Source organism: Mytilus edulis, chromosome 5, assembly GCF_963676685.1.
Source record: "Mytilus edulis chromosome 5, xbMytEdul2.2, whole genome shotgun sequence".
Lineage (NCBI taxonomy): Eukaryota > Metazoa > Mollusca > Bivalvia > Mytilida > Mytilidae > Mytilus > Mytilus edulis.
The window spans coordinates 49,182,788-49,317,561 of record NC_092348.1 but is presented as its reverse complement, the minus strand read 5'-3'; the positions used below and the strand labels follow the sequence as shown (position 1 = coordinate 49,317,561).

The 134,774-nt window shown below is 31.7% G+C and overlaps 5 protein-coding genes across 10 annotated transcripts; 3 read left to right on the top strand and 2 right to left on the bottom strand.

The window, feature by feature from the left end:
• The first annotated feature begins 3,250 nt into the window (after positions 1–3,250).
• LOC139523851 (DAZ-associated protein 1-like) lies at positions 3,251–7,715 on the top strand. Its single transcript, XM_071318193.1, has 4 exons — positions 3,251–3,388; positions 3,844–3,884; positions 5,680–5,846; positions 7,417–7,715. Exons 1-4 carry the CDS (start codon positions 3,363–3,365, stop codon positions 7,444–7,446), a joined length of 264 nt encoding a protein of 87 aa, XP_071174294.1. The 5' UTR covers positions 3,251–3,362; the 3' UTR covers positions 7,447–7,715.
• A 20,337-nt stretch (positions 7,716–28,052) lies between these two features.
• On the top strand, positions 28,053–42,608 carry LOC139523850 (ras-related protein Rab-35-like). 3 transcript variants are annotated; one of them, XM_071318190.1, is made up of 3 exons: positions 28,053–28,391; positions 36,325–36,508; positions 42,031–42,608. In XM_071318190.1, the coding sequence occupies exons 1-3, from the start codon at positions 28,333–28,335 to the stop codon at positions 42,484–42,486; spliced, it is 699 nt and encodes a 232-aa protein (XP_071174291.1). In that variant the 5' UTR covers positions 28,053–28,332; the 3' UTR covers positions 42,487–42,608. The 3 variants fall into 3 exon arrangements, with proteins under 3 accessions (XP_071174291.1, XP_071174293.1, XP_071174292.1); XM_071318192.1 differs by lacking the exon at positions 28,053–28,391 and adding an exon at positions 30,715–30,874; XM_071318191.1 differs by lacking the exon at positions 28,053–28,391 and adding an exon at positions 33,762–33,889.
• A 7,687-nt stretch (positions 42,609–50,295) lies between these two features.
• On the bottom strand, positions 50,296–52,911 carry LOC139523849 (uncharacterized). The gene has a single exon (XM_071318189.1). It carries the CDS (start codon positions 51,768–51,770, stop codon positions 50,388–50,390), a length of 1,383 nt encoding a protein of 460 aa, XP_071174290.1. The 5' UTR covers positions 51,771–52,911; the 3' UTR covers positions 50,296–50,387.
• Positions 52,912–66,739: 13,828 nt separating this feature from the next.
• Positions 66,740–101,498, bottom strand: LOC139525438 (cytoplasmic dynein 1 light intermediate chain 2-like). Of its 3 annotated transcripts, none has more exons than XM_071320766.1 (13): positions 101,377–101,498; positions 92,591–92,664; positions 88,279–88,395; positions 85,295–85,525; positions 83,683–83,870; positions 82,847–82,940; positions 81,993–82,128; positions 81,218–81,329; positions 80,501–80,602; positions 79,929–80,021; positions 75,572–75,692; positions 75,055–75,075; positions 66,740–69,469 (listed from the first exon to the last, which is right to left on the bottom strand). In XM_071320766.1, the coding sequence occupies exons 1-13, from the start codon at positions 101,454–101,456 to the stop codon at positions 69,360–69,362; spliced, it is 1,479 nt and encodes a 492-aa protein (XP_071176867.1). In that variant the 5' UTR covers positions 101,457–101,498; the 3' UTR covers positions 66,740–69,359. The 3 variants fall into 3 exon arrangements, with proteins under 3 accessions (XP_071176867.1, XP_071176866.1, XP_071176868.1); XM_071320765.1 differs by lacking the exon at positions 75,055–75,075 and adding an exon at positions 74,708–74,779; XM_071320767.1 differs by lacking the exon at positions 75,055–75,075.
• On the top strand, positions 101,465–120,874 carry LOC139525439 (putative ankyrin repeat protein RF_0381). Of its 2 annotated transcripts, none has more exons than XM_071320771.1 (8): positions 101,465–101,671; positions 113,312–113,563; positions 114,411–114,836; positions 115,243–115,321; positions 116,316–116,447; positions 117,126–117,264; positions 118,527–118,643; positions 119,105–120,874. In XM_071320771.1, exons 2-8 carry the CDS (start codon positions 113,312–113,314, stop codon positions 119,373–119,375), a joined length of 1,416 nt encoding a protein of 471 aa, XP_071176872.1. In that variant the 5' UTR covers positions 101,465–101,671; the 3' UTR covers positions 119,376–120,874. The 2 variants fall into 2 exon arrangements, with proteins under 2 accessions (XP_071176872.1, XP_071176871.1); XM_071320770.1 differs by having other exon boundaries at positions 101,556–101,574.
• The last annotated feature ends 13,900 nt before the right edge of the window (positions 120,875–134,774 follow it).

Sequence of the window (134,774 nt, the reverse complement as noted above, 5' to 3'; positions counted from 1 at the left end):
ACTCAAACATTTGTTAAACTATCCTGGAATTTACCAAACTTGGACAGAAGCTTGTCTATAAAGATAGTATCCAGAAGTAAAATTTGTAAAAATAACTTGAATCCTGTTATCCATATTTTACTTATAAATGGACTTAGTCTTTCTGCGAGTTAACAATACATTCACTCGGTGATTAAACTCGGTTTTAAAATTTTTTAATAACTTTCTTAAACTATCCTGGATGTGTACCAAACTTGGACAGAAGATTGTTTATGATCAAAAGCTAATATCTAGAAGCAAATTTTGTTTAAAACTTGTACCTGTTTATTCCTATTTTACTTATAAATGAACTCCGGTTAATATTAACATTACATACAGCTCACAGGCACTTGTTTCAGAAAAAAAAATCCTATATACCTTAATATAACTAAGGTATATAGGATTTTTTTTTCTGAGACAAGTGCCTGTGATACAGCCTGCAGTTAAAGTTTTTTTTTTAAACATTTATTAGATTCATAAACTATCCTGCATTTTTACCAAACTTGGACAGAAGCTTCTTACGATCAAAAGATAGTATCGAGAGGAATATTTTTATTGATATTTTTACTCATTTTTGTAGATCATGCGATTAACAGCAAAAGTAGGCGAGACACTGGGTTCCGCGGAACCCTTACGAATTTTTACATATACTAGTAACTTGCAATATGTGGTTGTTGTTTTGGTGCTGATTTCATGGTCACTTTCTCCTATAGGTTGGATATTTACAAAGGATGGAACAGTCATGCACATGGTCCGAGTACACAGTTATCGTCCCCCACGAATATAGTCCCTAGTGTGGATAGTGTGTTACAAATAGACTTTTCAATTTTTTATACCCTTCCAAATTTATTTCTTCATGTCTTATGCATCAAATAGCAAGTATGGGGATAAAATTACAGTGTGAAAAAAAATGATTTTTGAATTTTAAAGTAAAGTAGTGATTTGGTCCAGCTGAAAAAGGTTAAAAATTAGCATTTCGGAAGCTGTCAAAAGATTTCAAGACCCCCTTAACATAAAATTGTCCATATTTTGAGTTAGAGCCGATGAAGTTTTCTATAATTTTGATATAATTTGTCCCAAAAGTAGTACAATACACTATAACAACATTATTGAGAAAGCGAAGATGGGATTTTTTTTATTACCATTTATAGTCCTTTATAGTCTATAAAAAGAAATGCGCTATGAAATAACTGTGTACTCGGACCACATTAAATCTAAATTTCGATAATTTCTGCTGTTCTTAGCTTGTTATGGCAGGTTGTCATCATCCAGAATATAAAAGCAGTCCTAGTGGTTAAAAAAGGCCAGGGTTGTTTCGTAAAATCAAGGGCTTCTCCCAGTTTATTATGTGGCCTAAATTTCCTAGGAAAAGCACTAGAGTGAACGTCATGTATTGATTCGCCTCCCCACTAAACCCCTTTGACAGGTGCATGTGCATTTAAAAATCGGTTTATAACTATACTGAGACTAGCATAAACATGGTGACACGAGTTGTTAAAGAGGGTTTGGATGGGGTTAAATGATTAAAGAATTAAACTGAATGAAGATTAGAGAATAACAGGCAAAAAAAATGAAGATAAGAAAAAAAAGGTTATTTTTTTGAAGATTTTGAAGATTAGAGAACAAAGGGGTTATTTTTTAGAATATTAGAGAAAAAAGGGGTGAAAATTAAATGTTTACAGAATAATAGACACCTTCCCCCTTCCCCCCATCCAGACTCTCTTTCAACGAACGAGAAAATGTACGAACTTAGTTTGCGGAAAGTCTTCAACAAGTCACAACCAGGGAAAAACTGTTCGTCTCCAGACAAAAATCTTACTGGTTTGTTTAGAAAAAATGTAAGACATTAAATATCTCCTTTCATATTATATTATATTTCCCGTAAAATTTTAGTCGATTATGATTGCATGAGCGCAATTTGCTTGTAGTCGGCCTTCTCGGGACGTATCTACCTATAACTGAGCCTGAGGTCTTGGCTCACTGATTGCTAACGCTCCAAGTACCCTATTGATGAAGTATAAAGATTGGACCAGGATGCTAGGCTACATCATATCAATCAATCGATTGGTGTATTTGGATTTTAATCATCTTCTGACTATGTAACTCGGTGGCTGGTCATACTGGATTCGACATGACTTCATTTTACAACGATTACCAAAATTTATTTTGGAATATTATGAAATAAGATACTTTATTCTCCCAATTTTCCATATATCCCAAAACTGTCAGACACCTTCTTCTAGGAGTTATTGCTCTTTTAAAAAAGATAAATTTTACCATTATTCTTTATTTTAGCCTATTACCTTGAAAACTATGATAGATGGAGAAATTCAAAATGCAAAAATGATCAGCAAGCGACAGCATCTGCAATCACTGCATAACCTATTTGCTACAGTTATCATATACCAAAAGGCAGAAGACCCAGGCCTATATTACTATATGTACTAGTATATTGGATATATATTTGTTCCTTGCAACGTATACATGAAGATACTTAATACATCATCGGAATATTTAACAAAAATAATTTTATAATAAAATGTCACGCGGTATCTCAATCTGTACCCATAAAAGTTTGTTATTCCAATTACTAAGAGAATACTTTGCGGCAAGTCTTTATTAATGTATAAAACAAAACATGCACTGGCACCAAAATATTTATCCAATGTTAATATTGTACAAATAGTAAATCGTACAATACTCGACTTTCATCATCGGATAATTGCATTGTCCCTAAATCAAAATACAGAAGTATACAAATTAAGTTTTTCTTTGAGTGGTCCAAAAGTGTGAAAATTATTATCGACCCATTATCCAGTGAAATTAAAAAATCAAAAAGTACATCTGCTTTCAAATACTCTAGCTTACAAGTCATTATATTTTTAAAAGTGTTAAATTTATAAGGTAAGCCACAATGTCATGAATGTATCATACTATAGGTGGTTTTTGTTCAGGGGATGTGTACTGGAATGTATATTATTACTGAGTTGAATTGGATTTGAAGTAGAAAGTAAAATCACAAAAATAGGCTGAACTCAGAGGAAAATCAATTCGGAAAGTTTTATAATCACATGGCAAAATCAAATAACAAAACGCATCAAAAACGAATGGACAAGAACTGTCATATTCCTGACTTGGTACAGGCATTTTCAAACAGTAGATTTCAGTAATTGTGATTATTTGCATGTTTGGGTCGAGATATAATTAAGTGGCGAATCTATCTTTTATTCAGAGAAAAATCCAACGGGATTAACCGAAGCCCTCCGAACTTTCTTTTACCACGCACTTGCACAAGGAGAAGGAGCGCTTTTTTACAGCACAAACAAAAAGACCTTAAATACACAATGGGAGACCGAAGAGATGACCCTGGGTAAGAACAGTTAAATATTGTCAACCATTTTATTTTATACGTACGGTTATAACAATTATTACATTTTTAATTCAGCATTTAAACGTGAAATTAAAACTAAAAGATAAACCACGTGCTCATCCGGGATCTCCATGGATTGAAATTTAAAGATGGAGGAACTCTCACCATGATAAAAACCCGCGTCTACGGCGTGGCGTGTTTTTTCATTCCATCATTTTGAAAGGAAGTTTAAATCAACTAATTTTGAGTTTTTGTAGACGTGAATGTATATTATAATTGTCTTATCTATATTTGGAACGGGTCCTTTGCAAAAATTTAAGCTGTAAATTAGTATGAAGATGTCGCAAATCGTAACACACCAAAGAGAAGGGTAGACTCCCGAATGTGTAACATAGTCGTATAGCTAATTTCTTGCAATTATGTATCAAAATTTTGATATTCTCTTTTCTTTTCAGCAAATTTTTTGTTGGAAACCTTAGCTGGGATACAGATAATGGTAAGATAAAATAACCAAACTAAACATTGATGAAATGTTACTGTAGCTTCAATGTACATAGCCTCACTGGACACAATTACGAACGATTTTTGAACTTTAATTTTTTTCTTTGTAGAAACAACATTTTGAATAACCCACATAATTTTCTATTTACGTTGGGATACTTTGGTAAGATTTTCATGACCTGGTTTTATGGGTCTAGCAAGCCCAATATGGACACAATTACGAACGGCACTATATTTATATATCTGGCTGAAAAAGATCAATGACAACGATCTAAATTTATGAAACATACATTAGTCTTATCTTAAACACATTTCCTAAGAAAATAAGAAGTGTAATATGGTATTTTACTTCAAATTCTTCAGCAGTAGTTGACAAAAAATTTTCTTTGAAAAGGAAACAATTTGGATATTTTGTTTTTATGCAAGTTCCTTCGTCTAAGAAGCACTGAATTCTCTTTTTAGTTGGTAAATTTATGATTTTAATTTATATTTAACCTTTACTTTCGGAGTTTTTCGTGACTTTTCAATAAAAATACTATTTTCTTCTGACAATGCTCAGGGTCACCCGAGTCTGAGAAAACGTTCATTTTTGGATTATTTGGGCAAGATATAGGGTATCACACAGGAGATATTTTCTATCTATATAATGACAAAAGAAGGCAATTTGCACTAGCTTGTGTGCTTTATTCATGTAATTTCCAAGAGAGGGAGTCATTATTTTGACATTTACGAAACTTGATTTTTCATTGTCTGCAACATTAACCAAGTGTGCATGAACTTTTTTTTCGTGAAAACACAAGTAATGTAGTGGGTTTTTAATTAATAGAAACATTTATTAATTATCATGCATAAATATAATATAAGGGGGCAAACATTAAAAATCGTTCGTAATTGTGTCCAGTCGTAATTTCGTCCGGTAAGGCTTTCTTTAAAATTGTTTGTGCAACAGTCTGAACTGCATTTTCACGAGAAACGAGAAACCTATAAATTATAATCGCTGTCAGCTGAAATTTGTAGCGGTTATCGGTATAAATTAATCTAAACTATCAATCACGTTCACTCGAGATATAGTTTTTCACATTCCATTCATAAATCGCAAAAAGAAAAACCACCACTGACCTACCTTTTAAGTGATCGCACTGTAATAATCCTGACCTTCACTTTTCATAGACTATTTTGAATGGTGGAATCAGCCATTGTTTTTACCGGAAGTGTTTCCGTGGAGTTCAATTTCATAAAATTTGCATAAAGCGCGGGAAACCTTATCATATCAATGAAAGGAACATTTCAGGAAACTGCGTTCAGTGACGAATGTCATATGTTAACAAATGATCCTCATAGAAACGAAGATGGCGGAATTACAATGGACAATATTCTGGAAAATGCTTTCCGACTTGCATTACTGACTTTAAATATTTATAATTTTAATAACCTTAGTTATTTGCTACAAAAAAAAATCAGCTCAAAATTTTATTGAAACACTAAATAGCCAAATATATATTGACTAAATAATATAGTTTGATTATTTTTTTTACTATTTTGTGCCGAGTACCTTGAATTTAAATGAAAACTGAAATAATTGGTTTTCTACACTTTTGTCATGCTTGAAGATAATGACTTACTATTTGTTATAAAGTTTACAGGAAGTAATTTGATCAAGTACAATAAGGAAGGGGATTATGTGTTGCCATGCAAAACTCGGAACACTTGTTCATGTTTAGTTTACAAGTGGCATCAACTGACACATGTATTATAACATAATTTTGCAAATTATTTTTTGTTTTATGCAGACAGCTTATGGAACTACTTCAGTCAGTATGGACAGCTCTCAGATGCTGTTGTTATCATGGACAGAGAAACTGGAAGGTCCAGAGGTTTTGGTTTTGTGACATTCAGAGATCCAAAATGTGTGGATGAAGTATTACACCAACAACAACACGAAATTGATGGCAGACAGGTAAAAAATTAGTTTTTTTCCCAACATTAACATTCTGCCAATAAGTTTAAATCCAGAAATGATTAAAGCAAATTCTCCTGGTTATATTCATACTAAGAATCTTAAAATAATATAAAAAAATACATTTGAACCATGTTTTCTCATGAAACACAAATGTTTGGGTTTAATATTTTTTCCATCGTCCTTGTTAAATGTGTTAATTAATTGTGCATTTGCATATGTTTTGATATTTGGTCACCATAATTAGTTTTCATTTGAGATTTTTTTGTGACATACAGTTAAATTGTATTTAAAAAAATCCCAAATGCAAACTAGTAATTTGTGAAAAAATGTAACATAAAAGCAAAAGAATATAATTGACTTGGCAGCTTGTGAATGGATTTGATGGCAGACAAAATAAACGATAAATTCCTATTATTTAGGTGCTCTCCTAAAGGAGTAAATGCCTGTTGCAGAGGACAGAGCAAGAACAGGGCATGAGGTGGAAAGCTTTCTTTATGTATAAGCTTAACAGCAACACCTCAATAAATGTACAGAGTGATGGGTAAAGGTTATGTTAATTTAGATGTGTGGACTTGACTGAATAAAACTTGGCTGTTTACACTTCAGAAATTCTATCGCATTAAAGTTAACTCCCAGCTCCTGTTCATTTGGTTTAATTGGGTAAAAGTCTGTTGTGATGATACACAAGAAGTTTGACAAATAATGTAAACATTTTATAGATAAGTTTTATTCTTGGATAATAAATAAGTGAAACTAATTCTCCCACCATAATACAATAATTTTTGTAAGTTTGCACATAATTAAGGTTATGACTTGCTTCTCTGACAATTAAGTAGGAGAAATTAACATTTTACAGTGAAACCTCGTATGTATAAGGATGAAATTAATTATCAAAGGAAGTGTGATTGAAATGTCTTGCTGCTCTAAAATGGTAAGAAGTTTTAACTGGCGCAAGATCCTAAATTTCATTTTAACAACTTTTTCTCTGCTCATTTTGGGTGAGCACACTCTATTGAATACATTTTCTTTTTGAAAAAGCTTTGATGTTTGTCTGGCATTGGCCATCTTTTGTACTTTATTTTTGGAAATGAAATCAGTTTTATCAAGCAAGGGTGATTTTTATTTGATACATTTAGCACTAAGCTTTGATAGCTATATATATAGTCTGAAACCTTGACTATTCTCATTGTTTAAAACTTTCAAGGACCAGAATTCAAATTCTTCAATAAATTGTTTGAAATTATTGCAAAGTTGCTATAGTATCATTGAATCGATGAACTCTTTCGGCAAAGATGATATTGGAAATTTTCTGTTCCCAAGATACAAGTAGGATTAAAGCAAAATTTCATCAAATGCAAAAAATAATTTTTGTGAGGGTGAACTAATAAGATAATAAGGTTTCATTGTGTATTTTTCAGTCAGACAATCAAGATATAATTTATGAAGTTTCTATCAACATCACTTCAAGCAAAAGTTCCAAGTGTAGAGAAATAGAGTTATTCATATCAAGTCCGAAATTTTCATTGTTTTAACATTATTTAATTTGTCTTTTTTTCCTTTCTTGCAGATCAGTGCCAAACCTTGCAACAGCCGATAGACTGTTTATGGAAGTGGAAAAAACAAACTTAAAATCATGTGTATTGACACCAAACTTGTGGTGTATATAAATCTCTATGATTTGTAACTATGTGTCATTTGTTGTCTTGAAAATTCCATTTGTTTTTAAATATGAAAACTTCTCATTTTATACCATTGCATTGTGCACTTTGTAACAGAAAAAAAGTTACAACAATTATTGTTTGAACATTGGAGCAAAGTAAATCGTGTATCCAATCATAAAATTTATTAAAAATGTTAAAAAAACAGCATTAATTTCATGTATTTAAATTGATAGCAGTCTTCAGAAGAAGTAAATTATATAAAGTCTTTAAAAAACTATTGTTATTTGTATTGCCAGGTGTAAGGCATGGGACTCTACCGTTTTATCTGATTTTGTCTTTGAGATGGAATCAGAAACCGAAGTATTGCTTTTCTTGTGGTGAACGATCTTGTATAACATTGCAGTACTAACATGTTTATGGGCATTGTTTTCTAGTCTGTGCTTCAGGGTAAAGGTTTTGGTCAAGACAGTTTTCCATGAAGTCCAATCAACCTGAAACTTAGTACACACGTTCTTTATGATATAATCTTTCTAATTTTAATGCCATGACATTGTGGATATGGCATCCGTGTTCTTAAGACAATATTTTGAGGCCAAGGTCCATTCACTTGCCATGTCTAAAATAAATATTTCAAGGTTTATCACTAGTCTACTTTTAAGATGCATAAAAAAAGTTTATTTAATCATCAATATAGACAAAATCCTATCCATAATTGTCCCAGAAATTTACCAGTGAAATGTATAAAGGAAGATGTGGTAGAGGGCCACTGATATAGAAATTTGCAAGGTGCAAGAATTGAATGTGTGGACAATTCATGGATAGGATTTAGTATATATTGATGATTAAATAAACTTTTTTATGCATTTCGATTTTATGATGCCATTGTTAAATTAATCTTGTAAAAAATGGAGTTGTCATCCTTTTCTTGCAAAGTCTGTTTTATAGAAACATCTAACAAAAGATTGGTTGCTATCAAGTTTACTTTTTCAGGGCCTTTTTGGTAAATTTCCTTTCTATGATTCGACTGTAGCAGATGGGGCATTTAGTTTTATTCTCGTCTATGTCTCAAATGTGGTGAAACTTGTAACAAAATGCTTATAACCCCTTGACATGGATCAAGTTAAATTTTTGTTTTATCACATGTATATGCTAGCAGGAGCATTATTTTTGTCGCATGGACCGCCTTCACTCTTAAAGCTCAATTATTTTTACATTTCAGTTTGATTCTGTGAGTTTGTAGAAAAAAACATTATAAGCTGTAAAGCAATTAAACAAGCTTAGGCAGCAACCATTTGATTTTCTGGGGGGGGGCTATGGTTTTTTTTTCTGTGCAAACTTTTTTTTTCGCCTTCGGCGAAGAACAATCTATTTTTTTAGCGACAAACCGAAGACAATTTTTTTCTTTCAATTTTAGCATTACATATAGTGGCAGCTGAGGGTGAAACAAACAATTTTTTTTTACTCAGGGTCCAAAGCAAATTATTTTTTTCACCAAAACCTGGAAACAAACTTTTTTTTCCAAAAAAAACCATAGCCCCCCCCCCAGAAAATCAAATGGTTGCTGCCTTAATTGCTAAGAATTGCGGTTAAACGTGAAAAGACATTCCAGTTTTTTTTATGTTTGATTGCCAATGAGAACCCTCTACAAGAGATTGAATGACACAAAAATCAAATGGTCACCGTTTGACCTTCAACAATGAGCAAAGCCCATATATCATAGTCAAAGACCAGAACTAGGTCTAATTTGTGAATGGAAAAAAGGCAAGATTTATCAGATGGATACAACAAAACAATTTAAATTGGGTGGCGTTACTTGTTTACAAATGGCAAAGATGTTGATTCATTCATTGCTTTTCTCCAACTTAAGTTGACCTAAATGCTTGTGCATCTGCAAATTAGAATTAAGTTTTACTAGCATCATTGACTGATTTTGAGTTCTGCCTCCTGATATTGGTATATTAAGGGGACCCGTTCCCCATTTACTTTATTTGCTGCTGACGTGCAAGCAATTTCTTTCTAATAGTTGTGAATTATATCTTGTCATTGGCCAATCTAGGAAAAAGAATGAATGGTGTATGGTTCAACGAGACCAAGTCTACATTTACACTACAAAATGGGGACACAATTGCTATACTTCATCTGAAAGTCAGTCAGCAATACAAGACGAGTTCTTAAAATAAGATTTAGCCCTTATTACAGCCTTTATTTTTATGCCCCACCTACGATAGTAGAGGGGCGTTATGTCTTCTGGTCTGTACTTCGTCTATGCGTCCGTTCAGGTTGAAGTTTTTGGTGAAGGTAGTTTTCGATGAAGCTGAAGTCCAATCAACTTGAAACTTGGTACACTTGTTGCTTATGATATCATCTTTCTAATTTTAAAGCCAAATTAGACTTTTGACCCCAATTTTACGGTCCACTGAACATAGAAAATGAAAGTGGGAGTTTCAGGATAAACAGTCGGAAACCAGGTTGAAATAGAACAAAAAAATCGAAGCTCTCTATTAGAGAAGGCGATAAATGTTTACTGTATTGTTTACTATAGTGACAAATTTTTAAAAAGTTAATAGAAACAAACAAAACTGCAATTTTCTTCTCAATTACGAGGTATTTTATTTCAAAAACACCATTTGCATAAGTTTTCAATTTATCTAGTACATAGTTAAGCAGAACAATTAGATATCAAGTCGACGACATGGGTATCTTTCAAGTTGAATGACAAAAATGCATAACCTCCGATTTTTTTGAAAAAAATTACCACGGACGGAAAAGATATCAATCCATTAGTTCAGTAATTTTCGTGTCTGCCCTTCCATTATGTGACTGAATAAAAAATTCCAAAAAATAGGTAACAATTGTATCGAAAAGAGAAAATTGAGTGCACCTTTATATGTTAGGGCGTGTTTGAGTTGAGTATTTTGTCTTGATATCGTTCAAAGTAAGAATATTTCATACATCTCGCTTCAGATTCTATTGATTTTGGGAGTTTGGGTTCCAACAGTTTAGGAATTAAGGGCCAAATAAGCATTATTCTTGGTTTTCGCACAATAACTTTAGTATAAGTAAATAGAAATCAATGAAATTTTAACACAAGGTTTATGACCACAAAAGGAAGGTTGGTATTGATTTTTATACGACCGCAAAAATTTTAATTTTTTGGTCGTATATTGCTATCACGTTGGCGTCGTCGTCGTCGTCGTCCTAATACTTTTAGTTTTCGCACTCTAACTTTTGTAAAAGTGAATCAAAAGTGAATAGAAATCAATGAAATTTTAACACAAGGTATATGACCACAAAAGGAAGGTTGGGATTGATTTTGGGAGTTTTGGTCCCAACATTTTAGGAATTAGGGGCCAAAAAGGGCCCAAATAAGCATTTTCTTGGTTTTCGCACTATAACTTTAGTTTAAGTGAATAGAAATCTATGAAATTTTGACACAAGGTTTATGACCACAAAAGGAAGGTTGGGATTGATTTTGGGAGTTTTGGTTCCAACTGTTTAGGAATTAAGGGCCAAAAAAGGGCCCAAATAAGCATTATTCTTGGTTTTCGCACAATAACTTTGGTATAAGTAAATAGAAATCTATGAAATTTAAACACAATGTTAATGACCATAAAAGGAAGGTTGGGTTTGATTTTTATACGACCGCAAAAATTTTAATTTTTTGGTCGTATATTGCTATCACGTTGGCGTCGTCGTCGTCCGAATACTTTTAGTTTTCGCACTCTAACTTTAGTAAAAGTGAATCAAAAGTGAATAGAAATCAATGAAATTTTAACACAAGGTATATGACCACAAAAGGAAGGTTGGGATTGATTTTGGGAGTTTTGGTCCCAACATTTTAGGAATTAGGGGCCAAAAAGGGCCCAAATAAGCATTTTCTTGGTTTTCGCACTATAACTTTAGTTGAAGTGAATAGAAATCTATGAAATTTTGACACAAGGTTTATGACCACAAAAGGAAGGTTGGGATTGATTTTGGGAGTTTTGGTTCCAACAGTTTAGGAATTAAGGGCCAAATAAGCATTATTCTTGGTTTTCGCACAATAACTTTGGTATAAGTAAATAGAAATCTATGAAATTTAAACACAAGGTTTATGACCATAAAAGGAAGGTTGGGTTTGATTTTGGGAGTTTTGGTCCTAACAGTTTAGGAATAAAGGGCCCAAAGGATCCAAAATTGAACTTTGTGTAATTTCATCAAAAATTGAATAATTGGGGTTCTTTGATATGCCGAATCTAACTATGTATGTAGATTCTTAATTTTTGGTCCCGTTTTCAAATTGGTCTACATTAAGGTCCAAAGGGTCCAAAATTAAACTTAGTTTGATTTTAACAAAAATTGAATCCTTGGGGTTCTTTGATATGCTGAATTTAAAAATGTACTTAGATTTTTAATTATTGGCCTAGTTTTCAAGTTGGTCCAAATGGGGGTCCAAAATTAAACTTTGTTTGATTTCATCAAAAATTGAATAAATGGGTTCTTTCAACTTCTTTGATATTCCAAATCTAACTGTGTATGTAGATTCTTAATTTTTGGTCCAGTTTTCAAATTGGTCTACATTAAGGTCCAAAGGGTCCAAAATTAAACCAAGTTTGATTTTAACAAAAATTAAATTCTTGGGCTTATTTGATATGCTTTATCTAAATATGTACTTTGATTTTTGATTATGGGCCCAGTTTTCAAGTTGGTCCAAATCAGGATTCCATATCAAGTATTGTGCAATAGCAAGAAATTTTCAATTGCACAGTATTGCACAATAGCAAGAAATATCTAATTGCACAATATTGTGCAATAGCAATTAATTTTCAATTGGAGTTATCTTTCTTTGTATAGAATAGTAGTTGATAATATTATGTTGAAAATTTGCCAGACATGACTATGGTGTCATTTTCTATTTTTATTTGCCAATAACTTTATGTAAATAACTTCATTGGAAATTTGCCAATATAAAATGTTGCTGATGAAGCTTTTTTTCCTTATCTTATCTAAAATGTTTTTAGATAATGTATGTTGGACATTTGCCAGACATGACTATGATGTCATTTTCTCTTTTTATTTGCCAATAACTTTATGTAAATAACTTCATTGGAAATTTGCCAATATAAAATGTTGCTGATGAAGTTTTTTTTATTGTTTTATACAATAAACAATGTATATTCACTTTTACTACCAACCAATCTTTACCATCATGACCATTCAGTGATAACAAGCACTTTATTTTACATTTTAATATTTTATGATGTATTTTAAAGAGTAGTTATTGTTGCAAACTCCATTAGAAATTTGAATTGATATCAGTTTTGGAAAAAGGGAAACAGGGATGTGAAAAAAAAGGTGTGGGGTGGGGGGGGGGGGGGGGGGGGTAATTTTTTCTCATTTCAGATTTCATAAATAAAAAGAAAATTTCTTCAAACATTTTTTTGAGAGGATTAATATTCAACAGCATAGTGAATTGCTCAAAGGCAAAAAAAAACCTTTTAAGTTCATTAGACCACATTCATTCTGTGTCAGAAACCTATGCTGTGTCAACTATTTAATTTTAGATTAAAAAAGTTTGAAGAAGAAATCTTTAATTGATTTGTAAAATCTTGACATTTGTTTTGTGTAAAAAAAAACCCATGTTATGTCAAAAATTTGATCACAATCCAAATTCAGAGCTGTATCACGCTTGAATGTTTTGTCCATACTTACCCCAACTGTTCAGGGTTCGACCTCTGCGGTCGTATAAAGCTGCGCCCTGCGGAGCACCTGGTTGGAGTTGAGGTCACAACAGTTTATGAATTAGGGGTCAAAAAGGGGCCCAAATAAGCATTATTTTTGGTTTTTGCACCATAACTTTAGTATAAGTAAAAAGAAATCTATGAAATTTAAACACAAGGTTTATGACCACAAAAGGAAGGTTGGGATTGATTTTGGGAGTTTTGGTCCTATAAGTTTAGGAAAAAGGGGCCCAAAGGGTCCAAAATTGAACTTTGTGTGATTTCATCAAAAATTGAATAATTGGGGTTCTTTGATATGCCAAATCTAACTATGTATGTAGATTCTTAATTTTTGGTCCCGTTTTCAAATTGGTCTACATTAAGGTCCAAAGGGTCCAAAATTAAACTTAGTTTGATTTTAACAAAAATTGAATCCTTGGGGTTCTTTGATATGCTGAATTTAAAAATGTACTTAGATTTTTAATTATTGGCCTAGTTTTCAAGTTGGTCCAAATGGGGGTCCAAAATTAAACTTTGTTTTATTTCATCAAAAATTGAATAAATGGGTTCTTTGATATGCCAAATCTAACTGTGTATGTAGATTCTTAATTTTTGGTCCAGTTTTCAAATTGGTCTACATTAAGGTCCAAAGGGTCCAAAATTAAACTAAGTTTGATTTTAACAAAAATTAAATTCTTGGGCTTATTTGATATGCTTTATCTAAATATGTTCTTTGATTCTTGATTATGGGCCCAGTTTTCAAGTTGGTCCAAATCAGGATTCCATATCAAGTCTTGTGCAATAGCAAGAAATTTTCAATTGCACAGTATTGCACAATAGCAAGAATTGTCTAATTGCACAATATTGTGCAATAGCAATTAATTTTCAATTGGAGTTATCTTTCTTTATATAGAATAGTAGTTGATAATATATGTTGGAAATTTGCCAGACATGACTATGATGTCATTTTCTATTTTTATTTGCCAATAACTTTATGTAAATAACTTCATTGGAAATTTGCCAATATAACATGTTGCTGATGAAGCTTTTTTCCTTATCTTATCTAAAATGTTTTTAGATAATGTATGTTGGACATTTGCCAGACATGACTATGATGTCATTTTCTATTTTTATTTGCCAATAACTTTATGTAAATAACTTCATTGGAAATTTGCCAATATAAAATGTTGCTGATGAAGTTTTTTTTTATTGTTTTATACAATAAACAATGTATATTCACTTTTACTACCAACCAATCTTTACCATCATGACCATTCAGTGATAACAAGCACTTTATTTTACATTTTAATATTTTATGATGTATTAAAAAGAGTAGTTATTGTTGCAAACTCCATTAGAAATTTGAATTGATATCAGTTTTGGAAAAAGGGAAACGGGGATGTGAAAAAAGGGGGGGGGGGGTAAATTTTTCTCATTATAAAAAGAAAATTTCTTCAAACATTTTTTTGAGAGGATTAATATTCAACAGCATAGTGAATTGCTCAAAGGCAAAAAAACACTTTTAAGTTCATTAGACCACATTCATTCTGTGTCAGAAACCTATGCTGTGTCAACTATTTAATTTTAGATTTAAAAAGTTTGAAGAAGAAATCTTTAATTGATTTGTAAAATCTTGACATTTGTTTTGTGTAATGTCAAAAATTTGATCACAATCCAAATTCAGAGCTGTATCACGCTTGAATGTTTTGTCCATACTTGCCCCAGTTGTTCAGGGTTCGACCTCTGCGGTCGTATAAAGCTGCGCCCTGCGGAGCACCTGGTTATATATTAAAGCTACAGGTTGACTTTATAACACAAAAAAATAACAGTACTAAAAGATGAAATATATGGGTCAAGTGAAATACCTATCTAATGAGTCACAAAAACAGGGAAGGTGTGTTCGAATAGCTATTTTTTTACTGAAAGTACTTGAGTTGACGACAGTCTTACAAGTTGGATGATGAAAATGCATATCTTCGAAAAATTCTAATTTTTTGTGTGTGATAACTAGGGTTTATAGTCATCAACCACTAAAAAAATCTAGTCTGCCCTTCCACGAAATATTTAATTAGTTTTTTTTTAATTAAAGGGAAAATTCACGATTTTTTACTTATGGTTTAAATATGTTCATTATGACATAATATATATATTCACAAAGTTTTATCGCTATATTTGCAGTAATAAAGGAGAAATTTAATAATTAATGAAAAAATATCAACTACTTCCTGTAGGTCGTGACGTTTTCTCCTGATTTTTGCATGCCGGGATTTAAAATACAATCATTAAAAGTCTTGGTTTTTAATCATATTTTAACGTAATCGTAAGCGCGCCGATGACTTATGCTTTATCTAATAACCATCCGATAATAAGAAGATAAAACGCACAGACGTTCAATTGTACTCATTCGTGAGATAAATTATCTATGTTAAACGTATATATTCGAATTATTTTTGTAGACAACACAAAAAGTTATAAATTTATTTTTAATAAATGCATTTCCGGACTGATAAGGTGAACAAATTTAAGTACAATAATCTGTAAAGACAATATGTTGGTGTACTATTATTGACCTTTTACTATCTCTGCTATGGCTAGGTTTATACGATGTGTGTATTCACGGTTCTGTGGCAATACTCGTAGATGGCTTGTTGAAAGGTAAATTGTTGTTTGCACTTCGGTATTTAACCACGCCTCTAGGGCACACTTTGCCAGGTGTGACTGTCTATTCGGATCAGTGGTAGCATTTAATACACACATTAAAAATACATATTCAAGTTGGTGACAAATAAAAATTGGTCGCCGTGGAATTATTTAATTATATTTGGTGCTATTATTTATTTGAATTCAAATAAGTTAATTTACTAAGAAATACACAATTTTCGGTTAAAGACGGGAAACTTAATTCATATGTCAGAATGAAATGATATACAAGTCTTGTCCTTGATTTATGTCTCATAAAAAGGGGGGACTTAGAAATTAGAAATAGCTTTACTAAATCATTTTTATTTGTCTTTATTAGGCGAAAAAATGTACGAGAACACTTACATTTAGACTTGAAAGCCATGTATTAATTAATATATGAAACTATCTGAAGATAACTCTACCGAAGCGGAATATAATATGTACGAATAAAGAAAAAAATATTTTTGTAATGGAATCGAAAAATTACGAATAGATATTCTTTTCAAGTGTGATAAACGTCAACCAAATTTATTCATAATGGGGAACGTCCTTATTAAAATCTGAGACAACTATAATAATCGTCGTCTCCCAACGTATATATATACTTAAATAACTATTTGACCAACGATGTTTAAAATTAAAAGACAACGAATTTAATGTTATCTTTCCCTATTTTTGAATGTTATTATAAGTCTGTTCAACTTTCAAGAATACCCCTAAAGCGGACAAATATCCGACAAGCAGTTTATTCTTTAAATTGCTGTCATTGAATATCAAGAAAGAAAATAAATCCCGAAATTGATACTCAATAGTTTTCCTAGAAAATATTCACATTCCTTGGGGATAATTAGTGTACGTCCAGTTGCATATATTTTACATGAATGTTGGAACAATTGTGATGATGACGAATTTCGTCCTTTATTCGAGAACAATTTAATTGATATATAAATCTGTGAGTTTACTATGTTCTTAACTTCGATGAACCAAAGCAAGTTATAAATTGACCTGTATTTAAATCAAATTGTTTCTTTTTTTTCTTCTTCTTCTTTTGGTATACAATAGTCTATCGAATTCGTTGATTACATACTGTTGGCATACATGGACTAGTCTATTTACAAAACTTTTACCACAATTTACACAAAATGTATGTTTCTTTCTTATGTTCAATGTATACATGTATACATATTTTAAATTGCGCTACTGACTATAGTTCCGTAACTTTCTACCAGGCGTATGTATACACGATCGTCGACAAGTGCGCACATTTTTTTAGATCAATAATTCTGGTATGTTCCAATCTGTCCTAAACTATTGACAACGAGTATATATTACATTTTCCCAAATTAACCCTTGGAAAAATATGTAAATAGATTTGTATTTCTTCAATTATTTTTTTTTGTATTATTTTTTTTTATAAATAATATTCTTTACACCAGAAATGTTATTTATAAACAAGCGTATGAGTTCAGTAATGACTAGTATATTATATCACTTTCGGACACGCAAGACAAAAATGTATATTATACATGCACCTGATAGTTCAAAATGGAAAGTTATAAGTAACGGTCGTGTACACTGATCAATACCTACAGAAGTGAAACGCTGCATGAACTTGCAAGCCCGCCGGACAGGAAATCGATTGAATACCTGGACGTGTCACCTTACACCCCTTCCAATACCTTTGGGAGTAATACCTTTAGCCATGCTGGTGATCAGATAAGGGAAGATCCGAATTTATTTAAATAAAGTTTATTACTTGAAAGAATTATGAACGAATTAGATTTTCGAAAACAATTTCCACGGAACACTTATTTATCATTTTATGATTTGAACTTTGACTTTTTAACTAATTACAATATTATCAGTTTAAAAATAACAGACTATATGGTTATTTAAAAATATAAGACCATTTTCCGTATCAAGTTAGTCAGTCAGATAAAACAACCGTACGATTGACAAGATATCGACACGCAATTACGACTACATCGTTTACTGTAGTTTTGTTCCTTTGTGGTTTATTGACATATCGGGATTTTTCATCGGAGAAGGTGACAAGATGGCGGAGAGTAGAGAACTGATACTCAAAATTTAAAATCGATGGTGATCTCTTATTTAGCGGAATAAAACTTTAATATCTATAAATTTGAGCATTTTTATACAGAATGGACATAATATCAATTTTTGATTTTTTTGCGAAGTTTCCCTTTAATGATTTTTCGAAAATTCCACCTAACAACCGATCAGACAATAGTTTTAAGTTGAATAAATGCAGACAATATCATTAACTGATGCTCATTAGCTAGTTGATACATTTGTCTTTTAAAATATAACTGACATATAAGGATCGTATTGGTGCAATGTGGATAAATTTATCGGTTTCCAAGAGCAAAATTGGTAGCGCGTCATCGCTACAATGGCTTCCATTTTTACGTTTGTGAAAATGAACTGGCGTATAAATGGGGAGATAATTTTGACGAAGTAGGATCTTGACTGGATAAAGTTTTTGGTCAAAGTAGTTTTTGATGAAATTGAAGTCCAATCAACTTGAAACTTAGTACATATGTTCTCTATAGTATAATCTTTCTAATTTTAATGCCAAATTAGATTATTACCCAATTTTTAATTAAGGATTTTTTTGCGTAGCAGAGGGAATCTTAAGTTATACCCTTGTCCACCACAGTTGGTTCTCTAACTTTAGTTTGCCTTTACCAAATTTAATGAAACTTAAATCCATTACTCATTTCCATAAAATTCAGAATAAAAACAATTTTGGGTAACGTCACTTTTACCGTTTTTCAGTTATGTCCCTTTTTAAATGATATGCAAGGGTGGGCATCATCTATGTCAGATGGACACAATTTAGTTAACTGTTTTGGTAATTTTGTGGTAAATTTTTTGTTATTCTGTATATTTATAAACTAATTTTCTGATAAAATGGACTTTTTAAAGTAGATAATATATTATTGAAAGATATATTCCATTACATTGTGTAGATAAAGTTGTTGACATTTGATAGATAAGTCAGTTGTAACAAATGAAAATATTTGCAAATATAAAAAAAAAAGATGTGGTATGATTGCCAATTAGACAACTGACTACAAGAGACCAAAATGACACAAACATTAGCAACTACAGGTCGATGTACGGCCTTCAACAATGAGCAAAGCCTATACCGCATAGATAAGACAATGTAAAACAATTCAAACGAGAAAACTAACGGCCTTATATATATAAAAAAATTGAACGAAAAACAAATATGTAACACGTACATAAACAAACGACAACCACTGAATTAGGCTCCTGACTTGTGACATACATAAATAATGTGGCGGGGTTAAATATAATATCAATAATATATATATATATTTGATTATAATTTGAAAATCGATATAGATAAAGATAAATAATAGTGTATTAAAGTGTCACATATTAATCTACATTGTGTAATAGTGGTTAATACAGAGGCGGATTTAGGGGGGCCGGGTCCCCCCTTTTGAGAAAAAAAAATTGGTTATACAGGGAGTCACTGAAGCGAGACGGGCGCGGCCCCTCCTAGGCAGCCAGTGTGCCCCAACTTATGAAAATTTATAGATCCGCCACTGTAATAGTCATGATAGTGCGGTGACAGAAGTGTAAAAAGTCGTCTAAGATCGCGAGTTTAATCTCCCCAAATACACGGGTAGTAAGGTCGTCATATCGAGGAGCGTTTAGTACAGTGATTTTGTCATAGTTTGGATAAGTTTGACATGGCGGTGTTAAGTCTTTTTGATGACAATCAATGCAAAAATGTAAACATTGGGATATTTTGTAAACGGAACTTCTGATCATTAGTTCAAGCTGGTAAGTAACTTTGTATAAAGTAAATATGTTAGTACATCACAAGTGGTATCATATGGTTAATGATTTAACACAGAACAAAGCTTGCGTATGTCAAAATTTAAAACTTGCTAATTGGTTTATCGTACATAAAAAAAGTTATTTTCTTACAGTCTGTTACATCACATATATCTTCGTGATATAACACTGCGGTCAATTATTCTGAAAAATACATACTTTTGCAATCAATTCAAAATTACTGAAATATCTGTGTCATGGTTTGGTTCATTAGTGTCATGGTTAAGTTCATGTTCGACATGGTTCAGTTATGTAATTTTTCTCGTGTATAATGAAGAGTTACTATCAAAATTCACAAAAATCGTTCCATTTGAAACACAAAAGGACATAAAAACGCACAAACAATGTAGTAATATGTTATAAGTAGATGCAATATGATTGCCAATGAGATAACTATCCACCTGAGATCAACTGACGTAGATATTAGCAGCTATTTGTCATCAAGAGGCCTTCAATATTCAACAATGAGCAAAACCATATTTCTTAGCAAGATAAAAAAAAGGCTGCGACAAAATTCAATGTATAGGAATTCCAATTAGAAAATCATCAGCCTAATTTCTGTTCAAAATAAATAGCAAAATATGATACACAGTTACATACGATATTCACGGCATTAATTTACAGACACTTAACTTGAGACAGTATATACAAAATATTGCGGAGAAAAACATGTTTGCGGGCAGCCTCTTCTTCGCAACCTCTTCTTCGCCTTAATCATGCCACACATGTAAACTCACCAGATCAGGTTTAAACAAGAAAATCAAGTAACAGAAACACTAAAGACACAAATAAATAACGATATATATTTTACACTGTAGTTTCATTAATTGAATAGCATTATATGAAACAATATTGAGAGGATCCTATTTTTCAATATTTGTTTTTTATTCTTTATTGCCGCAGTCATATTATAAACTTGAATCCAAAAGAACTAATTAAACAATACTGCGTTTATTTATTTCAGAAGCCATGCAAAGTTTGGCCAACCCCGAAGATCTACTGCTAAACGTAAATAGTGCAATCTTGAACCCATATGATGGATTTGCACATGGTGCTCAAGGAATTCGTCAGTACCAAAGGAAAGATGAAGAAAAATCTTTCCTCATAAAAGAGCATGTTATGATATCTAAAAATGTCATTATCTTGAAAATGAGACAATATATCATTTAAACTTTATGAATGCTAGAAATGAATCAAAAATCAAATTTTAAATTTATTAAATATTATTTTGTTTTACATATTTTACTGTGTCTGGTGAATGATCGAACCCAACGGAAGGTCTTTCCACACACACACACATGTATGCTCTTTCTGCTCGTGTTTCCCACTATGGTGCTGGTCAAGTGAACGCTTGCTGTTAAACACAGCATTACATTCCATACAGATGTAGGACTTATTCCCTTGACATTCTTTGACATGTCTTGCCATTGATTGTCTATAAGCGAAAGCCTTGCTGCATACGGTACATTTAAACGGTTTGTAGTTAAAATGTTAACTGTTGCGATGACCTTCAAAATGTGCGTTATCGTTAAACAGTTAAACCGTTGATTATAGTATAACTAATCGCCGTATTTGAATATCAAAAATAAGACAACGCGTGACCGAACGACGCATGGATTAAACGAGTGCGCAGCACGAGTTTAATCCATAGCGGCGTTTGGTCACAAGTTGTCTTATTTTTTATATTCAAATACGGCGATTAGTTATTCTTTTTATTACATTGGCAAATGGCTTCTTTTTATGAAATTAATGTAGAAAATGTAAGGAACTATATCTTTTTCCTACGCATTGACAATTTGTTTTGATCCGACGTTATCGACGTCTTGACAACGCCTATTGTTGTATGACGTCAGAGAGTGAAATAACCACGTTTATTTCACATGTGAAATTATCGGTTTTTATCTAACTGGGAAATCAATGTAATTCATTGCAACCAATGTAATAATGGCAAATATCACACTCTATTGCACTGGCGTCAACGTGATGATCGTAACTGCAATTACGATCATCCCAATATGGCGGAAACAAATATAGCGATATTTTAGAAGGCTGATTTCTCAACTTTAACAGCTTATTTTCATATTTGTTTTATATCAAGAAAAATCTTTATTGAATGTGTTTTTCATAAATTATAGAAAAACAACCAGAAGAACGAAAATCGAGATTCAAAAAATCACGATGATGATCGTAACTTCGTCTATAGATGATCGTAACTTTGACTTGTTTTTATAGAAAGATGCTCGTAACTCAAAATTTATTATTTTTTTTTTCACTCAATGAACACCCTATTTAGCAGTCACGATAAAAAAAAATTGTGATTTTAAAATTAAACAAAGAATAAATGAAAACCGCTTTTCTAAAAAAAAAATTTACAATAAAGAAAAAACAACAAATGAATAGTTTCCTAGAAAAGAAAATGAAAAACAAGAATTACTTTTTGACTGGCTGCCACTTTTGAATAGAAGTCTTTAGCTATTTGGCTAATGATGCCGCTCATGATATCCCCGGCAGAGTCAAGCATGACTTTGGACATATGGACAAAAGATTATATGTGAAACAGAAGCAACGCTTTGTCTTTTTTTTTGTTTGTAAAATTATATCGAAAGCTAGTTTAAAAGAGCAGTGACTTTTAAATTTATATTGTAGAAAACTTACGAAAAGTAACATGACATGCTTACCATACGCTTTGACGATTACACCCACTAAATTTGGTTAAACAGGCTTTTTTTCTTCTCAGGCAGTTAACATATAGTGTAACTTAGTTCAATAACAGGCGCTATCAATCAACTTTTCAGTATTAAAGTGAACACATATATATTTATTTCGATCTAAACCATGACAATCTTGACCAAAACCATGACGAATTTCTAGACTCTTAACCGAACCATGCCAATCGCTTAACCAAGCCATATCAATTCCGATATCTTGCTTATTCTGCGTTAATTTCGTGAAACAACAATTCCAATATAGATCGTTTGACCTCCAATACAGATTCAAGCATCTTATTTGCTTTTTATCTGCTCGTATGAATAGAACTGAGGCAATAGTTTAGGGAAGCAACATAAGTTAACCATGTCAAACTTATCCAAACTATGACAAAATCACTGTACTAAACGCTCCTCGATATGACGACCTTACTACCCGTGAAATAACACGGCTAAAAATAGTCTTACAGCAAATTCAATTGAATGTGTATGCAAAGGTAATATCTTTGGTTAGCTTGCTTGCGAGCTAAACCGCGAAGGTTAGCGGGTAAACTACCCACCTTTTAGAGTAGACTAGTCCGAGAGATAACCAATCTATCTGTCTGTATATAGGGCTAATTAAGCTACTTCGAAAGGAGGATAGTAAACCTTACCTTATAATCACTTCACGGTTAAACTAGCAAGCAAAGAAATTATCTTTGCCTACACAATCAATGAAATCTGCTGTAAATTAAAGACAACTGCATAGATCTTATTTATATTCTGCCCTGTTGTAAGAATTTCGTATAGTCACATTTTATAAAAAGTCGTTTTTATGATTAGTAGTATATTGGAAAGCTTTAACCCCCCATTATCAAAATGATAACATCTTTTTTTTTATATATGGAATACCTTTGAAGTTTGTGGCAATTTGCAAGGGGCCGGAAGGAGGGGGTTATAGGCACACAAACGATCATGTAATAGACATTAACCAGAGTAAAATATATAACAACAGATAATACTATGGAAGCAGCAATTATTGTGAAAAATACAGAAGCAACGTGTAGTCTATAAAAAAACCACCAAGAAGTATCCACAAATTCAATTTGAGGTAATTTTTTATTGTATTGTACGAAGTATTGCTTTCCGCAATTCGTTTGATACCTCACCAAATATGATAGTTTATAAAAAAAATAATTTTGAAGTATTGTCCTTCATGACACTTGATTTTTCACCTAAAATTGAAATATTGAAATTATTTTATATAAGGTTAAGTTGCTCTACATATTTTATGGGTTGAACACTGGATTTTTAATATATATATTTTTTTTTATATAAAACGTCGTTATAGGAAATTTTTGGATAAACAAATCTAAATGATTAAGGTTTATATTTAATAAAATCATTATTTAAGCCAAAATAGTATCGTTTGTATTGAGGTAGAGATTAGAAATAGAAAAAAAAATGTTAAAATTGAAACCCTTCAAAACTTTAGATGACCTCAATTTAAGAATGATATCAAGTGCTTACGACAGGCATATTATTATAGTACAAGGTTACCTCTTTCAATGATATGTTATATAAATAGGTGTGTTAATCGGGGAGATTGAATAATAAAAAAAAACTGCATTCAGTCACCGCACTATAGGAATCATTTATGATTTTAAAACTAGGTGTTTATACTTTATTCAGATTGAGTTATTTCCCTTTGAACAGAAAATTATATGGATAAAATTAAACTGATTCATTTCAACATAAATTAAATATATGTAGGGTTCTTTCAAATGTTATATGTATAAACCTGCATTTTTTTCAAAAATATTAAAAAATTGGACTTAGTTTTCAAGTAGGTCCAAAAATTAAACTTTTAATTCAATAAAAATTGAATTTATGGGGTTCTTCGAAATGCTAAATCTAACCATGTATTTATATAGAGATTTTGTATAGTGCACTCCTTTATCAAAATAGTCCACATTAAGGTTCAATTTTAAATTAATTCCTGGAGTTCTTTGATATGCTGATTCTTACAATAAATGTAATTTTTTTCTCAAATTCTTTGACCACATTTATGATGTGTCAAATATTCAATCACAATCCAAATTCAGAGTTTTTTTAAAGCTTAAATGTTGTGTCTATACTTGTTCAACTGTTCATGGTTCGACCTCTGCAGGAAATCTGGTTTGCTGTCACTCTGATAGCATCATATTTGTAGTCTATAATACAAAATTTTAGTTGGGTGCTTTTCGTAATCTGATTTTTAGTACAAGTGTACTCTGTTGTCACGATCCATCATAATAAAAAAAATAGGGTTTAGTATACAGTTTGTGAGTATAATTCGAATGATATAGAAATTTGCAAGGTGCAAGAATTGAATATGTTAAAAAAAATCTTATCAATTTTATGTTGCCATTGTTCAATTAATCTGGTAAAAAATGGAGTTTGTTTTATAGGAACATCTAACAAAAGATGGGTTGCTATCAAGTTTACTTTTTCAGGGCCTTTTTGGTAAATTTCCTTTCTATGATTCGACTGTAGCGGATGGGGCATTTAGTTTTATTCTTGCCTACGTCTCAAATTGGTGAAACTTAGAACAAAATGTTTATAACCCCTTAACATGGATCAAGTTAAATTTTGGTTGAGATTCTTGTTCAGTTTGAGTTGTCTTCCTTTATCACATATATATGCTAGCAGGAGCATAATTTTTGTCGAATGGACCCGCCTTCACGCTTAAAGCTCAATTATTTTTACATTTCAGTTCGATTCTGTGAGTTTGTAGAGAAAAACATTATAAGCTGTAAAGCAATTAAACAAGCTTAATTGCTAAAGAATTGCGGTTAAACGTGAAAAGACATTCCAGTTTTTTATGTTTGATTGCCAATGAGAACCCTCTACAAGAGATTGAATGACACAAAAATCACAAATGATCACCGTTTGAACTTCAACAATGAGCAAAGCCCATATATCATAGTCATAGGCCAGAACTAGGTCTAATTTGTGAATGGAAAAAAGGCAGGATTTATCAGATGGATACAACAAAACAATTTAAATTGGGTGGCGTTACTTGTTTACAAATGGCAAAGATGTTGATTCATTCATTGCTTTTCTCCAACTTAAGTTGACCTAAATGCTTGTGCATCTGAAAATTAGAATTGAGTTTTACTAGCATCATTGACTGATTTTTAGTTCTGCCTCCTTATATTGGTATATTAAGGGACCCGTTCCCCATTTACTTTATTTGCTGCTGACGTGCAAGCAATTTCTTTCTAATAGTTGTAAATTATATCTTGTCATTGCCCAATTTGGCCAATCTTAGAAAACGAATGAATGATGTATCGTTCAACGAGACCAAGTCTGTACATTTACACTACAAAATAGGGACACAATTGCTATACTTCTGAAAGTCAGTCAGCAATACAAGACGAGTTCTTAAAATTAGATTTAGCCCCTATTACAGCCTTTATTTTTATGCCCCACCTACGATAGTAGAGGGGCATAATGTTTTCTGGTCTGTGCTTCGTCTATGCGTCCGTTCAGGTTAAAGTTTTTGATGAAGGTAGTTTTTGATGAAGCTGAAGTCCAATCAACTTGAAACTTGGTACACTTATTGCTTATGATATCATCTTTCTAATTTTCATAAAATAGGGTTTAGTATACAGTTTGTGAATATAATTCGAATGTAGAACCCCTAGATAACCTTCGGTATATAAATTTGTTCCAGTTTATCCATCTGAGGGATCCGTACACCTCGATACATTCGATGTAGACTGAATTGGTCACAGTTTATCCGTCTGAGGGATAAAATAAGATATGTTTATCCAATTAAAGGGCCTATGAAGAGCAAAGTAATTTATTACAATGATTTTTATAATTGTTACAATAGTGTTGACATAAATCATAAATATGAATTTAACTATTTCAATTCTTAGATGTTAAACAACAGCCAGATCAGAGCCCGGAATACACATAAAGAAGGCATAACAATATATCTATTATTAACAGTCAAATATTCTCAACGTCTTAAATAAAAGTTATCTATACTAAATTGATAATTTTCTCAGTTCCAAACATTTATTTATATAAATAGCAATCTTTTTCAATCTTCTAGGTTTTCTTGAATAAAAAGCCAATTTTATTTGGCATTTGTGCGGCTTAACTTTTCAAAATTTTTACAACCTATTAAAATATTATCATAAAATTCTCTTCTTAAAAAGTTACAAAGGAGACACTGACATATAAAATGTTCTTCGTCTTCAACTTTATCTAAGGTGCATTTTTTACATACATATATACAGGATTAATTTTTGTATGTCTGTTGTGATGAATCGCAATACAAACCCAACTGTGTACTTTATTTGGTCTTTAAAACTTTTGAGATTCGAGCGTCACATTTGAAGATGGAAGGGAGCGCTTCTGTCGTACAAAAAATCCTAATGATTTCTAAGATGAGAACATTCACATCACAGCGATCAGAATGAGAAAGTCGAACACAGATACTTGGTTCGGGGAAAGTACCTTATGATAGTTATAGAGGATATGAAAGTGGTCTGTCTATGACAAAACTACTGCCTCTATCCAACATGTCCCAATTATCTTTAAATAAGTTTGGTTGTTTGTTCCCCCAATCGTTCACCCCGAATGACCCGATTGTAAGAAACCACATATTTGATTTATTGCCATTTTTAACTCTTCTTGCATATGATTGAAATATTTGCAATCGGACGTTAAGCAACCTACAATGAACAAGTCAGTCAATGTAGAAAATTTACTTTACTCTCCATAATTCCCATACACCGCTCTGTATATTTCAATTATAAAATAGTAGATTGTTGTTGTGTGCGTCATGCATAGTTCTGTAGGTAGAACTGTTTCAGCTGTAAAAAAATTTCTGTAAAAGAGAACAGTTTTAGCTAGAAATACATGTATTTCTATAGTAAAAATTAATACGAATTTGTAGAGATCTATGCAGATGTTATAAAAAGCATATATGGACAACATATAAACTGAAACATGCACTGAAGGCCGTACGGTGAACTATAGCTAATTTCTGTGTCATTTGGTCTCTTGTGGAGAGTTGTCTTGTTGGCAATCATACCACATCTTCTTTTTTATATCATGGTTATGCAATATTTTTTTTTCATTTTATTTCTTTTCAAAGCAATAAATGGAAAGTATATGAAAGATGCAGCTTTTTATCCTGTATTGTTCTATTTCTTTGTCTAGACCAATGAAGTTTTATCAGTTCTAATGCATTATTGTAAAATTATTAGGAAAGAATCAGTTTACGCTTTTTTTTCTATTGATTTTTAAGACAAAAAGGCTGACAAAATATCTAATAAAATTAATGAAGGTTTTTTTCCCCTGGCATCTGTCGAACAAAGGCGCACGTGCACTAAGGAGTAATGGTTACAAAATTATTGAGAGAAAAAAACGAACTCGCTCAGAGCTATGATTACACAACTGAGGAAACGGCCTGTGTGAAAATACATTAAACTTTTCACAGTGAAAGTAATTAGACATGCATTTGTTTATTTACGTTTAGGCTTGGGAAATCTTTATATTACATAATTTCTTACCAGTTTAACCGGTGTAAAATTTCAAGTACAAGTGATTAATATTTCCTGATTCTCAAAAGCCAAACAGCTTTTACTTTCAGATGGCAACACCATAAGTATCCAATTAATACAGATCTTTGTTTTACCGCGGTTAACCCAGCTGAGAGGGGTCAAATTTCAAATCACTTTCAATCCGGCTTCTGTGTATAGATCACAAATACACACATTTTACAATTAGAGAAATTGTAACATTTCAGAAGTTGTATCTTTGTTTATAGATTTCATGTGAGAGGTGCTGTATTTGTTAAACAATGGCTGGGCGTGCTTTAATGGCATATGGATTAAATTTTATGGATAACAATAACACAATGTAAGTATATTTTGTGATGATATATAGATGTGATTAATTGAAAATAATGATTAAATCTGCTTAATCATTTACATATGCAAATTATCTAAGGCACGTCATATATCCTTTGTTTTAGCCTTATTTAAGCTGGTTATGTTAGTTTGAATATTGTTATTTATTTCACTCAGAGTTATTTCATAATTTGCACTGACAGTGTTTTGTTATGTGTTTTTTTTTCAGGTTCATTATTCGATGATTAAGTAATTATTAATTCGATTCTGAATCATTACTGACTTTTGACACTTGCTTTAGGAAAACTGTTCAACTTTTGAGATATATGGCAAATCGTTACAAGCTATTAAAAGATCATCGTTGTTAATAACACCGTTTGGTCATCTGTGTGTTGTTTTGTTTGCCTGTTTTTTGTTTGTTAATTTTTTATTATTGAAAAAAAAATATTCCTCTATGTTATATTTTTTAGTTTCGCCTGTTCTTTCGAAATTCGCGAAGGCGAGACACAGCAACCCTAAATCATGTTTAGACTGAGGTTAGAATATACTGTTTTTTTTAATGAGACAGAAGCACATGGTTTCGCGAAGCGCTTTTAGCGTTTTGTTTTTGTTATGACTGTAAAATTTAAAGAGAATGCGGAAAAATCTAAATAAAAACACATCATCACCGGATTTTATTTCAGTAGCTGCATGGGAATAAATATTTGCCAACTATGACAAACAAAACAGGCTACTGTTACACTGACTCCGACATTAATCATGTTAATCTCAGATAATTTAGGAGGCTATTCCCAGACTTGGGCTGTAAATAAATTCGATTCTAAACTGACAACGTTATCGTTTTAACAGTAATGGATACAGATGTTTATCGAGAAATAATTTAACAGATGGTGCACTTCTCTTGTTTGATCTATTAAAACAAGTGTAAGCTCTGGAGGAATCTGCTCAATTCATGTGTTACATTTTTATGTTGGACCTGGCGCTGTGATATTTTGTGGTTGATTTGCCATTTGTTCCGTATGTCTTCTATTAAAACCATCAATTGAGATATGGGTTCTGTTGGGGTTGCATTTTTCATTTTTAACCCGAAATTTGATTTTTTAGACTGATAAATTTAACTATTACGGTCACTTCGAAGGAGTTAATTGGTTTATGTTTTTCGCGAATCAGTGACAACGTAAGCCTTTTTGACAACACTTACAACCAGATAACACAGATGAAGTTTGAATGTAGATTTTTGTTGGTGTCATTTTTACAGTTCTAGAGTTATGACCCTTTAAAAATAAAACAAAATACTGAATTTTTCGTTTCCGTTCTCTAATTTTAGTTTGCCTTAACCAAATGTTGTGAAACTTATGCACAATACTTATTACTACAAACTAAAATAAGGAAACCTTTGGGTTCCGTCACTTTTACTGTTCTTGATTTGTGTTCCTTCATAACATTTGATGTACACGGGGGAATCATTCAAAACTATTCCTATAATTCCCATTAAACTATACTGTCATTTGTATGATTTCATACAGGAAATTTTAATCTGAGATGGAAAACAGAGTAGGTCAAATCCCTCCCCCCTCCCCCCAAAAAAATCCAACAAAACAAAAAAAAACCAAACAAACCCAACTTCCAAAACACAACTAAGAAACCGAATAGTTCCTTGCTTGTTTGCTTATATCAACGAAAAAAATTATCTTAGTAATCAATAAGTGTCATTCAAAATTCACTCTAAATATACACAAAAAAAATGGTTTATTTTTTTTCTATGTAATGTTTACTACAAATCGTTTTCATCCGTTTGTAATGCTTCGTGTTTCGGTAATGACTATTGTCATAATTAACACAGATGTATGTTATCTGTTTAATTATCTGTATAATTGGCAAGTGTGGCATGTCAGTCAACAGATGCTTTTAAGACAATGATTCCTGTACTCAATCATCGCAACAGGTTCTCTGCATTTACAATCGCCCTTAGACTTTTCTCGTCTTTTTGAGGGGTTCAGGTGTCCTTAGTATGTTTTAAAAGGCACATTTAAGCACGACTTTTAAATATCTGTATTTTAATTTTTGCTCGTGTCCAGTTAGTGTTGCAGGAAACATATGTGTTGTGCATGAATACCCTAGAAAGATTTGTACATGTATATTCTGTTGAGCATGTTGAGACCATTTTGATTTGATGTCCTCAAATTTTATATCTTCAGTTGTTTTCCTTGTATTTTTTTTTGTTGTTCGTACAAAATCAGAACTCATTTTGTTTCCTTTTTTGTCCCTTTTCTATATACTTAATCTATTTTTTTCACAAATCACCCATTCTACCACTCCATAGTTTACAGTATGCCTTCAAGGATAAATACACACAAAGACCTAGATATTGACATTGCGTCGTAACGTAAATAAAAACTGAAAATATGGAATGATTCATGCATCTGAAAGTGGAAAACGATAATATTCAGTGATTCTTTGTAGTTTTAAGATTGGTGTAAATAATGTCTAAAGGTAAGTTTGTTAAACTATCAGTTTTACTCGTTAATTATGAAATTATGTAATATAGACTAGTTTTTCATAGCAGTTTCTAGACAGGAAATTGACATTATGACTTTGTTGGAATAACTGTATAAAATAGACATAACACCTTAAAATAAATCAAAATCTTGCATTATTCGTCTTTCTATTATGTAGTTGTACCCAATTGTGTGTAAAAAATCACAGTCAATTATACGCACACGTATACTTGTACATGTACAAAGAATTTACTATTCAGTAAACACCTTTTATTGATTTCAGTAATTTCAAGCTGTTACTATCTTTGTCAATATACATTTTAAAAGAAGGAGGAAAAATTTGTATTATTTCTTCTAAGGTCAAGGAATTAATTTTATCCTACATGTACACTCTGCTATTACAACCAAAAACTAGGCCTACAGGTAAATAAATCCAAACACTATAAGTAGGTTAAAATAAAAGTCCTTTCAGTTTTATCCTATTTAAACTTAACAATGCACATCGAATAGTTCCCTATTTTACAGTATTAAAAAAAACATGAATGAATTTTGCCATGTAGACCGAGAATAACCTTGTATATCTACAGTTTTGTCTTATAGTTTTATTTCGTGGAATTTCAGTGCTTAAAGCCCTTAAAAGTAAAATTTACAACATTTGGATACTTTCTAATAATTAGTTCAAATTTGGTTCAATAAAGAGGATTTGACAAATGATAATATTACTGAAATAATAGTTATGATTTTTTGTTGTGTGATTGGGATGGAGAAGAGGTAAAAAAAAGAAATATTAACATCAGGGGCAGATCCAGCCATTTTAAAAGTGTTGTGTTTCAACCCAGGATTAAAAGGGGGCATATCTCTCTATTCAAAACCATTGCATGCAAAACAGGGGGTTCCAAACCCCAGACACCCTCCTTGATCCGTCACTGAACATAATTATGTTTTGCATATACCCCTTTTTCAAGGAGCAACCAGTCCACTGCGAATAAAATTGATAGAAAAAAATCGAGAATCTCATCCTAACTCATATCTTGTTAATTGTTTTTGTTCTTAAGAAAATTATATTAAAACATTGCTAGGATTTTATTTTTATTTTGATATTATTACTTTATAGAACTTTCCTATTATTTCAGTCTGTTAGTATGTCTGTTGTTGTGTTTAATTGAGTTGCTGTCTCATTGACAACGCAATGCATTCGCATAAGCACCTTAAATTAATGATTTATTCGAATGATTATTCAGGCGCGATTCCAGAGGGGGGGGGTTCCAGGGGTTGGAACCCCCCTTTTTTTTGGCCGATCAGTGCATTTGAATGGGGACCTGAAGTTGGAACCCCCCTTTGTCCTGGGTTAGGACCCCCCCCTTTTTAAAATGGCTGGATCCGCCCCTGTTATTATCCATTCGTTTGATGTGTTTGAGCTTTTGGTTTTGTCTTTTGATTACGGACTCTCCGTTTTGAATTATACTCATTATTTAGTTTGGTATTAACTTTTCACATGTCAGTCAAGACAGGTCTGGTCCTACATATGGTAATAAACTTGTGTATGTAAAGTAACCAATAATCAATCAATCAATATAACCCTTGCCTTGACCTTGTCCATTCCATATACTTGAAACTAAACCGTACAATAACTTGCCTCAATTCTAACCATACAAGAAAGCCATACCCTTGTTTATTTTAACAGCATCCAAAACACATAATGCATAATTGAAATACCGGTATTTAACCGTCGACCACATTTGTGAGTAATCATGCAATGGATTGTAGGTTTTGCTGGTTTTATACCATGCACTATTTTATATAATTACCCGCAATTTCTAGTAATAAAACCTATATGACATTTGTTAAACGTTCAACATTTCCTATCAGAAGAATGTTAATTGCAGCAAATGCACACGTTTATTTCTTGCCCTGTACTTTTTGTGATATTAAATTTATTTAAAAAAAAAGTGTTACGTTGTTGAAAAGTTTTAAGTCAACGTTTAAAAAAGTCTACTGTTTACGCATTTATACCATTTCTCGATTCTCATATCCTGAATATATATATGTTTATATAGCTGTTTGGAATTTGAAAATTGAGTTGTGATTTAAAAACATAAAAAAGGCCATTATAATATAAACCATCTCCCTTTTTGATACAACTTCTAACTTTCAAAATGTTGTTGCAAATCAATCGATATACACTATGACCTTTTTATTCAAAAAAGCTAGTTGTACCGACCGTGAGAGGACTGTTTAGCCAGTCAAGGTCGTTATAAACTTCCATCATCTATCATACACTAAAAGTATATTTGTTTTCGTTTAAATTTGTACTATATGATATTAAGCTATGGCTACAACATCTAGGTATCCTTCTGGAAACTTAATCCATGCACACAAAATGAATTTCCGATTATTTCTTCTCAAAAGATGAACGAATTCATATTATTCCAGAATTAGAAAAAAAATTGAATATGGATGACGACACGCATATGTATATCAGAACTGGCGATGACTGTTAAGTACTTCTTGTGTGGGGGCTGTTGAAATATTAAAACATGCATCATTCTGTTGTCACTTCAGCATACAGTCATACCCGATTTAAGGATAATCCTTTCGCTGAGTACTGTACATGAATTATAAGTTCACTGTACATCCAATTACCAAAATTCCTCGTTAAGATTAACCTGTATCACGCAAAGAATTTTACCTTCATTAAATGTAACAATTTTGACCTACAAATGACACGGATTTCTTTTTATTATAGATATATAAGTATGTATACTTTAACAATAAAGGCCAGGGACATACCTTTCATTTAATAAGAAAAATATGTAGGTTTACCCATCCTTTTAAATGCAATTGTGTTATGGATATTTAATACCATTTATAAATTTAGACATTCATATCTTGTGTACAAATAACCTTATTTGAAATCAACAAACGTGCAAATATTTATGGTTATGGTAAAGTGAACTTACAATTTCTACAAAATGGAAGACTATAACTACCCATTTCTTTCGGAAAACAGGTAGGAAATTTTTCATGTTTAAATATAAGACTTATATATATATATAGGCTGTGAACTGTTAGTTTAACTATTTACTGAAACGTCAGGCCATATCGTTTAACTGCAGGGTAACCTCACAAAAAAATGAAAACATAAACGTTTTCATGCGATTGGTATTACTCGTAAATATACGGAAGAAGATGCCGTTTTTTCTTGTTCACAGTGATTTTTATACGACCACAAAAAAAAATTTGGGATCGTATAATGGTATGATGTCGTCGTCGTCCGAAGACACATTTGGTTTCAGGACAATAACTTTAGTGTATGTGAATGGATCTCTATGAAAATTTTCAAGAAGGTTCAATACCACTAAAAGAAGGTTGGGATTTATTTTGGGGATAATGGTCCCAACCGTTTAGGAATTAGGGGTCCAAAACAAGCATTTTCTAGTTTAAGGGTTATAACAGTTTAAGAATTAGGTACCAAAAAAAGGGCCAAAAACAAGCATTTTTCTAGTTTACAGACAAGAACTTGTGTTTAAGTGTATGGATCTCTCTGAAGTCCAGTACAAGGTCCCATGGAATCATACTACAAAGGAAATGCTGGGATTGAGTTTTCGCTCCAAGGGGGTTCCAAAAAGTGGGCGGGGATTTTTTCCGATTTTTTTTAGGGGATTCATATATTTTGTTTTAAAATTTTTGAAAAGTTTCAAGATGAAAGTTTCAATTGCACACTATTGCGCAATATATTTGTAAGATCTTTATTTTGTGTCAGAAACCTATGTTATGTCAAAAATTTGATCACAGTCCTAATTCAGACAGTATCAATCTTAAATATCGTGTCAAAATTTGACCAAACTGTTCAGAGTTCGACCTCTGCGGTCGTATCAGGCTGCGCTCAGTGAAGCATTTTATTTGCCATTGATGACCCAACACTGTTAAACTGGACTTTTGGAATATATTGAATGAAAAAAAAACAACTCTAGTTACTCTACTAATTGTTTTTGAATACTGAATACATTACTGTACAGTCAAAATTTTACTTCGTCAAAATTATCTCCCCATTACGCCAGTTCATTTTCACAATCGTAGAAATGGAAGCCATTGTAGCCAGGGATGACGCGCTGCCAAAATTGCTCTTGAAAACCGATAAATTTATTCACATATCACCATTACGATTCTTATATGTCAGTTGTATTTTAAAAGGCAAATGTATATACTAGCTAATGAGTATCAGTTAATGATCTTGTCTGCATTGATTCAACTTAAAACTATTGTCTGATCGGTTGTTAGGCGAAATTTTCGAAAATTCTTAAACATTTAAAAAAAAATCTAATTACATAATTTGTGGAAGGGCAGACTAAAAAAAAATAGTGGTTGAAGATTATAAACCCTAGTTATCACACACAAAAAAAAATATTTTTTCGAAGATATGCATTTTCATCATCCAACTTAAAAGACTGTCGTCAAGTACTTTTAGTAAAACGATAGCTTTTCGAACACACCTACTCTGTTTTTGTGATTCATTAGATAGGTATTTCACTTGACCCATATATTTCATCTTTTCGTACTGTGATTTTTTATGTTATAAAGTCAACCTGTAGCTTTGATATATAAAAATGATAGAATCTGAAGCGAGATGACATATCAAATACTCTTGCTTTGTAAGTTTTAAAGACAAAATATACACATCAAACACGCCCTAACATAATAAGGTGCACTCGATTTTCTCATTTCGATACTATTATTACCCATTTTTTTGAATGTTTTCTTAAGTCACATAAGGGAAGGGCAGACACGAAAATTACTGAACTAATAGATTGATATGTTCTCCGTCCGTGGTAATTTTAAAAAAAATCGGAGGTTATGCATTTTCTACATCCAACTTGATTGATACCCATATCGTCGACTTGGTATCTAATTGTTCTGCATTACTATGTAATAAATAAATTGAACACTTATGCAAATGGAGTTTAAATAAAACACTGCGTAATTGAGAAGAAAATTGTCGTTTTATTTGTTTCTATTAACTTTAAAAAAAATTGTTACTATAGTAAACATTACAGTTCAGCATTTATCGCCTTCTCTAACAATGAGCTTCGATTCTTTTGTTCTATTTCAACTGGGTTTCCGCCTGTGTATATGGTTTAAGTACAGTCTTAGTGAACTATTGTTTTATCCTTTTTCGAGTTTATTTGTGTAAATTCAAAGTATTGTATGCATGTGGCCATCAAAAATTTAAAAGTGCACATTAAAATATGCCATCAGTTATTTTATCGAAAAACAACCAGAAAAAATAATACATTTTTCAATATGAAAAACCCGTATTTAATTCTATATTGTCAGTTTACTAGTTATAATGCTGGAGTCAATGTTGTCAAATTTTATACTGATCACTTTTTAAGTATATACGGGTAAAGATCTCAACATCTCACGCTTTACTAAACTTATTTACAGAGACACAATGGCAACAGGCACGCCGACGTATAAGATAATTCTGTTAGGAGAATACGGTGTTGGGAAAAGTTCTATATTTAGAAGATTTCTCAATGGGACTTTTATTGAAGAACCGGGCAAGAAATCGACCATTGGATTGGACCAGTGTTCACAGACTTTTGGTGTCCATGGAATGAACGTAAAAGTAAGTGTAACCAGCGACTTGTATATATAGTACTATTAAATTAATGTCTGGAAATTAGGTATGTGAACTGAAACATAAAATGGAAGGAACAAGATAAATTGTTTGGAAGTGTGAAGTTGCTTAACGTCCAACGTTTATACACCACACATATCCTTACACGTAGACTAATCTACCCTCAGCATGGGTCTAATTACCGTTCATCTTTTTTTGGTAATGATAACCCTCATATTTATACCAGGAAGAGATCAAGATTACGTAGCATTTTGAATGTGGGTCAAATATGGTTGACTGGAAAAAAGGATAGATAATATTGATTGCTACCTAGAAAACAAGATTTGATTCGGTACGTATCACCGAATAAATTGTTGTTCATATAAAGAATTCATTATTGACTGTAAAACAATTAAAATATGGCATATCCTCTAAACTGCAAGACTGGCCTTCACCTTTGGCCATGTTATCATCTGGAAACCATGTGTTTTAAACATAGACTCAACATACGGACGGACGAACAAAACAATTATATTATATGCCTCCGAAATGTTTTCGGAGAGACATATTACGGTATCACGGGTCAAAGCACTACAAATTGGCTGTCAAAAGCTAGGAAGAATATGAGCATCATGGTCCAAATGTTGACACAAGACGATTTAACTTCACAGAACATTTAGTTTTAATGCTCAAGGGCGTTATTGCATTCATTTTCCCCAACTCCGTTCTCGGTCATGTTTGATGAGGGTACAAAAGAAGGCTGTGCAATGCTGAGGTGCAATGATGTCTTCAGTAATCGTATTTTCTAACTCCATACATGCTGCATACTCTTCCTGTGAGATTTTTTTAAATGGTTATGAAGGAAATATTAGTAAATAGATTTCGGAAATGAAGAGTGAAATCTAGTTCAAAAACGGAAATGCAGATTATATATGATGTTTATTTTAAGTGTTTACTCAAGATGCTCGTAGATAATGTAGATAATCTAGTCCTTATCTGTACATTATATAGACTTATATCTGAATACTGACAACTCAAATCAGATTTATTATCGATCTCCTTTATGTTATAATCTGATATCGAAGAAATGATCAGAATAAGTGATAAAAGCGCAAAAATGCACGGCTTAAATTTTATGCATGTAACCTTTAAAGTTCATCACCAGATTCGAGATATTCGAAACTACTCTTGTTTGATTGTAATAATTGATAATACAAATGAAAATAAATTATCCTGTATACTATATAAATTACTATACATTAATTATAACAATTATGGTATTGGAAATAAATGGATTTTATGTATTAAGAAAATTTTTGATGAATGTGGCAAGTCAAATGTATGGCATTGCCAAGATTATTTTAACAAAAAATGGATAAAATTAAGTATTGAGCAAAAGCTTAAAGACCAATTTCGACAAGAGTGGTGTGCAGATTTACATCAATCTTCAAAAGGTTTATGTTATAGAATTTTCAAGACTGAATTTAAATTTGAAAAGTATTTGTCGACTTTGCCTTTTAATTTTTTATATACTTTGTGTAAATTTAGATGCGGAAATCATCGTTTGCCAGTGGAGACAGGAAGGTGGCAAACTATTCCGAGATCGGAAAGGTCTTGTAATCTCTGTAGCTCTAAAGATATTGGCGATGAATTTCACTACATTATGTCATGCAATTGTTTTAACATAGAAAGAGAAAAATATTTACCACACTATTGTAACAAAAATGCAAACATTATTAAATATAAAAATGTATTCTCATCTGAAAATGTTGTAGAACTAGAAAAATTGTGTAGATTTATACGATATATATCATTGAAAGTCTGTCCTCCTGGTTAGAGGAACTGTAATATTATTATAATGTTATTTATTTTCACACATGCGAAACAAAGATATGTATTATATATGAACTGTTATTATCTCTGTAGCTATGTACTAGTTTATGAGAATAAAATCATTCAATCAATTCAATCAATCAAATTAAATACTAAGCGTGTGCTAAGATCGATGCATGGTCATTTGAAAATTTTAAAGTTGAAAATATGCTTTTAAAATAATTAACTTAATTTCCGTATATATATTTATATATTTAGCCTTACATCAAAGGCTGAGTAAATACTAGCATTTAAATGGTGCATGGTATTAAATGTTATAAACAAATTATATTTGATATTAAGGTCAAGTACTGTCAAAATATTTTTAAAAGTTTATAGTAGTTATTAAGTTGTGTGGTTCCACGTGGACGACAGAAATTGTTAAGGTTTGTTTGTGTGAAACTAGAAGTCCTCAATTTGACAGACATGCAATAATTAATATAAACGGTACCAATTTTTCTGCACCAGATGCGTATTTTGACAAGCAATGCCTCTTCAGTGATTCTCGACAACTAATTAATTGAAAATCCAAAGCTTATATAAATGACGAAGAGCTATAAACTAAAAAATACAAAAAAAATTACAGCCAATTATGAATCAGAGCTTTGCATGAGGGAGATTCATTCCTTAATACAAAATAATTTCAAAACTTTTTTTGCAAGAGCACAAAATCCGCAAAGTCATTTGTACATTAAATGAAAAGAATATAACACTGCCTGCATTGTCGCGTTCTTTTCAGTGGTGGCTATGCAAAACATCCTAAACTGATATTATATCAAATCTTTAGTATGTGCAAAAAGTATATTTCATACAGTTGAGACATGGTTTAGAAGCCAAAAAGTCTGTATTTAAGATAAACGCTTTATCATAATATGATATCAAGAGATATAATTTACTATTGAACAACGTTAACCATGTAATAATTCAGCATAATATTATTCAATAAATCATCACTAATAGGTTAAGAAGTAGAAATATGAATAGGATAAACATTGATAAAGTATCTTTACTCTGGAGAGTACTGTAAGGCCTAACGGTTATTGTGGAGTGTATTTATCACTTTTCTATAATTGCTGCCCCATTTTACAGGAATTCGTTTTGATTGTTATTGATTCGTAATTGACATGTGTTGATTACCATTCTGAAGCAACGAGTGACATGGACTGATTGCGCATTTAAGCTGCTGTCAATTAGAAGTAGGCATCTTTAAGTCAGAAGTGACAAAACACAGCATAAATAACTATCTCAGAGATCTTGAAGCATATTTACAACACAATTTAACTTCTTATGTGCAAGTAAAAAATGAAAATCTGGCTTCAAATACATTGTCATTTTGCCAGGTGTCCATATTGCATGATAGTGCTGTTACATTAAATTTTGGGTGGGGCTCAGGCTCATGACGGTTATTCCGTTGACAAGTTTTGTGGCTCTGCAATCTTAATGATAAGGTTATGTTCTCCATAGCTGATATGTTTTTGTCAGTTCTTTTTTATTTTTGAAATATATACTCGTTATGCAACTTATGATATAACGGTTTTCAAAATGAGAATTGCTATCTAACATCCGTCTCGCGTCTATTTTCAGAAAAAATCAAATAGGATACACAAGCTATTGATTTTGTGATGGATGCTTTTGAAAGGCTCGTAATATCAAAACAATATTTGGTGTACTATGAAATGGTGTTCCGAATAGCATACTGTATATCTTTTAGTACCCTATGAAAAGACCACGATCGTTATTTTCGTTGTTCGTAGTTTGGTATTTTGAACATGTCCCTTTATTTATGCTATTGTTGAACTGATTGTAACTATTATTCAAGTTTTTTGCCCAGGCATCAACTACCAAACTTACTGCCGTGTGGGCCATGGCATTTGATTACACTGAGGTTTAGTGTAGAACTAAATAAGTCTCGTATCTGTAAATATGCACAGAATTCAAACTATTGTTATAGTAATTTCCTTGCTGGTCTACTCATTGTTAACTGATACAAAACCAGTAAAAATGACATCTGCCAAAATCAACAAACAATGAAAGACTACCACTGGACCTTTATGGAAACTCCTTCTTTTCATGCCAATCTTTCTCAACTAAATAATCTTTTTTTTTACTTACACATTTTAGCAGACACTTATTACACAACTGTTGACCTCAATAGTATAAGTATTATTTAAGAAATGATAGATCTACACTACAAACATTAAACTAAACATTATTCTGTAAATAATACTTAAAAGATGAACGATTACGCATTAATAAGGTATTTTTTTTAGAAGAAAGCAGACATGAATTAATCTTGTCCTATACGTGCACATTTATTCAACAGTGCACGTAAAGCAACCTCAAAGTCAAGCTGCTTTACAATTTATGATTGGTGCTTTTATATCATGTACATTTTGTATCAGTAATATTTGAGACAAATATTATTTCTAAGACGTGCACATTTTATTAATTGTTCATACAACATGCGTATACTGTTTCACAAGCAATTTATCATACAAATCCTCAAATCAGTTAAATCGATAGTTAATAATTTCCTATGTCTATAACATGTGGCGTGGTTCAAGTAGGGTTTTTGGTGTCTCAAATGTTTTGAAAATTATACTCTGTCTCCATACTTATTTTCGAATTTTGGTGGCTTCACTTACAACTTTCTTAAGTTATGTCCCTTTATAATGGAAAAATGCTAAATTTGTCATCTCCGCACTCTTAACTTGTGTTTGCCTCAACCAAATGGTATAAAACAAGTTAGACACAATGATTATTAACACCAAACACAGATTAAGTTGGAATTTGGATGGCGCCGCATTTTTGCGCCTGTCCCAAGTCAGGAGCCTCTGGCCTTTGTTAGTCTTGTATGATTTTAAATTTTAGTTTCTTGTGTATAATTCGGAGTTGAGTATGACGTCCATTATATCTGATTTAGTATAAATATTTGTTTAGGGGCCAGCTGAAGGACGTCTCTGGGTGCGGAAGTTTCTCTCGCTACACTGAAGACCTATAGGTGACCTTCTGCTGTTGTCTGTTTTATGGTCGGGTTGTCTCTTTGACACATTCCCCATTTCCATTCTCAATTTCACTTTCACCGTTCTCGAGTTATGTCCCTTTATAAATAGAAAAAATGCTAAATTTTTCACACACAATCTTGCTTTACTTTGCCTCAACCAAACGTACTGAAGCTTATACTCTATGCTTATTACCACCAAGCACATACCAAGTTCGATTTTGGGAGGCGTGACCACTTTCACCGTTCTCGAGTTTTGTCCTATTCTAAATTGAAAAAATGCTGAATTTGCATTATATTTACAAGCGAGGAATTAACTTGTGTCCCGTGGAAAAATTCCTCTATCATCCTCGATCTCAACTCTTCCTCTAAAAAGATTAAAATGATGTGTTTAAAAAAAACATCAAAATATCAACCGGTTTCATTTTATAAAATAAGGAATGGTAGCTTTAGAACTAAATGCTCGCAAATGCTTACAGGACATCATATGAACAACAACACACGATTCTTCGAAACACGCTTTCATAACAGAATTATATAATACATGCATAACGTGACCTTAGTCTTAACGCTAAGAACTTGATGATGGCAGATGAAATCAATCAACCACGAAAGATTGTTGTCAGGAATCATAATCAAATGTACTTTCTGATTTCAGGTAACGTTATGGGATACAGGTGGAATGGAGAGAATGAGTTTTATTGGTTCCAGCTTTTACAGAGGTGCGCATGCTGCATTGTTGTGTTATAGTGTGAAAAACAAGGAAACATTCACAGTTCTGTCTCAATATATCCTCGACATTGTGATAAATGCGGAAGGCGCGAAAATATTTTTGTGCGGCAATATGGCGGACGGCGAAGGAGAGGACCAAGTCGATAAAGCAGACATTGAAAATTTTGAACGAGAATGTGGGAACGTTTTGTCAGGTGTTTATCAGATTTCATGTAAAGACAATATGGGCATTTATGAAATGTTCAAAGACATTGCCCGGGTGCTTCACCAAGAATCAGTGGGTAGAATGACATTAAGGCGGGAAATAGGAAATGTTATACGACCAGGTATCACACCCGAAGGTGAAGAACCATCTAAAAAACGGTGCTGCAGTAGTAGTTAGTCATTTTCATTATCATTTTTGAAATCCTTTACTTTAAAATGTACGATCATAGACTACATGTGTGTTAATTCATGCTTATCGTGCTTACCCAGCTTACGAGTTTATCATTGTATATAGAAACGATCAGAAACAAAACGACTGAGTTTTCTTGACGGGACTTATAAATAACCAACCTGGATACATATTTTTAAATGTTTTAATATACACATTTTGAAATGCTCTCACCAAATATTGCACGAACTAAGAACACAGTGTACTGTTGCTTTAAATATCCAGCTGGCTTTATTAAGTTTAATATGTTAAATTATTTTGCAGCGTTCTGTCAAAACAAACGATCTTTTTACTCTCCCAGGCATCCCATACTGAGAGAAAATTAATACGTGCAAATTATAATTATCATGAAAAATGATAACTATTGAACTTAGAATGTATATTTTACGAATAATGTTATTGAATTTTAAGAAAGTTTTGATTTAAATGCTTTTAATTCCAAAGAAGTAATTTTAACAAACTGGTCTAAAGGACATCGTAGGTTTTTACTAAGGATTTTTTTATCCCAGGCATAGATTACCTTAGCCGTATTTGGCACAATTTTTTGGAATTTTTGATCCTCAATGCTCTTCAACTTTTTACTTGTTTGGCTTTATAAATATTTTGATAAGAGCGTCACTGATGAGTCTTGTGTAGACGAAACGCGCGTCTGGCGTACTAAATTATAATCCTGGTACCTTTGATAACTATTTACAAGGAATTCACAGTTGATACACTCATATATGTCATCGGTATACTGTTGTTCAGCATTTTTTTCCTTCTCTCTCTCAATTATATATTTAGACAATTTAGCATTTTTTATATTGCATTCAGATATGAAAAAATTACATGTTTCATATTTCAGTGCACATCCCAGTATTTATGAGTTACCCCTTATCAGGTACAATAAAAACGTAACAAAAACGAATACATATAAAGTAAAGACGTATCAAAACTTGAAGGGAACAAACTGAACAGCCTATACTACCTCCAGTCAATTTGCCTGAGGAAGTTGCAAACTTATTTCTGGTACACTATGATTTAGACAATTAATGCAATATGATTATCAGATTGATTTAGTTGATGGTAACGTAACGGTACCCAAATTGCACCTATTTTGACAGTTTTTTCACCTACGTTTTTTTTATGATCAAGACAAAAATAATCATTCTGTGTTTATTTTGTAGCCGTATTCTTCTTTATTATATAGGTACACGAATTTGATTTTTACTCCATATGGAGTCATAGAAAAATGGGTTTGAATCGACCTCCAAACTATCCATGATTCCGTAATGAGGTGTTCCCAAATTGCATCCATGTTTAAATTCACATCATTAAAAATCGAATAACAGATGTTTTGTTTTATTTTTACAAATATTTAGAAAAATTTGACATTAGTACAAGCTCACTTTTATTTTTTTTTAAATTGATTTTTGTAACTTATTTTTTTTTTGTTCATCTTTAAAAGATGACTTTTTGTGAACGTCGCATGGCGGCATTTTCGTACATTTTTCTTTTACAATGAAGGCTCTAATCTGTTGATTAAAATTGTGAACGTTAAGTGTATAGAATTTCTCAGCTGTTTATGTGGAATAGGTGCAATTTGGGAGGGTACTCGATGCAATTTGGGTACCATCAGACTTTAGATCTTAAAAACTGTATGATGTCTACATAAAAATAAAAGAGAAACAAACAACAAAATAAAAAATGGAAAAAAAGATGATCATTTGAAACAGGCCAGAAAACTCGACTCTGAAAACATAGGATGCAGTGACCTTAGCCCGGTCCTAACTCAGTAGCGCTAAATCGGCAAACAGACCAGTTTCACTGGTGGCAAATACATAAATCGTGGTAACGACATGATTTTCTCGATGTGTATCTTATGTACAGTCGAAATATAGATCTTTATTAAAGAAAATGGTGGATTTGTCATTGAGTGTAATATGGTAACGAGTAGTAGTTGTTCCTTTTTGTTTGCATTGTGTTTGGTGTATTACTGTCTTACCTACATTTGCTTTTAAATCTTATTATTGATATTTTTACCTCGTAATGAAAGTTTCTAGATCCTTCATTCTATAAATTATTTTAGTGTCATCGACGAGTTATATTAAATTGATAGCCTCGTATCTTTGGTGACGTTTTAGTGTAAATACAGTGATCTGTTATTATTTATTTTATTAAGACTTTAATGAATAAAACATGTCTTCCGCCATCCTATTTCTTTTTTATTTTGAAATTTTTATACTAGTGTGACAGTATTTTTGGAACAGTTTTACTTATATATTATTAATTATTGTACCATTGATACGTAGTACAATGCATTTTAAATTCATTTTAAATCATGTATGCATATTTATTTTGCATCACTTTTGCAATCAGATGACAATATTGAGTTAAGCTATTGTATTACATGTTTTAAACGTTGGCATAATCTGTTTATTTACATTTTACAAGTATTGAAATTTATATTATGAAAACAAATAAATTGTATTTGTGAACTTAATAATGTTTTTGTTTTATTGTTTGCTCCATCAGTATTTATGATACTAGTATAACTTTTAATTGCTTCATATCTTGACTTTCATCTGGAAAGTGACCATGAGGATCGGAAGAAAACAAAACTTTACAACACAAGAGATGATTTCAGCTTCCCAATTGTGAACTGTTTATTTCTATGTAGCAACATTCCAACTGTGCCTGCATACGGAGTGTATATTGCCAATTGCTATGATATAACCGGGCTTCTATGCCCTATCATGATTTCCTTGATAGAGGGTTGATGGTCTAAAATAAAGCTCAAGTTTCCTGTTAGTTGTTGGGAAAGTACTCAATTCTTTCCAATATCTTTAAAAAAAATTGTAGTGAGTCGAGAGAAGAATATCTGAATCGATTTATATACTCAAATCTAATTAAAATAGGTCTTTGTTGGATTTCAAGGCCTCTGTAATCAACCAGCTGTTGTATTATTCAATCCAGCGTTAAAAAAATTATTAATGTTTAGGAAAGAAAGCAACTCTTACGGTTCTAAGGGTCATCTTGAACTTTAAACGAGACCAAAGCTATACTTCGTGTTCAGAAGTCATCTACTCTGTTGACATACTCGGTCTCGCTCCTCTTAGAGTTCATGCGATTCATGTAGTTTTGTTTGTTACTTTGATTTGTCTCTTCCTAATCGATTATCGAGACTTGACCAATTGTAAACCACTGTCGTCATTATTCAAGAATTAAGTCAATACACATACCAATTCATTTTATGACGAATTGATAAGGCATATCTTTTTTATTTACTATTACAATAGTATTCCCCTGCAGAACCCAGTTGATACAATATTCCAGAGCTTGTTTATTTTATTATTATGATTTTCTTGATAGAGGATTGCTGCTCACAAGGAAGCTATTAAACTAGATTCCCAAGTGATGAAGTTGAAATCATCCCTTGTAAATTGTATGGACGTCATCACTAGTTGGTTGACAAGTTATTGAATACCCGCTCGCAGTTGATAGCGGATATGTTCCTTATTTCATAACTACTGAATGTGACCTACCATCTAAGACTTATCAGATTTGCACTAACATTAGCAACACGACGAGTGCCACATGTGGAGCAGGATCTGAATAACCTTCCGGTAGCACCTGAGATCACCCCTTTTTGGCGGGGTTCGTGTTTTTCATTCTTCAGTTTTTAATGTTGTGTTTTGTTAACTATTGTTTGTCTTTTTCTTTTTATCCATGGCGTTGACAGTTTATTTTCGGTCTATGAGTTTGCATGTCTCTTTGTTACCTTTCTTTTGTAATTTACCGTCCATTAAATTTAGGGGCATACGTTATACATTTCTATATCTAAATTCACCGTTGATAAATTAAGAAATGCCTAAGAATTTACTCTTTTATCCGTGGATTTTTTTTACATACTTGATTTGCATAGGATTTTTTAATATAAAAAATCATCAAGTTTAAAGTATCAATGCATTGCAAAAACAAATATTTCATCAATGAAATTCCGGTCAGATATTCTCATGAATATCCGTTTTATAATAGATACAAATTTTATCAAATCTGAAATAGATTTTTCATAGGCAAGACTGTTCAACTGAGGCACTACATAGGCGGCAAAAGGCGTCATTATGGAGTAAAGGGGGTGGCGTTAAAAGGCGACATTATGGAGGAAAAGGACCCAACCCTCTCGGATAAAGTTGGCCCTAGACGAATTTGGCTATTTTATTTCGGTCCATTCTGGACATATAGCTCCACAATGTTTTACGTATTAATCCATCCCCGTCTTTCAAATGTTCACTGGTGGTAAGCGGATGGTCGTAACTTAAAGTTACGACCATCCGAAGATGGGAGACAACTCTAGGGATACATTTTTCTTTTCCGATTTTCGTGCAGTAAAAAAATGTTTCAGTAAAACCGCTTGTCTCATACATACTAATCGTCAGTGCGTTGATATTGAAACAAAATTTGATACGTAAAAACATTCCAATTTTCGTAAAATGATCATTCAATAATTCGAGCATGATGGTCGTAACTAAAAAAACAAAAATGTTCAGGATGGTCGTAACTTAAAATTGTGATGGTCGTAACTCTTTATTAAATAGGACCTAATAAGACAAGTCAATAGTTTTAAACGTGTCTTTTGTTATATGAATATATTATATGATATATTTGTGAAGTTGATTTCACTAAATGATAAAAACTAAAAGAGGTGAAGAGAGGGATACCTGTAAAGTGCGAAAGGAAAGAAAATTGGAACGAATCGAAAAACAAAACCAATACAAAATGAAATGACCAGTCACTGTTACTTAAAATATAGTGTATAAAATCAACCAAGAGGCAACTAATTATAAGCTGTTAAGTTTAATAACAATATAAATTCTCAAAAGTGGAGAATTCATTTTAACACACAGCTCTGGTTATGATCATTCTTAGTTACGAATTAAGAAAAGGCGATGTTAACAAATTTGACATCATATGAAATAACAGTATCCTGATTTATTTTCTTTATATTTTTCATGTATTGAAAAGATAAACTTTTTAAAAACTAGTATGTACCTACTAGGTGGAATTTAAAAGAAAAATCTACAATTTAAAATTGATACTTTAAGTCGAAAGAGCATAAGTAAGGAGTCAAAATAATGTTATGGGGATCGTTATCGAGACAAGACCATATCCGCGAATTCGCAGGTCCATAATCTAATTAAACAACATACATCTTATTCTTAGCCTGGATTTTGAGAAGTCGTATTGTCATTTGGTATATAGTCAAGCTGATTATAAGGTGCAAATTCGAAGTTCAGGTATAATTATTACCCGTGGTTTTAGAAAATTCTGAATACGCCTATTGGTACCATACTATTCGTTATACATCTTTGTCTTTCTTATGGAAAATTCCATGAACCCTGGACCACACGTTTTTTATTCCCAATTCATAAAGGGAATGATGCATCCGATCTTAATAACTATCGAGGAATTACCATTACTGATTCATTGGGGAAGCCTTTTTAATAAGATACTTGATACACGTCTTTGTACATCCTTAGATAAATATCATATCATTGATGAGAGCCAAATTTGGTTTACCAAAAAAAAAAAAAAAAAAAAAACACGACCATCTGACCATATGTTCATTCTCAAAACTATTATAAAAAAGTATTGTAATATACATAAGGTAGAATGTTTGCCTGCTTTGTTGATTTCCAGAAGGCTTTTGATACTGTCATTCTCCCAGGGATAAAACTTAAGCTATTGAATATAGTTAGAGAGTATGGTAAGAGATCTCTTTAGAACTAAAGTTGGAGTAAAACAGGGAGACTATTTGAGTCCAAATTTGTTTAATTTTTTTATAAATGAACTTCCTGATTGTGTAAAAAGTTCCCCTGATCCAGCTGTTGTTTATTCACGACCAGCCTATTCTTTACTATACATATGCTGATGATCTTGCCATTTTTTCAACTACAGCAAAAAAATGTAGATCAGGCTTATCCTAAGATTCTTTCAGATAGACTACGCATTGAATTTTGTAAACATTTACTTGGTGTTACCAAAAGAGAAACACATTTTGCCAATCTTTCTTAACTCGGTAGATTCACTCTGTATTTTGTCATTGCAAAGTCTATGATCAGATACTGGCACAGGCTTGACAATTTGGGATCATCTTTCCACTACTAGAGGAGGCATATCTAGAGTCAAAATTACTACACGAGTTAAAAAAATTCCTTCACAGTATGGATCCTTAAACTTCTTTCTAAAGAATATGGGGGTCAGCAATTCACATTGTTTACTATATGCTGATGATAATGTTTTTTTTTTTTTGAATTTCAGCAAAAGGACTTCAGCAAACAGTATTCATACATAGCTTGTAGCCAGGATAGTATTTAAAAGATAGATCTTTATGCTTCAACTCAGCGTACTGGTCTTTTAAATCTGAGTACATTCATACAATATAAACATATAAAATAAATATTATTTTCAACCGGCATATGTATGTGATAGTTGCCGCAGTACATTTAGTTCTACCTTGTAATATTATCTTAGCTACAAGGCTGGCTATAAACTACTAATATTTTATCTTACTCTTAAATTCAAAGCGTGTATCATTGTAAAATATATACCTGCATATATGTATGCAATATTTGCCACAGTACATTTAGTTCTACCTTGTAATATTATCCTGGCTACAAGCCTGTCTACAAACTACTGATATTTGATCTTACTCTTAAATTCAACGCGTGTAGCATTGTAAAATATCTCAACCTTATTCATACTTTCTAGGTTAACACAATGTTCATTGCGACACCATGGATTAAGTTTTTATTCTGAACCAATACTTAGAACAATTATCAATGATATACCGCAAGATCGTCATGCAATCAATAAAAAATAAAGACAACACAATAAAAACACCAGGCATTTGTGGATTTTCATTAACCATGATTCACCAAAAGCCGAATATTTGAAAGCCAATGGTTTATAAAAACTGCAATAGCTGATTAAAAATTAAAGAAGATTGTTCAAAATTGTACGTTCAATAATTTCATCTGCCGACACGATTGCAGGAAATAAAAAGTCGTAAATAAAAAAAAATCTGAAAGCAAATATTCAACAATTTTATGCCTTAACGTACAGTAAAAATATATTAATACTCAACCCTAACATACTATTTGGCTTAATGCGAGTTGATTAGTTTTCACTGTTTCTCCTAAATGATGGTCGTTTGGAACAAAAAATGTATGATTGATAAGTTTATTAACATGGTTATGCATGTGCACAGTACTTTTAAAATAGCTTGATAAAAGTTCGTCTAAATACTTGAGTTACGGTCATCTTTCAAAGTTACGACCATCTTGTGTAGGTTACGACCATCATCCAAAATACTATAGTTGACATTACGACCATCACAAGTTAAAGTTACGACCATCATGCTCGAATTTTTGAATGACTATTTTACGAAAATTGGAATGATTTTATGTGTCAAATTTGGTTTCAATGAGAATGCACTCACGATATGTGTATATGAGACAAGCGGTTTGACTCAAATGAACCTTTTACTGCACGAAAATCGGAAAAGAAAAACTTATCCCTAGAGTTGTCTCCCATATTCAGATGGTCGTAACTTTTAGTTACGACCATCCGCTTACCACCAGTGAATGTTTGGGTTTGAGCGATGTACAGTAATACAGGAAAACACTTTGATCGTGTGAAATTTATAAAAAAAATTCAACAGTGGCAAATGTATAATAACTTGCATTTTTATACAAAAACAAATTTAATTTGCAACTGACATTTTAGATTAGATATGCTAACATATATTACTGTTTTAAACAAAATATTTTGTAGAAAATGCATGTACGCCCCCTTCAACACGGTTTGAATCATCGGATATCGTATCTAAACAGTACCAAATAATCAGTCCTATCTAATAAGTTTCCAGCAATATCAAATGCTTCCCCCGTGTTTGGTGTAGTAGTTGTTAAAATCCAATCACTTCCCTCCTTTGTCATCACTTGTCCATTAGCTGTTGCTGATACAACTATCGATGATCTAAATCTACATGTTACGCTAGAATTTGCAGGAAGTATACCGTCTAAAGGCCCTATAAGAACACAATTGTAATCTTGTGTTGCTTCAAAAGTTGTTGGGAATGGTAGGCATGGATTTGCTGGCGCAGTGCAATCTATGAGAAATGTTCCTGTCTTGTGATGCTTGGAATCTGTTTCGGAGAATATCGTTAGTTTATAATATCCCATAAAAGGCAATCTCAAAGTTACATTGAACGAATGATTATCACTGTTAACAAGTGTACATTTCGCTTCGTCTGGCATATTATCTTCAGAAGTTAATTTCACGGACCGCTTATGAATTTTGTATGTTGGGAAGCAAAGTGTTGCCTCGCCCTTTACTTTATACATTACCGGCACCAATTCAGCACCATTGTTTTGAAATCCATAATTGTTGGCGTCGGAAACAAATCCCCATAAACCATCGGTCTTTGGAAATGGTTTAATATCGCCGATGCAATCTGACTTTATAGTGTACTGAAGTAAAAGAGGAAGATCTTTTGCCTTGCTATTGTCATGTCCGTATATATTCAAGTGATAGAGTCCTGGTGGAGGTGGACTTATTGTAACTGTTATTTCTTCGGTCTTTTCTTTGCGAATAAAAATATATTCTAATCCATCATCCGTTCTATTTGAAAGCCTGTTCATTGTAGCTTTACAACTTACAATGCAATTTTTCATGTTTGAAATCTTGATATCAACAAGTTCATGAACGATGATTACCTCTCCTTTGTGGGATAAAGGCTGTATCCCTAGTTGTTTTGCAATTTCTGTTATCGGGACCTCTTTTTGTTGATAATTACACACCAAATCCCATTCTTTGCTTTCCTGAATGATATTTGAAATATCAGTCCCATCAATCCGTTTGCCACTTTTAGATAAAATTTCGTATTGGTATACAGCCCAATATTTGTCTTCATCCTCTGTTTTTCCACTTATACGAAATTCATCACCTGGACCTGGTGTAGTAACAATACCAATGTATTCGTCGTCCATCCTCTCCATCTTTTCACCACCCAATTGAAATGTTTTCCCAATTGACGATTTAAGTCTAAAAGTTATAGTTGATTGTGCAGGTAAAAATCTCGAAGTAGGCTCAATTAAGCTACATGACAATGTTTGAGTGGATTCAAATGTGATAGGAAATGGAATGCATGGTTTACTTGGTTCACGGCTGTCTATTAGAAAATTAGCCATTTCAAAATACCGCCCATCATCAGTTTCCTTCGTAAACTTTTTAAACAATAAAGTAAGTTTGTAGTAGTCCTGAAAGGGAAATTTTATTTTCACTTTCAAACAGTCTTCTGTGCTTTAAAAAATACTATAGTCTTGTCCATTTAGTAATGTATTATTGGCCGGTTCTAGTTTAGATAACGAGTAGACTTTTTGTTCAGTGCGAAAACAAATCTCTAAATTTCTGTTACATGTATGAAATGAAGAAATAGTATATGCATTGTCGTTGTGAAGTCCAAGAATAAATGCTTCAGGCAGTATACCCCAAACACCGTTGTGAGAGGGATATGGATTTACCACAAGTCCCCCTTTCATTGTAGATACAATGGTGTAATCTAGTAAAAGTTTGTATGTTTTACTCTCTTTGTCAATATGCCCAAATAGTTGCACTGTATATGTTCCAGCTGACGGTGGACGAATTGTTATTCTAACTTCATCGGGATGTTCTTTTCGTAGAAATATATATTCGTTCAGTTTAATAAATTCCCTTGATTCATGGAAAAAATCGACGGCGTAAACTAATCTGTCCATACTTTCTATTGCTATGATTTCAACTTCATCATCAATTCTCATCTTGAAACTTGTATGTGATTTTGGTATTAATCCCCATTGCTTGGCATATTTTGTCCTTGGATCATTAACATTTGGTGTATTTGTTGTAAGTCCACTTCTCTCTAATGAATCATTATTGTTTAAATTATTCAAATCTCCCGTCTGTTCGATGCATTGCTCAATCGAATGTTTCATGTTTTCACAAGGTATCATGAAGCGACCTAGCAAATTTTTCATTAATCCTTTCGAACTTTCCACGGTTTCATAACCGAACAAGCTACACCAGTTTCCATCTTGACAACCATTCCCCATGATGTTGACCGCTTCACCAGGATTAGGTGATGTTATGTCTACAATCCATTCATCGCCCACTTTTTCCATCCTTTTCCCGGAAATATTAGCCATTTGCAGAATGTTAGATTTCATCCTAAATCTAATTTTTGTACCAGCAGGTATTTGTCTGTAGACAGGTTCGATTATTGTACAGTTAAATTCATTTGTATCCAAAAATGTCTTTGGAAACGGAATGCACGGTACTGCAGGTTCGGTGCAATCGAGCATGAAAATGGCCATGACGTGGAACTTATCGTTTACATTCACTACTGGCTTCAGATATAATGTAAGTTTATAATAGTCAGTGAACGGAAAGCGAACCTTAATAATCAAAACATCATTTTTGCTTTCTGCAAATGCATATCCTTCATCGCCATTTAAATTATTTTGAGCAGAATGAAGTTTCACTATTGCGGGAGTTCTTTTTGTAGTCTGCAAACGAATTTCCGTTTCCTTCTTGACACTTTGCAAGACTGGAACACTATTCCCCTTGCATAATCCGCAGTCATAAGCCTCTAGTTTGATTCCCCATAACCCATTTTCTTGTGGAAATGGTTTCAGGTCAGAAATACATAAGGATTTTATAATATATTCCATCATCATAATAACCGTGTCTGTATTTTTATCAGTTTGCCCATACAGTTTTAGTACATATTTCCCATACGACTTAGGTCGTACTTTTATATTAATTTCTGATGTGTTTTCTTTATGAACGAAAACACTGCCACCTTCTTCGCGGTTTCCGTTATTCGTATTCAGAAAAACTGCTTTGATTATTGACAGTGTTTCATCAGTATCCAGTAAGATTAGATCTAATGGTTCTGTCATGCCAATAATTCCATGCTTATGAGATTTAGGATAAATCTTCCATTTCATTGCTTGAGGTGTTAGTTTTATATTCTTACTAAATTCATTCATTGATACTGGTGTTGGAAGCAGTTGCCATTCACTGCTTGTTTTTGGATTATCAGTCATATATGGAAAGTGTGTGTTTATCAGGTGATATGGGTCTGTAAGGAAATAAAAATCAGTTTGACTTTCTTCGACATCGATCCCTTGAACTCCCCATGTACAGTCAATGAGAAACCACTTTTCATTAATTTTCACGGCGTTCCAAGAGTGATCTCCTTTTGTGTCCAAAGTAAATGTTTTCTCGGCTGAACATTTGGATTATTTTGTAAATCCGTGTAAACATTTTACTTCCACATGTACATAACTGAAAGTGGATAAATACTAAGGAATTAAATGTTGTGTTACATTTGAACACACTTGCATATTAAGGTAAAGAAGTGAATCGTAAATTTGATCTATTTGCACAATCTTAAGTTTCATGCTTGTAAAATATTAGTCATATCAGATATATCACTCGAAGTTATGACCCAAATTGACAGTGGTACAAAACTGCGGTATAAGGCGGTATAACTTCTAACATGAATTATGATTTTTACGGTAATTTCTGTAAATATACTGTTAAAACAATTTTGAATTAATTGAAATTAAAGTATACATACGATGTAATACAAAAAGAAAATACTAATATTCGAACTGCACGTATACTTTTCGATACAGTTTTTCTCCGTTGGAAGTTCTGATAATATCGGATTACAATATGTACATTCTATTATATTCATTTTCTTCAATTGACCTTGTAAAGCCTTACTGTAATATATCTTTTATTCGTGTGGCTTGTTTCATACCTGCATAGCGCTTCAAACAGCTTAGCATATCCCGTGCACATACATGTTCTAAGTTTAAGAACCACTTGTGGATCTGAAGGTCCTTCACTACCTTTCTCTAATGCATCTTTATTATACCTATTTAACAAAAAGCTTTTTAAATAAAATCTAATATCATAAATGACCCAAATTGACAGTGGTACAAAACTGCGGTATAAGGCGGTATAACTTCTAACATGAATTATGATTTTTACGGTAATTTCTGTAAATATACTGTTAAAACAATTTTGAATTAATTGAAATTAAAGTATACATACGATGTAATACAAAAAGAAAATACTAATATTCGAACTGCACGTATACTTTTCGATACAGTTTTTCTCCGTTGGAAGTTCTGATAATATCGGATTACAATATGTACATTCTATTATATTCATTTTCTTCAATTGACCTTGTAAAGCCTTACTGTAATATATCTTTTATTCGTGTGGCTTGTTTCATACCTGCATAGCGCTTCAAACAGCTTAGCATATCCCGTGCACATACATGTTCTAAGTTTAAGAACCACTTGTGGATCTGAAGGTCCTTCACTACCTTTCTCTAATGCATCTTTATTATACCTATTTAACAAAAAGCTTTTTAAATAAAATCTAATATCATAAATGACCCAAATTGACAGTGGTACAAAACTGCGGTATAAGGCGGTATAACTTCTAACATGAATTATGATTTTTACGGTAATTTCTGTAAATATACTGTTAAAACAATTTTGAATTAATTGAAATTAAAGTATACATACGATGTAATACAAAAAGAAAATACTAATATTCGAACTGCACGTATACTTTTCGATACAGTTTTTCTCCGTTGGAAGTTCTGATAATATCGGATTACAATATGTACATTCTATTATATTCATTTTCTTCAATTGACCTTGTAAAGCCTTACTGTAATATATCTTTTATTCGTGTGGCTTGTTTCATACCTGCATAGCGCTTCAAACAGCTTAGCATATCCCGTGCACATACATGTTCTAAGTTTAAGAACCACTTGTGGATCTGAAGGTCCTTCACTACCTTTCTCTAATGCATCTTTATTATACCTATTTAACAAAAAGCTTTTTAAATAAAATCTAATATCATAAATGAAAACAATAGGCGGGGTTTAGGTGCCAAACATTGTACATCTTCCAATATAATGTAATTCGTTGGGACTGTCATATGAGTGAGAGGTTTAGCTATCTATACGACCAGGTTTAATCCTCAATTGCTACATAAAGGAAGTTTTTTCTATTAATTTAGTGTTTGAGCTTTTGATTTTGCTAGTTGAAAAGAGACTTTCCGTTTTTTTATTTTCCTTGAAGTTCAGTATTTTGGTTATTTTTCCATTCGTTTGATGTGTGTTATCCTTTGATTTTGCCATTCGATTAGGGACTTTTCGTTTTGAATTTTTCTCGGAGTTCAGTTTTTTGTGATTTTACTTTTTACTTTTATGCATATTAACTGTTCTTCTCCATCTTATTTCTTTTATAGCAGCCACCTAGGATGAAAGTTTTGTATGTTTATCTTATCTTACAAAACAGATTTTATTCAATATGCAATACAATTACAGAGATAGTTTTTGTTTTTTTTTGTTTTTTGTTTGTTAATAAAAAAAATTAGGTTTAATTTGTTCTTCTTTTAGTGGTTTAAGGGGGTTCTACTTAGTTTTGTTTTCTTCAAGATATTTTTGGCATAAACCATTAATATAAATGCATCAAATTTATAAAATTTTGTTTTCTTGTCCATTGTCGTCGTCCGTATCGTGTTAACTTTCAAAAAGTATCCATATTAATATGATTACTAGCAGAGGACTAAACCTTGTGTGTTGATTTTATTGTTGAATACTTAAACATTCTTTTTCTTCTCCTGCACATGCATCAACTTTACTATTTTATGCTATTTAACTACCCATTGGAAGAGCTCTGGCAGACAGAGAGCGTACACATCATTTTCATCGATGACCGATTACAAACAAGTTAAATGTAATTCAGTGTTCACACAGTACCGACTATGACTCCCGTTTGAGATTAGATATCTATAAGACACGAAAAGTGAAAAAGTCGAATTACTATCCTCAATGATCTGGAATGTCCTATCATTGTCTGAACGCAGTCATATACGTTCGTAACACATTCCTATGGATCAGGAATGGTCCGGAGCGGTCGGTCAATCACCCCCAGTTAGGTGCGTCCCGTAACATTCGCGGAGACGCAGCCGATTTTGTCTATTCGGATTACAATCGTGATTATGTCGTGACAGATTCTGCTGTATCGTATCAAAATCGTAACTATTTTCGTTTACTGGACGGTTTCCTGAGGAGCGGGCATGATCTGGAAAAAATTGTCATTGCCGTTTTGTAGCCGATTGAGTCCAGATTGCAACAAGATCTTGACGAATGAGAACCATCTTTTCCGAAATCGTTCCGGAACAGTCCCGTTATTAATATGAAATTCGGCAATTACAACTTCGTCAGAGTATCGAAAATTACAGAACATAATACGATTGAGTCCAGACCAAGCCATTTGCAATGCGGTACATCAGACTGTGATAGAATTGCGTTCCGACAGTACCTGATCGTCACGAATATGGCGACTGTTTTCTAACGGATATCTTCCGTCAGTGTCTGTTCACCGTCTGGTCACTTTTTGATTTCTGTCGGATCACATTCGCTATCTGCACAGATTCGATCGTTTTTTACCATGTGCGAGATACAAATCGAATTAATATCGGATTGAAAACCGTATAATCGGGACAAATTCGACTCGAAACGGCTGAATTTGGACACTTCCTGAACAATATCTTATCGCTGTAGTGATTAAATGAATATGTTTACGAATTTTAATTAAACTTTCAATTTCAAGCCACGATTTACATTTTCTTGATCAAACTTTTGACAAATTTCAATCGGGAATGATCCTATATCAAGGACTGCAGTAAACATCGTGAATGTGTAACCCCAGCTTAAATGAATTTCTTTTTATTACCGACATAAGTATTGCGGTTGACTACACTGTTTCGGGGATACTTCTATAATTCCGATCAAGCTGGTGCTTCGGCCGTCTTAAAATTGCAGTGGATCCTATTAGGTGGTCTTACATCAAACATTTTTTTTTCTAAATCAGATCAATCTAACGGAGGATAATAAGATATACCTAATGTTGTTTGTTATCCACACATAGATTGCTCGAACTGTTTCCAATGTAGTCTGTACAGGTTTTGATAAATGATTTGCAAGTGTTTCAACAGTCATTTCTGTATGATCTGGTACCTACAATATATCCGTATTTATCTTTAAGTAATGTAAAAAAAAAAACTATGCCAACCTAGGATGGATTTATGATATCAATTGAACAAACATAATAAAAAATATAGAATTCAAATATAAAGACAATCCTATATATTATAGTGAAATGAGTCTTTATCCATCAATCATAAAGGTAACAATCATAAAATAAAGCTACCCTTAAAGAAGCACTAGCTGTCAAATTCATGTTCACCGATTTGACTCAAATTCTCATATTTGATTTATAACAATGTAAAAAGTTATCTGGTTGTTAATTTAATACGCGAGACGCGCGTTTCATCTTCATAAAACTCATCAGTGACGCTCAAATCCAACAGTTGTAAAGCCAAACAAGTACAAAGTTGAAGAGCATTGAGGACCCAAAATTCAAAAAAGTTGTGACAAATACGGCTAAGGTAGTCTATTCCTGGGATAAGAAAACCCTTAGTTTTTCGAAAAATTCAAAATTTGTAACAGGCAAATTATAAAAAAATGACAATATAATTGATATGCATGTTAACATCGAAGTGCTGACTACTGGGCTGGTGAAACCTCGGGGACGAACATTTATCCAAATTATACATGCCTTAAATAATAAATTTACAGCAAATGGGCTCGATAATATGTAGCTTCGTTTCGTGTGAATTCTAGTCTTGACGTCATCTAATTAACTATGGAGTTGATCTCCGATTACCTCCGATGGCCATATAAGATAAACATAAATATAGATACAAATAGAAACCAGACTCGTGCAATTGGATTTTTCTGAGTCTGTTTAGTTTCATATTATAGATTTCAAGAATAGGTTAATCTTCGTTTTAACCGGTCTAAGAATGATATTTTGTTGATCGAATCAGTCAATCAAATGCTTTACTTTGTTCACTTTCAGTGTTGACATTCTTGTCCTTTAAATAATTCAGCACACACGATTCATTCGTTATCCATCTCAAGCTAAGTGGTTAAATTGGAGTTCACATGAATACGAATTCAATGAGGTCGAATTATTCACTTGCAAGTGAATAATTCATCATCAATGTTTCTTAGCTTACTTTGGTAAAATTGAACAATACTGGCTGCTAAAATCGAATGTTTATTTCACTATTTCACTTTTATTAATTATTAAACAAAACATTTATATTCTATATTTTATATACATCTCGTAGCTAGTGCCCCTTTCAGCTGGCGTCACACATTCAAGTTATGCACGTTCCAGAGAACAGCGTAAAGAAAAAACAGAACTTGGTAGGTTATCTTAGCTGTAAAGTCGTTAAAAACTTCCATTTGTTGTTGTTTTTCACCGACCGTGCAAGGGCTGTATAGCCAGTCAAGGTCGTTAAAAACTTCCATTTGTTAGCTGTATATGACAAAACTTTTAGGAATTTTGGTCCTAAATGCTCTTCAACTTCGTATGTTATTTGGCCTTTTACACGTTTTGGGATTCGAGCATCACTGATGAGTCGTTTGATGTTTGTTCCGAAACCCCCCCCCCCCCCCCCCCCCCCCCTCATACAGGTGAACGATAGCTTCCTAAGATATGTTATTTCATACCTGTAATGCATGTCTGTCTATATCTGAAAATCCCATTGTTTTTTGTCAGTTGTGTTTTGATAAACAATGACACCAGTTTCTCGTCGCTGTTCATCATCTGGCTTCTTCTTCTGTGATTGTAATGTTGTTTTTCGAATTGAATTTTCTTCCATCAATTTTATTTTATTTTCACGAAATCTTTCATCATTAATGTCTTTAGTGCAAGCTTTATTCTCAAATTTTGTAAGTTTTTCTACGTTGTTTGTGTTTGGTCGTTTTACTTCATTTGCGATATTTGAGTTGTGTAATTCGTTTGCTATACCTGTATTGCACGTTTGTTTTTTTCTGCTGCATCTCTCTGTAACCTGTCTTTTTCTTTTCATATGGCACAGCATCTTTATCAATGCTTGTCATTTTTCCTGATTCATAGTGAACGGTTCTCCATTAGAATGCAATCTTGTACTTGAAGGGGTGACAGTGGAACTGTCGGTCGATGCTTTTCCAAGTTTGATTTTTTTTTTCAAAATTGCCCATCTTCACATAATTATTTATGTGTCTTGATTCTTCCGCTAATTCCTTTTTTCTCTTCTTTTCATTAGCTGTGTATTCTTTTACGCATTGTTTGAAAGACTCACCATCATCCACTATGTCTTTACACGACTTCGGAACTACAATAGGCTCCACACGTCCACTAAATATACATCCCATGTTTTTTTTCTATTATGATAGAAAGATTGAACTAAGTATATAAAATTTCCTTTTATTTAATTACTGTCTGCTTTAAGAGTATAGCAGAGTTATGCACCAATGTTAGATCAATATAAATGTATATACTCATTTCAATTTGAAAATCTAAAAAAGGAAGAAACTCTTTCCATAGAATTATCAGTTTACTATCTACCATCAAATTAAAATAAAGATGCATATACATGTATATAACAAAGCTTCAATTTAAATTTTAGGTCTCTATTTAACATGTCTTTACTTTTATTATTCATTTTACGCAGAAACCTTTTTAACCTTCAGGAATTGTACCAAAAATATATCCAAATTGATGTCCACGGATGATGGCGGTTTGGATCAATATTTTTGGACTCCGACATTTGCATTTGTTTCGCCATGATTTATCATGATTTTGCCATATTTATGTTACTGAAGTCACAGAAGAGATATAAGCGCACAAGGTTTTCCTCGGATAGAAATTGACGATTTTTTTTTAATTTACAACGTTTTTGAAATGAAGATGGATGTGCTTGGCAAGGACAAAGGAGGGGATTTGAGGTGATAACAGGTGTGTGTCCCCTAAAATTAGAAAACTGTAAGGTTATTGCCAAACGAAACAATTACACAGGAAGGTTTATATTGACGTTTAAATTCTGAGTCTAGCAATGAATGTGGTTGTTGAATTTGATAGATACTTACTTTTTGTGCTTCTTTGTTTAAATATTTGTCTGTTTTTATTCTTTTTTTTTTAGATTGTTACACATTGATAACTGCTGTGCCCCTTTTAGACAATTTTACCTATTATGTCTGTTTTTGTACACTCATCGTTGTAAATATAATGGAATTTGATACGACTTTCATACAAGTGAGAGTTTTAGCGCTATAAAACAAGGTTTAATTCACCACTTTCTACATTTGAAAATGCCTGTACTAAGTCAGCAATATGACAGTTGTTGTCCATTCGTTTGATGTGATTTATCATTTGATTTTGCCATTTGATTATGGACTTTCCGTTTTGAATTTTCCTCAGAGTTCAGTAATTTTGTGATTTTACTTTTAATGAAGGATCAATTTTAATCTTAAAATACCAGGAAATCTAACTTCGGTAACTGAAATATAAACATTTGAAGATTTTGTTTTGTTAAGCGATTAGTTGATGAAAATCCAACTTTAATAAGCACTGACGTACTACAGCAGAAATGATAACATAATTTCACAGGTACTTGGGGATAGGGCCATCTTATCTCCGTTTGTATTTCTCCAAAGTCCAGTATTTTTTTTGGTTTCTTATGACATCAATAGTTTTGATAGCTTTTTATGCGTTAGACTAACATGTATATATATGGAAAAAATAACATGTTTTACTATTTACTATCAATCACTAGTTTTAAACCATCTCCGGCAGTCACGAAAAATCTCTTTATATAAATGTATATAATCATTGACCGCTGTGGATAGTAAGCTAGTAATTAATAGTAAATATTCAACAAATGGTTTTTTTTCTTTTAGTATATTTATGAAATACATGAAAATAATCCAAAAAAAAATGATGAACGTGTGGGGGTAATAAGGAGGGAAACAATTCCTTTTCTCGCGTACTTGTGCATAATTTTCCATGACGAAACTCACTTTCTTAAAACTTATTTTTGTTACTAAATATTTCAGAAGACATAATGATAGTCGAAGGATGTGGCAAAAGTTATTTAAAACATGTTATCCGTTTAAATTGCAATTAAAGACGGAAAAAATTTACCTGATTTAGTAAAAATATCATACCTTTAGAAGTTGTAAAACTTGTTCGGACGATCAGTAGACGGAAAAACGAAGTTAATATGCATATTTAGTTAGCAAATATTTGTTTATAGATATGATATAACGAAGTCCGATTTTGGGGGTATTTGGGGCATAATTAAAACAATGTTAAAAGATATTTGAATGAAATACAGCCATTATCGATAAGAAGTGTTTAAACATTTAAAATGTTAAACATCATATTGTTATATTTTTTTTTAAATGATTAAAAATCAAGCATGCTTCACAAATGAGTGACATTATATGTTGCAATCTATGTAAAAGGAAAAGGGTTACACTTAAAAAGAAAGAACAATAGTTATGTTAAACAGTTAACAAAGGTACCAAGATTATAATTTAATACCCCAGACGTGCGTTTCGTCTATATTAGACTCATCAGTGACGCTCAGATCAAATAGTTATAAAGCCAAACAAGTACAAAGTTGAAGAGCATTAAAACATAATAAAAGTATTTGAACTGAGATGGTACTAGTATTCTAATAGTTAATTTGAGGCTTAGCCAAGTCTATACATTTCATTTATAACCTTCATAAGAGATTTTTATAGCTAGAGATGTAGTTTTGCAACAGGTCACCTGAAGACCTATCCAGTAACTTCGTGAATGTGTATTCCTTATCTGATAGAGAGGAATTTGCAGCAATGCCGCAGTGCCTCAACATTTGTCTTCTGGGACATTGGGATTTCAGTTACTTTTACTTCCACATTCAATGTGCAGACATTTTAGTCTGTGTCCACTTTTGTAATCTGTAGGCATAATTTCAATTATAATGCCATGAAATTGAGACTTAGGGTATGATAAATATGATTTGGATATGGAATTATGCATGCTTTGTTCTGTCAGGGACTTTATATAGTATAGAAACTCACTGGTTCTGTGGTCATATGATCACCTTCACAGTTAAATACCAATTTTAGATTCTCAAATACAACAAAATAACGTAAAACAGTTTAATACACTAATAATTTATTTGCTAAAATTTCAGACATGAAATTGGCTGATTATAAAAAATCTTTGCAAGGATAGGTAGGCAACATCATACAAATATTTCTTTGTGGGTGGCCTTATATTTCATTAAATTGTCGTCATGAAATCATATTACTTCACATTTTGAAATATTCCAAAACATAACTTTAAGAACCAGGATAATACTGAAGTTACGTGGAGAAATCAGCTACAAATTATTACAAGAAACTGAACCACCAGCTTATCAAATATTTATAAACATTGAGACCAAGCTGACATTATCTTTTCCCAATAATGCCTTGTACAGTTCAGACCTTTTAAATGTAATATGTAGTGATAATCCAAGGTGATATCACATTTGCTTTACATCAAAATACCACAGAACACAGAAATTTGGGTACATCATCCTATGGACATATAATTTACTTAATGTAACGAAGCACAACTAACTGTAAACTAAACATACAATGCTGAATGGAGAAAATCAGACAAAAACTACAGGAGAGGCAAAAGATACATACCAAAGGAATATTGAAATTCATAAGTCAAACACAAACTGACAATGCCTAGCAAAAAACCCAAAAAATACTAAAAGACACAATACACAAAATACAACATAATAAACTAAATATTGAGCAACAGAAACACCACCAAAAACCAGGGGTAAACTCATGTGGTCCAGAAGGGTAATCAAATCCTGCTCTACATGTGGCAACTGTTGTATGTGTTGCTTATGTTTGTATGCCAGTAAAGAGAACAGGATTGTGGTTACGAAAATAGGAATATACCTGTTTATCAGAAACATATATTTCATTTGTCAACCAATTTGTGATGTTTATTGAAAAATATTCGAGGGGATAAATTCAACTTTACTACTTGGAACTCTTGGTTCAAAAGCTTCCTTTTAAGAAGCAATCCATTATCAAGACAATCATGATAGGAAATGCAAGTACTGGAATGAGAGATATATACTCCACACTTATTACTGCTGCTTGAGCAAGCACTGTTAAAATATCTAGATGAAATACAAATACAAAACAAAACAAGTATAATGGTCTTTGAAACATTTATTCTTTAAAGTAACATTTACAATGTCCTTGACCCAATTATCTGCACCTATAGAAACAAGCAATTATTTGATTCATAGACTATAATAGGCACATTTTAGAAAGGAGTATTTCAATCATAGTGAGATTTCTTCTCAAGCTGTGCAATATTTGTTTCCTATATCACAATGATACATAAGAAGTTATAAGATTTTATTATAGTTTGTTCATTTACAACCAGTTACACATTTTTTTTAACATATATAAAGCACTAAGCACTTAACAACAGTTCATACAACCATATCCTATTATAGAATTTCTTTTTTTATAGAATCTTATTTAATAAGAATTTACTTATATTTAAACTTCTTATGTACTGAATTTCCTGGAGTAAATATTTTTTCTCTCCATTAGATCATGTTTATCCTTAGTATTTAAAAAATATCTTATCAACTTCTGAATAACATGATTTTTAAAAATCTGAAAAAACTAAAGAATATCTTTCGAAAGATTGCTTGCAGGAAGCAAATTAAATTTACTGCTTAGGATATTTTCCTTCTTTGCCTATACCTTGAAAAGAATGTTTTCAATCTGTGTAACAGAATACCTTCCATATATCACAGAAAATATCACCATAGTCCAAGAAATCATTCTTCATTTTAGGTATTAGACACGAAATGTTCTAGAAGACGTTTGACTGCTGCTACAGTAGTCATACAATTTGTCTCTTAAAGGAGTATGTTCGATAAGGTCCTAAAATGGCCCCTTTTTTTAGCGTAAATTTCAAATTCGGATTTAACCACCAATATCACAATAAATTATAGCTAATACATTGACTAGCTAGGATATAAACCATTTTGTTGAAAATTTTACGTTTCTGCGTTTCATTATGACGTCACAAGTTGTACTCATATTGATTTTTCACGAAAAAATCTATGAAAATGGGTAAATTTCCATAGATTATTGGACAGGAAACATAGAGCGCATACGTCGACAACAAAGATCTTTTAAAATAATGTTTGTGAAGACATTTCACATGTCTTATTTGAATCTTAAGCTTGTCGACGCCTGCGCTCTATGTTTCCTGGTCCTTTATTTGGTTGAAATCTAGCTGATTTTGTCAAATTTCACCAAAATCCCTTATCTTGACCTTTTTTGGATGTATAAATCAACGTGTTAGAATTAAACTTTGACAAAAATAGTTCTGTTTATCTTTCTAACATGTCTTTAAGGCAACGTAAAACATTTATTGTCTTGTAACTATGAACTTTATAATTGGGGCCAAATATGGCCCTTACCGAACTAACTCCTTTCAAACCAAGCTGGAAATGTAAATGCTATTCATAAATAGAGTACAAGCATCCTTTTTCAATGCTCTGAATTATACAATAATAAATTCCTAAGCAAAACAAAAACAGATATGAGTCAACAATGAAAAATAAAAAATTGAATATTATATGAATACATCTATTGCTCACTATCAAGCAGATGAAAAATAGAGGGGTTCAGGCAGGAAGGGGAATTGAAGGAAGATATTTGCACTAAAATAATACTGGCAAGATATAACAGTTTTATAAGGTTGTTAGGCATACAATAAAATTAGGGTCAATTCTGGTAATGTCCTTGCTCAGCGCACTACCCTCTGTTTTATAGATCTTTTCAAAAGTCAAAACCTTGGTAATGACAAATTTATTAATTGCACTGACAATAAAGAGCAATAAATTCATATGCTGTAATTTTGTGAATGATGAAAAGAAATAGACATATAATTTGATAAGCGAATTTCTCATTGCTGCAAATATACAACTAAGCAGGATGCACACAGCATCTGTACCTCATTTGACACTGAAAGCAATGAATCACAACCAAACAATATCATTGTCAAAATCAGACATTATATCGACTTTACCTACAGTGGTTGAAACTTAAAAGTTAAAAAATAAATCTTTTGAAATAATTATTTGTTTTCTCACCAAGGTGAATATTCAGTGACAACAAGTGTCACCATGGTCACTGTAGAGCAATTATTAGACCAAAATAACAGAAGTGACCCTGACCTTACAGTAAATATAACAACATTCAATAAAACATTCCTGTATTAGATGATAATGACATGGTGATGCTTCGGTATATAGTATTGAAAAAAATATAAAAATTTGACAAAAACCTCTTACCATAGTACAAAATAATAAATTATGCTGTGAAAATACACTAATCTACAAACATCATTTTATCTTAGGTGAATTTATAGATTTACTTTCCAAACTTTCTCTTAACTAAGGCCTTTCATATATACATATCTTTTTTATTTATTGTTTATTTTTGATTTTATCTATCAAAATATATTTTTTTAACAAATTTTTAAAACTTTTGTAGCGTTTTTTTCCCATTTTAGTCTATACATATATATTCCTTGACAACCATTTTGTGGAAGATATACATAGATTCATGAATCTTAAAAATTCTGCCTTAAAATGAACAACTCTTTTCATATAATTAGTTATTCTGCAATAAAAATTAATGTATAAATATATAAATTCTGGTTTTGTGGATGAACCTGGGTGCCATTTTCTTCTCCATGACTTGAACATTATCTTAATGGAGTTTTGAAAAATTTAATATATTGCCCAGTGGAAATTTTATAAGACCTTCATGTTATATCATTCTGTGATGTTAGTATAAATATCAATATTGCTTTATGTATTGGTTAAACGTTTGGTTTAAACAAAACTCAGTTTTCAACAATCAATTCCTTATCATACATAAATGCACTCTCTGGAATTCAGCCAGCACCATACAAACATTATTTTCTGCCATTCAATATTTCACATAAACCTTAAAATTCAAACCCTGTTACCAGCTTCTAAATTCTACAAGATAAAACCCTTACATAATAAATCTGTATAAATCTTTCATTTTAGCAGTTCCATAACAGCATTAACAATCTGTTTCAATCTATCAAATTAATTGTTCAGTAACAGCATCAAAAATGTGTATGCTCTGTCCTATTAACTGTTTACTGACCACAATAATGAAATATTAAGTTTTGAACTCTTTTGACAATAATCTTACTGTGAAATCTGAAAAAAGAATGCCAGTGGTGTATCCAAAAATTTTCATAAAGGGGTGGACTTCCTAAGAGGAGGCATGTTCCAGTGATTCCCTATATAATCAACCAAATTTTCCCACATAAATGGGGGGAGAGGACTTTCCTCATGGGACCCCTAAATCTGCCTCTGTATGCCTTTTGCTAATTTAGCCATGGTATTGCGTAATAGCACAAATTTAATGCAAACTTTAAGGACTAAGTTACTTAAATGCTATGACAATCATAACAAAGCACTAATTTAGGGACTAAACAAATATCTTTTGTTAAATACAGACTGCTTAATTTATACTTAGAAATCATAAAGTAACAGTCTAAATCTATAATACTTTCAATTTTAAAGCATCATGGCAACTTATGGTTAGTTACTTGCCAAGTTATTTACAATGGCACTCTTCATATAGTCTCACAAAGATACACTTTATAAGCAAGGAAAACAAATTGCATATACTAGTACTTTAAACACACCCTCTTACTTATAATGATAAAGTTTAGCTTTCATGATTTACATAAATTTTTTACATAAAATAAATAACAATCATTTACAAATTGGTTTTTATGTACAAATACTAAACAAAATTTTGAATAAGCATCAAATGAATGGTTCAGTTGTATGTTTGCTCTAAATAACAAAATGCACCAAATAATTAAAAAAATAGTTATGCTTTCACAAAATCAAAGAATCTGAACTTAAAATTCAAAGATATATAAATAATTGGGAAGCAGTTTTCAAATTTTGAAGCAATATGAAAATGCAATATGTTCCTTTAAACAGAAGGACTATTCACATAATTTTTAAGTATTTTTTTTTCAAAGTAAGTTTTAAAATAACAATCTTGCAAGTCCACTAATGTAGTACATTTTATTATAAAATAATAAAAGCATAAAGGCATTCTTTCATCCTATTAAACAAAATAACCTTACAGTTAAGCTCATTTCAAAGTGATACTCGTTCAAGATTTTGAATAATTTTTCTTATATCACACCAAATCAATAGTTTGGTATTAATTTATGACCTACAATAACGTCAAGCAGCCTCTACAAGTACTTTGTACAGGAACTATTCACAGCAACTTATACATATAATATACAATAACATACATAAACAATTTAAAAATATTTCCTTGTAACTGGAATATTTCATCAGGGTTGGATACACATAGGAATTTCATGATTAAGAGTGGACATTCATTGAGAAAATGCCTCTTATTCATAATAAAACTTTCCCATTGTATCTTTTGTTACAGAACCTTTCAATAAATAGATATTCCACAATAAACGAATTAGCCCACTTGCACATAATATTCAGTTAATATTTGGTATGTTATCACAAGATAATTTCTTTTTTGAAACATTTTAATAAGATTTTGACAGGGGCAAATTCATGAAATAACTTTATTTAGAATTGATAATTAAATAAAATGCAAATTTCCCAAAGTTGGATTACAGTCATGTGAAAAAAAAAATACAAATTTGAAAAGGCAATTATAACTTTAAAGAAGTTCTTTGAAAATTGCAAAAATCTGAAAACGAAAATTGGTCAATTGCGTGTCTTTCAAACTGAGCGAAAGTATGGATTAACAAAATTGATACAATAGGAAAGTTTTAATTTAGCACTAAACTCTATTGCACAATTATTTTATGTGAGCAAACTAACATTTCAGTGGTCAATACCCAAGAAGGTGCATATGAAAGTATAATTCTACAAGAGGATTAACTTTACACATTGTGTAGAATCTAATATATAATCTGACTTATGACTGTGTTTTTTTTAAATATATTACATGCAATTCTAAATGCAAAAATATGATTTCTACCATTTATACAATCTTTTATTTGGTCTATATTATTTTTTTTCACAAATGATAAAAAATGTACATTCTTCCAAAGTAATTGAATTAGATAGTCTTTCAATTATTTTCTTAAATATGAGATGCCTTTTTATAATGAAAAATTGTTTGAATTTCAAGTAGTTATATTATAAAAGGTGCACTTAAACTAATGATGGAATGTGAACACACAAACAGTAAAATTTATGAGACTTAAAAAAGGTAATTGCCCAGGAAATTTGTGTAAAGAAATTTAGTACAAAGCGTAATTTGTAAACATATTATGACAATGTGTAATGCCAAGCAGACTGACTAGATTCTACGTCCATGAAAACAAAAGATGTAACAAGAATATAACTTTGCACTTTAGCCTTTGACCTCTGAAGCATGTTCCCCAATGGCTACCCTGATGTCAAAGGGACATAACTCTTCTTGCCACTCACACAACCATGTTAATTTTTCAGGCTCATGAAATTTACATTTTCCCAGCTGTTATTTGTTTTCTTTGGGCATGATAGGAAATGGTAAACTTCATCAATGGTCCCTTTGGCATTTTATCGGCTACTGGACCATGCTACTGACCATCACAGATATATGTTTATTAAGGGCCAGTGCTGTAGATTTTTTATAATTTTCAAGAATAACTAGAATTAAAGTGAGATCATGTGGCCGTGCTATCAGGTCCATTAGGTTTGACTTCAGGTATAGCCTTCTTTGTTCGCCTCATCCTCTCTAATTCAGCAGCAGCATCTTGAGAAACGGCAGCTTTATCTGTCAAAACATAATATCATGGTATCATTATGGATAAAATAACAAATCAAATTTTACAGCAGTTTTAAGGCATTTATTTTATTTTTAAGGTTTTATAGTGCTTATTGATTGCAAAAAAGGAGATTTCTTATACTTCTTTCAATCATTTTTTTTCTAAATGTTTACACATTATGTATTGAATTTTTTGTCAAGTGAAAAAATAGAAAAGCTCCCCATCCTAAGACAACTCACATGAGGCTTTACAAATATAAAAGAAAAGTTTAACACTCAATTATAGCAGTGGTTTGAAAAAGAATTGACAATAGAGAACACAAAAGACAAAAAAAATCTTGATTATGAAAAATACTGCACTATTGTGGAACACTTTATGTCATAGTCCACTTTTACCCCAAAAAATCCATGAATATTAGTACACCACAAATAATAATGAATCCCTGTAGTTCAATTTTCTAGGCAATATTTCCATTAAAGCTACACCTAAAACTAGCTAAAAAGTCTAAAATAATGTCAGCCAGAACAAAAATAATGTGACGTAATGGTAGAGGAAACAGAATCCCAACCACCAAAAAAAATAACTTGATTGGTAAATCAAACCATTTAGCATGTTTAGAAAATGGAAAATATCTAAAAATAGACAAAATTCAATTGAAGTTGTAGGGAAACAATCATTGTGGAAAAAATCAATCAAAAGATAGAACAGAAGCTGGCAATTTTCTAAATTATCAAGGGAAATAAGTAGCGATAAGTAAAAATTGCTATAAGGAAACTGCATTCAATATATCCTAACATTTGTTTGAATTTTAAATCTCTATAACAACAAAATTGACTTTATTAAGAGATTTCACCAATGATAAAGGGAGAGAACCCAGGAACTTTGAAGGTAAACTTCAATGATCTGGAAAAGGCTGACATGAGATATTGAAGGAAATTTAATATTTGGTTACCCCTACTCGACTGGACAAGAACACTGAATATGTAAAGATAAAAAATAAGAATACAATAATTAGGAAAAGACTAAATAACAACATTGAAGAGATGTCAAAACAAGACTGGCAGAAAAAGACAAACAAGATCACAACTTATTGCCCTGTTACTTTTTGACAGGGCATAAAAACTTCAAAGGTGTCAATATTTAAAGCACACAAGTACACACCTGCTACTTTTACATAGAAGTCGAAACCCTATTTTTTCTAATAAGAGCATATTTAAATGAATGTCTGTCCATATAACACCATGGGTCACTTGCACTATCACTTTTTGGCGTTCAGTGAACTGTGAAATCTATATTAAAATCCTATATTGGTATAAGTTTTAAAAATTTCACATGTGAAAAATATTGTGTACTAGGTTTCAACTTGGTATGACTCAACTATGTGGTAATCTATCTAAACTGAAACTTTATCTGGATATGGTATACGCCAACAGACAGAAGCACAAATCAGAAAACATTTTGTTCCTCAACCTTTCACTCCATAATGACGCCTTTTGACGCCTGTGTAGTAGTGCCTCAGTTGAAATGCCTTGCATATGAAAAATCTGTTTCAGACTTTATAAAATTTGTATCCAATGTAAAACCAGGTGCTCCGCAGGGCGCAGCTTTATACGACCGCAGAGGTCGAACCCTGAACAGTTGGGGCAAGTATGGACAAAACATTCAAGCGTGATACAGCTCTGAATTTGGATTGTGATCAAATTTTTGACATTACATGTTTTTTTTTTTACACAAAACAAATGTCAAGATTTTACAAATCAATTAAAGATTTCTTCTTCAAACTTTTTAAATCTAAAATTAAATAGTTGACACAGCATAGGTTTCTGACACAGAATGAATGTGGTCTAATGAACTTAAAAGTTTTTTTTTTTGCCTTTGAGCAATTCACTATGCTGTTGAATATTAATCCTCTCAAAAAAATGTTTGAAGAAATTTTCTTTTTATTTATGAAATCTGAAATGAGAAAAATTTAAACCCCCCCCCCCCTTTTTTTTCACATCCCCGCTTCCCTTTTTCCAAAACTGATATTAATTCAAATTTCTAATGGAGTTTGCAACAATAACTACTCTTTTAAATACATCATAAAATATTAAAATGTAAAATAAAGTGTTTGTTATCACTGAATGGTAAAGATTGGTTGGTAGTAAAAGTGAATATACATAAAGTTATTGGCAAATAAAAATAGAAAATGACATCATAGTCATGTCTGGCAAATTTCAAACATACATTATCTAAAAACATTTTAGATAAGATAAGGAAAAAAAGCTTCATCAGCAACATTTTATATTGGCAAATTTCCAATGAAGTTATTTACATAAAGTTATTGGCAAATAAAAATAGAAAATGACATCATAGTCATGTCTGGCAAATTTCCAACATATATTATCAACTACTATTCTATACAAAGAAAGATAACTCCAATTGAAAATTAATTGCTATTGCACAATATTGTGCAATTAGATATTTCTTGCTATTGTGCAATACTGTGCAATTGAAAATTTCTTGCTATTGCACAATACTTGATATGGAATCCTGATTTGGACTAACTTGAAAACTGGGCCCATAATCAAAAATCAAAGTACATATTTAGATAAAGCATATCAAATAAGCCCAAGAATTTAATTTTTGTTAAAATCAAACTTAGTTTAATTTTGGACCCTTTGGACCTTAATGTAGACCAATTTGAAAACTGGACCAAAATTAAGAATCTACATACACAGTTAGATTTGGCATATCAAAGAACCCCAATTATTCAATTTTTGATGAAAACAAACAAAGTTTAATTTTGGACCCCAATTTGGACTAACTTGAAAACTAGGCCAATAATTAAAAATCTAAGTACATTTTTAGATTCAGCATATCAAAGAACCCCAAGGATTTAATTTTTGTTAAAATCAAACTAAGTTTAATTTTGGACCCTTTGGACCTTAATGTAGACCAATTTGAAAACGGGACCAAAAATTAAGAATCTACATACATAGTTAGATTCGGCATATCAAAGAACCCCAATTATTCAATTTTTGATGAAATCACACAAAGTTCAATTTTGGACCCTTTGGGCCCCTTATTCCTAAACTGTTAGGACCAAAACTCCCAAAATCAAACCCAACCTTCCTTTTATGGTCATAAACCTTGTGTTTAAATTTCATAGATTTCTATTTACTTATACTAAAGTTATGGTGCAAAAACCAAGAATAATGCTTATTTGGGCCCTTTTTTGGCCCTTAATTCCTAAACTGTTGGAATCAAAACTCCCAAAATCAATCCCAACCTTCCTTTTGTGGTCATAAACCTTGTGTCAAAATTTCATAGATTTCTATTCACTTTTACTAAAGTTATAGTGCGAAAACCAAGAAAATGCTTATTTGGGCTCTTTTTGGCCCCTAATTCCTAAAATGTTGGGACCAAAACTCCCAAAATCAATACCAACCTTCCTTTTGTGGTCATAAACCTTGTGTTAAAATTTCATAGATTTCCATTCACTTTTACTAAAGTTAGAGTGCGAAAACTAAAAGTATTCGGACGCCGGACGACGACGACGCCGACGACACCGACGCCAACGTGATAGCAATATACGACGAAAAATTTTTCAAATTTTGCGGTCGTATAAAAAGGTATTCATGAGAATATCTGAATGGAGTTTCATTGATGAAATATTCGCTTTGGAAATGCATTAAATATTAATACTTTAAACCTAATGATTTTTTTTTTATTGAAAAACCCTATTCGAATCAAGTATGGATAAATTCCATGGAGGATAGGGTTAATGTCATAAGGGCATAAAAATTTCAAAAAAAGTCTGAACTCTTATTTTTTCAAAATATAAACTATTCAAAAATTAACAAATCAAACTGCTTTCATGTCTTAATGTGTTATTATGACTAAGCTACATTTTCCCCAAATTACTAAGAAATGATTTGATAAAATAGTGAGTCCAATTATTAAACAAGTTTTCAAATGTTTCGTTTTTTTCATTAGATATTTAAGCATTAGTGTTTTAAAAATAACACAGCACCTGTTAACAGTAGACTTGATAAAATAAATAAGAAATCCATTCTTATAGTTCATGTGCCTATCTCAAGTCAAGAACATAGTATTAGTGATTTTAATGGGTTTTTTGTGTGTGTGTGGGGGGGGGGGAGGGGTGCATTTTACAGATTATAAAGTGTTTGTGTGTGATCTTTGAAAGACTTTGTATCTTTTCTATACATTTTATAAAATTTTAACAAATTGTATAGAAACTATTGTTCAAGACTGTATGTTAACCTCAAGAGATTTTTGGTCCATGTCATTAATCAGGATGCGGTCTGATTGATTTATACTCCACATTTTGTCTTATTTACAAAAATTTTTATTCAAATCACAATACATTGACTAGAGACTCTCAAGAGCCTGTGTCGCTCACCTTGGTGCATATTAAACAATGGACACAGATAAATTCATGACAAAATTGTGTTTTGGTGATCTTGATGTGTTTGTAGATCTTATTTTACTGAACATTCTTGTTGCTACAATTATCTCTATCTATAATAGATTGGTCCAGTAATTACAGTGGAAAATATTTTCTAAAAATTTACAAAAATTTACAAAAATTTATGAAAATTGTTAAAAAATTACTGTAAAGGGCAATAACTCCTTAAGGGGTCAACTGACAATTTTGGTCATATTGACTTATTTGTAGATCTTACTTTGCTGAACATTATTGCTGTTTACAGTTTATCTCTATCTATAATAATATTCAAGATAATAACCAAAAACTGCAAAATTTCCTTAAAATTACTAATTTGGGGGCAGCAACCCAACAACGGGTTGTTCGATTTGTCTGAAAATTTCATGGCAGATAGATCTTGACCTAAAAGACAATTTTACCCCATGTCAGATTTGCTATAAATGCTTTGGTTTCAGAGTTATAAGCCAAAATCTACATTTTACCCTTATGTTCTATTTTCAGCCATGGCAGTCATCTTGGTTATTAGGCAGGGTCATGCCACACATTTTTTAAACTAGATACCCCAATGATGATTGTGGCCACGTTTGGTTAAATTTGGCCCAGTAGTTTCAGAGGAGAAGATTTTTGTAAAAGTTTACCAAGTGATGAGAAAAGCTGATGAGAAGAAGCTGGTCAGGTCAGCTAAAAAATGGTTATTCAGTACAAGAAAAATCACACAGAAAGAAATTCAGCTAAATCTAAGTATCTGATTAAGCAGAACACAAGCACATACTTAAAGCCTACACTTCTATTTTACCTCGGGTCCGTAATTTTACGTCCCCATCCAAGGCTGCATGCAGACTAATTCTGGTAGGATTTCCACCTAAACCTAAAACCATGCCAAGCACACATGAAACAAAGCCAAACTGCTTGAGTATTTGCTCTGTAGTTTTCTAGTCATTGTTTAAAATAAATATATCTCTGTTTGGACCAGAGGAGCTACAAGCAAAAGCTTTTTTTATTCACCGTTCTGTTTTGCTTAAAAGATAGTTTGAAATGTCAGCAGAAATAAAAAAAATCTTTCACCACCAAAAACATTCAAAAAACCCAAACAAATCAAAAGAAAAAAAAATCTGGGATTTAATTTAAAAATTTAAATGTTACCTGGAGTTGGAGGTGAATTTGCTAGTATGTAAGTAAACAGATTTATAACTAAAGACCAACATAAATGTTTTGATTAACAAAACATCACAACAATAAAACATGCATGTGACAATTTTTCTTCAACATTCATGCTGAAGTCAACAGGATATGGTATCTTATTAATCTTTAGTACTGTAAATCACAGTACTTGTGTACTAAAAGAAAGAGGAATGAAGTAGTGGTTAGATGAGAATCTAAATCTTATGAGAAAACACGGTGGAGGTTATTTTTGAGAATTTTTCATTTACAACAACAACCTTTTAATATCCTTTGTCTTTTTTAACAATATAAACATATAAAGGAGATTATTAAAAAAAACTGTAACAAAGAAATTCTGTGTCCACCAGGATTAGAATGAAAACATAAAACTCTTTTAAAATGTGGCGAGTTGTATTCAACCCTAATGCAAGTTTGACATCACAAATTCAGTATCATATATTTTAAATTTCTAAATCAACTATCCTATTCCTTAACTAACCTGCTTTATTTCCAGCTACTGGTGTGCCGCCTCCTTTAGGATTTTTATTCAGTAGACTGTTGAAGAAATTAGCCAGCATTCCTTCACTTCCAGGTGCTGTACCAGGTTTGGCTCCCTCCATCTGAAATATAATTCAGTTGAAAACTTATAAAACTCATTGAAAATAATACAGTTTGATTATTCTTAAAAAACACAGAATTAAATATCCATTCTTACACTAATTGTGACCATTCTTAAAAGATTCAGATGTATCTGTATATTTTTTCAAATCATAAATCTCATTTCTTGAAAGCCTCTTTTTCATAGCTAATTTTGTGCTGAAAATAATAGCAGTGTCAATACCAGTGTCAATACCAATTGTTGAAAAAACGTGCTGTAAATTCACAAATTGATACATTTCTTTATTAAAGAAATGGAACAGGTTTACTACAAAAAATAGCACTCTTATTTCTGTAATATTCTCTTACAAATGTTTAGGAATCACTTTAAGTCGTCTGGCAATATTGATAGTTGTGGTAATTTTCAAAATGTATTCACAGCCCTTTGATATCCAAGGAATTGAAAGTCTAGCATGCATACATATATTTTTTAAAACAATATGTTAAGTACATCCTTTAAGTATGCCATAAATATTTACTTCATAAATAGTGTTATTTATATAAATATATTGCCAATAATGTATGTTTACAGAATTATCTAAGAATTATCTAACATAGGAATTTTAGAGTGAATTTAACTCGGCTTAGATTGTCTTCCCATATTTTTGTTGTTGAAGTAGGCCGTTATCATGGAGTAAATAGGTTAGATAGAAAATGTACTCTTTGTACTTTGAATATCACTGAAGATGAATCAGGGGTTTCATTATCTTTCATCTTGACTGGTTCTTTCCACGTTTGTAGGTGGTACTTTTCAATTTATTCCATGAATATCTTATATAAAAATTTCTACATTTAGGCGGTACTTGTCAATAGCATAGGAGGGTAAAAGTACCGCGGTACCGCCTCCTAATGAATGGACTGATGAATTCCATTTTGTTTTACAATGTGAATGCTTTAGAGACTTAAAGAGACAGTTTATTAAACCTTATTATTATAGACCGCCAAATTAGTGCAATTTCTCAGCACTGAAAATGTAAAAGATTTGCGTAATTTGTGTAAATTTTTGTTTAATGCACTTCATCATAGGACCCAACTGTTATTGGTCAATACTTGATATTTATTTGCTTCTCTAATGTATTATGTCATGTTGTGTTATAAGAAATGTATTTGTATTTATTGCACTGATGAGCATAATGTGCTTAAAGTAATAAAGAATTGAAATAACTGCAAATGCAATAATAACGTTAATGATAAATATCCAATAAAATGTAAATGTCCTATTTGTCTTTTATATTCAAGTTCTGAACCTTTGTAACATGAGAGACCAAAGATATTGACTTCTAATAAAGTTTTTTTTATCTAGGAAATAATAAAATACCATATTATTTTCTATTTTAGACTCACTAATTATTTACAAATCAGCCAAGTTCTAGCAAACTCAAACTAGCCACTGCAATATTTTATTTTACAACAAAAATACAACAAACCATGACAAAAAAACAACCTGACTAGATTTTATTTTTAAATGGTATTTCATTTACTTTGCAATAGGGTTTTATGTCGTATATAAGCTTAAAATTAACACATAAATCCAAACTCAATCCATGTATATGATATGGTTAACATTATAGTAATTAGATGCTGGTTTAAATCTATTAAAAGATTTAATAACTTGTTATAGTACACCAAATTCCAAATATAAACCATACAAAACCTAATAAGTTTTAGTGTTATGTTGTATTTAAATTATTACGTTTAAAATCCACATGTTCACCAATAATAAACACATCTCTAAAAATTTGTTAATTGAGTTTCTGTTTTATACAGGATTTATGCACAACTCCACATTTATATAAAACACACATTTTAATAGTAACATCTTTTAAGCACACATTTAAACTAACCTTTCTCTATATAAAATACAAAATGAAAATTTGGTTTGAAGACTTCTCCTCTGATGTTTAAGATTTTTTCATAGAAATAAATGCAGAATAGTAGCAAAAACATCTTCTATGACTATTTAACAACAGATCTGAAAGTCTTGAACTTAATGTATTTGTACATCATATTTGTGTTTTGTTCATTGTCAATAATACCACATCTTCTTATTTTCATATGTATGTTTGGAACTTTTGAATACCTAATGTCTTTGATAGTCTAAGCTAAGAAATAATAGAAAAAACTATGATTATAAATTTCACAGTAACTACACAGTGATGCAAAAATGTGTATTTTCTTTTATAATTATTAATGCCTGAATTCTAACAACTATACTGTAGATAGTAGCATTCTACAATTTCTACTTAAAACATATATAACTGTTGTAAACAGCAAGAGTAGAGTTCTATGCTTGTACATTCTTAGAAGTAGATGCAGTGGCAAACCATTCAACAAGTCTGATTATAAATCTTTTTCAAATTCAGTTTTTAACCATAAACACTATTTGCGTTATAAATAAATGGACAGATATTACTTAATTTCTTTAGGATGTAACATAGTCAAAACAATTGAGAAATGGAAGTATGAAGAGAAAGAGTAAAATTCTATTTGTACAATTTAAGGCTTTTTTTGTGGTATGGTATACATAAAAAGATAAGTTATAAGTTGAAGATATAAAATATAGCCAGAAGAAATATGTTTGTTCTCTTGTGCCAGCCATAATATAAAATATTTAACATTTTTTATGTGGCAGAAATGAAGATGGATATTCATCCTAGGTCAGATGCAAGATGTGTTATTTAAAGATTTAACTTAAAGTTAAACAGGTTGTATTTCAAATATTTTCTTGTAACTTAATTGAAACAAAGTACACTTTAAATACTTTTTTAGGTGTTAATTCATGTATGTTGAAAGTTGAACAGTTGTGACAAGAAAATATACAAAAAGTTCAAGTAACTGACTGTTGAAAAGGTTAATAGTTTGACATTATACATTATAAAAATACTGAACGTCTTTGGAAGAATGTTCAAAAATTCAACATCTATCCAGATGGGGGAGGGCAAATTATTTATGTAGGCTAAGAAGTGGAACAGTTATCACAAGATAACATGCCAGCAGTGATATACATGCTGTATATATATAATACAGGCTACAGAATTAGTAGACACGCTATGTTGTTTAGTACACAGACTTACCAGGCGCTACAGGAAATAAACATAAAATACTAACGTGAACAAAAATATAGAGAAACAAAATCATAACAAACAGTAACAAAGTAAACAAAACAACACAAACAATTACTCCTGACTAAGATACCATCATTTTCTAATTCATTTTGTTTTTTTTCAAATTTTTTCATTTTATCAAAACATTTAGGGCTATTCCAGAAAAAAATGTATGGGAAAATGTATGGGGGGTTGGAAGGCAGTTTTTGTCAGCACCCGCCACCCAGACAATTGTAATTGAGAATTATAGTGCATTATAGTGTGAAAAGTTGCTCTGATACCCATCACCTATGTATTATTAATAATACAATGTGCCTTCCAACCCCCCCCCCCCCCCCCCACCCCCCCCCCCCCCCCCCCCCCACATACATTTTTTTCTGGAATAGCCCTTAGAAAATTCCACCAACTTTAAAGATTTTGCATACTTATCATGATGATTACATAGAGTAGAGTTTTATTAACAGTTATAAATACAAAAAACAAATACAATGCATGTTAGATACAAATAAATCAAATACTGGTTTTACAAAATAAATAAAAGATTATAAATTTTTTTTATCTTCCTTTTGAGTGAAAGAAAATGTCACTTATTAATCATGGTTGAAAATTATTACTAAAACTAGATATGAAAAATCATTTTCCAACATGAATATTTTTCATTTGATTGCAAATATAAAGTGCTTACAGTGAATTACAAAATGCTGATGATAGGCAATGCATGCTCTCATTTTGAAATGGTCCTGTTAGTCAAAATTTTACTATTTTACTGAGGTCTAATAACACTCTAGATGTCAAATCTGGCTAACAGGACTTAACAAATATTATTTGAACTTCTCATTTCATACTAATCTAACAACCATAAAGATGAATTGTTTCACAGCATCCAATTTATTATGCAACTTTGGAACGATGGCTAAACTTTACAAATAAAAAAAATGCTAGAAAAAACAGTAATAATTAGAAGAATTCACTGCTATTAGAAGTCTCAAATTATAACTGAAAACTTATCTACCTTCTGCATTTTGTAATATACTGATACATTCCAATTAACACATGTGATTTGTGCCTGACCGTGATATAAATATGATAACTAACCTTTTTAGGTGATGCTGTGGACTGGGGTGTTGTCTGTTGTTGTCTTGGCGGAGTGGTTGTAGATGTACCTGCTGGGGGCCGCTGAGGAGATTCCTGTAATTTTTTTGTTACTGTTAGTTTGCTGCCTATATAGCCAATTACATAAGCTTCTATTTCAAAGAAGCCAGTTTTGCTCGAGTTTTAAAATATTAATAAAATACAACTCCATAACAGTACAATTGAAATATTTTAATCCAAAAAATTTAGGCGACTCTCAGGCAAGCCATCTTATCAAAGATAGAGTGCAATATTTAAGCTAGAATATAGCATTTTTCCAAAAGAAGCATAATGGTAACTGAATATGATTTTCTTCAATTCCTTTAACTTTTGTATTCTGAATAAATGCAATTTTAACTAACTGGTTAAATGTTACAGTATGAATATTTTGCAATTTGATTATATTACAGAACCTGTGTCTAAGCTATGCTTACAGATATAAGCCAAGCTTGGACAAAGAATCTGTTTTTTAATTGGATTGAAAATTTTGATTCATTTAAGCAGTTAAAGCAAAATATATTCTTAAGAGTACCAACCCCTCCTGGGCCTGGTGCTGGCGTTTTATTTAATGTTGTTTGTTGTTTCAGTAAGAATACTTGTTCATCTTCTACTGCTACTTCTGCATCTCTCTGGATTTGCTGTAAAAAAATACAAGAATTTGTCATATTTTTACCTTTTTAAAATTTATTAAAAAGGACTATTAAGTTCATATCAAGGAATATAGTCCTTTCCTGTTTTCAACATTATGCAAGGCTGTAATCTTCTACAACACATTTTCCTAAAGAGCAGGAACCATAATACAAGAATATTGACCAATTCCATATTGTTAATGACTTTTGCAGTTTACCAGTAAACCTTCTATTTAAAGTAAAAAATAGTACTTGGATCTCAGAGGAATGATGATTTTAACCATTTCCAACTCTGTTCAAATCTCATTATTTGTATAAACTTACTGCTTGTGTGATTAATTTTAGTATGTAGAAAGTGGTTTTACTTAAATATACTTGGAATAAGCTTTCTTTCCATGCAACTTTATGACAGAGATAGATTTTTGTTGTGGGTAAATGAAGAAAATTTCTATATGTTGGCACTATTTGTAAAACATGCCTCCGCACTTAACCACTTTCTTAATTTTCAATACTTGACCTGTTTAGTTTGCCTGCTAAATGTGTGATCATATAGAACAATTAAACAAGTTACTAACACAAACAACAATACTTTCATGATAATTCCCTGATAACTGACTGACATACCTTTCCTACTTTTGGTTTGGCTATTTTATCTTCATATGCATCATCTGGTTTCATATTGTGTAAATTTTCAAATAATATACTAATTTTTTTCTCATTGTCCCAGCCTGCTGGACTGTAAAAGATAAGCATCGTTTTAATATAATTGCAGATAATGAAAATTATTTGGCATGCAAAGTTGGCTAATAAAGCATTAAGACATACTTAAAATGAAAGCATTTCATTTCTATAAAAGATGTCTTCATACTGCGCTGTGCAGGCCTGTTACCTGTATATTTTTATATGTATATCTAATATTCATTTAGACAGCACTTGAAAAATGTAAGCAAACAAAAAGGCTTTAAACTAAGTTTTTATGACAAGACAACGTCCTGACCTGAAAACATTTAAGTACCATGCATTTATTGGTTATAAAAATACAAAAACATTAAAAAAAAAAAACCCACACAAATCACATCAAAACCAAACTAAATATTTCAGATAAAGATTAGATCATATTTGTTTTTCGTTTATTGTTTTGTACACAAATCAGTTGCTGGTTTTCTCATTCTAATTGTTTTACCTTCCTTCATGTCCGAGTCTTTTACATTTTAGTATATGTAACGGGAGCCCTAAAGTAACTTAATTCTACATCTTTGATTTATGGTGGATGGTTGTAATCATACCTCATCTTTTTGCCTCTATATTATACTAAAGTAAGACACAAGTTTATAATATATATACAGAGCTAATATAATAAATAATATATAATATATAGGCCAATATAAAATCCACTTACACAAATACACTATCTTTTTCTACAACATATGCAGGCATATCAAATGGGAAACCATAAATTCTATGTACTAAATATCTATATAATAAATCACAATTCTTTTCTTCTTTCACTGATGTGTACACCAAAGAAGCACCATCTAAGTAACTGGTCAAGGAAATTTGAAAGATATTAAATTCAAATGAAATTTAGAGTAAACATCTATAATTTTACAGATATAATATATCAAAAAACTTTAAACAAACACCTCCACAAACAATGATGACAGGTTTGAGGCCATACGTTGAATATCATAATTCCAGAACCTTTTTACTCCTCAAAACTTCACCTGTAAACTTAATTGATGTACGTGAAGTGACTAGACCCATTACTATGCAGTATGTGTTTTTCTCATTGTTGAAGGCTTTACAGTTTCCCTTAATTACTTACACCCACTTCATTTGAACTGTGATGGATAGTTGTCTCAAAAGCAACTAATACCACAACTCCTTATTTTTATAAGGGATACAATGTTAAAACGTGTTATCTATTGTTAAGGATCCCATAGTTGCTTAATTAAAAGAATTGAGACTTTTTTGAAGTATTCATGTGCTACAAATAGCATATCATAATAAAGTTCAACAGTGCATGGGGGATCCATCAAAACTTTAAGATGAATTATTTTATGAGTAACTCTATTTTTCTCAGGCAAGCATTTCAAAACTAATCTGTTAGGGGGAAACTCCTTAAATTTGTAGATTTTCTTACATAGGAATTATTTTAAAAAATACACTCAAGTAATAAGTAACTTTTTCTTTTGTCCCCATTTATACCATATTTGAAGGTATTACGCATGAGTAAAACTGATAAAAGGATACATTTTAAACAAAATTTCCTAACATGCTGTTGAATAAAATCAAAATGCTCTTCTCTGTAGTCATGTTCTTTTTCTAACTTTGAGATTGCATCACTCTGAAAAATAACATAAAATTAGAAAAATAATTATTTTGTAAAAGATTTTGCTGAACAATTATACAAAATACCATAATCAAATTGAGTACATGAATGTATGAAGCTCTACATTAACAATGTATTAAATTCCTTCCCTTCATTGTCTTTTGATGTTTTGTTTCAATCATCTCCATAAAAAAAATTGTGATCACTTTTTAATGTCAAATGCATAAGATAAGAAAACTTATGTCACCCTTAAAGTATGAAAAATTAAAACATATTTCCATTTATAAAGGGATATAACTCAACAGTGAAAGTAATGCCACCTAAGTTCTAAGTTGATCTTTGTTTGGAGGTAATAAGCCTTGAGCATAAGTTTCATAACAAAAACATAAGTTTCATATCAAAAACCTCCTACCATGGTTAAGGCAAAATCAAGTAGAGTTAGCAAGCTGCAAAATCAACAATTTTCCATTTCTGAAGTGAGGAACATTGAGAACGGTAAAAGTGACACAACACATTTTCAATTTGATCTGTGTTTTCTGGTTATAAGCATTGAGTAAAAGTCTCCTAACATTTAGTTGAGGCAAACTAAAGTTAAAAGAACAGAATCAATGTCCAAACATAAAAACAAAAGTAAACCATTATGCCACTTCCCCTAGCTACAGGGTATAAAAATATTTAATAACCCATCAGTTGTGGATAGTTTGCAAAGGCCAAGAGTCAGAAAACAGATTTGAATCCTTTTAAAACTTGAACTTACCTGTGTTAAAACTACTACAATTGGAATACCTAGGTTGTGTGTTAGTGAATTTTCACCAAGTGGTAACTGTACTTTGTCACTATCGCTATGTACCGCTGGTGGATGTAGAGGATTGTGATCTCTACGTGGAGCAGACTGTGTGGTCTGTCCCTCCACTGGTTCTACATATTCTTGGAAGTATCGTACCACTATAAAATATAATTTTCATAATTTATATCTGAAACTGATATTTTATTGTGCAAATTGTTTTTATATACATGATATAGGTGAAGTTTGAAAAAATTGTTTGGTTAATTGTTCATAGTTAGATGTATGTATTTATGTATGCTAGTTTAAAAATACCATGATTCATAAAAGTTTTGATAATTCTTTTTTTACTGTAATAAAGGACACATCCATGTAACTATTCCATAATAATCAAACAAATACTTTAACTCCAAGTCACACAAAAGAATGCTCAGCTGGATATTAAAGTATTTTTTTTTCTCAACAGCTGTTTCATGGCTAGAGGTATTTTATCTGTTATTCACATTTTAAAGTGTGAATGTTACTTTTTTAAATCAAAATATAAGTAGCTACACAATCTGTTTGAGTCTGTATTTGAACTATCATAATTTTATCAATTCTAGAAACAGATTTTAACACAACACACAACAAACAGGTTGACAAAACTTACTGACCTAAATTTATTTCTAAATATAGCATTACAATATTTTCCAGTTAAGACCATAACAAATATGTAATCAATTTGAAGGCTACAGATGGTACATAACATTGATTCCAGGTCCCACATTGTTATACAGTGTGTAATGATGAACTGTGTAAACTTATCTTACCTACTATTGATTTTAATTAAATTATATTGTACTTTTGAATAGATACAAAGCAGGTGCTGTGAGTCATCAATTTTTTATTAAATTCATAAATTAAAGATTTTTGTCAGTTTCTTGTATTTGTAGTATGATATACATTGTATTTTGTAACACATTTTAGAGTTTTTAAAACTTGTTCAAATAGAAATTTTACATATGATTTAGATTGTATACTATGGATTTTTTAATGCAATTAATTTTGATGTATTAAATAATTGCAAGTTTTCCCAATAATCAATTTTTTGTATAAATTTATAAGATACAAATGTGCACAACTTGTTAATCTTGATTACTAGTTTAACTTTACCAAGTTTTTCATGATATTACACTGACACACATTTCTTTGAATTAACAATAGAACTTTTTTCACATGAAGAATTTTAATTTGAAAAAAAATCAATATGTTGGATACAAAAATTTTGGATTGTATGGGTACAGGGGAACCAAAAATTTTAATATTGTATAGGTACAGGGGAACCACAAATTCAATATATTTCATGGGTACAGGGAGTCAGGGAAACCACAAATTAAATTGTTAAACAAATTGACAATTGTCTTTGTGAATGTATGAATACTTAGGCAACACTACAAAATTGAAAAAATCAAGAAATTGGTACCCACAAAAATAAATGAATCCACAGTAATACATCCAGAATCAACAGCCTTCAAAGTGAAAATCATCATCATGAGGAATCTGTACTGATGAAGAGGCCAGAGAACAAGGGAAACAAAGTACTTACAACTTTCTTCATATTCCCTCCTATCTTCTGGTGGAAGTTTCATCCTATCTATATGGTGTTGTAAGACATTTGCCCATTTATCTAAAGATTCTAATATTGACCAAGGTTGTGACATGGATGCCATTAATATGACTAGACTATGTTCAAAGTTCTCTTCAGTTATACAATATTTAAGTAAACTAGTGTGTGTTGTATCTCCATCTAATACCCATACTCCTAATCTAGTTTGATCTGAAACATAGCAAAAGAATTGTTATATAACTTGTACTTCACCTCACACCAGTTTTCAATTATGTTCAAATAGCCCATATACTTAGTTTTATCTGTGCAATGATTTATGAATCATTGTTTGGTCTCAATTTTATTTGTTCATTCACAGTACTATATCTTTATGAACTTCTTTCTCTATGACTGACACTTTGTATTTAAATTATTTAAAAAGTTCTGCAAGTCTTGAACTTTAAATATTTATAGAATAACTAATCAAAGAATTCAAGTAGAGAAAAATATTCAACGAGTGACAGAACAACACATTAATTCACGAATGCATGTAGCACATGAGTTCATTATCAGTGTTGTTCGGTCACAAGTTGAATATTTTTTCATACACATGTATTTGAATTCTTTAATCAGTTACTTTTATTACAATGGCAATGGGATTTTTTTAAAGGAATTAATGTATACCAGATGCTCCGCAGGGCGTAGCTTTATACGACCGCAGAGGTTGAACCCTGAACGGTTAGGGCAAGTATGGACACAACATTCAAGCTGGATTCAGCTCTAAATTTGGATTGTGATTAAATAGTTGACACAGCATAGGTTTCTGACACAGAATGAATGTGTTCTAATGAACTTAAAATTTTTGTTTCTCTTAGAGCAATTCACTATGCTGTTGAATATTAATCCTCTCAAAAAAATGTTTGAAGAAATTTTCTTTTTTATTTATGAAATTTCAAATGAGAAAAATTGAACCCAATTTTTTTAATCACATCCCCCTTTCCCTTATTCCAAAACTAATCTCAATTAAAATTTCTAATGGAGTTTGCAACAATAACTACTCATTTAAATACATCATAAAATATTAAGATGTAAAAAAACTGCTTGTTATCACTGAATGGTAAAGATTATTTTAATTTATCAGTTGGTAGTAAAAAGTGAATATACATTGTATATTGTATATAACAAAGATTTAAGTTGATTCTGGACAAAGAAAGATAACTCCAATTAAAAAAAAATCTTGCTATTGCACAATATTTTGCAATTAGATATTTCTTGCTTACTATTCTGGACAAAGAAAGATAACTCTAATTAAAAAAAAAATTGATATTTCACAATATTGTGCAATTAGATATTTCTTGCCATTGCGCAATACTGTGCAATTGAAAAGACTTGCTATTGCACAATACTTAATATAATAATTTTAGATCCTGATTTGGACCAACTTGAAAACTGGGCCCATAATAAAAAATCTAAGTACATTTTTGGATTCAGCATATCAAAGAACTTCAAGATTTCAATTTTTGTTAAAATCAGACTAAGTTTAATTTTGGACCCTTTGGACTTTAGTGTAGACCAATTTGAAAACAGGACCAAAAATGAAGAATCTACATACACAGTTAGATTTGGTATATCAAAGAACCCCATTTATTCAATTTTTGATGAAATCAAACAAAGTTTAATTTTGGACTCTGATTTGGACCAACTTGAAAACTGGGCCAATAATCAAGAATCTAAGTACATTTTTAGATTCAGCATATCAAACAACCTAACTGATTCATTTTTTGTCAAAATCAAACTAAGGTTAATTTTGGACCCTTTGGACCTTAATGTAGACCAATTTGAAAACGGGACCAAAAGTTAAGAATCTACATACACAGTCATGACAGTTAGATTCAGCATATCAAAGAACCCCAATTATTCAATTTTGATGAAATCAAACAAAAGTTTAATTTTGGACCCTTTGGGCCCCTTATTATGTTGGGACCAAAACTCCCAAAATCAAACCCAACCTCTCTTTTATGGTCATAAACCTTGTGTTTAAATTTCATAGATTTCTATTTACTTATACTAACGTTATGGTGCGAAAACCAAGAAAAATACTTATTTGGGTCCCTTTTTGGCCCCTAATTCCTAAACTGTTGGGACCTAAACTCCCAAAATCAATACCAACCTTCCTTTTGTAGTCATTAACATTGTGTTTAAATTTCATTGATTTCTATTTACTTAAACTAATGTTATTGTGCGAAAACCAAGAATAATGCTTATTTGGGCCCTTTTTTGGCCCCTAATTCCTAAACTGTTGAGACCAAAACTCCCAAAATCAATCCCAACCGTTCTTTTGTGGTCATAAACCTTGTGTCAAAATTTTATAGATTTCTATTAACTTAAACTAAAGTTATAGTGCGAAAACCAAGAAAATGCTTATTTGGGCCCTTTTTGGCCCCTAATTCCTAAAATGTTGGGACCAAAACTCCCAAAATCAATACCAACCTTCCTTTTGTGGTCATAAACCTTGTGTTAAAATTTCATAGATTTCCATTCACTTTTACTAAAGTTAGAGTGCGAAAACTAAAAGTATTCGGACGCCGGACGACGACGACGACGACGACGCCGACGCCAACGTAATAGCAATATACGACGAAAATTTTTTCAAAATTTGCGGTCGTATAAAAATGTAAGGAACTATATCTTTTTTCGGCGCATTCACAATTTGTTTTGATCTGCTGTCAATGATGTTTTGACAACGCCTATTGTTGTGTAGCGTCAGAGAGTGAAATAACCACGTTTATTTCACATGTGAAATTATCGGTTTTTATTTAACTGGGAAATCAATGTATTTCATATTGCAACCAAAGTAATACTAAATTTTAACTGCCATTAGTGAAAAAGTATCGTAATTCACTTGTTGCAGTGATGGAATTTATATTTCAACAACAGACAGTGCATTAAAATATTCCTTGCAAAGCTACGATGAAAATACCCACCATCTCTATATTCATCTTTGACATCTATATAATAATATTCTAAACCGGTGCCTTTCTTTGGCTCCTCAGTAGCCTGTAGTTTGGCTATTAATGTGGTCTTACCACATTCTGTGTCTCCTAAAACAAATATATATATTCCACTTAGGCCACACCAAATTAATTAATAGTTCTTTGAGATTTTACCCCAAAAAAATGGGGCGAGCGAGCGAAATTTAAATTTATATTTTTAAATTCTTCGCCTCAAATTTTGAAGAAATATGGAGCGAGCGATATTTTTTTTCTCTCAATTTTTATATCTTTTACCTAAAAGAAGCAACTGAATTTTCAACTCACTTAATTCAATTGATATAATTAAATTATCTCCCTTTTTATATGTATTTCAACTTTCTGCATTCTTTTTCATTTTGTTTTGTTGTTTGTATAATTAACACTGCACAAATATACACTTTTGAACATATTTTTTTATGCATGAACTTTATATGGCTATCTGCTTTTAATATGCACTGCTTTCATCTGTAGTATATGCACCTTCTGGTCCTTAGACACCCTCTGTAGTATGCTAGCTAGCTTCTTGTAAGTTAACATAACTGCATGGTGTGTGTTTTGTGTTTATGCATATGGATCACTAACCAGTCAATCCAAGCACAGTGGAAACTGGGGGTTCTAGCTAGTGCTACTTTACAATTAAATATCAGAAAATAAATTACACCAAAACATACCAACATGGAAATACCTACATAACCTACATTTATAAGCCTATGTTATAACTAAGATTTCAACCAGATGCATCATGGAGTCAATGTTTGAGGCCCAATCAATGATATCAGAGTAAAGTCTTTGTGGCCCAGTGAGCTGTTTCCCAGACAAGGGGACAGGTTTATCAGGCATGTGTAACTCATTTTGTGAGCTCATGAGTACCGAAAATGCATTAATTCCACTTGGTTTTGAATTCGATGCATCTTTAGTAGCAGTAGATCCATCATCAATTGTGAACTGCACATATTTAAAGTTTAGGTCATTACATATTGACCATACCATATTTTCGTCAGATATTTTGATACTAGAATCATCGAAACTGTTCGACTTACTTATTTGTATGGTTTTAATATTAATAATCTCACTTTGTGCATCGCTACATCGTTCAATGGCTTCTTGATATAGTTCCCTGAATGTCCGACATTTTGTTTGTGTTGCCGTATTTTTTAATATGTATGCCTTGTTGTTATTTTTGTCTGAATGTTTCACCACAGAAACAATCAGCACGTTTTCCATCTTTGCAACTTTTTTGATCAGAATCAAAAATATGCTTGACAAATGACAAACACTGCATATTTTCAAACGCTTAATTGATAAAGTTTTTTTTTTTAATACCGGAATCGAGTTCGTCGAAAATGCGGATTTATTTTCGACGTGCGGGAATTTTATTTTTATTTTTATTTTTTGGTTTTGGCAGGTGAGGTGCGGGAAATATATTTTTATTTTTTTATTTTAATTTCGGCAATTTAGGTGCGGGTTTTCCAAAGAACTACTAATTAATTTGGTGTGGCCTTAACAAATTGTCAACAAACAAGTAACAATTATGTTTTCTCTATCAAACAGATATTAACAAACAAGAATGTGTTCATAGAATATGGATGCCAAACTCAAACTATCAGTTTTTATGTTCAGTGGACCATATTGGGGTCATTTGATACTAAAATTAGAAAGTTTATAACATGGGTAACATGTGTATAAATTTCAAACTTATTGGACTTCCTACACATCAAAAACTTTAACCTGAAGCTGGATAGATGGACTTACTGACGCAGACTGAAAAAACATAATGCAAATAAGTTTCATAACATTTGGTTGAGGGGCAGGTACATCATACAGTAAAAACTTGTAAATTGATGAAAATGGCAGTCTAGTTTGGTCTTTTTAATTTCTGTTAAAAGACATTTTGATTTTGTTTTGATTATTATTAATTTTTTTTTCTTCTTCTGCCAACCCTTTTCTTGCAGAATAAGGTTGTTTCACATGATGCGCTTAGATATTTGGATATCATATCCAACGGTTATTGCATTTTGAAAACTCATCTTGTTAAGCTGAAGACTTTTTTTGTGAGTTATCTTCCCAAACACTATTTTTACTTGTTGGTATCTCCTCCTTATCCAATAAAGATAATTACAAAATTCTTATTTCGTTACATCCTCAGGAATTTTTGGCTGATTTGGATCTAAGTGATTTGGTGAAATCTTATAGCAGTTATCTACCTTTATCAAAACATTTTGTCGCACAATTTGTCTAATTTTTTGAAGAAATTAGTGAAACTGTGCAAACTAGTTTTTGGGCCCTCATTTTAAATACACTATTAAATATGACTTATGGCAATACTGAAAACACTAGCCACTAAATCTATATTTGTGCATTTTTTGTATGTACATTTTGTGTATGCAAAAATGCAGATTATCTGTTGACACAAAACATGTCTTGCTTTTATGTTACTTTTTAAACAGACCTAAACTCAAGCTTTTAAACTATCCAAAGTTCCAAGTCAATAAGCCATCATGAGGGGGCATGTTATATAATCTCCATGAAAATTAGATGTGAAAATGCTAATACATTTCTTTGTATATCATCACTTTACACGAGTCGTTCCCTTTTAACTGACCTTATCAAAAACTTTAACATGGAAACTATGCAAATTTTAAAGGTAAATGTAATAGCTGGTGTGTGGAAATATTTTTCTGTGGGCACTTGTCCCTGGGCAAGTAGAACTGTAAATTTCACTTGTCCGGAAAAAAAGTTACTTGCCCTGATGGTCCCAATAAATATTGAAGTATTTCATTGTTGGCTAATAAATAATTCTTAGCACTGTTTTGCATCACACGCAAATGAAATCCATTTGTTTAAATGTGTAAAAATTTAGGAAAGTAGGTTAAAAACATTTATGGGACAGAAACCTTACAGCAAACCAACCAATAAATTGACATGTAAAGGTCATTTTTGCAGCAGTTTTTTAATAAGAATTGTAGCCAGTAGGTACATATAATGATATACCAATTTAGAGGACAGTGAGTGAAGAAATAAAAATTAAATAATGGATTAACTATTGATTTTTTTGGTGTTTCTCTCAACTGACACACTTGGGAGTTTTTTTTAATTGTCTTAATGGGCAATTAAAGCATCCCTTCTATTTACCACTCTGACAAAAAATAATGTTGACCTTTGATCTATAAATATAAAGACAAAATAATAATTTTATTTTCTGAATTTCCATCCTAAAATAGCCAGTTGCAATCTGATAGTCATCATGTCTAAAATTCTCGCTTCCGTATTTTTTTAATACTCCTTTTCCTCCATTTGCTTTTTCATTTTTTTAATCTACACATTACTCTTTTTGTCTTGCTTGTCCGCTGTTTTATAAAGTATTTACCAATCTGAATCTCGATACAAAAATTAATCATATAAAATGACACCTCCGGTCATGATGGATAAAACCTAATCGACGATCCCGGGCCAATGGACAAAACCAATGCAATGTTATGCGACTCGGGTTCGCATACTTATTTTTATCTATTTTGTTAATCGATCTATTTCCAGTATTATGTAATATTTATCGTCATGAACATTGTTTTACTCGCTGACCATTGATTTCTTTTACATAAATTAAACATCTTTTGAATTTATTCTATATTTTTGTTGGATTTGAACTTTGTCTTTTATAATTTTTTACTTGTCCATGGGCAACCCAGACAAAAATAATTACTTGTCCGGTTGTTCAAATGTACGGATCGGGCGAGTCGGGCATAGCATTTCCACACCCCTGAATAGACAATGATATAGTTAGTTGGAACAAGTAATGTGCAAATGCAAATACAACTGCAAATCAAACATTATTAAATTTGTCATGGCAAATAAAACTAAAAGTTATGTACATGTATTAAACCTGAAGGCATACCAAATATTTATTAGGTACCAATTAACTAAAATATGAGTCCACAGATCCTAGTAATTTTTCTTATTCTCCTGGCTTACATGTTTTAATAAATATATGTACATGTAGAATTGAATAGTCTTTTTTATGATCTTGAAAACCAGTATAAAGTATAACATGTATAAAGCTAGAAATGATCATATGTTTGAATTTTTCATTAACTTCTCAACTAGTTTTTTAATGCAGGAAACCAGTACTGGTTCCCTTGGACAGCAGAAAGTAGATGTCACAATAGAACTTGTGAGTCTGGGTTTTCAACACAGGTTTTGTTCATGTCTAATGTACAGCTATTGAAGTAAGATCTTTACAATACAAAAGAAACATGATAAAACTTACCTAGAGCTAAAATAGATTTTGATGTAGGTAAATTTGTTGAAGAGCTAGACTGTACTTCTCCTAAGATAGTTGACCTAAAATATAACAAAGGTAAACATTCAATCATTACTGTTATAACAACAGATATGTTAATTTTTTTTTATTGCAGGTAGTAAATTCTTCTTATGGTGTTAAAAATATCCTAAACAGTAGAGCTAAATGCAAGATTATAACATATTAAAATGTAGCAACTAAAATTTGCCTATTTATTGTCTTCTTTGATCAACTTTATTGCCGGTATTGCTTGGTAATCATTGGTAATAATGCAAACAAGATTAAATCATATGTTTCCTCTAACCCTACCTACCCTAATTTTTAGTGCCTTCCCTAGCCCTTTTTATGTCAGTTTGGAACAAGCACGGTTAAAGTCAGACTGATTCCTTAGTAGTAACCAGCTAAAAATTGTTTGTAAAATAAAATGATATTGCCTACCTACTTACCCATTTTTTTCAGAACTTTAGCGGAAACACATGTATTATTATTTTTGGCCTTCTGTTTAACCCTTTCGCCGATGAGTCCCGGTTTACCGGGATTCACGCTTCAGACTGCTGACGACGAGTCCCGTTTTACCGGGATCGGAATACATCTTTTATATTTCCCGCTCAAACAGTGCAAACATGAGTTATCTTTCTTTGATGAATAACCCGGATGAAAGTGTAAACATGACGCTTCAGTTTGTTGAAAACCGTGTCAAAATCAGAGGAAATTTACGGAATTTACAAGAATTTGAAATGAGGTAACAATTTTTTGGAAAGAATATGGAAGAATTGAAGCCAAACTAGTATACTTTTGACATAAAATGTCCAAAACACTTGGAATGGACATCGTTCAATGTGAGGAATTTGTACAGCCTCATAATTTTTTTCAAAATTTTGCCATTTTGGGTTAAAAAAATTACGATTTGGGGTCAATAAGCAGAATTTTGAGAATTTCACTGAAATAATGCCGAAAAATTGAAAATTTGAATATTTTATGAGGAAAAAATTATCAAAACATAAAAAAACCTGTGAACTTGGTGTTAGTGAATGAAATAAATAAACAAATAACCACAAACAAGTTTTTATTGACATTTATTATGAAGATCTCCCACTTGAGTAAAAGTAGCCAGGGAAGCCATCGTCTCAGAGTAGCTTCTGTCTGGGCAGCAATCGGTGAAAGGGTTAACTTCATAAGGTAAACAAAAAAGTAGAGCCAGAAACAACAAATAATGACTCTATAAAAGGGGATTTTTAAAACTTCAAATGTTTGAGTAAATTTTCACTGTAATAATCATAATTTATGTTGCCTTTTATATCATTGTTCAAGGACATCAAATGGTCTTATTTTCATGGTCTTTTGTCCATATATCAGATGACAAAATGGTCAAATAAAAAGTATATGTGGTTCCAGTTAAATCTAAAGAAAAGAAAAAAGTTAGGGTAGGTAGGATTTTTTTTTTTAAATTTAGTCTATGGGAGCAACATTCAGACTTACAGTGCTTTATAGGGTTGGCTAATATTAAGACTAAAAAGTAGGGCCTAAAATAAAATTTCATTTGTTTGGCATTGCCGCCCGACCCACTGAAAAACTTGCCGCCCAAATAATTTTATTTGCGTTTCAGAAATTTATTTTTTTTTATTTAAAAAAAATCGAAATTGTGCCGGAATTTGATCGTATCCGCCGAGTTTGTTCCTGGCTTTACTTATTTCAAATCACGATCTTCAAAGCGCTTGCCTTACGCTGTATTGGGAGCAAACATTTAAATGACATGGAATAGAAAAAGTCTGCCAAAAGTAATGTCAAAGAGGCCGGCAGGGGAAAGCATCTCCCTATGCTGCAATGCATTGGTTAAGGGAGATGGATTTTATCAAAAATCAAATTTTCAGCTATTCTTTGAAAGAAACGTTCTGAGAGACCTTGTAGAGGACTCAAATTTTATCTTTTGTAAAGAAGAAACAGATGATTTCTGCTTGACTTTGTCGCTTCATGAGATAGGAGTTTTTCACCGGGACATCACAGAACAAATATGCATGGCTCTTACATTTGTTGAACTTATTAATGAGTATTTGAAATTTATCATTAACAAATTTCCCCTTGAACCAGAGAACAAAGTATCTACTATAGTCAGAACCACAATGATGCATTCAAACACCAAAGCTTAAAGACCAAAATGGTCCCAGATTTACAGGTTTATAGTAGTTTTGTACCAGTAGATGCTAGCCTGGTACAAAACATACATATTTTAAAGACTAGCATCTTGTGTCAATTGAAGTACTTCCCCCTTTTCTTGCATTTCTTCTTAACATGAATAAGATAATTCTTAAAACATAAAAGATACTGATAGAAAAACATATTTATAAATGTATCTAGTGTACTAGTGATGAATAAAATCCCCTCCTTTTCCACAATTCTAAGGGCTCATTAATCTATCTGTATTCATGTAATGCATGTCCAGATTTCTGTTAATCAAACAAGCATTACAACCCATAATTTATTTATCTGCAAAAATTGTCTGTCCTGCTGCATATTTCCATTTTGAATTTATCATATATTTTAAACCTAGTCCTGAAAAACCTTGCACTTGGATAATATTAGTATAAACACCATGTCTATTTGTGCCAACCTTCCAAATTTTTAATATTTTGCTATTCTAATTTGGTACAGAATTTATCCTCAAAACTTATCAGGGGCAGTAGACGTGTTTGTATGGTAGTTTGTCACACCATACATGTATGATTACTAGCCTCTAGGTATTGGTTTGAGCCCTAGTTGGGCAGTTTCAAAATTAAGGTTTGATTTTCATGTCATATGTGATAAGGTTAGTCAGTTTCCTCCTGCAGGTTGGCGTTTTCCTTCAAGTACTACGGTTTGGTACGCCACTAAAACTGACTGCCATGAAATTACCCATATGTTGTAGAAAGTGATGTTTATAAAACCAAAGTAAACAATCAAAGTTTTAAATCTTTGTCCATTTGTACAAGGAGCCGTAGTGGTTGAGCCATTTAACTTTGGTAATTTTACCAAACTGTGACCACAACTTCAAGATGTGACATCAGGCCTCTGTTCAATGGGCAGTCCCACAATAAAAGTTCAATTTTCACGTCATACATTTTATATGGTTAGTTTGTCAGTTTCCTGTCTCAGTTCTGTGTTTTATCTGGGTGCTTTGTTTAACTCTGCCAATAAAACTGACTGTCTTACATGAAATTATCTGTATGATGTAGAATGTGACATTGACAGTTGACCCCTTTCAAAGAAACCACCAACATGTACACACAACAATGCTGCAATCTTTTAGACAACATTGATCTAGAGACTGTATGATTTACATGTATAAAGCTTTTAAATGTAAAAAAAAAAAAAAAAATCCCTACCTACCTACCCACCTGCTTACAGTGTGGGTCGGCAATGCCAAACAAACAATTTTTTAAGGGTGGCCTAGGGTGACTGGAACCACGCATATATTTTTTTTGGCCTATAGGGTTTAATAAGAATTCAGTGCACTATGATCTGGCTATTTAACTGAAGCAAAATTTCCCAATTTGGAAAGGAGCATGATGTTAAATAAATGAACGAAACATTGGCGAAAGCAAATTTTCATCATGTTCTAATGACATGAATATGAAGTAACAAATTTATTTAGCCAAAAATCTAAATGTTTTTGATGTTTGCTATAAAAAAAAAACAAACACAGAAAGAGAAAATAAACTTGATAAAAAAGTTGTTTATTTGAAATTAACCATGATTACAAACTGCAATTGTACCAATCTTCAAAGCTTTTATCCAGCTTCTAAAGACATTTTTTTCTTATATAAAAGTAAGAAGTTAAGGTGTGATTGCCAATGCGACAACTATCCATCAAAGTTCAAATGAAGTGGATGAAATGTCGACTCACGATTTTATAAAAAATTCTCAATCCGAATGCAAATGAATATTCGATGAAATGAACATGTTATCTCCTTATTAGGAATTGAAATGTCATAGATCATTGAAACTCTCATCATTAATATATGCAACTTTAATTTTAAAGTTCAATATTGGCTAAAAATGATCCCTATGCAGTGTTTTCCATTCGGCATTTAAGCCGGGTGTGCCGACCACCTTCTTTTGAAAGCCGACCACCTTTCGATTTCAGGAGATGGTCGGCTTTTTTTTCAAAATCCGGATTTTTTTCGGTTCCTTACCGTTAAAATTTGAATACTTATCCCGCCTTGTTTTCATTGACAAAGATGGCGTCCAATCGTCAAATTTCAATGTTTTCATTAATCAATGGGGGGAAAGAAAGGCAGATGACGATGATGATAAAGAAAATACTAGACCAAATAAGTTAAATAAAATTGATAGTAATGTTGAAGTTGTGGAAATTGAACAAAAATCAACCAAACAACGGAAAAGACACGCAAGTGAAGACAAATATGAGCAAGACTTCAAATGACTTATAGTCACAGAGGAAGGATACTACTGTTCTGTGTGCCAAAAATACGGCACAAAAGCAAGAAACAGGACAGAAACCTGGATCGAAAGGCCTTAAATCCATGCTGATGCATAAAATTGTAAATGAAAGAAGAGATAAAAGAGATAAATTTTTGAAAAAATAAAATCAAAGAATATTTGACAATTAATATGACTACTTTTATTTATGTTTGTTCAACTCCATTAAACATTGTTAAATGTGAATATTATACTAATCTTTATTTCTGTGACCCCCACATGCACCCACAGTAAATTAAAAAAGGTTGGACATGCATTTAAAAAAAAAACCACCCGGTTGCAAGTTATTTTTTTAAAACACCCACCTTACCTTAGTGAAAAAAGGAAAACACTGCTATGACAGAGATGCAACTAATCGTCGGACCCGTCGGACCTAAGGGGCAGAATTTATGCAGGTCCGGCAAAACTCGTAGCTGTGCAGGACCTGATGGCCGGCAATATTTAAGTCCGCTTGGGTCCGCCAAAACTGAAATCCCCGTCGGCCCCGGCAAAGTATTTTGTTTATAAAATTGCGATCATCTTTAATAAAAGTAAATGTCCTGTTCCCCCGCATTTTCTAACTCCGGGGAACCAGTATTTCTGCCCAGTAATAGTCTTTCGTACCTTGTCCATCTCGCCCCGAACAATTCTCCGTATTTCCGTCATGTTTTTTGTTTTAGAAATTCGCTCTCTAGGAAGGAGGTCTATTAAGCATAGTTGATAAGTTCAGGAAATATGTCATGGCCGATAAAATTTGTAAGTGGGTCGAAACCCGGTAAAAGACCAAACCAGTCACCTATTCAAGTTGATAAAGCTGTAAAGCGGTCTTTGTACGAAAAGGAGAAACGACCTGAAAGGTCATTCAACCCAAAATGGCAAGAGGGGAGATCATGGTTACTTTATAACAACAATGTGATGACTTGCACAATTTGTATTTCGCACGGGAAACGTATCAGTACCAGCGATAATCTCAAGAATATGTACATGTAGAGAAAGAGAGGGTAGAGAATGTAGAGGATGAGAGGGTACAGATTGAGATGGTAGAGAATGTAGAGAATGAGAGGGTAGAGAATGTAGAGAATGAGAGGGTAGAGAATGAAAAGGTAGATAATGAGACGAATGAATCTGGGAGTGATAATGATTCTGACTATGAGTCAGATTTTGAATTTGAACAGAATGAAACTACCAATGACTATCTTGTTTCCAAGTACTCTTGTGAAGAATAACTTTTAATCAGATCAATATTATGTAATGTATTATTCAATAAACTACAATTGTTATGAATCACAGGTTATTTTAAAATAATAATAATATCAACAAAATCAAAATTAAAGTTTGTTCAATAGCATAATTTCATTTGATTTTTTAGTGAAAATATGGGTCTGGCAGAAATTTGATGGGTCTGGCAAAACTTGGTACCCTGTAGGCCCCATTGTCTGACAGGAAAAAAAAACTGTTTGCATCTCTGCTATGATCATGATAAGTCTGAAGTATGGCAACTAATTAATAGTAATTATGAAGTGTGGTGACTCCTGTGATGAGAGTGACTGTTGTGGCACATTGGCGACTAGATACTGCTGTAGACTGTTTGTTGCAGGTGTTGGTAAAGGTGACATCGTCCCAAAGTCATGCAACTCTAGGGTGAACTGGACCCCCGTTATTGCAATACTAACAAGGTACAGCCTAAATCCAGCAGTCAGCTTTCTGTCTAAGTGATTACATAATTAATGCTATTCAAATTCATACTTTATTTTGTCTTTTTCACTTTTGGGATTCGAGCATCACTGATGAGTCTTTTGTAGATGAGAAACACGGGTCTGGCTTAAATAGAAGATTTAATCCTAGTATCTATGATGAGTTTATTTAGAAAAGTCTAGTGCATCATGTGATGTGTTTATTTTGTACATGTATTGGTAGGAACTCAAGCGCAAAATTAACAAATTTATATCACTACTGAGTTTTTTAAGGAAATGAAAGATAATCGCTAAGTTTGTCAAGAATATGATAACACGCTCATGGGGAATATTTATCGTGTGTGCTGCCACCTTGATACTTATTTATATTGCAGTGTCACAGTATTAAAAGAGGGACGAAAGATACCAAAGGGACAGTCAAACTCATAAATCTAAAACAAACTGACAACGCCATGGTTAAAAATGAAAAAGACAAACAGAAAAACAATAGTACACATGACACAACATAGAAAACTAAAGAATAAACAACACGAACCCCACCAAAAACTAGGGGTGATCTCAGGTGCTCCGGAAGGGTAAGCAGATCCTGCTCCACATGCGGCACCCGTCGTGTTGCTTATGTGATTACAAATCCGGTAAATAGTCTAATTCGGTATGTCAAATTCATGAAAGGGAAGGGGATTGTAGTTACGACGTGAGGAACATATCCGATATCATTTGTGAAATGGTTATTCCATAACGGTCAACCAACTCGTGATGGCGTCCGTAAAATTTACGAAGGGATGATTTCAACTTCACCATTTGGAACTCTTGATTTAATAGCTTCCTTGTGAGCAGTAACCCTCTATCAAGAAAATCATGATAGGAAATGCAAGCACGGGAATATCGTATCAATTGAGAGATATATACCCCGTATGCAGGTGCTGCTGGAATGTTGCTACTTAGAAATGGAAAGTTCACAATTGGAAAGCTGAAATCATCTCTTTTGTCGTAAAGTTTTGTCTTCAACCGACCCTCATTGTCAATTTCTAGATGTAAGTCAAGATATGAAGCTGACTTAACTGTATCTGTAGTATCCTTTATCTCCAATTCGATGGGATAGATGCGTTCCACATAGTCACCAAATTTTGAATTGTTTAGTGAAAGAACGTCATCTATATAGCGGAAAGTAGAGTTAAAGGATATTGCTAACTTCTTATCTTTCTTCCTAAGAAGTTCCTGCATGAAGTCAGCCTCATAATAATAAAGAAACAAGTCAGCAAGAAGAGGGGCACAGTTTGTTCCCATTGGTATGCCGACAGTCTGTTGAAAAACACGTCCTCCGAACGTAACAAATATGTTGTCAATCAAGAAATCAAGCATCTTGATAATATCGGTTTCAGAGAATTTTTTGTTTGAATCAGAGTGATTCTTTACAAAGTAGGATTTATCCCTCCCTAAGACAAGATACTTGTATCTACGTTGGCCATTCTTTTTTATGAAGCAAAGTAATACCAACTCTTTTAATTTGTCTTTAAGTTTGGAATGTGGAATACTTGTGTAAAGAGTAGAGAAGTCAAATGTTTTAATACTGTTACAAGATGAAAGAGAGTTAGATTGTATGTACTCTAAAAGATCTTTGGAATTTTTAAGTATCCACATCTGATTCACGCCACCTCTAGAATAGGCAGTTTCACAATAACTTTGAAGCCCGTCTTTGATTGCTGATAAAATGGATGTTAATAATTTAGAAAGAGGTTTTGTGGAGCACTTGGAAGACCCAGCAATATACCGCTGTTTGTAAGGACACTTATGTAGTTTAGGTATCCAATACAGTGATGGAAGATCCAGTTCTTCATCTTTGGTTGAAATACCAAAGGAACAAAGAACAGACCTATGATTATCCAGGATTTCCTCTTTGGTAAGTGTCGTGAGGGTATATGTTGAGTTTCCAAGTGAATTGTCTATACCTAATTCGTTTATCAAGCAATTAATGTAATGACTTTTACACTTAAGGTCAAGTTCTTGTCAATATAATTGGTTAATTTCGTAGCAAATCTTTATATTTAAAAGCTTTGTCTTAATAAAGCCAATGGGACAATGGCTACAACCTGTTCCTTCAGTAGAATGGCAAACCAATTTAACCTCTGGGCAGACTAGAAAAAATTTTAGCGCCAAGAATATCGAAATGACAACTTTTTCAAAGTTAGGACCGCAAGTTCCACCTCCACAATGATAATGTGAATCTTGTATGATGTCAAAAGATTACAGTTTTTAAAATAGCGACAAGGCATAATATGAAAATGCTTCCCTATCTGACACTGTATCATGAATCATAACAAGATTCATTATTTATGAGTCAGTTTTCTATAAATGCATAAATTGTGAATTTAAATTGTTTTATTCAAACAGGTCTGTGGGTGTCAATTTGTTATCATATGGAAACTGTAATCAAACCAAACACAGACAGCATATATATGTTTTATGAATGGGAAATGGTCTTGATAAATTATGCTGAATGATGCGAATGGAATGACAAAAATCTTGGCACCGCCCAAAAAGCATGAATTAAGATTAGCATGTGGTAGGTTAGCCGTCGTGTTAGCAACATTCTCAATTAACTACCAAAGATTTTGGCCTTCATTTTCATCATCATCAGGCGTTGATGAACCCAATCTGTCATTTCTCTCGCCAACGGGCGCCATCTTGGATCGAAATTACCCGGATAACGGAAATGTGCGCAAGCGTAAACATCACAAGAAATTTCGTGGCAGAGGATGAATCACAATGATGTAATTTACGACCTTGACCTTCTGTAAAAATGTAAACATTAGATTAGAATGAATGAAGTTTTAAACTGGTTATGCTGTTTGTAACACTTACCCCAGTAAAGACCACCATTTATGTTTGAACTGCTGTTGTAAGTTGTTATTTTCTGATATGTTGATATATACTTTCACAGAAATTGTTACTGGGATTCAGCTTGAATCTCTTTTTTCCTTTAATACCTTTAAAGTTTTGCATCCTTGTTGAGATACAAATGTTTGTTATCAGATTCATTCCTCCAATAACACATTGGCACATTGCATGTTCACGTTTTAAAAAAAAATGTTTTGTTGTGTCATATGTTTTCGTATGTCATATGTTTTCATATCAACCAAATTTCGATGTTTTCGACTGCACGCGTACATTTTGGCATGTTATTCAGTTTCTATATTTGAAACAACAACTACACTACAACCTGACATATATTTAACTTTTTCAAAGTCTCTTTTAAAGACGTTAGAACTAATTAAATCAAAATTACTGCATTAAGCCGTTTACAGGACATATTATGGTATACTGTTGACCATCCGACCATCCGTCGTCAACATGTCTGACAAAACAGCTGTAACCAATAAGCATGAAACTTTGGTGAATTGTTTATATCTATTGATGTGAGCTCCCTTTTGTTTTGTTTTTTATAAATTTCATATTAACCCTTTCTGAGTATTGGGGTTTTATTCTTTAAAAAAGGGGGATTTTCCAGTTTTCAGAAAATAACTCAAAAACAATTTCACCAATTCGCGTGAAACTTTGGTGAATTGTTTATTGCTATTGACATGAGCTCCCTTTTTGTAATTTACAAATGTCGAAGTATTTTGGTACATTTGTTATGTGTTCAAATTGTTGTAATTTGTAAAGTAAACTGCAAGTTTTATGATAGCTATAGGAGTAAAACAATGAAGATTAAAATTAGACAAGTGAAAAATAGTTAACAGCTTGTGATGAGTTTGATAGCCATTTCAATTGGAATGTTCTGTCTCTCATAAATTACAAGTCTTGGATACAAATGACTAAGTCTTTGATCATCAAGACAATATTTCATCAATTTAAAATAATTCACAAAAAAGAAATCTCTTTACGTTTTCAGATAATGTAACTTTACTTGAATACAATATTTTTGATAAAAAAATAATTTATTAACTTTTTATAGCAATACACTATTTAGACATGATTAAAAATTGGTTAGAACTAATCCAAGATGTGAACATATGGGGTGCTTACGTGAAAAGGGAACCCCGCCGCATTTTTGCGCCTGTCCCAAGTCAGGAGCCTCTGGCCTTTGTTAGTCTTGTATTATTTTAATTTTAGTTTCTTGTTTACAATTTAGAAATTAGTATGGCGTTCATTATCACTGGACTAGTATATATTTGTTTAGGGGCCAGCTGAAGGACGCCTCCGGGTGTGGGAATTTCTCGCTACATTGAAGACCTGTTGGTGACCCTCTGCTGTTGTTTTTTATTTGGTCGGGTTGTTGTCTCTTTGACACATTCCCCATTTCCATTCTCAATTTTATTTTTTACAGAGTTTGTCTTTAGTGCCGTGTGGAGGCAGTAGAGTGCCTCCCCGTGCTTCAGGTTTATGCTCTTATAATATACTAGATTATGGAGTGTGTGTCCGAGCGAGAACTGCTCTAATTCATTACTTTAGGAATATTTATCATAAAGTAGTATTTCAATATTCAGCCCCATTCTACTATTTAATACTGATAGCGTTTGACATTTTTAGCCGAACAAATTTATCCATTTTATATAACTTCAATTATTGTATGCTGGTTCATATTCTGGACGCCAATCTTTGCTCCTTTATTATATAATTCACTAACAAAACAATTATGAAGCTTAGAAATGGAAAATTACTAAATACTCAACTTGTTCAAAGGGTATCCACACGTCTCAATCTTCAAAATCGGTTATCTAAAAATACTACCATCGCTAACATTTTTAACAATAAAAAACGTGGTTACCCTTCTATCGATAAGTGTCATGCCAAAAAATGACTTACATGTCCCCGTCTTTCCACCAACAATACGGTAAGGTCCACGTTTAATGGTCGCACATTTTCTTTAAATTTTGAAACTGATATAACTTGAAAAACAAACAGTATTATTTATTTACTCACATGAAACAAACCGGGGTGTGGTATTCAGTACGTAGGAGAAACTGGACGATATTTATCTAAACGCACTCAAGAACATCTGTATCGTTTTAAAAGACCCAATAAATTCAAAAGTATCATTTACCAACACCTTAAGAAGCACAACCATCCTTTTAAATATTTAGCAGTTCAACCTTTAGAAGTAGTAAATAAGCAGCCTGGTGAATCGCATTCAAAGTTTGTACGATCACGGAAAATAATTGAATTAAATTGGATTAAAAAATTACAGACAGTTTACCCTCTCGGTCTAAATGATAATATCATGGGAATTGGTAATATATCTAGAACCAATTCCGTTAACATTTTGGATATAGTTTCTAAAACTGTTCGTAAAAAACGTTCTCACGGTCGAAGAACAAATCGCAATCAAAGAAAATTTCGGGCCAATCATACCAATATTTCGGACCTAATTTCTATTTCAAAAAACAACGGCAGACATTATCTGTTAACAAAACTCTGTTCGTTACCGGTTAATAAGTTAAATAAAATTTTGGAGGATTGCGACACAATTTCATATAGCAGTCCTAAGTATGAAATTGTTCAAATTATTATGGCATATTGTTATTCTAAATTATTTCCCAAAATTGATCGCCCTGAAGATCATAAAAAACATTTTATTAAAATTAAGTATGTCAATAAAGGCTTTGATTTTGTAAATATTGCCGGTATATTTAACGACCATTCTGTTAAAGAACAAATTCCTGGATATTTGACAATACTGAGCTACCTCTTATTTGTTATATTTACAAGAAATCTACCCGGAAATTTGTGTTTAATTATAGTCAATTGTGTAAAGATGTTAATATCAGTGAAAATACACCTACTTCATGTAATTGCAGTAATTCCGAATATATTTATGGACCCATTTCCCATGTTATAACAGGAGATCTTAACATCGTTCAAGACCGAGAGTTAAAATCATTCCTCAGTAAAGGACCTAAATATCGTCCCCCGTCAATTATTAATTGGAATGAGTGTCGTAATATCATCCACGACTCACTCCATACTTACTGTATGAAATGGATAAAACGGGAAAAAGCTGACAAAAAATCTTTGGACTCTTTTTTTAATTCAGTAATGAAGATAGTTGATATACGTATTCAACATTTTAAAGAACATTTTACTATAAACAATAACCACAATAAACCTATTTCTCGTATCAAACATAAACTAAAAGAACTAGCCAAGGAATTTGTTTTTGTCCCGGCAGATAATGCTGCTAATAATATTATTATTGTTTGACGTAAATTTTACATTGAGGTTCTGAAAAAGGAAATCACCAATTCACCAACATTCCAACTGACTCCATTTTCAGAAAACGAAATCTGTAACAAACATAAACTTTTAGGCACCGCTTTACAAGCAGAGCCAAATACAATGAAAGTCCCAACTATGTATTGGCTTCCGTAGCTACACAAAACCCCTTACAAATATAGATTTATTTCGTCTTCAAGCCATTGTTCAACTACTAAATTGTCTATTCTTCTTACCAGCACACTTGGTACAATTAAAAACCTGATAATAAATTGTTCAAATAAGGCCTTCGAAAATAGTGGAATAAATTACTTTTGGAGTGTCAAGAACTCGTTGGAAGTACTTGATAAATTACATGCTTATATTGGTGATTTTGAATCTGTTCAAAGTTTTGATTTTTCTACCCTGTATACCACATTGCCTCACATTCTCATTAAGAAAAAATTCACACACCTAATTAAATGGGCATTCAAAAAATCAGAATGTGAATATATATGTTCAAACTCTTTTAGGTCATTTTTTAGTAGCAATAAACAAAAAAACTATGTTAATTGGACATGCTTTGATACTATATATGCCCTTGAATTTTTACTAGATAACATTTTTGTTCGCTTTGGGGATTCTGTATATCGTCAGATTATCGGAATTCCAATGGGGACTAACTGTGCACCACTTATTGCGGACCTGTTTTTGTATTGTTATGAGTTACAATTTATGACGAAAATAAGCAAAGACCCATCGAAACAACATCTGATAAACAAATTTAATAATACTTTTAGATATTTGGATGATATTTTGGCTCTCAATAATGACGACTTCAGTATGTATATTGATGAAATTTATCCTGTTGAACTTACTTTAAATAAAGCTAATACTAACAATGACCACTGCCCTTTTCTCGATCTTGATATCTATATCACTAATGGAAAGCTGAATACTAAAAGTTATGATAAAAGGGATGATTTTTCATTTCCTATCGTTAATTATCCGTTTTTAGATGGTGACGTTCCCTTGTCACCATCTTACGGTGTTTATATATCTCAACTTGTACGATTCGCTCGTGTATGTAACAATGTTTTAGATTTTAACGAGAGAAATTTATGTATTACTGAAAAATTATTACACCAGGGTTTTCGATATCACAAACTAGTCAAAACATTTACTAAATTTTATCATCGGTATAAAGACATCATTCGTAAATATAGCTCAACATGCAGACTTCTAATACGTTCAGGTATTTCACATCCAATTTTTTATGGAAATATTCTTTATAAAGCACAAAGGTGTCAGTATTCACCTCAGAAACTTACAAAACCTTTGAATAGACTTATTAAGAAGGGATATAATTACGATACTGTTGTCAAGTCATTAAAGATTGCATATTTTGGCGTTAATATTGAGTCACTGATAAGGTCTTTGCATCGGAACTAAACACATTTATTCTAAAAACAGTTGTTGGCATGACACGGGTTATGTTCTTCTCATATATGTTATGATGGTATGATACTAAACCCCTAACGGGAAGGATTGTGCCTGATGTTCATATGATGAAATCATAATCTTTCAGTCAGTTTAATTGAAGTCTGGAGCTGGCATGTCAGTTAACTGCTAGTAGTCTGTTGTTATTTATGTATTATTGTCATTTTGTTTATTTTCTTTGGTTACATCTTCTGACATCAGACTCGGATTTCTCTTGAACTGAATTTTAATGTGCGTATTGTTATGCGTTTACTTTACTACATTGGTTAGAGGTATAGGGGGAGGGTTGAGATCTCACAAACATGTTTAACCCCGCCGCATTTTTGCGCCTGTCCCAAGTCAGGAGCCTCTGGCCTTTGTTAGTCTTGTATTATTTTAATTTTAGTTTCTTGTGTACAATTTGGAAATTAGTATGGCGTTCATTATCACTGGACTAGTATATATTTGTTTAGGGGCCAGCTGAAGGACGCCTCCGGGTGTGGGAATTTCTCGCTACATTGAAGACCTGTTGGTGACCCTCTGCTGTTGTTTTTTATTTGGTCGGGTTGTTGTCTCTTTGACACATTCCCCATTTCCATTCTCAATTTTATTGATGTATTAAATGAAGCTATTGAACCAAGGGTTCTAAGTGGTGAAGTTCATATTTGTAAATTTTGCAGATGTCATCACAGTCATGACAGTTGTCGCTTGTTAACCATTATAGATTGTCTGTTTCATAGCAATGGAAACAAATAAATTGATAGTTTATTTTGACATTTCTTTTTACCAATGTGAAGTAAATACATTAATTGTAAAAATCAGTTGGTTTACAGTATTCCTACATTTTGTACACCAACATATTTTGTTTTATGAAGTAATTGTAAGTGCTAACAGGCATACCTGCCAACTGTCACTATTTGCAGGGGATTTCCTCCATGGAGGCTCCCAAATGGAAATTTTTAGAGAGCAATTTTGTCCACAATTTAAGCAAAACAAGAAATTTTACAATGGTTATAGGCTTGTACTAGTATGAAGAAGCCAAAAAACAACACTAAAATATATTTGAAGGCCCCCTTGATGGTGTTGTAGAACTATGGGATCCATCTTGCACGTAAAACCCCCATGGGCATTTTGGAAAGTTGGAAGGTATGAACAGGTAAGGGGAAGTATTTGCCTTCAAAAGTGATTAACTTTACCACATTTTTTAAGTTCCTATTCCAAGTTAGAAGCTTGTCTTTTTTATGTCATGTCTCATATAATGTCTGTCAGACTGTCATATTTTGTTTTTTCGTAAATTGTTTTGTTTTTGTTATAAATTATGGTGTTAGTTATCTCAATTGAATGGCTTTACATTTTTCTAGCTGACCAGATATGAGGTATTTGTTTTTGTCATTGTTGAAGGTTTCCTTTAAATACTTACAATACACATCTGAATGATAATACATTTTGTACATCCACTTTATTTGAAATTTGGTGGGTAGTTGTTTCATTGACAGTCATACTAATCTTCTGATTTGTAAATATTGTCTTTCATGTCTTTACCTGACTGCATCATAGGAATTTTAAAGCAGGAACCAAAAGGGACCATAGATAAACCATGCCTGATGTCATATGTGAATTTATCATTTTATAGACATTATGATCAAATTTTGATGTTTGTTTCATTTTGTCTAATTGAACTACACCACCATTTCCATTTATTTATACATAAAAAAAGGAGTTGTGGTATGAATGGGGGATTATGCCAATAAGACAACTCACAAGAGACCAAATGACAAAGAAATAAGTGACTATAGGTTACAGTATGGCCTTCAACAATGAGCAAAGCCCATACCACATAGTCAGCTATTTAAAGCCCCAAAATGACAAATGTAAAACAATTCAAAAGAGAAAACAAACTACAAAATAATTAACAAAAAACAAATGTGTTACACAGCAACAAATGACAACCACTGAAAATATGCATATATATCATTAATACAATATTGCGTATAGTCCAATCTGAGAAAAAAACACTATTGTAAAATGAATTTCAATGGAAAGAAAAGGAAAACAGTCATCTAAATTAAAGTTACATAAATTGTACTGTTTATTGTTATAATAATTGGGTGTGTCTGAAACACAAACTACATGTAGGTTATTTTGATTTAAATAAACAAGTTTGTTGTATATTTATGTACATTTAACCAAATAAAAGCATTTGAAACAAATTAACCTTCGAGTTCTCAATTAAAATTGTGTTTACAAGCTCTATTGATAAGCATATACATGCATGATGTTTAACAATTAATGGTCAAGTTTAACTTGTAGCTGGAAATACTATAAGCAAATCATGAGTCGTGTCAAATGGAAAGTGGGAAATTTTAGACAAATCTACTCTCAGCCAGCCAGACTGTTTTTTGTTGTTGGTGAAATTGACCTTTTCATTGAAAGGAATTACATTATATTCCAATATTCTTCTTCATGAATGGAAGTTGTATAAGTTTAAAAAAGCATGAACAATAATAGGATTGTTATTTTACATGTACATGTACTTTCCTTTGTCATGTTTATGTGTAAATAGCAGGATGCTTACATTGTGTATCTGATTTTACTTTAGTTCAGGACATGATTTAAGTCTAAGAATGGGTTTGTTTCTTACTAAAGTAAGTAATAATTTATTAGAAAAAGGATTCAATAGACAATACAGTTGGACTGGAGACAATTGTCTATAGATAAAGGCAGATGTGGTGTGAGTGCCAATGAGACAACTCTCCATCCAAATAACAATTTAAAAAAGTAAACCATTATAGGTTAAAGTACGGCCTTCAACACAGAGCCTTGGCTCACACCGAACAACAAGCTATAAAGTCCCCTTCATCTTGTCTTTGGTAATATGGAAAACACCAACATGAATTAAATCTGCAATCAATGGAAAAAATACTGTAAAATTTCAATTACCAGTAAATTATGTTTAAGATATCTTTAACTTTTTTTCTTCAAACATGTGTGTTAGTTATCTGTTTTAATGCAGTTTTAGGGGCATCGTGGCCGAGCGTTCTGAGTTCCAACCTTGCTCGTGCGGTTGCACTCTTATTAACTCCAATCTTAGTTGACTAGGATTGTCAGTTTTCTTATCAAAGTCTGTGTTTTTTCTAGGCTACGTCTTCCTCCACCAATAAAAACTGGCTGTCACGAAAAAGCCTAAATGTGATGTTTAAAAGTGGCATTAAAATACCAAAAAATCAAATCAAATCATTAATGCAGTTAAATTTCCTTCTTTTAGTCTTTTCCAGGGCAAGTAAGGGTAACTAGTATAACTACACACAGAACAATAGCTATTGTATTTATTCATCAATGGGACAATAGAACTGACAAACGTTTACAATATTAAACAATTGGAGATGAATCTGTGGAAAAGCTTCATTTTGTTCATAATGGATGTTCATAATTATGGCACGCAGTTATTATATTTATTCAATTTCGAGATATCTTATTTAGTTAAATTTAGTTAAATAAGATATCTTATAAACTAATTAAGATATCTTATAAACTTTTAGAGATATCTTATATATTAATTGAGATATCTGATTTATTAAATAAGATATCTTATATATTAAATAAGATATCTTATATATTAAATAAGATATCTTATTAAAATGTTTATAAAGATATCTTATTAAATATATAAGATATCTTATTTAAAATATAAGATATCTCTATTAATTTATAAGATATCTTATTAACTATATAAGATATCTTTTATATAGTTTATAATAGAGATATCTTATTTACTTAATAAGATATCTCCATAAGTTAATAAGATATCTCTATTAGTTTATAAGATATCTCTATTAATTAATAAGATATCTTATAAAGTATGTATTTAAAAGATATCTTTATAAAGAAGTAAGATATCTTATATACTTTATAAGATATCTTATTAATTAATAGAGATATCTTATTAACTTATAGAGATATCTTATAAACTAATAGAGATATCTTATAAACTTTTAGAGATATCTTATTAGATATCTCTATTAATTAATAAGATATCTCTATTAGTTTATAAGATATCTCTAGTAATTAATAAGATATCTTATAAAGTATGTATTTAAAAGATATCTTTATAAAGAAGTAAGATATCTTATATACTTTATAAGATATCTTATTTATTAATAGAGATATCTTATTAACTTATAGAGATATCTTATAAACTAATAGAGATATCTTATAAACTAATAGAGATATCTTATTTACTTTCAAATTAAATAAGATATCTTATAAAAATTAAAGATATCTTAATACTTAATAAGATATCTTGTTAAATAAATAAGATATCTACAAATTTGAATAAATATAAAAATGGCGTGCCATACATAATGGATGTTGTTTGAAGACTTTTCCTGAATTCAAGTATAAAATAACCAATGAAGTAAAAATTCTAGCTTATATAATACAAAAGTTCAATTTATATGTCATAATGTGAAAATCCATTACCATGGTCATGAAACTGTTTACTTGGATATGTTAAAGTCATCAATTGTTATTAGGATATTTCTATTAAACCCAACTTGTTTAGACTTAGACACATATAAAGTATAAAGATAAATGATTTTTCTGATATATATTCCTTGTAAATTTTCAGTCTTTACCAAAATCAAACAATAAGTCATAAATTACATGAGACCAAACCTGTTACAAGACAATGTTATAATTTTTATTCTTTATTTGTAAGGACCTTTTATAATAATTTATTAGAACTTTGATCATAAATTAATTTATTTCTGTACTTGAGATTTTGTGCATGTTACATTTGTATCTCCTTTATAATGTGAATAGACAGACATACATTAAGAAAGTTCTACATTTATAATTATGATCATTTGATAGCGAGAAAAATTATGGGTGATTATTCATATATAGTGAGTACAATAAAATTACATTTATATCAATAAGGAAAAAGCCACCCTCAACAAATTCTTTGGTTGATGTTGCCTACCCATGTCTTTAAGGGGGGTCTCATTGGGGGATTCCAATCCTGGATCCCGCTTACTATTTTGTCAGATTCCCATATCCCACTTACACTATGTACGTAAGCAATTCTCATTTTTTTTGTCATTACCCGGATCCTGCAAGACCTCATTTCCTGTTTTCACGACACAATACCGGTAATTTGACTTTCACGTGTCACGCTTACAAAAAATCGGCAATCCCGCGTCACGCTTAGACCCCAATGAGACCCCCTTTAAGGGTTGGTTAGGTATGTAGGGAGTTTTTGTTGTTGTTATTAGTATAAGTTATAAGAAACAAAGTTTAGAGTACAAAAAAAAATGAAATGATTTGTATCATTTGTTAGGCTTCATCAAATAATTAGATTTTATTGTTGGCCTATATATTAAAGTTATTCATCTTCAATAACAAAATGGGCAGAATAGGAAATATTTATATGTTTAACCAATTAATTGGTTACAGTTCTTTCAAGTCACTTAGTGATATTGTAAAGAATAGATTTCCTAACCTGGCAAAACCTTGTGAGTTGTGAGTCTATTCATTTGGCATATTAAATTATAAGCCCTTACTGTATCTCTAATGATATTTTTTACACATTGACTCTTAGCCCTAGAATCATTTTACAGAGAAGAAAGTATATTCAAGTAACAAAATGAAGTCATCATTTCAAAAAAGAGTTTTTGTTATTTTATAGATATTTTTGTTTATTAATGAGGGGCTGGGTCAGAGGGGTCATCTTATCCAAAATCCTGGGCCTAAAAACATGAAATCCAGAGGGCCCGAATTTAAAGAAATTTAAATCCTGACATCCTGAAATTCAAAAAAAGAATTCCTGGATCCCGAAAGTAACAATTCCCAAATCCTGAGCTTAAAAAAAACAGTTTCTGATGTTCCAAAAAAGGTACTGTCCCCCTTAATAATCATCTAGTTGTTTTGTAAGGTTTGCTGTGGTTGCTTTTTCATTCTTCTTTCAAAAATCACAATTTTTTGTCATTCAATTGAAAAGTGTTTCCTTCCCTTTCCTAACTATTGTTAACTCTATTTCTGTTTGTAACAAAATAAACCTGATTTGACATTTTCATTATCCTTGATGGCACTGGAAAAATCAGTGCTGGTACATAAATTTCTTTGGAATTTAATTCATGTAGAAACTTTTTTTCTTTCCATTCATAATTATTGTATTCTTTTTGAAGTTAATAACTTTTTCCTTGAAATAACATGAAAAGAGTGTGCATTTTATTCACAGCTGCGTATCATACATGACTGGTAGTTTTTTTGTTTAAACATATTTATTTATAGTGGATTGGGAAACAAGTTTTGCAACTTATATTAATCCCTTTCCACTCTGCGGGTGCGAGTGCTGCCTTGTAGCGGCATTAGCCTGCTCTTTTTCGAAATCTACAAGGGTGTCTTTAACGTGCAAGAGATATGGCTCTCTCTTAACACGGGTCAGCCGTTTATCGTCCCCTTCCGACGGACTATCATCGTTTCCTTGAGACCATACTCGCAAATGGTGTCAAGGGAGCGCCGAAAATTCAGTTCCTGAAATTTTCATCCCAGATTGGTAGTTTTGACTGTTTGCTTGTTAATAAAAAGCTATCTTGGGGGGACACTCTAGTATATGGTGCATTTTTACCTCCATTCTATGACATAAATCTCTGAACTGTTCAAAGATTATGTGATTGTAAGCCTGATCTCATAATATTGACTTATTTTAAATTTGAGCAAAGTATTTGGTAAAAAAGCAAAAGCAATCAAATAAATCATTGCATGTTTATAAGTAGTTTTGGAAATGTGTGGTTTTTGATTGAAAAGTTTTAACACAGTCACTTAACCACTGTTTTTTCTAATTTTCCCTAAATTTCTTATTTTTTAGATGTCCTTAGAGATTATGGACTTTATTTTAGCTGATAATAGGAAACAGAAAAAGACAGTGATAACGCCAAATACAGCTGAACAGAACTTGTTTACAGCCATCAGCAGGGGAGATATTGATTTAGTTAAAACATTGGTTCAATCTGGTGTTAACCCACAATGTCTAATTGAAGGATGGAATCCTTTGACTGTAGCTTGTGAACTGAATAAGGAACACATTCTAGAATTTCTAATTAATCTACTCCAGAAAGAGGTACAACATTCCTCGTCATAACTCATTCCTGATTAAATGTTTTTCGTTACTCCTCATAATGGTCTTCAAACAGCTATCAACTTACCAAGGAAATTTATACACATAAAAATAAGAAGATGTACTTATAGATTTTTGTTGATCATCTCAACAAGAAATGCAATCGAACTGAGATGACCAATGATAATCTTTTTATCACTATTTTACCTATGACGACGTTGTCGATTTCATTAGCAACGCCACATGCCTCCTTTGTTTCTAGCAATAATTTTCCATCTTAAAGGAATAGCATGATATGAAAAATTATCACAAAAAAAGATCAAAGGAAAAATGCACAAAATAGAGATAATATGTGTTATGATTACCAAAGAGACAGCTTTCTACCAGAGACCAAACTAGATAGATTTAGTAACTTTAGGTCACTGTATAGCTTTCAATGAGCAAAATCTATACCACATAGCAAGCTACATGCATAAAAGATGTGTCAGTGGTGTAATTGTTAACAGCGAGCAATACTGTTGTTGAATAAAAAAAAAAAAAAACTTGCATAAAAGATTCAGCAATGACAAATGTAAAAAAATTCAACAAAAAACATTAAAAAAAAAAATGGCCTGATACATGTGTACATGTAACCATCACAGAAGAAATAAGTTCAATAATTCAAGGAAGAAAATTAATTTAAAAATGTTGAAGAATTTTGAAAGTTTGGGTAAATTACATGTAGTTGTGGATTTTAGATATATATTCAATGCAACATTTTTAATTGCATTATTATTTTGATGATCAAGTAAAATAGTTGTCAGTCAAATAATGAAAGAGTAACCATGGCAATTATTTGCTTATTTTACAGGAGGAAGAAACCAGGAGTTTAAAAGAGGAAAAAAATATATGTCACACCCCTTTTATTGATGATCATAATGGGCATGGTGACACCCCTTTGACATGTGCTGCTAGGCGAGGCCATATAAACATTTGTGAAGCTCTACTCGATGCAAATGCATTCATTAATGAAACCACAAGTAGTGTACAACAAACACCTCTACTACTAGCAATAGAAAATGACCATACTGAGCTTGTAGAATTTTTACTATTGAATGGTGCGGATGTGCAGATAGCTGATAATGTAAACATTACACCACTATATGCAGCTATCAAAGGACAAAATGTTTACATGGTTGATAAACTGATTCAAGCAGGGTGTGATATAAACATAGGGAGTCAGGATCATGCTCCTATCTTCTTATCAGCAAGACTTGGAAGATTGGATATTGTAAAGGTAATGCTAAATTGAAAAAAAAAAATTTATTTAAAAAAAAAAAGGGAAGTAATGATACAAATAATTTACACTGCGTTTTAGATTTATACATATCTTAAAAAAATAGCAAGTTTTAGTAAATTAGCAACCCTCTCCAGTCACAGTTAAACTATTAAACATTTCTTTTTGCATTTTAAGAAAAGCTTATAATAATTTGTTTTGTTTTGCTGCCGTAAAAATCTCAGTAAGTATTCAAAATATTTGAAAAAGAATTTCATATTTTATAAGCATTTCAATTCGAAATTGATATGATTTTGTATTACAAGTTTAATAATGCCCTTAAAGAACACACTTAAAAACAACTCTATTGGATTAAATACCTTAACAGTACATTGTTTCATTTAATTTTATAATTTTAATTTTTCAGATTCTGTCACAAGCAGGATGTGATATAAACATTGCAAACAAATATGGAGTTACTCCCCTTTATGAATCTGTCCACAAAGGTGAGGTTTATAGTATTAACCTTTTCAAATCCTTCATCTTTCTAACATCCTAATTTTGCATTAATATAAAAATATGGAGATATGGTATGATTGCGAAATGAGACGACTATCCACAAAAGTTCAAATGTAGTGGATTTTAATATTTATAGGCAACCACACAGCCTTCAACAATGAGAAAAACCCTTACATTAACATTACTGTATACTTTGAAAGACTGTTAAAAAAATATGCACCAAATCCAAATGTTTATTTTCAATATGGATAGTTTACTTATAAATACATGTATTTGTTGGCATGTTGTTGTTTGATTTATTTTGTCCAGTGGCAAATATTTGGTAAATATAAGATAAAAAAAAATCGGTTCAAAAGAATGATTTATTTCAAAATACTAAGGATTTTCTTATTCAAGGCATAGATTACCTTGGCTGTATTTGGCACAACTTTTTGTAATATTGGGTCCTCATTGCTCTTCAACTATTTTGATCTGAGTGTCACTGATGAGTCTTATGTAGATGAAACATGTGTCTAGCATATAAAATTATAAGCCTGGTACCTTTAATAACTATTCACTACATTTTAGTCAAAATCACATTGAATGACCTTCATTTTGTGCTTTAAAGACTTTGGTTACATTCCTGTTTTGCAATAGGTGAATTTCTCAATAAATTATGTGATAAAAATTTGGCACTACTAGTGACTACATTTTCTAGTACGGTGTAGCAGTAAATAATTATTTAGGTCACTCTGTCCTGTGTTTCATTTTAGTAGTAATGATAAAATGAACTTTACAAAAGTTAGAGTAAATTGTATCAATAAGAGGCTAAATGTAAAAAATATGAAATTATTTAAAATACATACAGAATACAGCAAGATCTTATGATGAGGAATGTGGTGACATTAAGATTGAAAGATACTAGTTTTGCTGATTTTTTACAGTACAAATATTTTTTCATTTATAACATTCTTTACTTAAAATCTACTGTATATATTTCAGGGCATTTCTCTGTTAGTGAGTACTTTGTACACAAAGGTTGTAACAAAGACAAGACAGATATATATGGTGTTTGTCCTTTGCATATAGCTTCAATGGCTGGAGATCTAGAGACGGTCAAACTCTTATTTACAGGTAATTGCTTGTGATATTTAATTTTGTTTGTAACAGTAGACAAAATTGAGAGATGAATTTGTGTAGATATATTTTTTTTGTGTATCTGATGTTCATGGTTGGAGGGTAAATTAAACTTTGTGGATATTTCATTTCCTGGTTTTGTCAAGTCTGCATACAGGCCTATAGACAATTTTAACTTTGTGAAACATTTAAATTTGTGATTCACCTTTACCCACGAAATTCATGAACATTGATACATGTACAGTTGCAACTTACAAATATAAGCCACAGTACTGTAGTTTCATGAAATGATGCAATCATGTAGTGTAAAATTTAAAACTTTAGTTTTTATTTTGGTGAAACCTATCCTGTTACAAATTTTAGAAAAATTAAAACATTGGTCAAATTTTCTTAATTTACCGTCTTCCAGTTTTAGCTCCCCTCACCTAGCTTATGTGATAAATATATATATAATCATATATAAGTTATTCTTATTTGTATTTTCAGTGACAATTAGTGTGATTAAAGTATTCATGCAAACAAGTTGTAAATAAACACTGTAATTGAAGACAAAATAATGGACACAGAAGATTAGGTTTTAGGTTTAAACAAATATTCGGAACTTTATTATTTTTCTAAATTTAGAGAGTTATTTTTCACAACTAATATTTAATTATATCTGACTTTTGTATTTAGCTGGTGCTGATTTAAGATTAAGAACACAGCAAGGTTTGACTGCATTACATCTTGCCATGGAGATGAACAGGTACCAGGTAGTAGAATACTTTCTTACTAAAGGTGCTAATATACTGAAGAAGCCACATAGTGATAATAGGTATGTATGTACTATTATACAATGATGAAAACTCATTCTGATATGCATGTAATATTGACACTGGATGTTACACCAATGAATCCATCCATTTATAATGATGAAAAGAACCTTTATTAAAAATTCAAAATTGATGGTCGGAACTCTTCAAACACAGAAATGTTTTTCCTATTTTAAGGATATCCTTAAGTGAAATTAAAAAAAATCTAGAATTTAGTCTTGATACTATTAGTCAGAAGAGCATTAGATAAAGAACAAAATAAGCTAAAAACGTTGATAGGTTATGGAGCTCCATTTCAAGTTATTTAAAAAAAACGGTGGGAAAAAGTTGACTCGCATTTTTACCTTCTATTTACATTTTTATACACCTTATTGCTATTTGTCTGCCATTACTGGATATCACACAGGTTCCTGTAAAAATTTTGATGTCAGAAAACAAAATATATGAAGCCATAATGAAAAAGTGATTGTTGTATGCGTCAAAAGTTCAAGCGGCTGGGACAGCCAGGATTTGTGATAAGGTTTATTATTGGGGTCTCAAATAGAAAGAAAAAAATCTAGAAGCTGCTTAGATTTTGGAAATGACCTTCTATGAGCTGTTGAAGTCTTGTATGTAACAAAATATTGGTGTCAAGGGGCAAAATATTTTACCCTACACAGTAGTGGAAAACCAAGGAGTCTGAAAATTTGACAAAAATTCCTAAACCTCACCTGAGTACATCCTTAATGTAATTATAAAATGTTCAAAAATTAACATTTGAAATATCCTGCAAATCTTGATTGTGATTGAGTAAAGTTGTCGCACATGACTCCATTCACCAAACATAAAAAATTAGAGGCAGATGTCATTAAATCAAAAGTGTCTTTACAAAGCATATTGCATAAGCATTGAACATAATGGCATTACAAATTACAATGGAAGTTTACCAAAAAGAGATTGCAATTACATATCACAATAAAAATGATTAGATTAGATGGTGTACTTACCTCTTAATTATGATCAGTAGAATAACAAAATCTACCCAGTACATGTGGAATGTAATACCATTATGAAACATAACAAGAATTAACAAATAATCAAACAGGAACAATTAAATTGAAGGTTACTAAACAGCATGACATTTAACGTTGTGGTGAATATTTATAAGTTACCGTATGGTATTTGGCATTTGCAGATGATGATATGATCTGATATCTGTATAAGTAGAACATTAGATATAGCATAATGTATGCTCAATATTTAAAATGTATTTGTCTTTTTACAGTCTTAAAAGCATTGCCTCTGTGTTTGAAAGAAAGAATATAGAAACAGTTGAAGTATTGTTGAGATATTGTCCAAATCTTCCTCTTCATCACTATCCTGGCCTGTCTGATATTTTTAGGTAACTTTTTTTTTAATTAAATATTTTTATATCTTAAATTGTTACATTAAATACCTTGTTTAAAAAGATAAGACTTTATTTTGTAGCTTAGCTTTCAAACTTTTTGATATAAGACAAAAACAAAAATGAAGATTTGCAAAAAATAAAACTTGCATGGTAATCTTTGGTTGTAGCATTCTAATAAAATAATTTGCAGGAATTGCATTAAATATTTCAAATTCAAGTCAATTGCCATTGAATGGCACAATAAATGCAAGCCACAAATTATATCTTACATGAATACCCGCCTTCTTTGACTTAAAATTGTTAACTTTTTATACATTGTGTCTTGGATGGACAGTTGTCTTATTGACACTAATACCACATTTTCTTATACCGTATACATATTACACAATTATTGGGTTTTCTTTTGTCAAAAATATATCGCAAAGTTAAAAAGTGTGAATTATTATCTATTTCAGTGAGAATGGTAAACTACTTAAACTGTTGTTCCTGTCTGGTATAAAAACAATGCCTGGCGTCCTGACTATTCCCAGATTACATCCATTTTATGTACAAGACAAAGACTTATCACAGTGGCTCAAAGATTACCAGAAAAATCCGTCCTCACTCAAATCTTTATGTAGAACAAGTATTAGAAGAAGTCTTGGCAATACTCTTTTGTATAAAATTAATTCTATTATACTACCAAACAGTATTAAGGACTACATTTGTTTAAGAGAAATTCATTAGGCATGTTTTAGACACCTTTTCTACATGTTTCATGGTGCTATAACATACAATTTGATGTTTAATTTTTTTATTTTTTAACTTCACATTTCAAGACAAATCTTCTATGAAGAATTTCTCAAAAATTCAATGGATGTTTTTATAATGAATCTAACAGATTTTTTATACATTGACAGTAGTTTTATCGTAAATAATGTGAAATTGACTTTATTTATAAAAGGTCTAAGGACCCTTTCAAGTTGTCATAATAATTTAATATAGGTTTCAAAATTCAATGGACTCAAATGTTTTTACTTATACATGATTTTGTCATTGTGATTCGTCTAAAGTATACTTTCACATATTAAAGTGCCCTGCCTCACAGCACAAAATATATTAAGCTATGTTACAAAGTAACATGTATTTTTTTTGTCAAAATATTGTTTTTATTTTTATTTTTATATCAATATACTGTAAGTAGATTTGGAACTTTTTTCATTTCTTTGGTATCTTATTGGATGCATCATCAACTGTTTGTAAGTGACATATCTGGAATATTTTAAGTTACGAAATGGTCTTTATATTGCTTGATATCAATTAACTTGGCAACACAATAGACTATTTTCATATTTCAGACTTTTAACTCTAGATAATATAATGTGTTTACAGGTTAAATACTATGTGATAGCACATCCTGGTACTCACTCAGGTAGGAGCAACCAAAAGAAGTAAAATCAAACATATAATCAGTGTAATTTGGGTTAAAAGTTTACAGTTTTTAGATGATTTTGTTGGGTACAGAAAACATAAATCAGAAGAATTTCCCCCAAATTTGAACCAATTGGAAGCTTGTTTGTACTTCTTAATGATGTTCATACATGTACTTGACTGAGTAGGTAACTTATTAAAAAATATAAATTTTGGAGTCAAAAGTCGGTAATTCGAAAATAATCTATTTGTTTATCCTCTATCTTATTATAATGGCAGGACAATCCATTCAGCCATATCAATTTAATGTGCAATTGTATTTTTTTTCACAAATAAATATTGCTTTTTATGTAGTATGTTAGGTTATATTTTGTTATTATTTATTGGTATAGTGTTTTGTTCTATGTTAAATATTTTGTAGATCAGTTATAAGTTGTTCTTGTATATTTTTGATATCAGTTAGTGTTTGAAATTATTTATATTTTACTGTTAAACATGTCTGTTATCGTCATTATAATGTCTTGAATTTTTTGAATATTTGAGCATTCATTATATCACATTTTTATACTAAGACAATTTCAGTGTTAAAACAAAAATCTATCTGTATTTGATCATTTATTGAAGTCCTGCAAAGTACTTGCTTTTTCTATGTTTTGAAAGATGTTTCAGTAGAAGAAATATGTGATAAGCTTATATTTTACTATAGGTATGTGTTTGTGTGTGTTTGTTAGTGTATTTTGGTTATGAATGTTACATGTAATTTACTAGTCAAACTTTTATTCAGCTGGTTTGGAATAAAGTTTTGAATATTTGAATATCTTATCATTTTTATACGAATGCAAAAAAAATTTTTTTTTGTGGGTCATATGTTGGTATCCTGTCGTCGGCGTTTAAAGACAGATGGTTTTTGGATAATAACTTTAGTATAAGTGAATAGAAATCAAATTTTTTTAACATAATGTTTATAACCACAAAAGGAAGGTTGGGATTGATTTTTGGGGTTATGGTCCCAAAGGTTAAGGAATTAGGGTCCCAAAGGGGCCCAAAACAAGCATTTATTTATATATTATATAGTTTCAGGACAATAAGTTGTGTATTAGTATTTCAATTGCTCATAAATTATATCACAATGTTTAATACCATAAGTTGAAGGTTGGGATTCATTTTAAGGGTTATGGGGCAAACAGTCTAGGAATTAAGGGCCAAAAAAGCATTTTTCTAGTTTCAAGGGAGGTAATCCAATTCCATTTAAAGAATACTGTTAGATATATGTTTGACTACCCCCCTTACACTGCTTGAAAATTATGTATTAAAAATGATGATTGTATTAGTATCAATACATCATAAAATATATGAGAAGAACATAACCTGTATCATGCCTACAAAGGGTTTTAAAATAATTGTGTTTATTTCGGATGCAAAGACCTTATGAGTGAATCAATATTAATACCAATATATGCAATCCTTAATGACCTGTCAACAGTATCGTAACTATATCCTTTCTGAATAAGTCTGTTTAAAGGTTTGTTGAATGTATTTTTATGCTATAAATACCCCTATTTGTTATTGGAAGATCACCCCCAGTTCTTTGTGGGGTTAATGTTGCTCAGACTTTAGTTTTATGTGGGTTTTTTTAAGGTTAAGATTGCATGAAATGCAATCAAAACCTTATGGGACTGACTTGATATTTAAATCTTCCAAGGCTTATCACTACCATTTTGACACTCAAAATATAGTGCATTGATCATAACATTCTATACATCCTATCCATGAGCATTTCAAGAAATTTATTAATGCAATATATGGGACAACATCCCTAATGCGCCTCGAAATGAGGAACTCAAAAGTCACGTGTAAAGAAAAAATCTCTGTGTAGTGATATTGGACAGGTTTCTATTTTTAACAAATGACTGAACTTAATTATTTGTGGTGATAATAGAGGAACATAGAATAAATGTGTAAAAACTATGGAGCTATTGAATGTGTTCAAAGTATTAAATTTTCAAAGAACTTATTGTGTTAAAAAGGGGATATTTTACCACAAGGAGCCGCATCACAAAAGGATGTTCGGGGTTTTCTAATTTACGGAAAAAGTAATCTCACTTCGTACCCCGAAAATTTAACCACATATGTGAAAATGTCACAGCTTCGAAACGAGCTATCATACATATCCAAGTTTACGATATGGACTGAGCTACAGGAAAAAACGTTACCATTACCGCCTATGTAAAAACAATTAAAGATATTGAGCCAATTTACAAAAAGATTAATCAGAAGTTTTCAGAGTGATCTATGGATGATTTCACCTTGTACACCCGGAAAAAGTGTGAAAATGATGGTTAGTATTTTTTTATTTATACCTAGATATCCCAGATGATTTTAGATAACCATTATAGATAAATACCATCAAATACTCAATGAAATTTTCCCTTTTAAAATGCATTACTTGCACGGGACTGAACACTTTTTTTAGGCACAATTCTAACTTTGTTTACACCTCCGAGAGATCCGAAAGGAATTTGTTTATGAATTGAAAAAGGCATGAACTAACATAATAGTTTTAGCTGTAAGTAAACATGACACAATACAGTCTTTGTTATGTAATTATCACTCCGGTTTACAGGAATAACTGATAATCAAGGGAGATAACACACTTCATACGAGTAAAGTGAAATACATCATCACATGTGCTTTTATCCAATAATTTGACCCATGGTCAGTAAATATCATATGCAGTTAATAAGCAGTCAAACATGTACATGTATTAAGGAAATCATGAATTATTATTTGTAATGCACACTAGCAAATCACAAGATATTGTCTTTTCTCAGTGAAAAAGGGGGAGGATCAACAAAACTTTTGAAAACAATATTGCTGCACCTTTTCAACTATTAAGGTAGTTAGCTAGCACTCGTTGCTGCTAATATAAAAGATTTAAATGAAGGTTGATAAGCCACAAGGGAGAAGCATTTTTCTTTCTTTGCGATAAAACTTTCAAGAATTTGATTTTTGCTCTCTCAATAATACTTATGTATCTAAACCAAATAATAACACAGCCTGAGTAATGTTTTTGTCTTATTTCAGTTCCAGACATATAAAATTGAGAAAGGAAATGGTGAATATGTCAAAGCGACAACCACCCGACCATAGAGCAAACAACAGACGAAGGCAACCAATGGGTCTTCAATGTAGCGAGAATTCCCGCACCCGTAGGTGTCCTTCAGCTGGCCCCTAAAATATGCATAATAGTACAGTGATAATGGACGTCATACTAAACTCCGAATTATACACAAGAAACTAAAATTTAAAATCATACAAGACTAACAAAGGCCAGAGGCTCCTGACTTGGGACAGGCGCAAAATTGCGGCGGGGTTAAACATGTTTATGAGATCTCAACCCTCCCCCTATACCTCTAGCCAATGTAGAAAAGTAAAAGAATAACAATACGCACATTAAAATTTAGTTCAAGAGAAGTCCGAGTCTGATGTCAAAAGATGTAACAAAAGAAAATAAATAAAATGACAATAATACATAAATAACAACAGACTACTAGCAGTTAACTGACATGCCAGCTCCAGACCTCAATTAAAGTGATTGAAAGATTATGTCTTCATCATATGAATATCAGGTACAATCCCTCCCGTTAGGGGTTTAGTATCATACTATCATGAAATATATGAGAAGAACATAACCCGTGTCATGCCAACAACTGTTTTTTTAGAAATAAATGTGTTTAGTTCCGATGCAAAGACCCTATCAGTGAATCAATGTTAAAGCCAAAATATGCAATCTTTAATGACCTGACAACAGTATCGTAACTATATCCCCTTTTAATAAGTCTATTTAAAGGTTTTGTTAGTTTCTGAGGAGAATACTGACATTTTTGTGCTTTATAAAGAATATTTCCATAAAATTTTGGATGTGAAATACCTGAACGTATAAGATGTCTGCATGTTGAGTTATATTTACGAATTATTTCCTTATACCGGTGATAAAATTTAGTAAATGTTTTGACCAGTTTGTGATATCGAAAACCCTGGTGTAATAATTTTTCAGTAATACATAAATTTCTCTCGCTAAAATCTAATACATTGTTACATACACGAGCGAATCGTACAAGTTGAGATATATAAACACCATAAGATGGTGACAAGGGAACGTCACCATCTAAAAATGGATAATTAACAATAGGAAATGAAAAATCATCTCTTTTATCATAAATTTTTGTATTAAGCTTCCCGTTTATGATATAGATATCAAGATCGAGGAAAGGGCAGTGGTCATTGTTATCATTAGCTTTATTTAAAGTAAGTTCTACAGGATAAATTTCTTTAGTATACATACTGAAGTCGTCATTATTTAGAGCCAATATATCATCCAAATATCTAAAAGTATTGTTAAATTTTTGTATCAAATGTTGTTTTGATGGGTCTTTGCTAATTTTAGTCATAAATTGTAACTCATAACAATACAAAAACAGGTCCGCAATAAGTGGTGCACAGTTAGTCCCCATTGGAATTCCAATAACTTGACGATATACGGAATCTCCAAAGCGAACAAAAATGTTATCAAGTAAAAATTCAAGTGCATAAATAGTATCAAAGCATGTCCAATTGACATAGTTCTTTTGTTTATTGCTACTAAAAAATGATCTAAAAGAGTTTGAACATATGTACTCGCATTCCGACTTTTTAAATGCCCAGTTTAATAATTAGGGATGTGAATTTTTTCTTAATAAGAATATGAGGCAAAGTGGTATATAGGGTAGAAAAATCAAAACTTTGAACAGATTCAAAATCACCAATATATGCATGCAATTTATCAAGTACTTCCAACGAGTTTTTGACACTCCAAAAGTAATTAATTCCACTATTTTCAAAGGCCTTATTTGAACAATTTATTATCAGGTTTTTTATTGTACCAAGTGTACTAGTAAGTAAAACAGACAATTTAGTAGTTGAACAATGGCTGGAAGATGAAATAAATCTATATTTGTAAGGTTTTTTGTGCAGCTTCGGAAGCCAGTACATAGTTGGGACTTTCATTGTGTTTGGTTCTGCTTGTAAAGAAGTAGCTAAAAGTTTATGTTTGTTACAGATGTCGTTTTCTGAAAATGAAGTCAGTTGGAATGTTGGTGAATTCGTGATTTCCTTTTGCAGAACCTCTATATAAAATTTACGTCAAACAATAATGATATTATTAGCAGCTTTATCAGCCGGGACAAAAACAAATTCCTTGGCTAGTTCTGTTAGTTTATTTTTGATACGCGAAATAGGGTTTTTATAGTTTTTGTTGAGGGTAAAATGTTCTTTAAAATGTTGTATTCGAATATCAACTATCTTCATTACTGAATTAAAAAAAGAGTCCAAAGATTTTTTGTCAGCTTTTTCCCGTTTTACCCATTTCAAACAGTAGGCGCGGAGTGAATCGTTGATGATATTACGACACTCATTCCAGTTAATAGTTGACGGGGGACGATATTTAGGTCCTTTACTGAGGAATGATTTTAACTCTCGGTCGCGAACGATGTTAAGGTCTCCTGTTATAACATGGGAAATTGGTCCATAGGTGTATTCTGAATTACTGCAATTACACGACATAGGTGTATTTTCAGTGATATTTACATCTTTACACAATTGGCTATAATTAAACACATATTTTCGGGTAGATTTCTTGTAAATATAACAAATGAGAGGGAGTTCAGTATTATCAAAATATCCAGGAATTTGGTCTTTAACAGAATGGTCGTTAAAAATACCGGCAATATTTACAAAATCAAAACCTTTATTGACATACTTTATTTTAATAAAATGTTTTTTATGATCTTCAGGGCGATCAATTTTTGGAAACAGTTTAGAATAACAATATGCCATTATAATTTGGACAATTTCATACTTAGGACTGTAATATGAAATTGTGTTGCAATCCTCTAAAATTTTATTTAATTTATTTATAGGTAAAGAACAAAGCTTGGTTAACAGATAATGTCTGCCGTTGTTTTTTGAAATGGAAATTAGGTCCGAAATATTTGTATGGTTGGTCCGAAATTTTCTTTGATTGCGATTTTTTCTGCGTCCATGAGAACGATTTTTACGAACAGTTTTAGAAACTATATCCAAAATGTTAACAGAATCGGTTCTTGATATATTGCCAATTCCCATGATATTATCATTAAGACCGAGAGGGTACTGTCTGTAATTTTTTAATCCAATTTAATTCATTTATTTTTCGTGATCGTACAAACTTGGAATGAGATTCACCAGGCTGCTTATTTACTACTTCTAAAGGTTGAACTGTTAAATATTTAATAGGATGACTGTGTTTCTTAAGATGTTGATAAATGATACTTTTGAATTTATTGGGTCTTTTAAAACGATACAGGTGTTCTTGCGTGCGTTTTGATAAATATCGCCCAGTTTCACCTACGTACTGAATACCGCATCCCGGTTTGTTTCATGTGAGTAAATAAATAATACTGTTTGTTTTTCAAGTAATATCAGTTTCAAAATTTAGAGAAAATGTGCGACCATTAAATGTGGACCTTACTGTATTGTTGGTGGAAAGACGGGGACACGTAAGTCATTTTTTGGCATGACACTTATCGATAGAAGGGTAACCACGATTTTTATTGTTAAAAACGTTAGCTATGGTAGTATTTTTAGATAAGCGATTCTGAAGATTGAGACGTGTAGATACCCTTTGAACGAGTTTAGTATTTAATATTTTTCCATTTCTAAGCTTCATATTTGTTTTTTGGTATGTAGATTTATTACAAAGGAGCAAAGACTGGCGTCCAGAATATGAACCATCACACAGTAGATTAAATTGTGTAAAAATGATAAAACTGTTCGGCTCAAGACGTCAAATGCTTATTGTCATAAGTTACCCGACAAATTTAACAAAAGATAGGGTATATCAAGGTAGCGACTGACGTCTGACTAAATAGATGAATGGGGCTGAATATTAAAATACTACTTTTTGATAGATATTCCTAAAGTAATGAACATAGAGAAGTTCTCGCTCGGACACACACTCCATAATCTAGTATAATATAAGAGCATAAACCTTAAGCACGGGGAGGCACTCTACTGTCTCCACACGGCACTAAAGACAAACTCTGTAAAAAATAAAATTGAGAAAGGAAATGGTGAATATGTCAAAGCGACAACCACCCGACCATAGAGCAAACAACAGACGAAGGCAACCAATGGGTCTTCAATGTAGCGAGAATTCCCGCACCCGTAGGTGTCCTTCAGCTGGCCCCTAAAATATGCATAATAGTACAGTGATAATGGACGTCATACTAAACTCCGAATTATACACAAGAAACTAAAATTTAAAATCATACAAGACTAACAAAGGCCAGAGGCTCCTGACTTGGGACAGGCGCAAAATTGCGGCGGGGTTAAACATGTTTATGAGATCTCAACCCTCCCCCTATACCTCTAGCCAATGTAGAAAAGTAAAAGAATAACAATACGCACATTAAAATTCAGTTCAAGAGAAGTCCGAGTCTGATGTCAAAAGATGTAACAAAAGAAAATAAATAAAATGACAATAATACATAAATAACAACAGACTACTAGCAGTTAACTGACATGCCAGCTCCAGACCTCAATTAAAGTGATTGAAAGATTATGTCTTCATCATATGAATATCAGGTACAATCCCTCCCGTTAGGGGTTTAGTATCATACTATCATGAAATATATGAGAAGAACATAACCCGTGTCATGCCAACAACTGTTTTTTTAGAAATAAATGTGTTTAGTTCCGATGCAAAGACCCTATCAGTGAATCAATGTTAAAGCCAAAATATGCAATCTTTAATGACCTGACAACAGTATCGTAACTATATCCCCTTTTAATAAGTCTATTTAAAGGTTTTGTTAGTTTCTGAGGAGAATACTGACATTTTTGTGCTTTATAAAGAATATTTCCATAAAATTTTGGATGTGAAATACCTGAACGTATAAGATGTCTGCATGTTGAGTTATATTTACGAATTATTTCCTTATACCGGTGATAAAATTTAGTAAATGTTTTGACCAGTTTGTGATATCGAAAACCCTGGTGTAATAATTTTTCAGTAATACATAAATTTCTCTCGCTAAAATCTAATACATTGTTACATACACGAGCGAATCGTACAAGTTGAGATATATAAACACCATAAGATGGTGACAAGGGAACGTCACCATCTAAAAATGGATAATTAACAATAGGAAATGAAAAATCATCTCTTTTATCATAAATTTTTGTATTAAGCTTCCCGTTTATGATATAGATATCAAGATCGAGGAAAGGGCAGTGGTCATTGTTATCATTAGCTTTATTTAAAGTAAGTTCTACAGGATAAATTTCTTTAGTATACATACTGAAGTCGTCATTATTTAGAGCCAATATATCATCCAAATATCTAAAAGTATTGTTAAATTTTTGTATCAAATGTTGTTTTGATGGGTCTTTGCTAATTTTAGTCATAAATTGTAACTCATAACAATACAAAAACAGGTCCGCAATAAGTGGTGCACAGTTAGTCCCCATTGGAATTCCAATAACTTGACGATATACGGAATCTCCAAAGCGAACAAAAATGTTATCAAGTAAAAATTCAAGTGCATAAATAGTATCAAAGCATGTCCAATTGACATAGTTCTTTTGTTTATTGCTACTAAAAAATGATCTAAAAGAGTTTGAACATATGTACTCGCATTCCGACTTTTTAAATGCCCAGTTAATTAGGGATGTGAATTTTTTCTTAATAAGAATATGAGGCAAAGTGGTATATAGGGTAGAAAAATCATTACTTTTTAACCTGAGATGGCAAACTAGAGGTTTTAAAAAGTCCTGAATAACTGGTAAGCATTTTGTTTTATTTGGCAAGCTCTAAATTGTTTATTTATGGTATTTATGCAATTCAAATTACAGTCGGTATGTTAAAAATATACTGATATGAAAACTGTTGCTATGGTCTTGGCATTAAATGAAAATGCTTGGTTACTGATCTTTTCGACTCCATATTTCAAGTTAAACCTTGCGGCAACTGTTCTTCATGTAACACTGCAAACTATAATTAGCATTATTTTGATATGTCGTTAGTTAATGACGCCATATTACGTGTGATGCCACAATGTTTCCTTTAAAACCTCATGCCGATATCTCACTGATAAAAGATTTTCACTGAAATACATGTAAAAAACGTTTTTTCTCAAATAGAATTATGTGAAAGAACAAGTTTTGAAAATTTGCACTTCATTGCACTCTAATTATATGATTCAAATGACTTTTACATGTATCACCAGCCCAGTAGCCAGTACTTCGGTACTGGCATGAAAATACGGATTTTTTTGTGTTATTAAAATTTGCTGTTACAAAATATTAGAAATTAATATAAATTAAGGAATGTATCTCCCTCATGCAAAGCTCTGATTCCTTTCACGGATTTGGCTATACTTTTTGGACCTTTTGGATTATAGCTCTTCATCTTTTATATAAGTTTTGGATTTCAAATATTTTGGCTACGAGCATCACTGAAGAGACGTGTATTGTCGAAATGCGCATCTGGTGCAAGAAAATTGGTACCGTTAATTTTATTACTACCACTGGGTCGATGCCTCTGCTGGTGGACTATCAGTCCCCGAGGGTATCACCAGCCCAGTAGCCAGTACTTCGGTACTGGCATGAAAATACGGATTTTTTTGTGTTATTAAAATTTGCTGTTACAAAATATTAGAAATTAATATAAATTAAGGAATGTATCTCCCTCATGCAAAGCTCTGATTCCTTTCACGGATTTGGCTATACTTTTTGGACCTTTTGGATTATAGCTCTTCATCTTTTATATAAGTTTTGGATTTCAAATATTTTGGCTACGAGCATCACTGAAGAGACATGTATTGTCGAAATGCGCATCTGGTGCAAGAAAATTGGTACCGTTAATTTTATTACAGTAGTTTATAGTGGTTTCTACAGTATAAAATACAAGGTTTCCACTGGCTGGAATAATTAAGTATTTTGGTGTCTTTGTTATGAAATCTTCATTTTTGCATAATTTTTCAGTCAAAATGCACTTTTAGGCACCAGAAAATTTTATTGAATGCTTTAACAGGGTCTGTGTGTTGTAATTTAAGGTTACATTCAGATGTTTTTTCCTTCTTTTGACTAGTGAAGGTATACTGGAAGAAATTAATTATGCATACACTTTGTATTCAAAATAAATAAATATAGCGATAAAAGTGTCATTGCCTTATAGTGCTGAAACAACTTTATTTTTTTTCAGAAATGGACAAAAATACACAGATTTATTCAGAATGTCATACCGATGAAGATCACATAAAAATATTTGGAAAAATCAGAACTATGGATTGCAATATGGGACAACATCCCTAATGCGCCTCGAAATGAGGAACTCAAAAGTCACGTGTAAAGAAAAAATCTCTGTGTAGTGATATTGGACAGGTTTCTATTTTTAATAAATGACTGAACTTAATTATTTGTGGTGATTAGGAAAGTAGAGGAACATAGAATAAATGTGTAAAAACTATGGAGCTATTGAATGTGTTCAAAGTATTAAATTTTCAAAGAACTTATTGTGTTAAAAAGGGGATATTTTACCACAAGGAGCCGCATCACAAAAGGATGTTCGGGGTTTGCTAATTTACGGAAAAAGTAATCTCACTTCGTACCCCGAAAATTTAACCACATATGTGAAAATGTCACAGCTTCGAAACGAGCTATCATACATATCCAAGTTTACGATATGGACTGAGCTACAGGAAAAAACGTTACCATTACCGCCTATGTAAAAACAATTAAAGATATTGAGCCATATGCTCCGATATTCAAGGCACAAAAGGATGTTACACTTGTCAAGAAAATTACATAACTTGTGCAAGGTGCAGGAATCTAATATCTGTTCTTAAAAGTATAAATGATGTCATTGTTAAAGTATCTTTAAAAATAAGTGTTATCTTCCTTTGTCTATAATGCTGTTTAATCCACGGGTCTAGATCACTCATCTGCTGATATGGCACCTGCTGATTTTGCACCATTAACCTGCCAATTTTACCCCTACGTAGAACAACTAAAGTTGCTTCCCTTTGTACACTAACGGGTTGTAAATTAAAAATTAATGCTATGTTACTTTATTAATTAAGTTAAATAACAGCTAGCATTAGTTATGTAAGATTGCAGGAAGGTATGATTTAAATGGTTTGTAAAATTTGAATTTACTTTTAAGAGTTTTGTTTTTTTATAGTGCATAAAATATTGATTTGGGAAACAATAAATTGTATTATCTTGCAACAATAAAAAACCCCAAGTGAAATGAAATTATTTAAACTAAAAGGAGGAAATAGGTTATTTTTTTTCTTAAAATTTTATTGTTTGGACACCACTAAAAGAAGTTTGCCACACAATTAATATAATTTTTATCTATGATTTTATAATGAATGCAAAACGATGATTTGAGTAATTTACAAGATGTAAAAAGGGGGAGGATAGTCATTCTAAAATTTGACTTCGTTCACAGTGAACATGATTAGCATGATAAATGTAGGATACCCTTACACTTTCAATGTAATCATGGTGTAAATGTATTTTATAATTTGTATCAATACATACAATCATTATGCATTTTATTCACATATATATTTTATAGAGGAACCTTGATATCATTAGTGTTAATTTGCTTTATCTTTTTTTCTTGTGTTCCAAGATTTGCTTTTTTAATTAGTAATTACTCATTTTTTCAATTATTCAACATAAAATGACTCTCAGTTTCGCTGTGGTGTTGTCCCAATACGGGTAGAGACATGACGCTACGAGAGTCATCCAATAGATCAATCAAAGAACTTTTAGATCGTAGAAGACGGGTTTTATACCTATAATTGATGTAAATATGTTTTAATATTTAACTTGTTTTATAATAGCTTTTTGGAAATTTGTAAATACTATAGTTCTTTTTTAATCCGTCTCTCATAATTCTTTTTAGAATGGCATTAATAATTTTAAGGTTTCCTTTTATAATGTGAATTGTGTATACTATATTATTGATGGTGAGACGTTAATAAATTATTATTGTATTATTGTATTGTATACCCCCACAACACTAGCAGAAGAAGTATATTTAATTTACACTGATACACTTAAATATTAAATTAATTGTTTGTGGTTTGTTTTACGTTCAGCATCAAATATTTCATGCATGCTCATGATGATATCAAATCAATAATAATGATCATTAATACAACCGGAAGGTCTTTAATCGAAATCAATGTCGACAAATTTGAAATTACACTGGATGGTATATTGGATAGAGAAATTGAAATTTAGCCTTGCAACAGCCCACCTCCAGACCGTGCAAGGAGAAGTTCTTCCAAGGGCTATTAACGTACATGTACAGAGAGCCTGGCACTTTATCTCATCACGAGACAAAGGATGCAAAATCTGCTTTCTGACTAGACGTGGCTGCGTATTTATTCATCCAAAGAATGTCCAACATTCTCAGGGACTTTACTGTCGGTTCAAAGACAAAAGTGATCATATTCCTGCAGTTCCTGAGTCACTTTTGGGGTTTAACACAAATATAATCATTCTTTAAAATATTAAAAGGGGTCTTACGGGACTTTGCTTTTATATCAGCATAAATTCAAATACAATTACAATAATTGGCAAAGGCCCATATTTCAGTACATTGTACATTGTAACAACATAATTAAATATGTTATAGTTTTAAAAGAAGCCAAATTCACATTTCTATATACCAGATATTTATGTAGATAAGAACTTGTCACTTTCAGGACTTTTAAAGAATTACTATTAATGCAGCTTTTAATATTAAGCTGATTTTCACAACAACATGTAGGAAGTATATTTATTATAATAGTTTTAAAGTTTATTCTGTAGTTAAAATATTTTTTTTTCACATTTTAGTAAAAAGTGATTTTCATCTTCTACCTCACCCGATTTACATACATTACAAACTCGTTCATCGGTGCATGGGTAAACCTAAATGTCGCCCTTTTCAATAGCAAGATTGTGTGCACTTAATCTTATTTTACACAGAGATGACCTTTCTTATTTATTACTTAGAACATCAACATAAGAACTACGCTGACTTGAATTATGAAATTGTTTATAAAGTTTTAGTTTGGATGAATCGTGCATTTTTAACCGGATTTTTGTGACAAAAATGTCGGTTATTGATTTGGGGATGTACGGCGGTCAGTAGAGTGGGCGGCAACCAAATGTTGTCCGTGCATTTACTCATGAACCGTTCAACCAAAGCTAAAATTTTAATATGTTGTTACTGATGACAAAATGGAGGTCAAGTTCAATAATGACGATTTTGACTGTTACCGTTCAGGAGTTATGGTTCTTGAAAGATTGAAAAATTGCTTTTCAAGTCGTGTCCGTGCATTTACTCATGAACGGTTCAACCAAAGATTTTCAAATTTTAATATGTTGTTACTGATGACAAATTGGAGGTCAAGTTCAATAATGTCGATTTTGACTTTTACCGTTCAGGAGTTATGGTTCTTGAAAGATCGAAAAAATGTCGTTTCCATTCATGTTGTTGCATTTACTCATGAACCATTCAACCTAAGCTTTTCAAATTTTAATGTCGATTTTGACTTTTACCGTTCAGGAGTTATGGTTCTTGAAAGATCGAAAAATGGCGTTTCCATTCATGTTGTTGCATTTACTCATGAACCACCATTCAAACTAAGCTTTTCAAATTTTAATATGTTGATACTGCTGACAAAATGGAGGTCAAATTTGATATTGACGATTTTCACTTTCACCGCTCATCAGTTATGGTTCTTGTGATATTGACAGGACACAGATAAATGTTAATAAATCCGGTTTGCTGTCGTTGTGACAGCCTCTTGTTGATGATTGATCCTGTGTGCACTGATTAATTAATCGTTGTTTAATACTTGCTAAACATTGTTTAATATAGACAACTTCCCCCCAGCTAGGTTTGAAAATCCTAGATTGTTTAAAATAGAATACATTTATTTGTGCACGGGTTCTTTTTTTTTTTTTCATTTGCCAGAAAAATTTGGATACAAGTGTGTTTTCAAACCTAAACATATGTTAAAACAAAATTAATAAATAAAATGAGATTTTTTACCACAACGGTAGCGTGCAAAGTTCGGCTCTACAATAAAGCAGCATTAATTGCTTTGCAATGAACACCTAGAATTTCTTTTATGATCTCATATGGATTTTTTCCAAAATGAATTGTCTCCCGAATTATCAAAAACACCACAAATCTCACTACAATACAGCAATATCGGACTTGCTAATGAATCAAATAATTTTTCTAAAAGTTTACAAGGATTATCAAATAAAATTGTTTTCTTAATCTTAAAACAAGCTTTTTCCATTGGTAAGGATACCGCTAAATTTAAGTTGCCATTACACATTAACATTATTCCCAAGTATCTATATTAAATTGGGATAAAAGATGACACCATGATTTAGATGTGGTTAAATATATTCTGCACAAGACATGATGAATATTTTGTAAAGTTATACTAAATTCTTTCGGTATTTTTTTGTGAAAGATGAACCTTATATATATATAAAGTGTCTCTTTTGACCCTTTCTTTACTTCTAACCTCATCGGCTGATATGACTTCTTCCTATAAACAATTCTGAAAGTGTCTCTATTGATCTTTTCTTTATTTATAACATCACCTGCTG

What these genes read in the sequence shown, in the direction of transcription:
- LOC139523850 (XM_071318190.1), top strand. Translation starts at nt 28,333, where the DNA reads ATGGCTGGGCGTGCTTTAATGGCATATGGATTAAATTTTATGGATAAC. An exon ending in ATGGATAACAATAACACAAT is followed by an intron (nt 28,392 to 36,324) that starts GTAAGTATATTT and finishes ACTTATTTACAG; the next exon opens with AGACACAATGGCAACAGGCA. An exon ending in TCCATGGAATGAACGTAAAA is followed by an intron (nt 36,509 to 42,030) that starts GTAAGTGTAACC and finishes TTCTGATTTCAG; the next exon opens with GTAACGTTATGGGATACAGG.
- LOC139523849 (XM_071318189.1), bottom strand. Translation starts at nt 51,770, where the DNA reads ATGGCTAATTTTCTAATAGACAGCCGTGAACCAAGTAAACCATGCATT.
- LOC139523851 (XM_071318193.1), top strand. Translation starts at nt 3,363, where the DNA reads ATGGGAGACCGAAGAGATGACCCTGG. An exon ending in GACCGAAGAGATGACCCTGG is followed by an intron (nt 3,389 to 3,843) that starts GTAAGAACAGTT and finishes TTTTCTTTTCAG; the next exon opens with CAAATTTTTTGTTGGAAACC. An exon ending in TAGCTGGGATACAGATAATG is followed by an intron (nt 3,885 to 5,679) that starts GTAAGATAAAAT and finishes TGTTTTATGCAG; the next exon opens with ACAGCTTATGGAACTACTTC.
- LOC139525438 (XM_071320765.1), bottom strand. Translation starts at nt 101,456, where the DNA reads ATGGCGCCCGTTGGCGAGAGAAATGACAGATTGGGTTCATCAACGCCT. An exon ending in TTGTAGTAGTTTTAACACAG is followed by an intron (nt 82,941 to 83,682) that starts GTAAGTTCAAGT and finishes GTTATTTTTCAG; the next exon opens with AGTGATGCAATCTCAAAGTT. An exon ending in CGTAAAATTACGGACCCGAG is followed by an intron (nt 69,470 to 74,707) that starts GTAAAATAGAAG and finishes ATGTTTTGACAG; the next exon opens with ATAAAGCTGCCGTTTCTCAA.
- LOC139525439 (XM_071320771.1), top strand. Translation starts at nt 113,312, where the DNA reads ATGTCCTTAGAGATTATGGACTTTATTTTAGCTGATAATAGGAAACAG. An exon ending in GAAGATTGGATATTGTAAAG is followed by an intron (nt 114,837 to 115,242) that starts GTAATGCTAAAT and finishes TTAATTTTTCAG; the next exon opens with ATTCTGTCACAAGCAGGATG. An exon ending in AAGCCACATAGTGATAATAG is followed by an intron (nt 117,265 to 118,526) that starts GTATGTATGTAC and finishes GTCTTTTTACAG; the next exon opens with TCTTAAAAGCATTGCCTCTG.